Source organism: Calliphora vicina, chromosome 2 (assembly GCF_958450345.1).
Source record: "Calliphora vicina chromosome 2, idCalVici1.1, whole genome shotgun sequence".
In the NCBI taxonomy this organism is placed as follows: domain Eukaryota; kingdom Metazoa; phylum Arthropoda; class Insecta; order Diptera; family Calliphoridae; genus Calliphora; species Calliphora vicina.
This window is the reverse complement of record NC_088781.1, coordinates 122,002,435-122,146,613: the sequence shown is the minus strand read 5'-3', so window position 1 is coordinate 122,146,613 and position 144,179 is coordinate 122,002,435. Positions and strand designations below refer to the sequence as shown.

Sequence of the window (144,179 nt, the reverse complement as noted above, 5' to 3'; positions counted from 1 at the left end):
AAGCTACAAAGAAAACAACTTAGATCTCTATTTTTCATCAAAAAACGGCAATAATGGTAGTGGAAATTTTGTGTCCTCATGCTAAAAGCTATCGAAAAATCGACGGTACAATACCAAAAAATTTTGTTTATCTAATAATTTGGAAATTTATATTTGATAAATTATAAGACATTAATGAAGTCTTACGTGTATATACATTAGAGTTAATTTCAAAAACTTGATTTGCGGGTATCATCTGTCATTTTCTGAAGGTTTTTGCGTAAATAAAAATAATGGCGTCCTTTTTTTTTGAAAAAGTTCACCCCTTGAGGTGGTTTAGCGCACCTAAAATCGCGCATTTTAAGCACCTTTTTCTGTAGAGCAAAAACTGTTGAATATATTGCAAATATGATTTCACCAGTCGATTTTGCATAAAAAATTAATACAATTGAAGTTTTTTGAATCCGTAAAAATAGTTCCAAAGATATTCACCTTAATTTTCCAAGTAATAAGTTTCCAGTAATAACATGTAAAAACAATTAAGAAATAACAAGTAATAAAATAACAAGTAATAATACCCTACACTAAGTAAAAGAGCAAAAGCATTTTTCTTTTAAAATTTCAATAATTTATATTTTTTAATGATTTTCGGAAGTGGGCTTATATGGGAGCTATGATCAATTATGGACCGATCACCATGAAAATTGGTCGTGTGATTTATGTCTATATTAAAGTTAACTATGTTGAATTTTGTGTGTATACCATTGGAGCTATGAATAATTATGGGCCGATCGTAACAACATTTGGTGACATGAATTTTGTATATATAAAACTTATTTGGAGCGGAATTTGTGGAGATACCTATATAAATTAAACATTTATGACCGATAAAGTCCATTTTCGGAAGGACATTTGTATGGGGGCTAGGTGAAATAATGGACCGATTTTAGCCAGTTTCAATAGGCTTGGTCCTTGAGCCGAAAAATTACATGTACCAAATTTTATCAATATACCGTCAAAATAGCGACCTGTACTCTGCACACAAGGTTTACATGGACAGCCAGCCAGACGGCTCGTTTAATTGACTCAGAAAGTGATTCTAAGTCGATCGCAATATTTTAAGGTGGGTGTTAGACTAATATTTATGGGCGTTACAAACATCTGTACAAAGGCTTTATACCCTCCCCACTATGGTGGTGTAGGGTATAAATATTACTAGTAACACATGTTAAGTGTGACTATTTAAACTGATTTCAATAGTACGTGGTTTTAGTGACTTGCACTAATCTAAACATCACGTACTGATGTAATATTTCAACATTTCGAATAAAAAACTCAAAGAAAATATTTCATAACTTAAACAAATTTGTCTGCTACAAATTATTAATTTTTGGTTTGAATGACAAACCCATTCATTCGGCTACTTCTGCTTACAATGGATTTTAAAATCGTTTCAACAGAATGGTTCAAACTGTTTTTTCTCGATGAACCTGGTGGAAGTGGAAAGACATATCTATACAAAACCTACCTAAGCATGAGAAGGGGAAAGGGTAACTTAGTACTGCCTGTAGCATCGACAGAAATAGCGGTAAATCTTTTGAAAGTAGGACGTACCTATCAATCTCAATTTAAACTTCCAGTGCCGTTAACAGAGACTTCAACCTTAAGTATGAGAGCAAATACAAATGATTCCCAACAAATTAAAAAATCCAAACTTATAATAGGGGCCGAGGCAATAGTGGCACCCAGTCATGCACTTAATGCTGTTGGAGGCAAAGTCTTCCTGCTTGGAGTTGATTTTCGCCAATGTTTGCCTGTGGTGTCACATGCTCGCAGGGCTGCTGTTGTACAAACTTCATGGAAATACTTGAAATTTTAAAAGTTCACCACTAAAAACCAACCAATCCGAGCAGTGGGCAAAACATACAAAGATTGGCTTTGAAAACTGGGAAAAGAAGAACTAACATTGGAGTTTGGAGAAGATATAGACTCAATTGTAAAGAACATTTTTGGTGAAAAATTTAATTCTTCTACAGTAGAAAAGTATTCAAGATCTGTCATTCTTTGCCCCAGAAATGATGACGTTTGTCAAATCAAAGAGGAGGTGTTAAACATCTGGTATGCCGCCTCATAAATTAAACCTCAAGGTCGCACAGTGGATAGTATAAGGTGAATGCATATCATAATTATTTTCTGCAAATGTTTGAATAAAAGCAAGTTCTATCGTAAAGCTAAGATATCAAGCAATAATTATTTGCAGAAATAATAGTTATTATGTCAACAGAGGTATTCGAAAGTGGCGACAGAACACACTACTTTCGATTTTAAGGATTTGGGGAAAAAAGTTCAAAAAAATTTTCCTTGAAAATTAAAAACTGTAAAAATATTTTTTTTATAGTTTTTTTGTTTATTCATATGCGCTGGGGGAAAAATACTAAAGGAGGTGTTAATGAAAAGTTGAATAACTATTACAATTTTCATTCGATTTGAAAAATTAAAACCAAGTTTTGTTAAGAACTAAATTTTCTTTATACATTGATATAAATTTGTATAAGCTTTCATATCAAAATAAACAAAAACTGACTGAGTTGACGAACATCACTGAAAATGGTTTTTTAGAATAACTTCTAAATTTGAGGGTGTTTCCGAAATTTTTTGACACAATTTCTAATGTACTCAGCGATACCTCAATTTTATACAAAAATTAAAAAAATGGATTTTTAAGCGTTCATAACTTTTTTTATAATGATTCGCTTTTTATGTTTGAAAATACAAATTAAAGCTTAATGTCCCAGCTATTCAACAGAGAAAAAATATTACAGAAATACTTATCCATTCAAAAGTTACAGATTTTTGATCCAAAAATTACCAAAATTTTCCACTGTGTGTCTGGAATTTAAATACGAGGAGAGCACTCTGTAATGGTAAAAGATTGGCTCCTATTAATCCAGACCTCCCATTCGTTTTTCCATAACACTATTATCCATAAGACTGGCATTTTCCATAACAATAATTAAAGCACAAGGTCAGACGTTGGAAATGGTGGCGATTTATCTGCCTAAATCAGTTTTTAGCCATGGCCAAATGTATGTTAGTGTGAAAGTGGTAACAAAAGTTTTGTTGCTTCAACCGAAATTCTTCTGTATCAACTGACTTTCTGTTGATAGAACCGAAAAATTCTATGTGTGCAACCGAATCATTCGATTGTCAACAAATTCGGTTGCTATCACGAATCAGTTTTTTCTGTGTAAGGACATTTTAGTTAATATTTTTTTTATGTATGATTCAGTCAATAAGGCTTGCTTATTTGTTTGTAAACTAAATTGTGTATTTCTTTCTAGAAAGAAATGAATTTATTAATGAAATAAATTTGTTCTTCCTTAGAAACCATTAAACAATTCTTTACAAGCATTTATTTCGACTTTGATGACTTAAATTTTCATGAAAGAAAATATTAAATTCGAATTGGAGCTGATTAAGATATCATAAATGACTTTAGAACTTATATACATAGATCGAAGGTTGATACATTTTGCCATTGTCTTCAATAAAATAACGAAATTCCTAAAACGTGGAAAATATGCACCATATGCAAATAGAATATTTAAAGCAGAACCGTTTCATTATTCTGATCATTAGGAGTACTCAATCAGCAATCTCAAAACGTCTTCAAGCGGGTACCATAAGTATTGAAGCCAAGAGACCTTGAAAGACGATTTTGCATGTACGAAATGATGTTTGAATGTTATAAAAGAATCATTACTTGACAAATACTTGATAGTACGTGAAGCCCGCCCAACCAGCCGAATCGACACCAAAGTCAAATATCCATGACGCTAAGGTAATGTTCTGTATTTGGTGAGGTTAAAAGGGTCATAGTTATTATGAGCTGCTTAAATTTAACCAGACCATCACAGGGAAGCTGTAACGAACGCAACTGATTAGTTTGAAGCGAGCATTGTCCGAAAAACGCCCAGAATAAGCGGCCAACTCTGTAAGAGATAATTTCAAACTAAAAGAAATGAATAAATAACAATTCCGAATCGTTCCGTCAAAGACGTATTGGCTGATATGTTAACTGGTCCTAGTCTGTTTGGAAGACAAGTGATTGGAAAATGCATTAAAATCTATTTTAGCAGGGCGAGGAGATTACGGAATAATTTTTGTCACTTCCATTGGCAGTTAAGAATTGGACTTAGCTTAATTTCTTATGACACTGAGTTGGGATGCCAATGGACCATCGTTCCCTAACCCAGCTTTCTAAAGACAGTGATGTCGCAATCAAAAACTGGATTCTAATCGGAAACGGTGTTAGCTACAACAACTTATTGAAAAATGGGTTAAATAACAACAAAACCAATAGCAAAAAATAAAATTCAACAATAAAATGAAAAACAAGTAAGAGTACTATATTCGGCCGTGCCGAATCTTAAATACCCTCCACCTAAATATGATGGTATAAAAGCTGAAATAATATAACAATTGTTAGAAAGACTAGTTTACGCAGAAGATATTTTATATCAAATGTACAAAAAATTAACCTCAAGTGAAAAAACAGAGTATAAAAAAAGGGTATACAAATATATTTAGACAAATTTCAAAATATTTGGTTGTGGGACTTATTCGGGAGCTATGACCTATTATGATTCGATTGTCATAAAATATTTTTACATGATTTTTATGTATTTATATAATATTGGGCCAATTATGGACCAATATTCACAAAATTCAGTATTATGATTTTTGAATACAAATTACTGATCTGTGTACTATTTTGGTTTAATATATGGATGCTATGACCTATTATGGTCCTAAGTGTGTAAGGGCTATTTTTGTAGAATTTCATATAAACAACGCTATTAACAAGAATGGATCTTATGTGGGAGCTATGCCGAATTATGCACCAATATTTAAAAAATCTTGTAGTACGATTCTTGCATACAAATTACTCATCGGTGTAAAATGTTGGTTGAGTGTAGATTTTTATGGATATTTGTGCAGGGTAATGTGTTTTCCTGAAGTAGTTCTTATATGGAGGTTATGACCAATTATGGGTCTATCATCATAAAATTTGGTACATCGATTTTTGTATATATTGAATAAATTTGTTTTGAATTTCAACCTGATAACTATATTTGTAAGAAATTTATGAGGATATTAGTGATTTTCGGGAGTGGACCTTATATGGGAACTATGGTTAAATATGGACCGATATTCACAAAATCCAGAAGTATGATTACTGGATTCAAATTACTGGATCTGTGCGTAATTTAATTTTGATATCGATATGTTTTTAATACTTTTTAAGGTTAATATCTTTTTTCGGAAATGGGCCTTATAGGGGAGCTATAACCAATTATCGGCCAATCTGCATAAAATTTGGTACAGTGATATCTATATATATGAGTATAATTTTTGTCGAATTTTAGCATGATAAATGTATTTATAAGAGATTTATGAGTACTTAACTGATTTTTGGAAGTGGACCTTATATGGGAGCTATGGTCAAATATGGACCGATTTTCACAAAATCCTGTAGTATGATTTCTAAGTATAAATTATGGATCTATGTAAAATTTTGTTTTGATATTGATATTTTTTAGATATTTATGTAGGTTAATGTGTTTTTTGGAAGTGGTCCTTATATGGGAGCTATAACCAATTATGGGCCGATCTTCATAGAATTAGGTACAGCGATTTTGGTATATATGGGGACTATTTATGGCGAATTTCAACTTAATAGCGATATTTATAAGACGTTTATACTAATTTAAGTGATTTTTGGAAATGAACTTTATATGGGGGCTACTGTCAAATGTGGGCCGATCCACAAAAAATTTGGGGTTGTAATTTTTTTAAGCACGAAACTTATTTTTCCTGAATTTTGTGTGGATACTGCAATTTTGTAGGCATTTACAGACCATATAACCATATTTCGGGAAGAAATTTGTATGGGGGCTAGGAGAAATCATGGACCGATTCTTATAATTTTCGCCAGAGTTAGTCCCTTTAACATAAAAATAACGTGTGTACAATTTTATGGTATTATCTGCAACATATTTTCACAAATAACGAAAACTATGTTAAAATTATCAAGTTTTTTTTTAGGTTGTCTCACATTTTGGTTCACAACTCTGGTTCCACTGAACCGATTTTGCTGATTTTCAATACCAAACTGCTTAGGAGAACAATAAACATTTTTTTTGTAAGCTTACCAATTTTGTTTGCCTATTTTGGACGTGAGCGTGTTTTACACAGACAGACAGACAGACAGACGGACAGACAGACGGACATGGCTCAATCGACTTAGAATTTCATAAGGATCAATAATATATATACTTTGTTGGGTCTCAGATGAATATTTCTCAATGTTACACACGGAATGACAAACTTATATATACCCTCATTCACCACTTATGGTGGTGGAGGGTATAAAAAATCAATTTACTTCAATACTACAATAAGAGGGTGTAAAATTTATTACGCGCGTATTTCCAATGTAACGAAACAGTAGTAATCGTCAGTGTTGCCTGTTTGTATTTGCGTTGTTGTTGTTGATGTTGCTGTAACAAATGACAATGCATTGACAACTTTTACATTCTGTAGATGGATCAATTTTTCTTCAACATTCTCGTAACCGTTGAAATGTTTTTGTGTGGATATGTAGTATGTGATTGTAATGAATGAGTAACGCATGTTGCATGAAATTCTTTACGTTTTTTTTTATTTTTCCCATTTTTTTGCTTTCAGTATGCAACAACTCATGTAACTCTTAAAAGAATGATATAATTTCATATATGTACATATGGGTTTCACAATTGGGTGGCAAGCAATAAAGCAGGCAGAGTTTAATATGTTGGCATTACGTTTTACTATACAACTTTATTGTATTGAAATAACATTTTAACACATTTACATTTTTACACATAAATATTCGATAAATTCTTTTCACTTTTTTTCAGGCTTTCTTTTCTTTCTTTTTTTTGATTGTAAAGTGTCTAACTACAATGATGGATTGATGGTTGCTGCATCAAGTGGAATGAAAGTTTTTTTTTTTGCGTCTTAAATTTATGTCTAAAATATGGGGTCGAGAGGGTTTTTTCTCTCTGTTGCTTAATGATGCACAAAGTGGTGGGGAAGGGGGGCAATTTTGCCGGATTTTGTGGAGGGAAGGATGTAGTGAGACCAATTACTCACGTAACAAATTGTAAGTTGCATATTTTGTTTTGCGTATAAGAAAATTGAATTGATTCTTAAAGTTTTAGAGAGGAATTTTGCTATAAAAACTTGAATTAGAGAGGGATTTGGCAGGAAGAGTTATTTGGAATTAACAAAAATGGTTACTATTTTTAATAATGAAGAATTTTAATCCCTTCTTTATCATCATTCTCATGCCAGCTAGCAGTGAATCCACAAAAAGTTACTATTTGATGAGAATTTAGGGCCCCAGGTCTTTGAGAAAAACATTTATTTTGGCTCGAATTGAAAGAGCCACCATATTATGTCATTTCGATATAATTTTGCTAATAACGTTTTCCTGAACACTTTTTGCTACAATACCCTTTTAAACAAATGTATCAAAACCTAAATCCCTCTGGAATATATCATAAATTGCATACATTAATTTCATTTCCCAAAATATCCACCACTCTACTCCCAAAACAAACAAAAAAAAATTACAATTACTTGAACACCCATTAACGTTAATAACAATGTATCAGTCGATTTTAAACAGATCTTAAGGAATCCTAATTTAATGTACTCGTTTGTTCTTTCCACATGCCACAAAACCAACAATTTTCTACTTCACATAACAACAATTGCATTAAATCTAAAATAAAACCAAGAAAAAGCTAAACAATTGAGTAAGCTACATACATATGGCTAAAAGAGTTGTAAAAATAAAATAATACAAATATGCGTGAATTTAAACAGATGTCAATCCAGTGGGTCAATGATCCTTGAAAACTCTCTCTCTCTATATATCTATCATTTGCAAAAATAACAATAACAGCAGCGCCTTTAACAACAACAACAAACAACCACACTTCATTTGTTTAAACTACTCGACTCTTAGGAAATATTTGATCAATGAGTAAAATGTTCGATTGAATGCTGCAACTACTACAACAAATAACATATGAGTACAATAGCAGCAGAAACAACAACAGCAACATCAATAAATATGAAGTGCGTGTGAAGGTTAACAAGTGTTGTTATTTCAGTTTAATATTTATTTTGTGAATGAGAGTGGGTGGACGTTTAAGTGTTAGTTTGGATGTGAAAGCAAAGGTAAAATTATATGTGAGGCACAGTGGTAAAGATTCTAGATAAATTGTCAATATAATTGCTGATCTTATTGATCAGGCAAGCTTTAGACAACTTTACTATATAAAAACAAGTAAGGAAGTATGGTCGGTCAAGCCCGACCATATAATACCCTTCACTAAGTAAAAGAGCAAAAACATTTTTCTTTTAAAATTTCAATAATTTAAATTTTTGAGTGATTTTCGGAAGTGGGCCTTATATGGGGGCTATGACCAATTATGGACCGATCAGCATGAAATTAGGTCGTGTGATTTATGTCACGTTAAAGTGATTTTCGGAAGCGGGTCTATATGGGAGCTATGACTAATTATGGACCGATCGTAACAAAATTTGGTGACATGAATTTTGTGAATATTTGGAGCGGAATTTGTGGAGATACATATATAAATTAAACATTTATGACCTATAAAGACCAATTTCGGGAGGACATTTATATGGGGGCTAGGTGAAATCATGGACCAATTTCAACAAGTTTCAATAGGCTTGGTCCTTGAGCCGAAAAAATAATACGTACCAAATTTATAATAAATAATGCGCACAAAGTTTACATGGACAGCCAGCCAGCCAGCCGACCAGACGGACGGACGGGCATCGTTTAATCGACTCAGAAAGTGATTCTAAGTCGATCGGTATACTTTAAGGTGGGTGTTAGACTAATATTTTTGGGCGTTACAAACATCTGCACAAACGGCTGTGCCGAAGCTTAACCAAATTATACTTCAAAATAAAATTTTAAATATTTTTAGGTAAACAAAATTTATTTTTTTTCCAAAATAGTTTTTTAAGTTTTTGGAAAAAAAATTTTTCGAATTGTTTTATAGATTTTTTTTTAATTTTAAATTTTTTTTCTTGTTTTTTCCATTTTTTTTTTAATATTTAACGAAAGACAAACTTTTGGTAAAAAATAAATTCGGGTTAAAAAATAGTTTTTCCGATTTTGACCCATTGGTCCAACTTACTATGGGCAAAGGTCTTTGATCTATCATTAGATATCAATATTGTTACATTTGAATTCAAGTACAATTTCGTAACACTGCCCCCCGCTTAAGCCTGTTCATCCCCAATAGGCATAGATTCACTTCTCCCATAGGTTGCTAGCCGTTCGAGATGTTCAACCTTAATTCACGATATCGATCTTCCACATTTCCGTATTCTATAAACCATGTCGTCCAATTTCTTAATTACCCTATGTGGTCCTTTGCAGTGATTCCTTAATTTGGATGATAAACCCTTATTACGTTGTGAGCTATATTTGGTTTTCATTTGTCATTTTAATTCGTCTCCGAACGAGTTCATGCTTTTCTTTTTCTGCTGAAGCACCTTCACCCATCTTGGAACCCGGCCTGATGATCTTTTCTCTGCGGGACCGACCAAGGACATTGCACTGTTCAACAACTGTTCTGTCATTGCACTGTTCAACGGGGGCCTCCATTGTTACATGGCCACTTCTCACATCCGCTGGTTCCAACACCAACAAACCATTGTCTATACAATCCTCCACTTCCTCACGAGCCCATACCAAATCCTCTGCCTCAGTGCTAGCTCTTTTTAAAGGTGGCTCCTGTAATGCTTGATGATTCGCCAGCTGGTTATTTCTTGATGGCGAAACATATCTGGTTCGCTTTCTTGGTGCTCTTCAGTTTCGCTGAATATAACCAATTTTACCACAGTTATAACATTTAATTTTGGTTTTACATTGTTTCTCATTTAAAGCCTCTACAACTGCCTCTTCTTGACATTGAACATTATTCAAGTCCTACACCTTTTTATCAATGCCACTCTGTTGTTAATAACATCAGACACTTTCTGAATTTTCTTGTCTGTGGCTCTAGAAGATTCTTGAAGTTTAGCTAGAAGTTTATCCTTGTTTACTCTGAAAGTTTCTTTAACTTCAGCTAACAGCTTCTCGTTGTTTACTTTAAAAATTTCTAGAAGCTTCTCGTTGTTTACTTTATAAGTTTCTTGAACTTGAGCAAATATCTCATTTGTTTCTTTGAATTTTTCCATCATAGCAGCAAACATAGTGCTTAAATCCATTCTGCCTGCTGTTGCACGGGTAGAAACTTCCAATTCTTCTCCATACTCAAACTCGTAAGTTCCAATATCAATATCACGCCACTTGAATTCATCTATGAGCCTCTTCTGCAATTATGCTTTGTTAACTGCTGTTGGTAGCTCCAACCTACTCAATTCTTTCTTGAGTTGTTCAACTTTTAGTTCCTCAAACTTCATGCTTATTAATTTGCAATCCCACTTCTGACACCAATTGTTATGTTTGAATTCAAGTACAATTTCGTAACAATATTAATGACTTAGTAATCCAGATATAGGTCAAAAATAGGTCAACAATCGATGTTGTCCTGGTTATTTCCTTATATCTCAGCCATTTGTGGACCGATTTTCTCGATTTTAAATAGCACCGATTTAATACGGAATAATTCCGTAGATATTGATGTTTGTATGAGTCGTGTATGTTATTTGGGAGCTTCGGAAAGTTGATTTCAACAGACAGACAGACAGACGGACATGGCTTAATCGACTCCGCTGTCTATAAGGATCCAGAATATATATTCTTTATAGGGTCGGAAAATTATATTGTGGAAATTATAAACGGAATGACAAACTTAAATATACCCTTCTCACGAAGGTGAAGGGTATAACGAGTAAGCTCTATATTCGGCACACCAATATATTATGGGCACCAATTGTTGTGCGTTTTCTATAAAAACATTTATCTGGCTCACCCGGATAAATCTATGATAAACGTATTTTCCGAATATGGGCAAAAAAAGCCACAAAAACCTATATTTTTTATCGATATCGATTATAAATTTTTTGGATGTGAGCTATGACAAATTATGGACTGATCGTCACAAAAACCAATAGGATGATTTGCTAATACAACTGATCTGTGGAAAATTATGGCTCGATATCGATATTGTTGTGGTGAAAAGCTGGGTGAAGGGGAAAGGGCTGGATGAATTGGAAGGTTGTTCAAACTCTCTGAGCCGAAACAAAATCGTTTAGATTTTGTACTCAGAATAATTGGACAAATAAATATGAAAAAAGGAAAGAAAGAAATAAAACAAAATAATTAGGATTTTTCTAATTATTTATTCAATTATTTGAAATATGGATTCTTACCAATAAGGAACAATAGGATTAGCGAATAACGAAGTGCACAGTTCAGAATTAGATTTGTATCTCTCGCAAAAAGAAGTATTTACGACTCTACGATTAATTTAGTACTTAATGACAAGTGGAAGTATACTGCAACATATAACATTCTGCATTTATATATATTGTGGGAAAATTGGAATTGCAGGGAAATGAGGAAAATCGCTAAGTGTTGTTTTTGGCGTAAACAGATATATATATACGATTTTTATTTAGGCTAACATGTTTTTCGGAAGTAGTACTTATATGGGAGCTATCGATCTTCATAAAACCCATAAAAATATGGGGATTATTTATGTCGAATTTCAATCTGATATCGATATTAGTAAAATATTTATGTATATTTATGTGTGTTTTCGAAAATGGTGCCTAAATGGGAGCTATGACCAATTATGGACCGATCTTCATGGAATTTGGTACGGCGATTTCTATATATTGAAATTATTTATGTCAAATATCTGATAAAGATTTTGCAAGCGATTTATGCGTATTTAAGTGATTTTAGGAAGTGGATTATATATGGGGGCTTTAATCCAAAGATTCTGAATTCTTTTTACATATTTAGGACATATTTTTGCTGAATTTTGTCTGGTGAGCATTGATATAAGTTGTTTTATACCATAGAGTCATGGTACCGTGAAATAACTCCCAATGATATGAAATTACACTCAGTAAACGGCGGTTTCATAATTTTAAAATATTAGTCCCAAAAAAAGCGCAATAACTCCTAATGAAATAAATCCCAATAGAAATGAAATAATTCCCAATCCGAAGCAATTTGTTTATGTAAACTAACTCCCTAATACCAAAGATTTATTGCATTGCGGGACTCTGATGTATATCAAAAACTACCTTCGCTGAGAAAAGTTGTTTTGAATTGCAGGACTTCGGCCGCGAGCTAAGGTTTTCTTCTCTGGGATTTATAAAAATCTGGCTTAGCTCAGAAAAGATTTCTTTCATTTGTTGTTTTTCAAACTTTAACCCTGAGATATTGTAATACTTTTTTCATATTCAGCCCAATTATGAATAAAAATTCCCCGGGAGTTTTCTCCCTTTTCCCATTTTTTCTATGTAAATTCAATGGGAAATGTTAGATCGATAAAAAAAAATTATAGGTGTCCCGGCGTTTCGCTGAGTCAGGTCTAGGAATCGAGATATATCGATTTGAAAATTTTTAATTTTTTTGCCATTTTCATGCATTTTGACCATCAAAATGTCAGTAAAGTTCAGTAAAGTTGTTAAGCTCAACGCCAGCTACAACATAGTCAATAAACAAAAGTGGTATTTTTGGTTTTCATTGAGTGGAACCCTGGTAAATCAGTTTTTCATAATTTTCTTCGTTAGTTATCTTTCACAACTCAATTAAAATCATCTAATACTATACTCAGAGACTTGTACATGTTTACCATAACCATTTCATAATTTTTTCAAGTTTTTTAACAATATTATGTTTATTGTAATTATGTATATGATTGCGGTAATCATAATATGTTTAAGTTACCAATAATATAATTGCAGCAATCATATATATGATTGTAGTAATTAAGTATATGTTTGTGGCAACCATTTTTATGATGTATTACTTCACCATATTGTATTGTTCTTGAATAATGATTATCATACTCTGAGTACAACATATTATGATGTAATGATTCATCATAAACATGATTCCATAAACATATATATACTTGCTTCAATTATATGAATGGTAACTTAAACATATTATGATTACCGAAATCATATACATAATTACAGTAACCATAATATTGTTATAGAACTTGTACAACTATATTTTTGCTTTGGGTACAGTATTAGATGATTTTAATTGATTTGTGAAAGATAACTACCGAAAAAAATTATGAAAAACTGATTTTCCAGGGTTCCAGTGAATGAAAACCAAAAATACCACTTTTGTTTATTGACTATGTTGTAGCTGGCGTTGAGCTTAACAACTTTACTGAACATAACTTTCCGATTTTCTGACATTTTGATGGTCAAAATGCATGAAAATGTCAAAAAATTAAAATTTTTCCTATACGATTCATACTAATTTCAAATCGATATATCTCGATTCCTAGACCTAACCCCCGCCCATCACTGACCCTACTATTTGTCGCATAGTGTTATTAAATTAAAAATTTTAAAATGGAGTTTTGAAACAGCCGTTAAAATTTTGTCTCATACCCGCGAATAGGTTAACGATATACTACGAAGACAAAAACTCATATACAAGTAAATATGGATATATTTTAAGTAAAAATTAGCTAATATTTTAATATATCTCAAAATATGTTAATTTTGTTTCTACATTTCGTATTCTAGTGGCTTGAGAAAGTTAATGATCTGGGAATTTTTTAATAACTTTAAAATTTTTAAACCAATTTTTGTGTTTTATATCTCATTATAACGACAATTATGTATATACAAGCAAATCAGTGAATCAGTTTTCTTTCGCTTAGAATGCGAACGAAATCTTTCATTCGATATTGTGAAAAAAAACAATTAAAACCACTATAGAAAAAATGGCAGCACCTATTAATAAAGAGAGTAACCATTGAAAACGGTACTGTAACGACTTATTTTCTAATTTTCACATTCTTTACTACTTTTGTTATTTATACTTTCTGTTCGTTATATTGAGCGTACAATTTTCGAAATATTCGCTATAAAAGGTTGTCAATTTTAAAAATGTGGTCGTTTGTTTGATTCTGTTTGTTTTTTCTCATCATTCGTTATATCGAGCATACAATTTTTGAAACGTTCGTTATATAAGGTAGTCAATGTTACTAATTTGACCGTGCGTTAAATCGGATTTTCGTTAAAGTGAGATTCATTATACCGGGATTTGCCTGTATTTCGATTCCTGAAAAAATTGCATTTTTTTCCCCATGTCCGATTTCGCCTAATTTTTCAAAAACGATGCGTATTTTCATGAAAATAACTAGTTCAAAAATTCGTAGCTTTACCTTTAATAGTTTTCAAAATACAGTCCACCTAAAATGGCAAAATCTGACATTGTGCGGTGGTGTGAATTTTTCACACAAAATTTGCCAGAAGCCAACAGAAACGCTATAGACGACTAACCTCCGTCCGCCCGACGAAACCAAAGCTAAAAAACGGCAATTCTGCAGATCCTGACAATATTCCTTCGGAACTTTTCGAATATGGCTCGCCGATATTAGCATTTTCTGTTTTTTTCCAGCGTATGTTTTAAGAATTCCACCATTTTTCACCAAATTTGACTTCTTTAAATTATTTATTGAATATTTGTTTAGGCCTGACAATATGTATTCAAATCTTATAACTAAAATATAAGATTTTAATACAAATTTTAATTCTCCCGTTGTTTATAAAAATAAAACCGGCAACCCTATGTAGCGTATAAATTTAATCTCAAATAAACTAAACCCTAACTAGATAACTATTAATGCAACCATTCAACAACCATAAACAAGCCGTATGTTGGGATATAAAATTCTAAACCAATTGACCTGTTCTCATTAGAACGAAGAGACGAAATTAAGGCCTCCTTGTTGTTCCTATTCGTATCACCAAGTCGAATATGTAATTCTGCCTATTGGTCGAGTAGCGTAGAAACAATTATCATATTCCCATCAAACTAAAACCTAAATCCAACGTTTTTGTTTTTAAACCAGTACTACTTGTAAGCCCACTGTTTGTTTCATCATTGGAAAGTAAGAGTAGCGTTAGTAAGGGGTGTAAAACGGGAAATGATATGTCGCAAAAGTGATGTATCGATGATGCTGTCCACCACTCCTGGCTGCCAATTTTATGTTTTTTTTTTGTTAACTTTTCCTATTAATAGTTGTGTTTTTGTATTGTTTCTCCCTCTATATTTAAACAGACTGACAAAGTGCGTGGTTTTATTTGTATTATTTTATGGGTATGTATGAGTTTTTCTATGCTGTAGTTGTGTATATTTATGCATGTGTTACTTATTATTTATAAGTGAAGCTCAGGTGCATTTATTTATTGCTCTTAAACTACATACACATAATTGAGTGTTCGTTCGATTCGTTCATTTCTATCATCTGTTTATTTTAATAGTGACTGTTAGTGTACAACTTGCCACTGTTGCTTTTTTTCCTCCAACGCTTTTACGCAAAAAATACACACTTCACAGCAATAACAGCAACAACAATAGAAGCGGCAGCAAAAAAAACTTTCATCCTATTGTTGTTTTTCACTTTAGCTGGCAGTTGTGTAGCCATAACCCAGTGAAATGTGGAAGGGAAAGGAATAGATCAATTAAAAGAAATTAAAGGAAAATAAAATCAAACCTGAAGGAAAATCAACCCCTTGATTTTTTAAAATATTTATCTCATTGAATTCGTTACAGCAACGAAATAATTTTGTTGTAAATGTAGCTATTTTGTAACTAAAACATTTGCTGGGATATTAGTGTTATAGTTTGTTGCTTACGTTGTCGTTGTTTTATTTTCACATTTGTAAATTGCATTTAAGTGCTGTTGTTTTTATTCGAAAAGAACGAAATCAACACAACAACAACAACAAAATCCCTACAACCACTCCACCACTCACTCATCTTCATCCATCCATCCATTCATTCAGCCAAACTAACCCGTCATCTATCCCAATCTCAATCCCATCATACGGCCGAACGTTTATCCATTCATTGTGCCATGGTCCCATTTAGCCAACCATTCAATCATTTATTTTATACGTTTTTGACTGAGCGAGATCGCCCGCCCACATGCCTGCGTTTACACATGTGTTTAACAAACTCATTTGTTTAAATTTATTTTATTGTATTTATTTTAACACACAATTGTAAAAAGTGTTTATGTTGTGCTGTTTTTTTTTTCTTTCCTCATTCATTCATTTATTTATGTATTTTCTTTGTTGTTTTTGTTATTTATCTAAAGTACTGTGGAGAGTATTTTTAAATTGTTGATATTTATGGCTGATTCTGGCTTTTTTTGTAAAAAAAAATATTTTATTTTTTTTTCTGTTTAGTGTTTAACATGATTTTTTATGTATGAAAGAGTTATAAATTTTATTTAAACTTTAAGGTCGAAGGACAGTTAAATTATAACTAAATGCTAGAACAGCAAGATGGGAAATGTTTAAAGCTGGTTTAATTTTCTTAATATTTTCCACAAATATTAACAAAAATATACTCACAACTAAGCTTAAGGTATTTTATTATAAAATAAAATTACATACAATTTAGTTACATTAACACAAATTTAATAAAATATGAGTTTTTTTTATAAAAATCAAATAATTTCTTTCCTTAAAAGTAGGTCAACTTTGGCGCATTATACCGACCTCTATGATTAAACTTGTCATATCAGCATACAATATTTTAAAAGCCTAACTTCTCGTCTATTAATGTTTCAAGTTTTGTTGAAATCTATTTATTATTTTAAAAGTTCTTTAATTACTACCATATTATGCAATTGATCTAAGAGTTATACTAATGGACTAATATGCTCTTCTCAAGTGTTTGATGTATGGAAATGTTTGATGCTGTAAGTCACAAGTCTACTTTGTTGGAAATAAATCTGGTATTTCTAAACTATTTCTATTCTAATTTTTTATTTCCCATCCGATTTCAAAGATTTATATTTCCGGAAAGATCTCAGCTAGGTCTTGAAAAGACATGCTTGCATGTAATATTTATTTCTTTTAATTTTCGAGTTATAGAAATTTGACAAGTTAATTTTTGGTCTTACAAAAAAAAAAAAAAAATTCAAGTCAATATTTTTATAACATGTGGCCGAAAATTTAAATTTTAATAAAAGCTAGGTCAAATTCTGAAGGGCGGTGGGACGACATATTTGAAAAATAGGACATGTTTTTATACCAAAAACTTCTACATGAAGAAAACAGAAAATCATAAAACTGTTAAATGTTCTTAAAGAAAGTTTTTTTTAATAAAAAACAGTTAAGTCCCGGTGTACATCAGCTGATCTTTTTCTTCAAATTAAATAAGTAAAGCAAAACTTCCCGCATATGATGCTAGTTGTAATGTTTAACCCTAGTTCTGGCACTATTTACAGCTGTATATATCTGATTTTTAAAATAGCTATAATCTTTGTACTTTTGGTCCGATTTGGGAATGGTTTGGAGTCAATGACTAATTTTTTGCGTTCTTCGTTAGTATATAAAAAACAAGTAAGAAAGTATGGTCGGTCAAGCCCGACTTAAGTAAAAGAGCAAAAACATTTTTCTCTTTCAAAATTTCAATAATTTATATTTTTGAGTGATTTTCGGAAGTGGGCCTTATATGGGGGCTATGACCAATTATGGACCGATCGTAACAAAATTTGGTGACATGATTTTTGTATATATAAAACTTATTTGGAGCGCAATTTGTGGAGATACATTTATAAATTAAACATTTATGTCCGATAAAGTCCAATTTCGGAAGGTCATTTGTATGCGGGCTAGGTGAAATAATGGACCGATTTCAGCCAGTTTCAATAGCCTTGGTCCTTGGGCCGAAAAAAAATATGTACCAAATTTGATCGAAATGTCTTCAAATCGACTCAGAAAGTGATTCTAAGTCGATCGGTATACTTTAAGGTGGGTGTTAGACCAATATTTTTGGGCGTTACACACATCTGCACAAACGTACTATGGTGGTGTAGGGTATAAAAAGCTCCCTAAAGTATACAGTACAAATATAGATATTTTATTTGCAAATAAATAACAACAGTCTGGTGTGCGTGGGTTGGAGAAACTTGAAGAACTAACATTAGTAAATGCTACCGGGCGAAGCCGGTGCGATCAACTAGTTTTTCATACCCTTATGTTAGGGTAGTGCAGAATGAAGTATATCGTAGGAGCTTTGATGTCAGATCTCTCAATAAACAGAATAATTGACTTCATAAGCAGCATAGGCCTATTGTGGTGATGTCATGGACAGTTTTACCAGTATCCCTAACGGTTTTTGAGTATCCTTGACAATAATATGCATATGAATATATAAGAAATTACACATATTTGCAAATGTAAATAGTGCCAGAATTCGTAGAAAATTATTGGTGCCAGAGCAAGGGTTAAGGCAATTTTCGCTAAAATTGTTCCTTCTGAATTTTAAAATTAATAAATCACTTGCCACAACGCACCGCACAGTGGGACAAAAACAAAAGCTATACGAAATATCTCTTTTTAACAAAATTGAAATGATATTCTACATAAATGTAGCATTTGGTTGGCGAATTATATGCAATTAATAAATCAAAATATTACTTTTCCTCCATTGCTCCTTTCCTAAGATGCTAATACTGTTGGAATTTCAAAGTATTTAGAATACTAAGCGAACGAATGATTTACTCAAGATATATTTTGGAGCAGTCATATTCATTATTTATTATTATCCGTCTATCCTTAGCTATAATCTTTCTAAGACAGCTCTAGTTTTAGGAATTTTAAATTGATGTGTAATCGCACTATTTGAGCCAAGCTCCAGAAGCTGGTACAAAATCAAAATATTTTAGAATAAAACTGTCTTTTTCAAAATATCGAACATGTTTAAACAATAATATCGGTAGTACGTTTCTTGTTAGACAATATTTTGCATTTTAATTTAAAAAAAAAAAAATTTTAATTTTTTATTTTAAATTTTTATACCCTACACCACCATAGTGGAGAGGGTATAATGCGTTTGTGCAGATGTTTGTAACGCCCAAAAATATTAATCTAACATCCACCTTAAAGTATACCGATCGACTTGTAATCACTTTCTGAGTCGATTAAACGAGGTCCGTCCGTCTGGCTGGCTGGTTGTCGGTCAATGTTAACCTTGTGCGCAAAGTACAGGAAGATATTTCGATAAAATTTGGTACGTATACATTTTTCGGCCCAAGGACCAAGCCTATTGAAACGGGCTGAAATCGAGCCATACAAATGTCCTCCCGAAATTGGACTTTATCGGTCATAAATGTTTAATTTATATAGATTTCTACACAAATTTCGCTCCAAATAAGTTTTATATATACGAAATTTATATCACTAAATTTTCTTATGATCGGTCCATAATTAGTTATAGCTCTGATATAGACCCATTTCCGAAAATCAGTCACAAATATAAATTATTGATATTTTAAAAGAAAAATGTTTTTGCACATTTACTTGGTGTAGGGTATTATATGGTCGGGCTTGACCAACGATACTTTCTTACTTGTTTTTTAATTTATTATAAATTATAAATTTAAGACAAACATTTTTTTGGTGAACAAAAATTCGGATTAAAAAATATCTTTCCGATTTTGACCCATTATATGTACAACTTTCTATAGCCTTGTATACGTCGTTACAAAGGACTTTGAAATGTCTGTCATTAGATATGCATGTTGTCTATATTAAGGACTAGGAATACAGATATAGATAAAAATATGCCAAAAATCGACGTTGTCGCGGTTTTTTATATCTCAGGCATTTGTAGGCCGATTTTATCGATTTAAAATAGCAACCGAGCCGGGAGAATTCCCGATATATTGATGTATGAATTATGCTACGGAAAGTTGATTTCAACATACAGACGGACATGGCTTCGACTTCGCTATCTATAACCATAGTTGGGGTTAGTGCACTAAATGTTGATTGAAATCAGCATTGCACTATCACTCACTAAAATTGCATAATGCATATTTCTTAACTAGCACTAAAAAAAATTAGTGATAGTGATAATTTTTTAACTATCACCAAACGAAGATTTAGTGCAAAAATCTGCACTACAATTAATTAGTGCAAAATTTTAACCTGAAATCAAAAAAAGGCTGCATTAAACATACTATCACTAAATTTTCAAAAATGAGTAGTCATGAAATTGTTGAATCCAAATTCGAAAAATAAAAATTTTAAATATTTTTTGTTATTTTTAATGAAATATTAGTCTTAAGTTTTAAATTAGTGTACAGAAATAAACTTAAACCATTTTGAACTTAAACATTTAGTGCACAATTTGAAGTTGCACTCAAATTAGTGCATACAAAAAAGTTGCAATAAACTGATGATTGCATTTTTTTAAATCAACTAATTTAATTTTGAGTGCAAAATTTTTTAACTCACTATCACTAATGTTTAGTGAGGCTGCTAATTTTCAACTCAGCACTAAATATGAACAAAATGATTGCACTAATTTTGCACTATCACTAAGTATTAGTGCAAAATGCAAAATTAGTGCACTACCCCCATCTATGTCTATAATGATCCAGAATATATATACTTTGTGGGGTCGCAAATCAAAAATGACAAACTTATGTATACCCTTGCCACTCATTATCAAGGGTATAATAAAACAACCTGCTTTACTGTTTTCGCAAGAATATCAAAATAAAGCGATTTGTCAGTTTAGACTTGATGCATGGCAGATGAATTTTTTTGGGTGGGGAAATTGTGGGATCCAAAGGTCTACCAATGTTAAGCTTTGTGTCAAAAAGGTTCGCTTTTATTGAAAACAAATTGTTCAATCAAGGTTGGTTACCGATTCGAAACGTTAAACGGTTATTTGTATTATTTCGTTAACGGTAGCTTAGCGGTAACGGTAGCCAACCTTGTGTTTAATCCCTTTGCTATAATCAATATTATATTTTGTTTGAATAAGAAATGCTTGAAAGTTTTATATTTTTAATAATTTTTTTTATTTATTTTTTCACAATTTATTTAGTGTTTTTTTGTTGGTTTTATTTTTTTTTAAATCCAGTTGTTGTTTTTTTATCGTGTTTGTTATACATGCATTTATTTGCTGTTGTTGTTGTTTTATTACTTACAATGCAATAATTGTATTTTTATTTATTTAGTTTTTCTGTTGCTTAAATATAATTTTTTAATTATTATTAATTTTAATATACTGATTTTATGTTTTAGTTTTTTTTTGTTTTTTCTTTGTTATAAATAATTATATCGTCAATATAATATACTTGCGCTAAAACGATTGTTTGCAATTACATGTAAATTACTTTAAATATTATTTATCTCCTTCGGTAATTTTATTATTAATTTTTGTTTTTATTATTATTTTATTTAAAACTGTATTTTTGTGTTAATAATGGAAAAAATTAAAATATATTTTTTTTGTTTTTAAATACATATAGTTGTTGTTGTTTATATACCAATTATTTTATAATTTAATACTATTGTATTTTTGATGTTATTGTTTAAGTATGAATGTTTAAATTTATAAGGGGGAAAAATAATTTCATGTGTTTTGTTAAGGTATTCGAAATAATTTAGTTTAAAAATTAATTTAGTCTAAAACAAGTTATTAATATTATAATTATAAAATATTCATTTAATTACTTTTGTTTTTGCAATTTTTAAAATATAACATTTATACAAAAATTATTTAATTTAATAATAAAAATTGGGGTTTGAAAATTATAATACAACTTATGAATGTAAGACAAACCCAAAATACTTTATATTTTTGCTTGTTAAATTTGTTTTATATATAAAATTTTTTACAGTGTACACAGGGTGGTTGTTGTCTTGACTTAATTTAGCGTTTTTTTTTTCATTTTAATTTAACTTTTTACAAAATGTTCTCTTAAATATCTAATTATTTTTATAATTTAATTGTAAAGTTTTGTTTTTCTTTTCTAAATATATTTGTTCATTATCATCTAGCAATTAATATGTATATATACAAGTCTTGTGAGTAGGTTTGGAATTTAAAATAAAGCAAAGAAATTCTATAATTTTGTTTCAAAAAGTTTAGCATTTCTTTTCTTTATTATCTATCCCTTTATAAATTTTAAATACATACAGGATCACGCAGTTTTGTTTAAGGGTTTTTTTTGAAATTGAAATTTTTTTTTTAAGGTTTTTTTGTTTGCAAAATAAGCTGGTTTTAGAAAAATAGTGTTAAATTATTGTTAAGAAAATTAGGTTTTTAAGCAGAGGTAGCAAGTTTTTTTTTAACAGGATTTCTAAGTTTTTTTTTTTGGTTTTAATTTATAAATTTCTTTCTAAATGAGTATAACAATTTGAAAAAGTGTGTAAACTTAGTTTTTTAAAAAAGATTTTTTTTTGTTCATTTCGTGTTTTATTTAGTTTTAAGCTAATAAATGCTGTTTAGACGATATATAGTGTTTTAATTTTTGTTTGTATGCATTTAATTATTTAAAAAAAAGCTTACAATATTTCGTAGGAAAAGGAAAAAGTAGTTTGAATTCAAGTCGTAATAAAGACCGCAACATTAGGAATATTTTGGTGCTATAAAAGCTGAAAATTTAGGTACTTTCTTAAAAATGGCAAAAAGCACTTTTTTGCAATGGTATACTGAAGAGTACAGATTAAGGAAAATGAATTATTTTATTACATGAAAAGTAATATTTCACAAATAGTACTTCTTTTAAATGTACTATTTAAAAAGTACTTGTTTGCCAATTTAATTTAAAATATATATCCAATTTTGGTTCATTTTACTTTTTCAAATGTATTTGTATGCAAACGTACTTTTTGGAAGAACCAGCTAAAATAGTTCAAAAAGTACTTTTTTGAAAATATTTCTTAAAGATTATAAAAACTTCTTCAAAAATTACTTTAAGAAAAACAACAAATAGTAATTTTTGTAAAAAAGTACTTTTTTGCCAACTACATTTAAAAGAAATATCTGGTTTTGGTTTATTTTCCATTATCCAAGGTACTTATTATGAAAAAGTACTTTTTGAAAGCATCAAGAAAGAAAGTTGAAAATCAAAAAAAACAAGTAAGAAAGTATGGTCGGTCAAGCCCGACCATATAATTCCCTACACCAAGTAAATGAGTAAAAATATTTTTCTTTTAAAATATCAATAATTTATATTTTTGAGTGATTTTCGGAAGTGGGCCTTATATGGGAGCTATGACCAATTATGGACCGATCACCATAAAATTAGGTCGTGTTATTTATGTCTATATTAAAGTTAACTATGTTGAATTTTGTGTGTATACCAAAATTTTTAAGCGATTTATGCACGTTAAAATGATTTTCGGAAGCGGGTCTATGTGGGAGCTATGACTAATTATGGACCGATCGTAACAAAATTTGGTGACATGAATTTTGTATATATAAAACTTATTTGGAGCGAAATTTGTGTAGATACATAGATAAATTAAACTTTTATGACCGATAAAGTCCAATTTCGAGGGGACATTTGTATGGGGGCCAATTGAAATAATGAACCGATTTCAGCCAGTTTCAATAGGCTTCGTCCTTGGGCCGAAGAAGTAATATGTACCAAATTTTATCGAAATATCTTCAAAATTGCGACCTGTACTCTGCGCACAAGGTTTACATGGACAGCCAGCCAGCCAACCAGACGGACGGACGGACGGACATCGTTTAATCGACTCAGAAAGTGATTCTAAGTCGATCGGTATACTTTAAGGTGGGTGTTAGACTAATATTTTTGGGCGTTACAAACATCTGCACAAACGCATAATACCCTCCCCACTATGGTGGTGTAGGGTATAAATATATTCAAAAAGTACTATTTATTAGAAATAGTACAAATTAAAGTAATATTTTAAAAAAGTACTTTTTTGCCAACTAAATTTAAAAGATATATGTAGCTGATTTTGGTTTATTTTACTTTATCATAGGTATTTTTTATCAAAAAGTACCATTTTAAAATACTTTAAAAAAGTACTTTCTTGGAAATATTCATTAAGAGTAGAAAATCCATAAAAAGTAGATTTATTCAAAAAGTACTTTTTCTAAAAAGCACTATTTTTAAAAAAAGTACTTATTTTCCAAATAAACTCAAAAGATTTTGAATTAATTTACTTTATCAAACTTGCCAATTGAAAAGTACTTTTTAAAAGTACCATTTTTTTAAAGTGTAAAAAGTACTTTTTCGAAAAATTCCATCCCTTAAAAAGTAAACAATTAAATGTTTTGTTACATGAAAAATACTTATTTAAAGTACTATTTTTAACTTTTTTAAAAGTACCGTTTTGTAAAAATACCAAAAGTACTTTCTCTCATGTAACATTTTGAAAACAAATTTCAGTACAATTTAGAAAAAGGTGCCTAATATGTTGTGACAATTACTCAAAACGTACTTTAAAATTTTTTTTTTCAAAAAGTACTTTTTTCAAATACATTTTTTCGAAAAAGTAAAAAAGGTGCCTAATATGTTGTGACAATTACTCAAAACGTACTTTAAAATTTTTTTTTTCAAAAAGTACTTTTTTCAAATACATTTTTTCGAAAAAGTACTTTTGTGAAAAAAATTTTTAAAGTACTTTATCAAAAACATTTTTTTCTAAAAAGTACTTTTTTAAAAAATATTCTTAAAGTACTTTTTTTCAAAAACATTTTTTTTAAATACCTTTTCCAAATTTATTTTCAAAAGGTACTTTTTGACGAATTTTCAAACGTTTTTCAAAAATATTCTTAAAGTACTATTCAAAAACATTTTTTTTAAAAATTACTTTTTCCAAATTTATTTTCATAGGGTACTTTTTAACGAATTTCGTACTTTCAATAATTTTTTTCCAAAGAATTTTTAATACATTTTATTTGAAAAAGTACTTTTTTTCAAACACATTTTTTCAAAAAAGTACTTCTTTTAAATGTATTTTCAAAACGTGATTTTAATCCTTTTTTATAAATTTGTTTTCCAAAAAGTACTTTTTTAAAGTTATTCGTTCCAGAAAGTACGTTTTGCAAAAAATAACTTTTTTCGAAAAATTTTTTCCAACGTTTATTTGAAAAAGTATATTTTTCTAAAATTTAATAATTCTTCTAAAAACCATTTTAAAAAACATAAATAGTACTTTTTTAAAAATAATTTTTCCAAAAACTACTTTCTTCATAAAAATATTTCCTTAGAAGTACTTTTTTCAAAATATTCTTTCTACAATGAATTCTCAACACAGTTTTCATAAACTAAGGAGATATTTGAAAAGGACATATTTCCTAAAAAGTTATTGTCCTATAAAATATAATCAATAAAACTCCTTTTTTTCCTCCTACGAAATTTTCCAACCTTTCAAATCATAAAAAAATTCTTTAAAAACTACCTGCTACTTTTTTTTATTTATAAAATTATTATTGTTGAAAATTTATGTTTTATTATTGTTTGTGTTTTTTTACTTAATTTTTTTCTTATTATTTCAATATTTTTTTTTTGTATTTTTATTATTTTTTTTATCATTTAACTTAAAAAGGAACATATTTATTTTAAATTTTTTATAGAATTTTTTTCATTTACTCTCTCATATGTATCAATTTATTATTTCAGTTATTATTTAATTTTAAGCAAAAACTTAGAAAATATTTTATATTTTTATTTTGGGGAAAAATTAAAATTAAATAAACAAAAAAGTTATTAAAAAAAATTAATCACAAATCATTGATTGAAACATTTTTTTTGTTAGATTTTCTTATAAGGATTAATTTTTAATCATTATTATTTTTTCAATAGATTCAGGCGACTCTGTTTTAAATGGGGGTTGTGTTTTTGGTCCGTTAATGTTACGAGTTTGGAAAAGGAGTTTTTCTTAGCAAGGCAGAGGTTTTTGAAGTGAGATGTTGTTTTAGGATGAAGAGTTTTCCATAAAATTATTATTTTTAAAACAAAAAACTTTATGAATATTCTTATTTGTTAAGAAGAATTTCCAATAAAAGTAAAATTTTTACAGAAAAGTACTATTTTCAAAAAAGTACTATTTTATAAATTTTAGCTATTTTCAAAAATGTACTATTTAAAAAAAATATGTATTTTGAAATAGTATTCTTTTCGGAAAAGTGCTATGTACTTTCAAATGGTACTATTTTCAATAATGTATTATTTTCCAAATTTCATCTATTTTCAAAAAGATACTATTTGAAAAAAGTACTATTTGAAAAAAGTATTATTTGAAAAAAGTATTATTTGAAAAAAGTACTTTTTGAAAAAAGTACTATTTGAAAAAAGCTTTATTTTCTAAATTTCTCAAATTTTCGAAAGGTACTATTTAAAAAACTACTATTTTCGGAAAAGTACTGAGTACTATTAAATGGTACTATTTTCAAAAATGTATTATTTTCAAAAAGATACTATTTGAAAATATTACTATTATCAAAAATATATTATTTTCCAAATTTCTCAATTTTTCAAAATGTACTATTAAAAAAACTACTAAGTACTTTGAAATAGTACTATTTTCGGAAAAAAAATATTATTTTCCAAATTTCTCAAATTTTCAAAATATACTATTTAGAAAAACTACTATTTTGAAATAGTACTATTTTCGGAAAAGTACTATTTTCAAAAATGTATTATTTTTCAATTTTCAGAAAAGTATCATTTTCAAAAATTTATTATTTTCAAAACGTACAATTTAAGAAAACTACTATGTATTATTGTACTATTTTCGAAAACGTATTATTTTTAAATTTTTAGAAAGGAACAATTTATTGAAAAAGTCCTATTTTCGGAAAACCACTATGTATTTTCAAATAGTACTATTTTCGAAAAAGTACTATTTTCAAAAATATATTATTTTCCAAATTTCTCAAATTTTAAAAAGGTACTAATAAAATTTTCTCATATTTTCAAAAGGTACTATTTAAAAAAAGTACTTTGTATTTTGAAATAGTACTATTTTCGGAAAAGTACTATTTTCAAAATTGCATTATTTTCAAATTTTACAAGTTTTCAAAGGGTACTATTTAAAAAAAAGTACTTTGTATTTGGAAATAGTACTATTTTCGGAAAAGTACTATTTTCAAAAATGTATTATTATTAAAATTTTGAGAAATAGTGTTATTTTCGGAAAAGCACCATGTATTTTCAAATAGTACTATTTTCGGAAAAGTAGTATTTTCAAAAATGCATTATTTTCAAATTTTACAAGTTTTCAAAGGGTACCATTTAAAAAAAGTACTTTGTATTTTGAAATAGTACTATTTTCGGAAAAGTACTATTTTCAAATTTCACAAGTTTTCAAAGGGTACTATTTAAAAAAAACTACTTTGTATTTTGAAATAGTACTATTTTCGGAAAAGTGCTATTTTCAAAAATGTATTATTTTTAAAATTTTTAGAAAGGTACTATTTATTGAAATAGTCCTATTTTCGGAAAAGCACTATGTATTTTCAAATAGTACTATTTTCGGAAAAGTAGTATTTTTAAAAAAAAAACTAATTTCCCAAAAACTGTTAAGAAAATAGCTATATATTTTCAAATAGTATTATTTTTAGGAAAAGTACTATTTTTAAAAAAGTACTATTTTGCTTTAACTTTTAAGAAACTAATTCACAATTATCAATATCCCTAAGAATATTAAACTGGTTTGCTTTTGAATTTATTTTAAGTGCCGTTGAATATTTCTCTCTCTCTGTCTGTTTACCTCATCAATACCACTCACTGCCTTGTTTTGTTAAACTCTTTTTAAACTTTAGTTAAATTTTTAGTTTAATTAATTGTTTTTTTTTCTAGATTTTTTTTTTACAGAGAAAATATACACAAACAAAAAATTCTCATATTATATTACAGGATTTTACAGGGAAATTTACATAGAGCACAGTTTAAGTAGTTTTTACGATAGATCAAGTAGTTAGTTACAGTGTAGTACACAATTTTAAGAAAAAGGGGTAGTAGAGACTTTGTTAAAGAGGGAAAACCAAAAGAAAAAACTGATCAAACAAAATATTAATAATACAAATTGTTATATCACATAAACTTGTTAATATTTAAGAATACGTTAATTTTACATGTTGTAGTTTTCTATATTAAATTTACTTAAATTCGTTAATGATGTATTCTAAATGCTGTTGAGTTTTCTAATTATGATGCTGGAAAATTGCTTAAAGAAAAAAGCAGAACTTTTTTAATTTACCCTACTTTTGTAAGAAATTTGAATTAAAAACGGAACCTTTTAAAATCTGCTGCAAGTTTTAGTAGGGCCATAGATTTTCTAGAAATATTTCCGTAAATTTAAGAATTCTGTAAATATTTTTTATTAAATTAATTTTCCATTACTATTTGCTATTATGAATTATTTAAAATGTTTTGTATGTTTTTCTTTCTTTCCTTATTTAAATGAAGTTTTAGTTGCTTGAGTACTTTTTTCTATGTTTTATTTTATTTATATAATTTATAGTCTTACTACCAGTTTTCCTTAAATTTCTTGTTAATATTTACAAAATTAAAGAAGAATGATGTGCTTGGCTTTAATAAATATTATTTTTTTTTTCTTTGTTAATTTTTTAGTTTGTAACTTAAATTTTTTGTTTTTTTTTTAGTTTGTGTGTTTTTTTCGTTGGCAAATTTTCTGTTTTTTTTTGTATAGTACTTTTTTGTTTGTTCTACAAGTTTTCGTTTTATAAAATTATAGGTGCCTTTTTAGCTTATTTTCACTACTTTACTTTAAAATTTTCCTTTTTTTTTCATAAAAAAAAATTTGGTTTTGTTTTCTCTCTGTGTAGTAGCTAATGTTGTTTTTTAGGGGGTTCCAGGGGGTGTATGAACAAGTTTAAGAAGCCTATAATTTTATCGTGTGTTTTTTTTTAGATTTTGTTTTCATTGTTTTAAGGTAAAGCATACGGTGTTCTAGTTTTTTTTGTTTGTTTGTTTTGTTACTTTAAGTTTTCCTTATAATTTAATGTGGGTTCCCTTTTGTTTTATAATTTTATGATTTACCACCATTAATAATCCTTCTGCATTATTTTATTTAGTTTTTGTTCGTGTTGAATTTAATTTTTCGTCTTAAGTAAGAGCTTTTGTTTGCGAGTTACCTAATAAAAGCTCTATTTCGTTTCTTTGTAAAGTTGGGTTGAAAAGAAAAAACAAAGGTTTTGTCAAGTCCTTGTAGATAATATTTGTTTTTCTTGCCGGTTTTGCAGAGTTTAAAGCGCTGAAAGTAAAGATAAAAGAAGACAAATTAAATACAAATTATAAATAATAACTAAATCATTAAAATTTATTAATATAGTATCAAAGCATTAAAAGTCTAGAACTGAACTGGAACTGAACTAGAACTGAACTGGAACTGAACTAGAACTGAACTAGAACTGAACTAGAACTGAACTAGAACTGAACTAGAACTGAACTAGAACTGAACTAGAACTGAACTAGAACTGAACTAGAACTGAACTAGAACTGAACTAGAACTGAACTAGAACTGAACTAGAACTGAACTAGAACTGAACTAGAACTGAACTAGAACTGAACTAGAACTGAACTAGAACTGAACTAGAACTGAACTAGAACTGAACTAGAACTGAACTAGAACTGAACTAGAACTGAACTAGAACTGAACTAGAACTGAACTAGAACTGAACTAGAACTGAACTAGAACTGAACTAGAACTGAACTAGAACTGAACTAGAACTGAACTAGAACTGAACTAGAACTGAACTAGAACTGAACTAGAACTGAACTAGAACTGAACTAGAACTGAACTAGAACTGAACTAGAACTGAACTAGAACTGAACTAGAACTGAACTAGAACTGAACTAGAACTGAACTAGAACTGAACTAGAACTGAACTAGAACTGAACTAGAACTGAACTAGAACTGAACTAGAACTGAACTAGAACTGAACTAGAACTGAACTAGAACTGAACTAGAACTGAACTAGAACTGAACTAGAACTGAACTAGAACTGAACTAGAACTGAACTAGAACTGAACTAGAACTGAACTAGAACTGAACTAGAACTGAACTAGAACTGAACTAGAACTGAACTAGAACTGAACTAGAACTGAACTAGAACTGAACTAGAACTGAACTAGAACTGAACTAGAACTGAACTAGAACTGAACTAGAACTGAACTAGAACTGAACTAGAACTGAACTAGAACTGAACTAGAACTGAACTAGAACTGAACTAGAACTGAACTAGAACTGAACTAGAACTGAACTAGAACTGAACTAGAACTGAACTAGAACTGAACTAGAACTGAACTAGAACTGAACTAGAACTGAACTAGAACTGAACTAGAACTGAACTAGAACTGAACTAGAACTGAACTAGAACTGAACTAGAACTGAACTAGAACTGAACTAGAACTGAACTAGAACTGAACTAGAACTGAACTAGAACTGAACTAGAACTGAACTAGAACTGAACTAGAACTGAACTAGAACTGAACTAGAACTGAACTAGAACTGAACTAGAACTGAACTAGAACTGAACTAGAACTGAACTAGAACTGAACTAGAACTGAACTAGAACTGAACTAGAACTGAACTAGAACTGAACTAGAACTGAACTAGAACTGAACTAGAACTGAACTAGAACTGAACTAGAACTGAACTAGAACTGAACTAGAACTGAACTAGAACTGAACTAGAACTGAACTAGAACTGAACTAGAACTGAACTAGAACTGAACTAGAACTGAACTAGAACTGAACTAGAACTGAACTAGAACTGAACTAGAACTGAACTAGAACTGAACTAGAACTGAACTAGAACTGAACTAGAACTGAACTAGAACTGAACTAGAACTGAACTAGAACTGAACTAGAACTGAACTAGAACTGAACTAGAACTGAACTAGAACTGAACTAGAACTGAACTAGAACTGAACTAGAACTGAACTAGAACTGAACTAGAACTGAACTAGAACTGAACTAGAACTGAACTAGAACTGAACTAGAACTGAACTAGAACTGAACTAGAACTGAACTAGAACTGAACTAGAACTGAACTAGAACTGAACTAGAACTGAACTAGAACTGAACTAGAACTGAACTAGAACTGAACTAGAACTGAACTAGAACTGAACTAGAACTGAACTAGAACTGAACTAGAACTGAACTAGAACTGAACTAGAACTGAACTAGAACTGAACTAGAACTGAACTAGAACTGAACTAGAACTGAACTAGAACTGAACTAGAACTGAACTAGAACTGAACTAGAACTGAACTAGAACTGAACTAGAACTGAACTAGAACTGAACTAGAACTGAACTAGAACTGAACTAGAACTGAACTAGAACTGAACTAGAACTGAACTAGAACTGAACTAGAACTGAACTAGAACTGAACTAGAACTGAACTAGAACTGAACTAGAACTGAACTAGAACTGAACTAGAACTGAACTAGAACTGAACTAGAACTGAACTAGAACTGAACTAGAACTGAACTAGAACTGAACTAGAACTGAACTAGAACTGAACTAGAACTGAACTAGAACTGAACTAGAACTGAACTAGAACTGAACTAGAACTGAACTAGAACTGAACTAGAACTGAACTAGAACTGAACTAGAACTGAACTAGAACTGAACTAGAACTGAACTAGAACTGAACTAGAACTGAACTAGAACTGAACTAGAACTGAACTAGAACTGAACTAGAACTGAACTAGAACTGAACTAGAACTGAACTAGAACTGAACTAGAACTGAACTAGAACTGAACTAGAACTGAACTAGAACTGAACTAGAACTGAACTAGAACTGAACTAGAACTGAACTAGAACTGAACTAGAACTGAACTAGAACTGAACTAGAACTGAACTAGAACTGAACTAGAACTGAACTAGAACTGAACTAGAACTGAACTAGAACTGAACTAGAACTGAACTAGAACTGAACTAGAACTGAACTAGAACTGAACTAGAACTGAACTAGAACTGAACTAGAACTGAACTAGAACTGAACTAGAACTGAACTAGAACTGAACTAGAACTGAACTAGAACTGAACTAGAACTGAACTAGAACTGAACTAGAACTGAACTAGAACTGAACTAGAACTGAACTAGAACTGAACTAGAACTGAACTAGAACTGAACTAGAACTGAACTAGAACTGAACTAGAACTGAACTAGAACTGAACTAGAACTGAACTAGAACTGAACTAGAACTGAACTAGAACTGAACTAGAACTGAACTAGAACTGAACTAGAACTGAACTAGAACTGAACTAGAACTGAACTAGAACTGAACTAGAACTGAACTAGAACTGAACTAGAACTGAACTAGAACTGAACTAGAACTGAACTAGAACTGAACTAGAACTGAACTAGAACTGAACTAGAACTGAACTAGAACTGAACTAGAACTGAACTAGAACTGAACTAGAACTGAACTAGAACTGAACTAGAACTGAACTAGAACTGAACTAGAACTGAACTAGAACTGAACTAGAACTGAACTAGAACTGAACTAGAACTGAACTAGAACTGAACTAGAACTGAACTAGAACTGAACTAGAACTGAACTAGAACTGAACTAGAACTGAACTAGAACTGAACTAGAACTGAACTAGAACTGAACTAGAACTGAACTAGAACTGAACTAGAACTGAACTAGAACTGAACTAGAACTGAACTAGAACTGAACTAGAACTGAACTAGAACTGAACTAGAACTGAACTAGAACTGAACTAGAACTGAACTAGAACTGAACTAGAACTGAACTAGAACTGAACTAGAACTGAACTAGAACTGAACTAGAACTGAACTAGAACTGAACTAGAACTGAACTAGAACTGAACTAGAACTGAACTAGAACTGAACTAGAACTGAACTAGAACTGAACTAGAACTGAACTAGAACTGAACTAGAACTGAACTAGAACTGAACTAGAACTGAACTAGAACTGAACTAGAACTGAACTAGAACTGAACTAGAACTGAACTAGAACTGAACTAGAACTGAACTAGAACTGAACTAGAACTGAACTAGAACTGAACTAGAACTGAACTAGAACTGAACTAGAACTGAACTAGAACTGAACTAGAACTGAACTAGAACTGAACTAGAACTGAACTAGAACTGAACTAGAACTGAACTAGAACTGAACTAGAACTGAACTAGAACTGAACTAGAACTGAACTAGAACTGAACTAGAACTGAACTAGAACTGAACTAGAACTGAACTAGAACTGAACTAGAACTGAACTAGAACTGAACTAGAACTGAACTAGAACTGAACTAGAACTGAACTAGAACTGAACTAGAACTGAACTAGAACTGAACTAGAACTGAACTAGAACTGAACTAGAACTGAACTAGAACTGAACTAGAACTGAACTAGAACTGAACTAGAACTGAACTAGAACTGAACTAGAACTGAACTAGAACTGAACTAGAACTGAACTAGAACTGAACTAGAACTGAACTAGAACTGAACTAGAACTGAACTAGAACTGAACTAGAACTGAACTAGAACTGAACTAGAACTGAACTAGAACTGAACTAGAACTGAACTAGAACTGAACTAGAACTGAACTAGAACTGAACTAGAACTGAACTAGAACTGAACTAGAACTGAACTAGAACTGAACTAGAACTGAACTAGAACTGAACTAGAACTGAACTAGAACTGAACTAGAACTGAACTAGAACTGAACTAGAACTGAACTAGAACTGAACTAGAACTGAACTAGAACTGAACTAGAACTGAACTAGAACTGAACTAGAACTGAACTAGAACTGAACTAGAACTGAACTAGAACTGAACTAGAACTGAACTAGAACTGAACTAGAACTGAACTAGAACTGAACTAGAACTGAACTAGAACTGAACTAGAACTGAACTAGAACTGAACTAGAACTGAACTGAACTAGAACTGAACTGAACTGAACTGAACTAGAACTGAACTAGAACTGAACTAGAACTGAACTAGAACTGAACTAGAACTGAACTGAACTAGAACTGAACTAGAACTGAACTAGAACCTGAACTAGAAACGGAACTTGAAGTGAACTTTAAACGTGGTTTCAAGTTGAATTTTTTGTCAGCTTATTTTTTTTAAACTCACCTCAAATCCATTGGTTCCATCAATGATACCACAGCCTATTTGTTTGTTGATGTTGTTGATGTTGTTGTTTTAATAAATTATTTGTAGCATTTTTTGTTACCTCTAAATCATTCAAATTAGCACTTAGCCGTTTAACTCGTTTATTATCTAAATCAACTACAAGCTCATTTTCATCACTATCTTCAGCCACATCCATAACATCGTCGTCCTCTTCATTATTATCATCATCAACATGGTCATTAACAACAACATTGTCTTTATTAATAGCATTAATATGTAAATTGGTTGCAACATCATTATCATCGCGTTGCAATGATTTTTGTATGCCCAAAATTTCCATAGATGATGGTAAATAATAATCATCATTATGATCAAGATCACAGTCTTTTAGATGAGAGAATTCGAAAATGTTTAAATCCCTGCTGGATAAACTATTTCGTGTTGTTGTTGTTGTCGATGTTGTTGTGTTTGCCGGGGGTGGTTGTGGTGGTGGGTTGGGTGCAGTTGCTGTTGTTGTTGCTGCTGCTGTGGCAAAAGCGTATTTGTTGTTTAAAGTTAAACTATAAAGAGGCTTAGGAGATCTTCTTAATATTACCGCTTGTTGACAATGTTGTTGTGTCAAATAATATGGCTGTTGTTGTTGCTGTAGTTGTTTGTTATTAGCTTGATAGTGTTGTTGCTGCTGTAGTGTATATTGTTTAGGCATGGTAGTGCTTAAAACACTAAGTCTTTTGGTTTTATTGATTTTATTATTATAAAATGGTTGTAGTTGTTGATTGTTAAAATCTCTTGTTAAACCAACATTATTGCTACTAATTATTTTATTTGTTGTTGCTGTTGCAGTTGTTGTTGCTAAATTATGGCTAAAATGATTGTTTATAAGGGGTTGTTCTTTACATTTTGCTGGCATATGTAATTTATTTATTGTTGTAGTTGTTGTTGTTGTTTGCTGCTGTTGCTGCTGCTGCTGTTGTAGTTGTGCTTCAAACTAAAGATTGTCTGGATAACTACGGAAATTATAGGTTCTAGCCCTTTGAAATTGCATATTATCACTATTATTTGATGTATTCATAACACCTACACAAACACCACCACCACCTACACTTCCACCACCCATTGTGGATGTATTGTAGGGATTATTTATCATGGGTGCCGTTGATTGTGAATTCATTGTACCCATATTATCATCGTAATTATGTTCATTACTTAGATTACTGCTGGCTTTACTGCTCATGGTATTGCTGCCACTGTGGCCCTTGATGGGCTTAAATATCGCTGTGGTGGCATAATACTTTTCCATTGGCGGCGGTGGCACTTGTGGTGGCCTTGGGAATATACTGCTCAAGGGTGGCGGTGGTGTGCGGCGCACATTAACATAACCGCCCGGCGTTGAATTGGACATTTTTGTGGGCATATAATCTTGCATATGTGGCACAGCATAACCGCCTTCAGGGACGTCTGCAAAAGAGACAGAAAGAAAACAAAAATTATAATGAAATATTAATAAACCCACAAAAAATAATGCGTTATTGCGAAAAAAATATTAGTGTACTAGTAATAGAAACCATTAAATTTGGTTTTGTGTGGTATAATTAACCCACTATGGGGTCGCCTGTATTCAAATGTTTAAGGGGTAATGATACTAAATTGTTGGGGTAAATTTATGGCATTATAGCAATTTTCATCAAGTATTTTATATTGAATTTAATATTATTTGTGATTTATGATTTAAAATAAATGTTAATAGTTGTCTGGTACTTTTTGTTTTGACAAAAAGTAGTTTTTTAACTTTCTTGACAAAAAGTACTTTTTAAACTTATTTCTTTAAAAAAGTACTTTTTTAATTCGTTTCTTTAAAAAAGTACTTTTTAACTTATTTCTTTAAAAAAGTAATTTTTAACTTATTTCTTTAAATAAGTACTTTTTCAACTTATTTCTTTAAAAAAGTACTTTTTATGTTATTTTTTGACAAAAAGTACTTTTTAAAAAAAATATGGAAAGTACCATGAAAGTACTTTTTATGCAATATTTATTAAAATGCTAAAAAATTCAAGAAATTTATTGCAAAATGTTCATAATACCTAATTTACTTTAAAAAGTACTATTTTTAATAATAAAGTGTTATATTTTAAAAAAGTACCAAAAAAGTACTTTTTGAAAATGTTATTAAATATTCAAAAATCATAAAATTTCTTGTTTTGCTTTCACAATGTACCAAAAACTTTTAAAAAAACTAAGAAATGTTGTCTTACAAAAAGTACCAAAAAAATACTTTTATCAAAAACTCAAAATTCCATTAAAATTAAAAACATAATTACAAAATTACGTTAAAAAATTAGAAATTTCATTATTATAAAAAGTACCAAATAAGAACTTTTAAAGAAAAATCGTAAAAAATTCAGAAAATTTTTTGTTCATATTACCAAATTTGTTAACATCAAAATGCCTAAAAAGTACCAAATAAAAACTTATTACAATTTAAAATTTTACTTCAAAATGTACCAAAAAAGTGCTTTTTTAAAAACAGTTTTAGAATTCAGAACAAATAGTTGGTTTCATAAAGTACTTTTTTTAAAAAAAAAATATGGGATCTCTATTGAAGTTTTGTTTGTTGGAAAAAGTTTAATATGCATTATTAAATTTATCTTCTTAAAAAAGTACTTTTTAACAATAAGTACTTTTATGTATTGAAAAAATACTTTCAAATAGTCAAACTACAAATAGTTCATCCAATTAGAGTTCCATATTTTGTACTTTTTCTAGCAAAAAGTACTTTTGTACTTTTTCTAGCAAAAAGTACTTTTGTAAATTTTTTAACAACAAATAATTTTGTACTTTTTTAACAAAACTTTTACTTTTGTACTTTTTTAACAAAAAGTATTTTTGTACTTTTTTAACCAAAAGTACTTTTTTAACAAAAAGTACTTTTGTACTTTTTTAACAAAAAGTACTTTTATACTTTTTTGACAAAAAGTACTTTTGTACTTTTTTAACAAAAAGTACTTTTGTACTTTTTTAACAAAAAGTACTTTTGTACTTTTTTAACAAAAAGTACTTTTGTACTTTTTTAACTTTTTTTAACTTTTTTAACAAAAAGTACTTTTGTACTTTTTTAACAAAAAGTACTTTTGTACTTTTTTAACAAAAAGTACTTTTGTACTTTTTTAACAAAAAGTACTTTTGTACTTTTTTAACAAAAAGTACTTTTGTACTTTTTTAACAAAAAGTACTTTTGTACTTTTTAACAAAAAGTACTTTTGTACTTTTTTAACAAAAAGTACTTTTGTACTTTTTTTAACAAAAAGTTTTTGTACTTTTTTTAACAAAAAGTACTTTTAAAATTTTTCTAACAATAAACAACTTTAGTACTTTTTTTAACAAAAACAACTTTTGTACTTTTTTTAACAAAAAATACTTTTGTACCTAATTTACTTTAACCCATTAAAAACCAAGACCATTTAAAATGAAAAATTTTTAAATTCATTTATTTATTTAAACTAAAATACGGTCAAAGAACATAGAAAATTAAAAAAAATTTTAAAAAAATTTTAGGAAACGTGTTTTTGGGGCTGTACCTGAATGGGTACAATGGCGTAAAGTGTATGCTATTTTTATAATGTGTGAAAATTTTTAAAACATTACTTTTTCAACACAACGCAATATCGCATTGTTCAGACAACCATCTTATTCTGTTATGACATTCACCCAATCGTAGGGGATTTTTTATCCTCTAAGGAAATTGGTTTCCAGGAGTAGTTGCGACACCAGAAGCCAGTGTAATTTGTATATGGGTCTCACCTTGTGAGTAGCATCCAAATTAGTGTTATCAGCCAAATTAACAAAATATTTTATTTCATTGAATCTGTTCCGTGATATAATTTCGTAAATTTTGGAGTGCGAGTATCTTCGCAGAGCATCCAATACATATCTTCTTTTGGTTTAGAGCGAAATTCACTGTAATGCAAAATACTCAAGAATACATTCCAATCTTCTGCGTTGAAGGATAAATTGTGCTTATTAGCTTGCGATGCATAAATGCAAGTCTGCTAAATGGTTAAACTAATAACCTTTTCCCATTCAAGTATGAAATAATATTGAACTCATTGTCCAAAAAAATAGTTTGAGACATTTGACCATGCGATGGTCTATTATCCAAATAGAATTTGTTTTGCTTGATCTTGAGGGCATTATTTTCTGTCAGAAGATCTCAAGTGGAACATCATCGTAGCTATCACTGTCACAAAATACTTATAATTCACCTCGTACATGCGATCTCAGCAACACCTTCATCTTCATCCATATTACAATCCGGATCTGATAAAATAATAGCTATCAAAATTGTGGTGCTCATATTTTTCCAAAAAATCTAGTTTTTTAAACATTTGCATTAAAAACTTCACGTTTTGATGGTCTGAAATTCTATTTTAGCGTAAGAAAAATCTTAAAAAAAATAATACATATCAAGCCATTGTACCCAATTGGGTACACCGATTTTCCTAATCACACAACTTTTTCCCAAAAAATAATTTTTCTTATGCATTTTTATAAAATGTACACATAATCACTCTACTTCACAAAATTATAAAAAACTCTTGCTTTCGTAAAACTGTATTTGCTCTCCGCAGCTCAATTGTTACTAACCTTGCTAATATTCCAAAAAATGATATAGCGTTATAAAAACAGGACACAATATACCTTAAGGGTATTATTTTTTTAAAATTTTTATGTGTGATGTTTAAAAGCACAGTGTGTTGAATGCAAAATCTCAAAAAAAGTTGTCAAATTTATCTTGTTAAAAAATGTATGAGTATTTGAATATTGCCTTTTTTCTGTACTCAAGCAGGTACAATGGCTGGGAATGGGTTAATTGAAACTATTGGTTCTCTCTGTAATGTTTTTTCCTTACAGTCCTCAAAGTGTTAGAATTTGTCTACCAAATAGATATTTTTGTTTAGTCATCACTTAAGTTTTAATGTTGTAAGCCTAAAATATTATTAATATTATTAAAATTTACTAAAATTTTGGCTTTAATAAAATTTCTAAGGTTTCTTCATAAAACACCTAAAAGTTGTATATATTTTTGTTCATTAAAATAATTTATGGTTTTTAAAATTCTTGGTTCTTTTAAAGGTAATTGCGTTGTAAAGGGGAGTTAGTTTTGTCTGTTTGTGTTTTTTTATTCTTTGTTATTATATTTATGAAAACTTACCTGTATAGTCTGGTGTCATATTACATTGTAAATCATTAACGGCCGCATAACCATTTACCCCACTCGTATACATATTTACATTAAAGGGTTCATGGTATAGACTGTTTTTACCAATTGAATCATTATCATCAACGCTGGCCTGCAAAAGAAGAAACGTAGTTTTAAGAAAAATTACTAGTTTTAATATAAAACAATTAATTATTAAAAGTAAACAATTTTGGAAAAGAATAACAAGCAAAGGGTAGGGTTTTTTTTAAGTAAATAATTATTTTTAATGGATTGTGTGAGACTTTGCTAGTAATGAGTTAGACGAAAAACAATTCTCGAAGTGGTCATTAGTGTTAAAAGGGTTAGGGAAAATAGTCAAAAAACAGAAACAATTAAGTTATTAATTATGAAAATTGGTAATAAGCTAAATGTGTTGTAAGTTAAACAAAATTGAAAAGAGAAATAGGTTTGGAAGCTAAAAGTTTTTTGTGCCTTTTCGCAGAGGAAAATTCATAACACAGAAATTTCGGAAGCAATTTAAAAAAACAGAATCCAATCTTTGAAAAATTGTATATTTTTTATTTGGTTTTAAACATATTCTCATTGAATTTTAAAGATTATTTGAGAAAAATTATTCTCAAATTTCTCAAAACCTTAAAAAATTTAATTTTGGAAATGTGAGACATGCCCAATATTTGAAAATTTTAATGTGGGCGTGGTTGTATTTGTTTTATTTATATACGTTTTCATTATAATGTTTTGCTTATAGCTTTTATAAAATAAAAAAGTTATACACCAAAATTTTAATTTCTGTGCTACAAAAAATTTACACAATTTTGACATTTGATTAGCAATACCAAATTTTTCAATCTAGTGGCGCCAAATTTGGAAATAAAAGAAATATTAAAGTGGGCGTTGTTAAAATAGTTAATGAACTTTTCTATTTGTCTTTCCACTTATATAGGAAACTATTTTATTTTACTAGGAATAAATCCAGCTTTCACAGAAATTATTAAAATTATTTCCATTTCAAATAAATTTTCAAATTCAGAGCCGCCAATGTTGAAAAATACTTCAGAAAAATTAAATTTTTAAAGTGGGCGTGGTTAACATTTAAAAATGTTTATTAGTTTTGTCATAGTTGGTTCTAAATAGCTTTTAAATTCGATTTTATTTTTATACCTTTCACCACGAGTGGCAATGGTATATATCTGTTTGTCATTCCGTTTGTAATGGGTCAAAATCGGGAAAAATATTTTTTATCCCGAATTTTTTTTTTAACAAAAAATTTGTTTGCCATACATTTTTTTTACTAATAAATTAAAAAAAATATGTTTTAATTTTTAAAAAATTAAAAAAAAAATTTCCTAATTAAAAAAAAACAGTTAGGAAAAAAAATTTTAAACTTTAAAAATTAATTTTTTTAATTTTGTATTTTAAATTATAATTTGTTGAAGGGTATTAAGATTCGGCACATACGAACATAGCTCTCTTACTTGTTGATTGTAGAAAAGTTTAAATCAAATATAAAATTTATAAAACAAAATTCAAATTTCTCTACTCAGATTTTGGAGGTATTTTTAAAACTTCCAAAACGGGTGATAAAGTACTGAGGCAAGCCCATACGAATTGAAGCCTAGAGACATTGAAAGTCAATTTTGCTTGTCCGAAAATTTATACCAGAGGTGGTTAAAATCCTACTTGTGTTGAAATGTTAATTTGTTTGCATGTAGGCTTTACATTTAAAGAAATTTACAGCCAAAATTTATACCACAAAATATAAAAAACACCTGGTTTAGCTTAAATACATTTATTTAGGCCTTACTATTTCCAAAAAAATTCAAATAAACTTTATTAAATTCTAACATAGAGTTTGAATTTGGTTTTCAACTAAAACTCTGTTGTCTTTTTCTCTACTGCTTCCTTTCCTGGCCTGAGGCTACTTTATTATTATCCTGAAGTTTATGACTTGTATATATTTTAAGTAGAGTTGGTTTTTTATGATTTTGTTTACATTTTAGTTATTATTTGTTTAGCTGCTTGTTTTCTATCTGTAACTTCTTCCTGTTTTTTTTTTTAGCACAACTGTGACTGGAATCTGTTTTTTATTACTTTTATCATTATAAGTATTCTATTTTTTGTGATTTCAAAATTGTATTTAGTTTTAAAGATAGAAGTACTTGTACTATTATTATTGTTGTTTTGTACTTACTTTAATTCCTGTGCCATTTGGTCGATGTTTATCAACGTTGCCACCCAAGGTATTGGGATTAAAACTATATTGGAATGCATCCAAAACATTGCTGCCACGAGCACGTTTTGTTCGCGATACTATGAATAATATGATGGCAACCAATAGGATAATGATGGTGGTTAAAACCACGATAATAACACCAATGAAATTTTCTTCGGAGGGCTCTTGATCGATGGGTTTGGGGGCGATTACTGAAATGGGACAAGAAAAGGAAAAAATAAAACATAAATATTGAGTTTTAACAATAAAATTTTATAGCAAATAATTCAATTTTAAAAATATTTAAACTGTCTTTATATTATTTTATAAAAAAACTCTTTAAAAAATCAAACAAAATAAAACTGAAAACAAATATTAAAAAAAAAAACAAAAGAAACTTACATTGTGGTCCATTATTATAGTTGCGTTCGCCATTAACATTTGTTGTTGGCATTTTACCACCATTTTTATTATTATGATGATATTCATTACTTTGTAAAGGATATTCACGGGTATCCTGTGGCAACAGGGCGCCACGTTGTTCTTGCTCGTCTGTGAAATTTCCCACGGCTGGCACTGAAACGGAGATAAGAGAAAAATACACACAAAATTAAATTTAAAAATAAAATAAAATCAAGAAAATTCACATTAAAGTAATTTAAATCTACAGCAATTTTCTTTTAAACATCAATACTTTATTCTTTGTGAAAACTTAGCAAATATCAAAGAATTTTCCAGAAACATCTACAAAAGCTATCAATTATTTACATTTTAAATTATTTATAACCATTAGCTCTAAAATGTACTTAATAAGCTTGATTATTTTTCATTTCTTTTTTTTAAATTAATTTCTATTCCTTAACAAACACAATCATACAAAATAAAAAATCCTTTAATTATCAAAAATTACCAACAGCTGTGTTTATATATTTATATACTTGAAAGCTTTTGTTTTATAAAATTCTTTGAAATTTATTTATTTTTTTTTTTGTTGAAATCCTTTTTTTTCATTCAACCAAACTGAGGCATCATAGTGCGTAACTGTATGAACAAAAACTGAGCTCAAAATTCTATAAAAATTAAAAACAAGAAAAAAACTTTAAAAAAAAAGTTTTTGTTTTCAAACAAAACACTCATATACACACACAGACAAAAAATGAGCTTTAATTGACAGGACAAAAAAAAAGTGTATAGAAAAAGGAAAACAATACAAAAAGGATTCCAGTATTTCAAATGATTTGTAAAGATTATGACACAAAAAGGTAAAGATTTACCACAGATTTCTATAGAAAATATAAACAACAACAAAAAAGTAATGCATGATAACAATGTGCTAAGAAAATCAATAAGTGTGTAGAATAAAAAAAAACTTTAGTCATTAAAAAAGAAGGTAGGCTTTTAAGCAGTAATCACAGGAAAAGCTCAAATTTCAGAGACTAAAATTTCTAAGTATAATAAGTAATTAAAGACTTTGAATAAATAGCTGTCAGTTTTCTACAATTAAATCAGTTTAAATACAATTTTTTATCAATAAAGCTTTTAAGTTTCTCGAAAACTTTAAAATTTAATGAGCTTTAATGATTGAACATCTGATAAAATGAAAATCACAGCTAATTAAATTACTTTTTCTAGATATATTTGACTTTTATCATTAAAGAACATAATTTTATCAATAAAACCTAAATTGGTACTTTTTTTAAAAAGTACCAAATTAAAAAGTACTTTTCGAAAAATAGTACTTTTTTAGATTTATATAGATTTTAAGTATAGAAGTTATTAATAAATATAAAAAGCTTGTTTTTTACAAAAATAAAATATTACCATTTTAATACTTTTTGGATTAATATTAAAAAAGTATTTTTAAGCTTTAAATTAAATAAATTTTTCTAGCTATATATGAATTTTTTATTAAAAATTATAAATTTATCAATAGCATGGTAATTTTTTGAAAAAATGTATAGTACTTTTATTGTTTTATATAGATTTTAAGTATAGAAGTTATAAATAAATATAAAAAGCTTATTTTTCACAAAAATAAAAAAGTACCATTTTAGTAATTTTTGGATTAATATAAATATTCCTTTAAAATTAAATAACATTTTCTAGCTATATATGATTTTTTATAAAAAAAAAATTATCAATAAAATATAAATTGGTACTTTTTTGAATCTAAAAGTACTTTTCGAAAAATAGTACTTTTGTTGTTTTTATATAAATTTGAAGTTTATAAGTTATAAACAAATATAAAAAACTTGTTTTTTTGCACAAATAAAATAGTACCATTTTAGTACTTTTTAAGTTAATCTAAATTTTCCTTTAAAAAATTTATTTTTATGTTTTAAAGTACTACTTGTCGAAATTTGAAATTATGCTTAAAAACTAAAATAATAACAAATCCCATGAAAATATGCCAAATTAAAAAAGTACTTTATTTAGTACATTTGACAAAAAGTACTTTTAGGGAATTTTGAAATTTTTTTATACCAGGAATTCAAAAAAGTTTTAAAGTTAACGATTCCGTTCATAAATTTAGCAATAGAATCTAAATTGGTACCTTTTTGAAAACGTACCTTTTCGCAATTAGTACTAAATTTGTTACTTCTTAAGAAAATAACATTTTAAATATAAGAAATTGAGTTTAATTTTAATTTTCAAATAAAATTAATGACTTTTTTATGCAAATAAGCAAAAATTTTAAAAAAGTACCAAAATTGGTACTTTTATGAAAAAAGTACTTTTCGTTAGTTTTAATGCTTTTAAGTTAAGGAAAAGCAAAAAATTGTATTGCGTGAATTTTGAACAAAAAGTACCAAAATTGGTACAATTTGGAAAAAAGGTACTTTTGCTGAATTTTAATGATTTTATGTTAAAAAGTACAAATAATATGGTATGGCTTTAACTTTATGGAAAAAAGTACCATATTATTCAGTACCTTTTAAGGAAATGTCAATTTACAAGAAAATACAAAATTTGGAAAAGTACCAAAATATGTACATTTTGGAATAAAGTACTTTTGCTGAATTTTAATGATTTTAAGTGCAGGAAAGACAAAACGTGGTATTGCCTTAATTTTGAGCAAAAAATAAACATATTATTTAGTACCATATTTGGTACCTTTTACGGAAAGGTCCTTAAAATGGATGAAATTTATGTTTTAAATCCAATTAATAACTCAAAATATTATTGGTATGAAAATAAGGAATTTTCGTAAGAAAGATACAACATTTATAAAAAGTACCAAAATTGGTACTTATTTTAAAAAAGTACTTTTACTGAATTTTAATGCTTTTAAGTTAAAAAATACAAAAAATAGGTTTGTTTGAATAGTTCAGGAAAGACAAAAAATGGTATTGCTTTTCAATACCAAATTTGGTGCCTTTTAAGGAAATGTCAATTTAAATGGACAAAATTTATGTTTTAAATCAAATTAATAAAATTAAATATTATTCCTATGAAAATAAAGAATTTTCGTATGAAATATACATAATTTGGAAAAAGTACCAGAATTGTTACATTTTGGAAAAAAGTACTTTTGCTGAATTTTAATGATTTTAAGTTCACGAAAATAAAAAAAAATCGTTTTAGTTAATTTTATGCAAAAAATAGCGATAATTAAGTACCAAATTTAGTACATTTTTTTAAAGAATGAATGAAATTTGTATTAAATTTCGCTTTAAAATTATATTTAAATTATAAAAAAAAAGTTTTAAATTTTTAATAAGTGCGTGTTGCTTCCCTTTTAAATTTCACACGCACTTTGTTTTCTGCCTCAAAAGCACTTAATGTAAAAGCACCACGATAACGAAATCTTTAACGCCTGTTTGAATTCAACAATCACACAAAAAACCAGTGTTTTTGAAAATGATTTATTTATAAAAAGGAAATACCTTAATTACAATAAATGCATATTAAATGAAAGAAGGAAAAAAATTGTAAAACAATAGCAGCCGCATACGTTGTCATGGTAGGTAGGTATTATTCATACAAAAGGGTTAATTTTTCTTAAAAATTTTTCAATTGTGACAAAATTAAAGCGTTAAAAGGGGAGGAATGGTAACAACAGAAAAAGGTTAAATGCCAAGATAAGCAGCTTTTAAGGCTGTCTTTAACGCTAATAGATAAATAAACAATAAAGCTTTAAAAGGAAAACGGGGGGCTAACAAAATAAAGGAAAACTTCAAAGGAATTTTGTTAAGCAACTGAATGTTTTGAGATATTTTTTTATTTTGGCACACAGCCCGGGGGCGTTAAGAGAAATCTTAAAGATAAGCTACTTTAAAGGTTTATTTTTTTAAATTTAAGGTTTCTTTTTACTTGAGATGTTATCACACCCTGTTTGATATTTTCAGAAGCTGTATTGTTGTTATTATTATGGCAGAGATATGAATCAATTGTTTAATGTGCAATTTCTTTTCTTTCATTTGTTTTCTATATTTAAACGTTTCTATTGTTTGCTACCCATCCCTGGCTAGAAGTTTATTTATAAAGGTATTCTTTTTCCTTTCTTTACTTTTTTGTTTTGTTTGAGTCATTCATTCATTCATTCCTTCTTTCAAATACAAATACTACTATGACATAACAATAAATAAAAATGACTTTTTTATGTGAATACTGAAGTAACAGTCACTAACAGGGGTTAGTTTCTTTTGCCATTGAATTGATATTGAATATATATAGTATAAAAGCAGCAGTATTATATTTTATAAATTGTATGGACATTTTTATTGACTTCTTCTATTTCTTGTGTTTTTCGCATAGTACGAGTATTTCATGCAATTTTTTCCCCTCCACCATTTGATATCTATCTCTCTCTGGCTATGAATGCATTTTAAATGTCATTGTCCATTGTTGATAATCAAAATGTTGGAAAATAAACCATTGCAGGCAACGGACGGGCGGGCATCATGAAATGCATTCAAGTACAATCAATGATTTCAGTTCACAAAAATGAAAGAAAAAAAAAATAATAAAAATTGTATGCAAACTGCATTTTCAAGTGTTTGACACTTGAAAGTGAAATGAAGCTGAAAATGATTTTAGTTTTATTTCATATATTCATTCATTCATAAACTCACTCTCTATCGTAAAATGAAATCAAAAACTATAGAAATTTGTATAACATTTAAATTTGTCAATTTCTACAATATTCATTTGCTACCCTATAAAGTGCATTTATGTATGAATTCGATAATAACTATGTCCGTGTGACCCTCTGACCCAACTGTTTTCATGAGAATTTTGATACTAAAAATCAGCAAAATCGGTTCAAAATAGCAAATAAATGATGTTTTGTTATAAAAAACAATGTAAAGTAATTTTTCAATATTAAAATCACCTATTTGGAAAAAGTACTAAATTTGGTACTTTTGAAAAAAAGTACTTTTTTGCTCTAATACAATTCTTTCATTATGAAAAAGCTAACAAAAACAAAAAACTTATAATTTTGGTACTTAAAAACAGCAAGATTGCTTCATAAATAGCAAACAAAAGATATTTTGTTATAAAAATTAATGTAAAGTCATTTTTCAATATTAAAATCACTTATTTGGAAAAAGTACTATATTTGGTACTTTAGAAAAAAAGTATTTTTTTGCTTAAATAATTCTTTCATTATGAAAATGCTAACGAAAACAAAAAAAATGCTTTTAGTTTAACTTTCTATATAAAAGTACTAATTTATTTAGTACCAGAAACACGAGAAAATAAGAACATTTCGAAAGAAAATTAACATATACATATTTAAAAATCCATACTAAAGTTGCTACTTTTGCCAAAAATTACGGATTTATATATTAAAATCACTTATTGGCAAAAAGTACTAAATTTGGTACTTTTTTTAAAAAAGTACTTTTTTGCTTAAATACAATTCTTTCATTATGAAAATGACAATGAAAACAAAATAAACTTTTAGTTTAAATTTCGGCATAAAAGTACTAATTTATTTGGTACCAGAAAACTTCAATTTAAACACAAGAAATTTAGTTTTTTAAATTTCCTAATGAAAAGAAGACCATTTCAATTGAAAATTAACATATGTATATTTAAAAATGAGTACTGAAAATGCAACTTCTGCCAAAAAGTACGGATTTATTTAGTACAAAATTTAGTACTTTTTTAGAAAACATAAATTTAAACACAAACAATTTAGTTTTAAAAATTTCCTAATGAAAATAACTATATTTTGAATGAAAATTAGCAAAACTAGTACAAAAATTACAACTACTTACAAAATGTACTGATTTAGTTGGTACCAAATTTAGTACTTTTTTTAGATAGCATCAAATTAAACACAATAAATTTATTTTTTCAAATTTCTAAATGATAATAAAGATATTTTGAATGAAAATTTTAATTTATTTAAAAATATTTAGTACTAAAATTGGTAGTTTTGTGAAAAAAGTACTTTTATGTAATTTTAATCTTTTTAAGTGAAAGATCGAGAAAAATCAATTTGGGTTAATTTTTTAAAACAAAACAATTTTAAATCTTATCAAATTTAGTACTTTTTTAGAAAGCAATAAAAATATAAAGTTTTTTAAACTTTCTAATAAAAATAAATGCATTTCAAATGAAAATAATCGAAACGTAAAAACAATTATTTTAGGTAATTTTTGCAAAAAAGTACTTAATTATTTAGTACCAAATTTGGTACTTTTAATGGAAATAAAAGTTCAAATAGAAGCAATTTAGTTTTAAAATTTGCATAATGCTAATAAACGAATTTTCTGTTGAAAAATAGTACCAATTTTCAAATAGTACTAAAATTGCTACTTTTGGGAAAAAAGTACTTTTGTTTAATTTTGATTTTTTTAAATATATAAACCTTAAAATTCATTTAATTCATGCTAAAAAGTACTTTTTTTTATTACCAAATTTAGTACTTTTCAAGAAAAAAAAATACTTTTGTTTAAATTTCATGTTTTTCAGTATGTACCTTAAAAATCATTTAAAGTAACTCTTGCTAAAAAGTACTATTTTTTTAGTACCAAATTTAGTACTTTTGTGAAACTAAAAGTTTAATTAGATGCAATTTCATTTTTAATTTGCATAATGCAAGTAAAAAAATTTTCTGATAAAACAAGTACCAATTTCCAAAAAGTATTAAAATTTGTACTTTTGGGAAAAAAAGTACTTTTGTTTAATTTTTTAAATATATAAACCTTAAAAATCATTTAAAATAATTCATGCTAAAAAGTACTTATTTTTTTTAGTACCAAATTTAGTACTTTTCAAGAAAAAAAATACTTATATTTAAATTTCGTATTTTTCAGTATGTACCTTAAAAATTATTTAAAGTAACTCTTGCTAAAAAGTACTATTTTTTAGTACAAAATTTAGTACTTTTTGTGAAACTAAACTAGATGCAATTTCATTTTTAATTTGCATAATGCAAGTAAAAGAATTTTCTGATAAAACAAGTACCAATTTCCAAAAAGTACTAAATTTGGTACTTTTGGGAAAAAAGTAGTTTTGTTAAATTTTGATGCTTTTGGGTATATAAATGTCAAAATATAGTTTAAGGTCATTTTTGCTAAAAAGTACTGCTTTTTTAGTTACCAAATTTAGTACTTTTCGTGAAACTAAAAAATTAATTAAATGCAATTTCATTTTTAAATTAGCTTAATGCAAATAAAAGAATTTTCTGCTAAAAAAAAGTACCAAAATAACAATTTAAATAGATACAATTTCATTTTAAAATTAGCAGAATGCCAACGAAGAATTTTTTGTTAAAAAGTACTAAAAAAGGTACTTTTGGAAAAAAAGTAAAAATTTAAATTTGCATAATGTAATTAATGAATTTTCTGACAGTACTTTTGAAAAATAACGACATTTGTTTTGGTAAGTTTTGCCATAAAGTACTATTTTTTAGTACCAAATTAAGTACTTTTCAAGTAAATAAGAATTTAAATAAAAGCAATTTAGTTTTGAAATTTTTATAACCCAAATAAAGAATTTTCTGATGAAAAAAAGTACCAATTTGCAAAAAGTACTAAAATTGGTACTTTTAGAAAAAAAGTACTTTTGCTTAATTTAGAGGTTTTTAGGTCTAGGACAGACAAAAGCAGTTGTTTAAGTTAATTTTTTAAAAAATAAGCAAATTTATTAAGTACCAAATTTGTTTCGGTTAATTTTGCGAAAAAGTACCAAATTTGATACTTTTTCAAACGACAATAAAATAATAATTTTATCTATAAAAAATAGTTTTTAAATGTTCCTAATCAAATTTATGACTTTTTATGAAAATAAAAAATAATTTTCAAAAAATATTAAAATTTGGTACTTTTTAGAAAAAAGTACTTTTGTACGTTTTGCTTTTTACTATTTCCATAAATGTTTCTTACCTGATACAAATGATATCTCCGACAGCATTATCCATTTGACAGCAAAATACAAATTTATTTTTAAATATTTGCCAACACGATGATGCAGTTTAATGGTAACATCTCTAGCATGATCCATAATAGTATCAGGCATATAAGAGAAATGGACGGGTTCACCGGAAAAATGTCGACCGCCAATGCTGAAAAACACTTTGGCATGGACAAAGACCTAAAAAAAGAAAGAAGTAAAATAAAATAAAGGAAATTAATATTTATATTTTAAAAAATTTAAATTAATATTTTAAACATTTTATAACAAAACCCACCTGTACATCCTTGGTAAACATATTATTCGTATGCAATATAATGGCACTGAAATTACGCACTGTATCAAATTCAAAGACTATTTCAACAGGTTTACCCATTAAGCCGGGAGTATCATTGCGCCAGCCAATCCATTCATAGCCTAAAAATAAAAAAAAGAAGTAATAAATATTAATACATAAATATTTTGTCATAAATTTTACAAATATTTTATATAAAATCCTTAAACTACACCTTCAAAACAAAAAAAAACTTTAATTTCTGTTATAAATTCTGGCAACAAAACTAAAACATTTAATAAATATAAATAATCTATACAAGTATTCACAAGGAATTCTACAAGGAAAAACCTTAAGTAAAGTTATTTATTTATACTAAATTTCAATATTCATGAAAAGTAATTTCAAACACGCACCCATATAAACACACAAACTCCATGGTAAACTCTCATACAATAAATTCCTTTATCCTTTAGAACAGACGAAATCCAGCAGTTCTGGTAGCTGGTTCCCAAACTAGTGATTTTACAACTAGTTACCGAATAAACTATTAGCGAACTCAATTGACTCTGCATAGATTATTCTCGGGATTAGAAATAGTCTCTCTTTATTTCAGGGAAACTAATTAACTACTAAAGTTAAATCTTTAAATAAAGCAATTAAACACACTACCCTCCAGATTACTTAGGGATACTAAAGTAATCTGGATACTGGATACTGATAATTGTCCCTACGCTGCATTACTTGGAATGTGTAAAGTAATCTATAAACTACAGATATCACATTAGTGAATAATACCATCTAAAAGAAAGACATTTCTTTCAAAACTGCTGGGTTTGTTACAAAGTGTCTCTATGTGTGTGGAAAAACAGCATATTTTTGTAAGAAAATTTATGTTTTTACGTAGTTTTGTTGTTAACCCTGCTGCAACCTCTTCACAATCACTCCCCCTAAAGAAATGGCTTAAGTATGTAAACGTTCCACAAAAAAAAAAACAAAAAACAAAAACAAACATTTAAATGCGCCAACTGAAAATTATTACCTTATGAACGCGACATTTAAACCTTTTTTCCCTCTACCAGCACTCATCCTATCCTGGTACTTAAACAGAACATACTTTTTGAATTTTCTATACTTTAAGCTTTTTAGAAAACAACAACCTTAATTTGTTGTTATTGTTGTAAACGGGAATAAAAACCAAACCATAGCCATAGAATTATTAGTAAAAAATATATTATTGTATGGCAGTAAAGAGTTACAGAAAGTTAGGCAGGAGGTTTTAGTTTTATGTGTACATATACATATTTTTTGCTACCCACCAAAACAAAGTATTAAGTTATAAATTAAACTGGGAATACTGTTTGTGTCCCACACTTTGTTTTTAAAAACACACACTCAATGAACCTAAAAGGGGTGGCAATCAATTTGCGTAAATTTTTTTTATGCAAAAAAGTCTTTAATAATAATTTAAATAAATCAATATAAGAAAGGAAGTTAGGTTAGTTAGAGAAAATTTATTAAATAAATACAAATGTATTTAAAAACAAACAAAATTTTAAATAAATACAAGAAATTTTTGTTTTATTTATTTAAAAAAACTGTGTTTCAAAGAAAAATATCATATTTTGAATGAATTAAGGCATAAATTAAAAAAGTACTTAATTTGGTACTTTTTTCAAAAAGTACTTTTAATGAATTTTGATACTTTTTATAGGTAGGAAGGACAAGAAATGTAAATGAGTTAAATTATTTAGTAAAAGTACTAAATTATTTAGTACCAAATTTAGTACTTAAAAAAAATAAACCAATTTATAGAGAAGATATATTTTTTATTGATTTTTTTTTAAATAAAGTAAACTTTTGAATGAAAATTGTCATAATTTGTGAAAAATGTCTAAAAATTGGTAGTTTTAAGAAAAAAGTACTTTTTTATTTTGTACTTTTTTAAACAAATTTTTGTTAAATATTGCAAAGAAAAGTATGATATATGAAAATTATGATAAATTTTAAGTACTTAATTTGATACAAATTAAAAAAAAGTACTTAATTTGGTACTTTTGTAAAATGGTACTTTTAATGATTTTTTATGTTTTAGAGTAAAAGTACTTTATTTAGTTTATTTAGTACTTAAAAACTCAATTTAAACAGAAGAAATCTTTGTTATTGAATTCTTTAAGAAAATTAAAGACATTTTAATGAAAAAACAAGTAAGAGTGCTATATACGGCTGTGCCGTATCTTATATACCCTTCACCAAATTATACTTCAAAATTTTAAATATTTTTAGGTAAACAAAATTTAATTTTTTTCCAGTTGTTTTTTTCATTTTTTGGAAAAAATTTTTTTTCGATTGTTTTTTAATTTTTTTAAATTTAAAATTTTTTTTTTTGTGAAAAAAAAACATCGATTTTGACCCATTGTAGGTCCAAATTAATATGGTATACGCCGTTGCAAATGTCTTTGAAATATCTATCATTAGATATCCATATTGTCTCTATTAATGTCTTAGTAATCCAGATATAGGTCAAAAATTGGTCAAAAATCGAGGTTGACTTGGTTTTTTCCTCATATCTCAGCCATTTGTGGACCGATTTTGCTGATTTTAAATAGCAAAATTCTCGAAAGCATGTCTGACAGAATTATTGAAGATTTGGATCCAGAAGATATCTGGGGTCTTCATAAAATTGATTTCAACAGACGGACAGACAGACAGACAGACAGACGGACATGGCTTAATCGACTCCACTATCTATAAGGATCCAGAATATATATATTTATAGGGTCGGAAATGAAAAATGTAGAAATTACAAACGGAATGACAAACTTATATATACCCTTCTCACGAAGGTGAAGGGTAAATAAAAATGGTACTCTTATGAAAACTTATTTTTTTATTTAGTACCAAATTAAGTACTTTTTACTAAAGCCTCAAACTCAAATATTTTGTTATTAAATGCTTCAAAGAAACAAATTATATTTCGAAGACAAATAGCTTAAATTTAAAAAAGTAGATAATTTGGTACTTTTATAAAAAGAGTCGAAAAAACTATTTTTTTATTTAGTACCAAATAAAGTACTTTTTAATAAAAAGTCAATGTCAATTCTTTGAAGAAAAGCAAAAATATTTTTTTGGAAAAAAGTACTAAAATTGGTTCTTTTATTAAAAGTACTTTTTATATTTTTTATTTCTTTTTTCTAAAAATAAAAATTTAAATACAAAAATATATTACAAATATTTTAAAGAAAATTAATTTTTTGTAAAATGGTACTAAAATTTGTACTTTAAAAAAAGTACTTTTTATAGTTTTTATTACTTTTTTCAAAAAAATATAAATTTAAATACAAAAAATTTATAGAAATTTTAAAAAGAAATTTTTTTTAAAGAAATAAGATGATTTTAAAAATTACTAAATTTTATAATTTTTTAAAAAACAGCTTTTGTTAAATTTTTGTGGTTTTTATTGTCCGGAGGACTAAAAATGCATTTGAGTTTATTTTTGGAAAAAAATACTTTTTTATTTAGTGCTTTTTAAGAAACCATAAATTTAAAAGTCAAACATTTGTTTATTAAATATTCCATATGAAAAAATTGTAATTCGATGAAAAATTTGCATAAATTTAAAAAAGTACTTAATTTGGTAGTTTTTATAAAAATTAATTTTATTGAATTTTCGATATTTTTGAGATTTTTAATGCTTTTTTAATAAAATATCGAACATTAAAAAAAGTACCTAATTTGGTACTTTCTACAAGAAGTATTATTTTGAATTTTGATGCTTTTTACGATATATGTATTTTAAAATATTTAATGCAATTTGAAAAAGTACTATTTTGTTGAGTACCAAAATTAGTACTTTTTAAGGAAACCTCTCCATTAATATGCAAACATTATTTTATATAATGTTCACAAAAGAAAATAATATTTGTATTGGAAATAAGCATTACTCTAAATAAGTACTTAATTTGGTAGTTTTTATAAAAAAGTACTTTTGTTAAATTTTGATGTTTTTAGAGAAAGGGAGGACAAAAATGGCTTTTAGTATTTTTTGGAAGAAAATTACTATTTTATTAGTACCAGATATAGTACTTTAAAAAAATAAAAAGGCAATGTAAACAAAATACAGTAGTTTTAATATAGTTTGAAGAAAAGCAAATACATTTTTGGAAAAAAGTACTAAATTTGGTACTTTAAAAAAAAGTACTTTTTCTATTTTTTAATTTTTTTTTTCGAAAAATATCAATTTAAATACAAAAAATTTTTTCCTAAAAGTATTTTACTAAAATTGGTACTTTTTCTATTTTAAATATTTATAAGTTCAGGAAAAAACAGTATTTTTTCTGCAATTAAATACTGTTTTATTAATTCAGGAAACCCTGCCAGAATTATAATTCTTATAAATCTTGTTCCATGTCCTCTAATGCCGATCACTGATATAAAGCATGACAATTAACTGCCTCTTTTCATACAAAAAATTTTAGAATTGATTTAGTATCTGTAAGCAACACGAATGACAACGAAATTATAAATTATTTAATACGAAAATAAATCGCAATCAATAACTGATTAGATTATAACGCTTAATCCATGTACTGTTATGCCGACCACTGAAGTAAATCGAATCAATTGCTTATCTCTAATGACAATGTCATATTAAAGTACCTTTTCATACAAAATGTTTTCGGACTAAACGCGATCTCATAACTAGACTTGATTTCGTTACCTTCCCTCTAAGGACAAAAATACCTTAATTCTCCATTTAAAAACTTCCGGAAGAGGTCAAAGGTCTATTAGTTAAAATTTTTAAAACTTTTTTTCCGGAATTAAATTAAACTACAGAAAAATATTTCACAATATCATCAAGGTTTTATTACATTTCTCTACACATAAGTTTTCATCTTCAAGACTTCAAGTCTTCTGCACAAAACTACCAAACATAACATCTAATCTAGCTTATGACTAAAACTAAACAGCACTTGGCAAATTTCTCTCTAATAACACCAACAAGCTAAAATTTATTTCTACTGCCACCATCTTCTCTATCTATCTATTGCCTAGTTCAAGGTTGTACATTACGGATTTATGTTAATGTCTTAAGTCCAGACACACAGCCAGTCAGAGATAGAGACAGAGACTAATTTAACTATGTAGTCTTGAGTCTGTTTTATAGAATGAATGAATGTATTTATCCAAACTAACCAGTGTTTATTTGCAAGCATTCAAAAACTTTGCCGTTTATAGTTTGATCGAATGTTCTCCGTATAATAATAAAGCGTACAGAAACTGAAAACCAGGATAAAACGAAAGAGACTGGAAAAAAAACTTTTCTACTTAAAATGTAAAGTTTACAATAATTTTTGATTATTGGCACAATGCCAAATGAAATCGATGAAGTTCTTAAAGTTTTTTTATTTTTGTTTTATTTTGAACTTATAGCTGTTGGCTTCCTTATGGAGACCCTTACAAATAAGGCTTCCCCTCTCCTAATGCAATGGCAAGCTACACAACACAGACAACATTCCTCCCTTCCTTTAGAATTTTAAGCAAAAAAAAAAAAAAACAAACTTAAACTGGCGGAAGTTTGTCTATACACGGTATAGGGAAAAATTCAAAATAAGCATGAATTGAATGCCAGTGTTGCTATAAATTATCATATTGGTTGCAAAAATAACAAAATAAAAAAAGTATGTAAAATATTTTGCCATAGAATTTTTATTATACTCAAAAGTTTGTGTGTAAATATTTTTTGTTATTTTGGCGGTTGAACTTCATTTATTATTTTGTTCATTTGATATTATTTTTGCATTCAGCCAACACACAAGTATTTATAATAATATTTTTTTTGTCAGTGTTTATTGATGAGGAAATTATTTATTTACCAAGTCCCAATACAAACATAGACAACACACTGTTGTCCCCCCCACCAAAACAAACTTTTTTAATTTCTCCCCTTTTTTTTAACCAGCAGACTAACTGCTAAAGGCAACATTTTAGCACGAAAACAAACCCTGACTGTTAAAGCAGTTGCAAAACTAAAAATTGTCAAATAAAATGATGTTAATGTAAATGTCTTGTTATTTATTATAGCATTGAATTGTTTGAAAAGCTATAAAATTCAGTATTTTAATAACTTGTTTTTTTTCCATTTTTATTTTTAAAAGGACAGACAGTTAGTCAGGAAAACATTAACAGCTAAAAAGTTGTTAATGTACTATTGATGTCAGTTTTAGTATTATTTTTTTCTTAGTTTTCTTTTTTTTTTTGGTATACAACATCCTTTATAAGTTCTCAGTCCTTTAAGGCAAAGAAACCACAAGAAAGAAAAGTTTTTTTCCATCTTGTTTCATGAACATTAACAAGAGGAAAAGTGCTCACTTAACAAAACAATATTTAAACTTTTCATAAATTTGTTTGGCTCGTAATCATTTGTTATTAATCAAATTTTATTTGTAAATAAGGACATTAAGTTGTGATGCGAAAATAAAGTAAAAGATTTGGCAAGATTTATTTTTACTTGGAAATTTAATCAAAAAACTTAACTAAACGCAAGATTTTTTTTAGACATCTTGATTTTCCCGAAGACTTTCCATAGACAAATTGATTATCTAAAATCTTGTTCATAGACAAACTGATTATGCGCAAGAATTTCAATAGGAATCTCAAAACTATAGAAAACTTGATTATTCGCAAGATTTTCTATAGAATACTTGATTATTCGCAAGATTTTCTATAGAAAACCTAATTATCCGCAAGATTTTCTATAGAAAACTTGATTATTCGCAAGATTTTCTATAGAAAACCTGATTATCCGTAAGATTTTCCATAGAAAACTTGTTTATCCGCAAGATATTCTATAGAAAACTTGATTATCCGCAAGATTTTCTATAGAAAACCTGATTATCCGTAAGATTTTCCATAGAAAACTTGTTTATCCGCAAGATATTCTATAGAAAACTTTATTATCCGCAAGATTTTCTATAGAAAACCTGATTATCCGTAAGATTTTCTATAGAAAACTTGTTTATCCGCAAGACATTCTATAGAAAACTTTATTATCCGCAAGATTTTCTATAGAAAACTTGATTGTTCGCAAGATTTTCTATAGAAAACTTGATTATCCGCAAGATATTCTATAGAAAACTTGATTATCCGCAAGATATTCTACAGAAAACTTGATTATCCGCAAGATTTTCTATAGAAAACCTGATTATCCGCAAGATTTTCTATAGAAAACGTGTTTATCCGCAAGATATTCTATAGAAAACTTGATTATCCGCAAGATTTTCTATAGAAAACTTGTTTATCCGAAGGATTTTCTATAGAAAACTTGATTATCCACAACATTTTCTATGGAAAAGTAAATTATCCGCAAGATTTTCTAAACAAAACTTGATTATCCGCAAGATATTCTATAGAAAACTTGATTATCCGCAAGATTTTCTATAGAAAACCTGATTATCCGCAAGATGTTCTATAGCAAACCTGATTATCCGCAAGATTTTTTATAGAAAACTTGTTTATCAGCAAGATTTTCTATAGCAAACTTGTTTATCCTTAAGATTTTATATAGAATGCTTGTTTATCCGAAGGATTTTCTATAGAAAACTTGATTATCCACAACATTTTCTATGGAAAAGTAAATTATCCGAAAGATTTTCTAAACAAAACTTGATTATCTGTAAGATTTTCTATAGCAAATTTGATTATCTGGACGATTTTCTATAGAAAACTTGATTATCCGACGAAGATTTTCTATAGAAAACTTGATTATCCGAATAAGATTTTCTATAGAAAACTTGATTATAAGAAGAAGATTTCCTTGATTATCCGAAGAAGATTTTCTATAGAAAAACCTTGTTTAGCCACAAGATTTTCTATAGAAAAACTTTGTTTAGCCACAAGATTTTGTATAGAATACTTCTTTATCCACAAGATCCACGTGTATCCACAAGATCCACAAGTATCCACAAGATTTTGTATAGAAAACTTCTTTATCCACAAGATCCACATGTATCCACAAGATTTTCTATAGTTCATTCTTTGCTTTAAGCAGTGGTCGGCACAGAGAGAACATGAACTTCGTTGACTTTCGTGTTGTTTACAAGTAAATAACCGATGATGTTACAACCAATCTAAATGTCGGCCACTGCTTTGTGAGTATTTGAGGGAGTAATTTATAACTTAATCACTAGATTTTTTACTTTAAATAATTTTTGTTTAAACTTACCTTTACCAAAACCATGTATATCCGTGCGGAAATTATCTTTTCCTTTCTGGCCATCCACCAATTGTCCCAGACCATCAATATAACGATCACCCTGTTCATAGCCGTCATAGGTTTTATCCGATAAATCAACTTCCATGCCACGTTGGACACCCTTTGGTATACTATACGAAACAATGCCCTCTGGAAAGACAATAAAATAGAAATGGAAATTAAAAACAGAGAACGTATAGGAAATATAAAATAATGTAAATGTAGAGCTCTGGGTTTCCTCAACACTCTTAACAAATTTCTACTTAAAAAACTATAAAATGAATTGTGATTTAAATTATTGCATAGCTAACTAAGAGAGGGGTGGGGGGAAACAATGTTATGGTAATTTGAAACTTCTTTTTATATTTGAACATATGTTTAAATGTCATACATATGAGCGTGTATTTAGTTTCTTTTATAGGACTTTTACCAATGACGAAGACAAACGACTAACAAACTGCATTGATAATGATGATGATGTAGTTTGGCGGTTTTTTATTTTTAAGGCGCAGTTAGTTCTCTTTGTTAATGTTTTATGTATTTTAGTTTAGTATTTCATTTTTCTAGTTTAGTTTATTTTCGTTTTTAATTTTGTTAAACATTTATTGTAAACACATCCTTGTTAGTGAGTGTATTCTAAATGTGAGCATATCATATTTCGAAACAAATTCTATGGAGTTGTTGATTCATAACAAGAACTTGGCTGGTTTTCTTGTACATTAAAAAAAGGGGAAATATTTAAATTTAGATTTTAAGTATATATAATTCAATGTCATTGGAAATTTATGTAAATTGATTTTGTAAGTAATTAATTTAATTGGAAATTTATAATGAGGAAAAGATGATTCATTTTTGAATAAAATAAAAAGGGTGATTTAATGATTTTGAAAATATTATTAAAAAAAGATTAAGGATGCATAATGAAGGCAAGATTTTTTATAATGAAAACCTCTACTAGAGCTAGATTTTCTAAAGAAAACCGTAACAAATGCAATATTTTCTATCAAGAGCATTAACAAGGACAAGATTTTGATCCACGAAATTTCTATAGAAAAACTTGTTTATCCACAAACTTTTCTATAGAAAAACTTGTTTATCCACAAACTTTTCTATAGAAAACCATGTTTATCCACAAACTTTTCTATAGAAAACCATGTTTATCCACAAACTTTTCTATAGAAAACCATGTTTATCCACAAACTTTTCTATAGAAAACCATGTTTATCCACAAACTTTTCTATAGAAAAACTTGTTTATCCACAAACTTTTCTATAGAAAAACTTGTTTATCCACAAACTTTTCTATAGAAAACCATGTTTATCCACAAACTTTTCTATAGAAAACCATGTTTATCCACAAACTTTTCTATAGAAAACCATGTTTATCCACAAACTTTTCTATAGAAAAACTTGTTTATCCACAAACTTTTCTATAGAAAAACTTGTTTATCCACAAACTTTTCTATAGAAAACCATGTTTATCCACAAACTTTTCTATAGAAAACCATGTTTATCCACAAACTTTTCTATAGAAAACCATGTTTATCCACAAACTTTTCTATAGAAAACCATGTTTATCCACAAACTTTTCTATAGAAAACCATGTTTATCCACAAACTTTTCTATAGAAAACCATGTTTATCCACAAACTTTTCTATAGAAAACCATGTTTATCCACAAACTTTTCTATAGAAAACCATGTTTATCCACAAACTTTTCTATAGAAAAACTTGTTTATCCACAAACTTTTCTATAGAAAAACTTGTTTATCCACAAACTTTTCTATAGAAAAACTTGTTTATCCACAAACTTTTCTATAGAAAACCATGTTTATCCACAATCTTTTCTATAGAAAACCATGTTTATCCACAAACTTTTCTATAGAAAACCATGTTTATCCACAAACTTTTCTATAGAAAACCATGTTTATCCACAAACTTTTCTATAGAAAAACTTGTTTATCCACAAACTTTTCTATAGAAAAACTTATCCACAAGATTTTCTACAGAAAAACTTGTTTATCAAAAAGATTTTCTATAGAAAACTTGTTTATCCACAAGATTTATCCACAACATGTCTATCCTTAAGATTTCCTTTAGAAAACATGTTTATCCTTAAAAATTACTATAGGAAATATGTTAATCCTTAAGATTTTATACAGAAAACTTGTTTATCCACATGATTTTCTATAGAAAACTGCAAAATGCATTTAGTTTTGAACGAACATCTTTCCTTCAAAAATACCCCTAAACGAATTTAATTAAGGCCTAATGTATGCCAAGTTCTTTGACCTTAAACAATTAAGTACAATTCTATACAATCTCCAGGTTTTTGTGGTTAAATATTTCTGGCCATTTGTTGTTTATCAACAATTTTCCTAGCATGAAAAACAAGCAAGTGCTGTGTTAAAACACACTCTACAATTAAGCATAATTAAGGTAGTAAATTAGCTTGGTAAATATAATCGATTTAAAAGGACATAAATACCACATACAATATATAAAAAAATATAACAGATGAATTAAAACATATGTCGATTTTAATAAATACTTAATAACAGTAATTATATATAAAAAAAAGGTTGATAATTAAGTAATTTTTTTTAACATAATATACAATCTAACATTTTCTCTGCAACTCTTAGTGAAAAATTTAAGTTTTTTTTTATAATAAAAGCTTAACAATTTAAAAACTACTTTTGAAGGTTTTTTTCTGTCTATTGTAAATTTTGTTTATAATATTGCGTGCAGACATTAAATCAGACAATAACCTGCCGCCAATGTCGTTTCAAAGATCTACCTATTTTTCTCCTGTTAACCTTTCGTTTCGTTTTATTTTATTTATTTTTTGTTTTGTATAAAACAACCTCTTTGTAATAAAACTAAATGGCGCCATATTATAACACTTTGCATGCAATTGTCCTGGGTATAAGCATATAAATAATCAACAAAAATATTTGCCCCATGCTAAAAGTCATGTTAAAGTTGTATAAAATATAACTGAAAGAACAGCAGATAATTTTCTATAGAAAAACTTTTAAATCCACAAGATTTTGTATAGAGAAACTTGTTTGTCCACAAGATTTTCTATATAGAAAAGCTTGTGTTTATCCACAAGATTTTCTATATAGAAAAGCTTGTGTTTATCCACAAGATTTTCTATATATAGAAAAACTTGTGTTTATCCACAAGATTTTCTATATATAGAAAAACTTGTGTTTATCCACAAGATTTTCTATATATAGAAAAACTTGTGTTTATCCACAAGATTTTCTATATATAGAAAAACTTGTGTTTATCCACAAGATTTTCTATATATAGAAAAACTTGTGTTTATCCACAAGATTTTCTATATATAGAAAAACTTGTGTTTATCCACAAGATTTTCTATATATAGAAAAACTTGTGTTTATCCACAAGATTTTCTATATATAGAAAAACTTGTGTTTATCCACAAGATTTTCTATATATAGAAAAACTTGTGTTTATCCACAAGATTTTCTATATATAGAAAAACTTGTGTTTATCCACAAGATTTTCTATATATAGAAAAACTTGTGTTTATCCACAAGATTTTCTATATATAGAAAAACTTGTGTTTATCCACAAGATTTTCTATATATAGAAAAACTTGTGTTTATCCACAAGATTTTCTATATATAGAAAAACTTGTGTTTATCCACAAGATTTTCTATATATAGAAAAACTTGTGTTTATCCACAAGATTTTCTATATATAGAAAAACTTGTGTTTATCCACAAGATTTTCTATATATAGAAAAACTTGTGTTTATCCACAAGATTTTCTATATATAGAAAAACTTGTGTTTATCCACAAGATTTTCTATATATAGAAAAACTTGTGTTTATCCACAAGATTTTCTATATATAGAAAAACTTGTGTTTATCCACAAGATTTTCTATATATAGAAAAACTTGTGTTTATCCACAAGATTTTCTATACAGAAAACTTGATTATCCAAAGAGGGTTGTTTGCCTCTTAGAAATGTAACTAGTGTTAAAATTTCAGATTGTTTATAATAAAACTGACATTTTCCATTTAAATTTATTCTAATTTTTTTAGGAATAGGCCTAAATTAAGTTTGCTCTATATAGGGTAAACATAAAACAACATGTAAGCAACCAGCCAGGGTAAATATCATAACATTTAATAACAACTTGAAATGTTTACTCTTGAAAAAGGAGGCAAAATAAAAATTATTGCCAAACAAAAACCTTTAATGACGACACTACATGAAAAAATGTTCCTAGCTAGACTGCAAGCTCTCTCAACTGCCTCTCCCTCTCTACAGGATGTAAAGAAAAACTCATAGCAGCAGCAGTAGGAAAAAAAGTTTTATTTTAATACAATAATTATAACAACAAGGTTTTTAGCTGTTTTATTTTACCTTGACAAAGTTTATTTAAACGAGGAAGAGGGAAGAGAGTAGAGCAGTTAGAGAGGAAAAAATTAAAATGAACATTCAAATGAGTTTTTCTTTTTATTTTATTATTTGTGTATATTGTGCAGGATAAAGTGTTTTTCTGTTTTTTGTTGTTATGGTTTCTAAGGACATGTCATTTGATTATCATTAACTGGCTTATGCTCCATCAAAATGAGCCTTTTTTTAGGTTTGAATTAAGCATGAGGTATGGAGTTAGTTCTTTGGTTCGTTTGCATTATTTCATATGCAAATTAATCAAGATAACACGTTATTCTCGTGTATCCTTGCTGTATATCCTTCGACAAGTGAAATATATTTTTTTTTTTATTTATATTTTATATTTATACTAAGTGTGTTTATATAGAATACAGCTTAAAACAGGTGGGGTGGTGCAAATAATCATAATAATTTTATGATGTTGTAAAACGTGCCTAATGTCACTAAATGGAAAAAAGCAAAAATGTGGCATGTATGTTTCACAAAAAGAAAATATGCATGTGAAGACTAGGTACTAAACTCTACACGTTCCTGGCCTTAAAAGCAAAACAATGTAAAGGCATTTTTGTGTTTCTTGTTGTAGTTTGTTTTCTCATATTTTACAGGATATAAAAACGAAGTGTTATAAAAGCAGGCAACGAATATTTGATGTCTTAGAAGTGGGTGGGTGGTTGGAAGGATGTATAGCTGGGAAAGAGTGTTTACAAAAGGTAACTCAGAGAAAGCCATTAAAATTGTGTTTGAACAAAAGATTGATGAACAAAGATAAAATGTTATACAAAGAAATTATTTAAGGATATAAAACTGTATGCAGGATATGCTGATATGTAAAGCAAAATAAAGATTTTATACTTTGTAGCTAAAGAAATAAAATATATAAAAGATACAGCTTAAATAATGGAAAATCTTAAGAAAACTCAATAAGCAGGGAATTAGTTTGAGTAAAAAGGGAAAAAATTCTCACAAAGTTTAGATAAAAAAGAGCAACATGTTCTTGCTTTGAGGTCAAATATTTTTCACTTGTCTATCCGCAAGATTTTCTACAGAAATCTTGTTTATCCCCAGGATTTTTTAAAGGAAACTTGATTATCCGCAAGATTTTCTATAGAAAACTTGATTATCCGCAAAATTTTCCATAGAAAACTTGATTATCCACAAGATTTTCTATATAGAAAAGCTTGTGTTTATCCACAAGATTTTCTATATAGAAAAGCTTGTGTTTATCCACAAGATTTTCTATATAGAAAAGCTTGTGTTTATCCACAAGATTTTCTATATAGAAAAGCTTGTGTTTATCCACAAGATTTTCTATATAGAAAAGCTTGTGTTTATCCACAAGATTTTCTATATAGAAAAGCTTGTGTTTATCCACAAGATTTTCTATATAGAAAAGCTTGTGTTTATCCACAAGAAAAACTTGTGTTTATCTAGAAAAACTTGTTTATAAGAGGAGTTAAATTTTTTCATTCATTGTCCAACAAACCCTCCTCCTGTTCAGGCTCTTCTAATCACAAAATTGTTCAGGTTATCAAAATATACCTCTACTAATTAGTATTAATGTCTCCTATAAAAGAAATACTAACTATTTAATAACATTTTATTTTGCTTGTATTGTATTACCAACAATTAGATTTTAATCGTTATTTGTTTTAATATTTTCATTTATATCAACAAAAAAAAAACATTATTTTTAAAGGACATTGTTTTTAACGTTAACTAAATTACATTATAATTACCACAAAATACAATATTAAATCTAATTAACCATAATTACAATAAATTGTTCCATGAAATTGTAGTAAAATTAGCTGGGCATTTTTTTGAAACCAAAATAATAGTAATAAAATACACGACATGTGTTCAATTAACTAAAAATTAGTAATAATTTTTAATAAAAAAAACCTTAAACTAAAAGTAGTTAAGGTAAATTAAATATTTGAGCTTCAAAAGAAGTAATTTTGGTATTCAAATTAAAAGGGAAGCACCTTAAAGTATGCTTTAAATTATTAAATAAGTAAATGCTCTCTTACACCCACTTAAAATGAGTGAGAACATAACATCTGCTTAAGTGTTTATTTTAAAGGAGTTTGGGTTGGTGTCTAAACTAGGTATATATTATTAAATATTTAAAGAATTTAAATGCCATAAATTGAATTATTTTAAATGTATATGTTCTTCTAATATTACTATATCTTAATCAGTTCACATATAATTTCACTTTCATATTAGCTAATTTCTAAATATATTTAAAATTAGTCTCCAAAACTAAAGTTCTGCGTAATTGTTAAATTATTTAAAATTTCAACTAATTGCTATTTTTAAAGCCTAATTATATGAATTACTACTTTAGTTAACTTTTCAAAATGTTGTTCTTAATTGCTTGAAAATAATTTCAAATAATAAAATAAATTATTATGTATTTTAAATACATTATAGTTAAACACTTATATTTATAACAATATAACCCAGTAAACCTAAAATCAACAAAATTAAATTCACAATACTGTATGAATTTCTGAGCAAATACAAATTTAAAAAATAATTAACTTTATATTCATATCTTTAGCCAAAAACAAACTAAATTAATTTATCTTCACACAATTTTATGTTCACTGGGTGTTCTGTACAGCCCACATTAGTTGTGGGAGTTGAAATGAAAATGTTGGTTTAACTAAAAACAACACCAAAAATATTCATATTGTTTTTCTATGGATTTTCAATTTAATTACACACGTGTATTCAGCATTTCATTGTTGTTGCATTGAATTTAAATATTGAATGTTACGCCTTTTGTTAAAACAATTACTTATTGTTTTCAAAACAATACCCGATAAACAAAACAACAAAAAAATAGGAGAAAAAACAACAAATGAAATGAAAAACACGCATGTAATTACAATAATTATAATATACACGCATGAGGATCTATATACACAAGCACACAAATTTGTGAGAGTCTTTTCAAACGAAATGTTAATGACTGCATAAATTATTTAAAACTAATAATAATCCTTATAAAAACAATGGCTGGCACACACTCGTACAAGGACTTGGTTGACAGTCATAAAATAAAGGACACCAATTTTAAATGATGGCTACAAAATTGGTGAATGAATTATTAAATGTTTAAAATAGAACAGAACTAGAACAGAACTAAAACTGAACTAGAACAGAACTAGAACAGAACTAGAACAGAACTAGAACAGAACTAGAACAGAACTAGAACAGAACTAGAACAGAACTAGAACAGAACTAGAACAGAACTAGAACAGAACTAGAACAGAACTAGAACAGAACTAGAACAGAACTAGAACAGAACAGAACTAGAACAGAACTTGAACAGAACTAGAACAGAACTAGAACAGAACTAGAACAGAACTAGAACAGAACTAGAACAGAACTAGAACAGAACTAGAACAGAACTAGAACAGAACTAGAACAGAACTAGAACAGAACTAGAACAGAACTAGAACAGAACTAGAACAGAACTAGAACAGAACTAGAACAGAACTAGAACAGAACTAGAACAGAACTAGAACAGAACTAGAACAGAACTAGAACAGAACTAGAACAGAACTAGAACAGAACTAGAACAGAACTAGAACAGAACTAGAACAGAACTAGAACAGAACTAGAACAGAACTAGAACAGAACTAGAACAGAACTAGAACAGAACTAGAACAGAACTAGAACAGAACTAGAACAGAACTAGAACAGAACTAGAACAGAACTAGAACAGAACTAGAACAGAACTAGAACAGAACTAGAACAGAACTAGAACAGAACTAGAACAGAACTAGAACAGAACTAGAACATAACTAGAACAGAACTAGAACAGAACTAGAACAGAACTAGAACAGAACTAGAACAGAACTAGAACAGAACTAGAACAGAACTAGAACAGAACTAGAACAGAACTAGAACAGAACTAGAACAGAACTAGAACAGAACTAGAACAGAACTAGAACAGAACTAGAACAGAACTAGAACAGAACTAGAACAGAACTAGAACAGAACTAGAACAGAACTAGAACAGAACTAGAACAGAACTAGAACAGAACTAGAACAGAACTAGAACAGAACTAGAACAGAACTAGAACAGAACTAGAACAGAACTAGAACAGAACAGAACTAGAACAGAACTAGAACAGAACTAGAACAGAACAGAACTAGAACAGAACTAGAACAGAACTAGAACAGAACTAGAACAGAACTAGAACAGAACTAGAACAGAACTAGAACAGAACTAGAACAGAACAGAACTAGAACAGAACTAGAACAGAACTAGAACAGAACTAGAACAGAACAGAACTAGAACAGAACTAGAACAGAACTAGAACAGAACTAGAACAGAACTAGAACAGAACTAGAACAGAACTAGAACAGAACAGAACTAGAACAGAACTAGAACAGAACTAGAACAGAACAGAACTAGAACAGAACTAGAACAGAACAGAACTAGAACAGAACTAGAACAGAACTAGAACAGAACTAGAACAGAACTAGAACAGAACTAGAACAGAACTAGAACAGAACTAGAACAGAACTAGAACAGAACTAGAACAGAACTAGAACAGAACTAGAACAGAACTAGAACAGAACTAGAACAGAACTAGAACAGAACTAGAACAGAACTAGAACAGAACTAGAACAGAACTAGAACAGAACTAGAACAGAACTAGAACAGAACTAGAACAGAACTAGAACAGAACTAGAACAGAACTAGAACAGAACTAGAACAGAACTAGAACAGAACTAGAACAGAACTAGAACAGAACTAGAACAGAACTAGAACAGAACTAGAACAGAACTAGAACAGAACTAGAACAGAACTAGAACTAGAACAGAACTAATATTATAAAATCATAAACTCTTAGCTATTTAAAGTTTCTACATTTTCATTTGCTTAAAAAGCTGGTAATTGTAATTTGGTTGTGTAAAAAGTTTAGTTTTTCTTTGAATTTAGCCTGTAAAGGTTCTCTATTATTTATTTCCAGCAATTAATTGAAAAGTTTTCCTTTTCTTGCTGCTAAACTTTAATTTGCAATTTAACTTTATTTCCACTAAGATTCAAAGATTATTATTTGTAATTTATTACATTTATTTTTCACCAACTTCAGAAAACTCCTCTAAATTTATTCCTAATTTAGTATTGAATTTCAATTGAATCTTGCTGGAAAAATAAAATCAACTTTAAACTGCACCTATATTCAGTTTAAGACATTTACAACTTATTTTAAAATTCGATTTTTTTTTCTTCTTATATATGCATAAAACCTCTCCCTACCTCATTAATCATTAATTTAATTTAAAACTAAACACACATACTGAAATAGGTATCTATAAACATACTTATGTATAGTAATAGGAAGTCAGACAGTACGACCGATCGACCTCCCGACAACTTTAATCAGCCACAACTTTAAATGTTTAACCAAGTAGAAAACAAGCTGTTTAATATTATGTGTGTAATATTGTTTGGCAGTTGTGGCTGTTACCTAAATAAAACTGCATTTATGTTTTTGTAAGAGACCGAGAAAAATCTTAACTTGTCTTAATGTTGCAGATAATCCCTGTATTTAAAATTTTATTTTAATGTTTGGTACCATGAAAAATCTACATGGCGTTGATTAGGTGGTTTAAAATGTAAAGAGTTTTTTTGGTTGTGGGATTTGGTTTTTAAGTTAGTTTTGTACACTACAATAAATAATAATATTGTTACGTTTTTAGCATTTAAAAATAAGCTAAATAAATTCAAGATTGTAACAACTCTTTATTTACATCATTTACCACCATTTGTTAACATTTATATACACAGCGTCATCTTCTAGTAAATTCTAGTATTAGCTATTTCTACAGTGATCAGCCAAAGCTGATTCACAGTTAATGTTGTCATTCTTATAAACAATGTTAATAACAGCATGTTATCAACACTGTTTGTAAGTATAATATACTGTTATTAATATTGTTTATAACTAACAGACTGTTAAATTCGAATTGATATGCAAGGTCGTGTTTGGTACAATTTTTTATTGCTTTTGAATTTCAGAAGATCAAACTGCGACATTTTGAACAAGTTCGTTCTCGAAATAACTAATAATAATTTTCATGACTATTTGACGCTTCAGATGTATGACACTATTCACTTTAATTATATTATTGACAAACATTTGATGGATAGAGCCATAGAGCGGAAACTCGAAAAAAACTCAAACAAAAAAATTACTCAAAAAGTGTTGTTTTTGTTTTCACATAGTTTTTTTTTAGTAATACATTCTCACCACTTAGGTTTTTGACAACTGAGTTAGGTCTTTGACAGGAGAGTTTCCTCTCTATGTGTTTTCTCTATGGATAGAGCTACAGAACTAATTAGAGTTTGTTAGTCATGGGTTAAAAGCGTTGTACTCAACTTGTCTAACAAACTTGCTCCTAATTCATATACAGTAGCTTGTCTGCAAGTCGTTTTTAATCTACCTTTGGTTTAGTGCCTTAATAAAACTCTTAATTTCAACTTAATTCAGATTTAATGTAATAAAATTATCATGAACCAAAAAAGTCAACTATACAAAATTGTATACAAAACACTCAACATTAAAACCATTTAATATGACCATTATGTATATATGAATGTACAAGTATATCAGCCATACCACAGTGGAGCAAAATCCAAATATTTTGGAAATAAATTGGACATTTCTAACTGCAGCTCCTGATATGGGGTCCGAAGAAGTATCACTTAAACATTTGAGATAGCGTATCTTTTGAACGCGGTTTTTGTTTTTAATAACTTATGTCAATTTGAAGAGTACATATCTGTCATTTATTTTCACTTAGTTATTTAACATTACACCGTAACTAACATATTTTTTTTGCTTCGAAAATGTTGAATTTTATACCAACAAAGCATCATGTGCGGGAAGTTTTGCTTTACTTCTTTAATTTAAAACAAGTAAGAAAGTATGGTCGGTCAATCCCGACCATATAATACCCTACACTAAGTAAAAGAGCAAACATATTTTTCTTTTAAAATTTCAATAATTTATATTTTTGAGTGATTTTCGGAAGTGGGCCTTATATGGGGGCTATGACCAATAATGGACCGATCACCATGAAATTAGGTCGTGTGATTTATGTCTATATGAAAGTTTACTATGTTGAATTTTGTGAGTCTACCAACATTTTTAAGCGATTTATGCACGTTAAAGTGATTTTCATAAGCGGGTCTATATGGGAGCTATGACTAATTATGGACCGATCGTAACAAAATTAGGTGACATGAATTTTGTATATATAAAACTAATGTGGAGCGAAATTTGTGTAGATACATAGATAAATTAAACATTTATGACCGATAAAGTCCAATTTCGGAAGGACATTTGTATGGGAGCTAGGTGAAATAATGGACCGATTTCAGCCAGTTTCAATAGGCTTGGTCCTTGGGCCGAAAAAATAATATGTACCGAATTTGATCGAAATATCTTCAAAATTGCGACCTGCACTCTGCGCACAATGTTTACATGGACAGCCAGCCAGCCAGCCAACCAGGCGGACGGACATCATTTAATCGACTCAGAAAGTGATTCTAAGTCGATCGGTATACTATAAGGTGGGTGTTAGACTAATATTTTTGGGCGTTACAAACATCTGCACAAACGCATAATACCCTCCACACTATGGTGGTGTAGGGTATAAAAAGTCTCGCTGAAGCACACCGTTTAGTCTCCAAAGCTTATGGTGAATGTAATCCATCCATTTCAACTTGCGACAGATGGTTTGAACGGTTCAGAAGTGGTGATTTTAATACGGAAGATCACCTATGCCAGCCAAAAAAGTTTATAGACCAAGAATTGGAGGCATTCTCCATGAAGATTGCTGCCAAACTCAACAAGAGCTGGTAAAATAATTGGGAGCTACTGAAACAGTAATTTCAAAATGTTTGCAAGCAGCAGAATTCACTAAAATGCAGGGAAATTGGGTACCATACGAATTGAAGCCGAGAGACCTTGAAAGACGATTTTGCATGTTCCAAATAATGTTTGAAAGCTATAAAAGAAAACAATTTTTATACCGAATCATTACTTGAGATGTAAAATGAATGCATTACGATAACCTGAAGAGTAAGAGATCGTCTGTGAAGCCCGGACAACTAGCCGAATCGACAGCAAAGCCAAATATCCATGGAGATAAGGTAATTATCTGCATTTGGTGGGAGCAAAAGTTTCCTATCAATCTGGCTAGATCAAGACAGGGATCCCGATTCGTTTGAACAACGCCCAGAACCGTAATATTACCTGTAAAAAACTATTTAGAAAAAAGTGTTTGGGAAGTCTTGCCTCACCAGCCTTACAGCCTAGACTTTGCAATGTCCGACTACTATTTGTTTCGATCGAAGCAGAACACTCTCTATCTGGGATAAGCTTCACTTTATAACAGAGTATCGGAAATTGGTTTGATTCGTTCTTGGCCTCAAAAGTTGGGAAAATGTCATAGCTAAACAAATCGTTTTCTCTTTTTCCCTATATTTTAACGACCAAGGTGATTTCCATGCTTGCCTAGTATCCAGTGCCTCATTAGTAGTGCCAGCAATCTTGATATATCCCTTCTATTACCGGTCATCAGTTGCATAGCTAGTTTTTCCTTAAAGTTCCGCCATCTATTCTCAGCCTTTGTAAGAAAGTGTCTGAAGATACTACTTTTAATAGTCGGCGGTGGAATTGCTACTGAAACCGCATTGGATATCCAAATCGGATCCCTTTCTGACTAACTCGTCTGCCTGTTCATTGTCATAGTAGTCTCTATGAGCACAAAGAGAAAACTGATTCGTAGAAGCAACCGAATTTGTTGTCAATCGAATGATTTGAATGATTTTTCGGCTCTATCAACAGAACGTCAGTCGACAAAGAAGAATTTCGGCTGGAGCAACTAAACAGAATCATTCGATTGGCAACAAATTCGGTTGTTACTACGAATCTGTTTTCTCTGTTCATGTACCTAAACTAAAGTAATATCCGATAGACGACCTAGCCTTGACAGAGCATTCTTACTTTACCTGGCTAATGAGGATGAAGGCAGTTGGAAATGTTACATTTATTTCCATGACATTTTAGATCCGGCCCCACTGTGCACACTTAAAACCCAACTATGCTTAAGTGCAGAGAGGAAAAACTCACATATGGGTGTGGTATAATGTGATAAGTCAAGGTAACTTTGTAGTACCACAAATAAAAGCCCTTTTTGCATGTTTTATAAATAAAAAATTCCAAACAAACGAAACTAAAAAAAGAAAAATTATAAAATTTGTACATGGCATGTCTGATTTTTTAAGCGTTTTCTTTTTTTTTGTAATTTTTTTATGATTATAAAAGGAATATTTTTCATATACAAATGTTAGCATTAAAAAGGTGGACGTTGTTCTTACACCAGACTAAACTAAACGAATGAGAGATAGAGGCCAAGCCAGACGTCGGGACATATTAAATTTGTTCTTGGTTTTTTTTGGCTAATAGGTGTGTTTGTTGAATTTTTATGGTTAACACATAAATAAGATTTAAATACAAAATGTGCAACACCTTTTTTTATTATTTAATTCATTGTCTTAAGCCTCTAAAAAATATTTTGTTTAATAAATTTCCTTTTATCTAATACTTATTTACATAGTTTATGTGCTTAAATTTCTAGCTAAAAATTATGATCATCAATATCTTTTTTTTGTTTATATTTTCAGCAAGATGATCATGCTGTCCATTAGCTTTAGTTTTCAACTAACATTTTTCATATTTTTTTTTGTATATTTTTTTCTATTTTGTGATAAATTTGTTGTTTGACATTAAATTGCTTGTAAAACTTTCTACACCATCATCATCATCATGATGTTTTCCTAAGACGCGTCTTAACCACATTTTTTTTTTTTTAGTTTTTTGCTTTTATCTATAAACATAAATTATAATTTCTATCACAAAAAAAGTCTGGTTTATGAGTATTTTTGTGTTTTTTGCTTAAATATTTGTAAAGAAAATTTGTTTTCAAACTCACCTTCCCATGGACAACCCACAATTTCAGCTCTTAGACAGACAGTGCGATCGTATTGACCATATGGATAGATGCGTACTTTTGAGGCAAAAATTATGGGCTGTAAAGTGTTTTCAACTTCGCTGTAGGTATTGATGTTGCCAGGTAAAATCTAAAAAAACAACATGACAATTTAGTATTAAGAAAGTTTAAAATGTCTATGAAATCTACTTTAAATATTGTATTATTTTAGAAACTCACCTCCTTTCCTTGGGTATTCTTCCATCTCTTCCAGCTGGTGAAACCTGGACGCCAATATTCCAATACATAGGCCTCTGTATACTCTTGACCCTGGCCCTTGCCAAAGCGACCCTGTGTTCGTATGGCCGTTACCACATGCACCGACAACAGGTCAACTTGTAAATATTCTTTTAAAGCATTAGACACCATATGTTTGGGACACCAGGCACCGCCATTATTATCGGTTTTCAGTCTAAAAAGTAGCCAAACAACAACAAAAAAAAATCACATAAATTACAATTATTGTCAAGTAGAACTGAAAAAAAAATCTTAAACAAAATAAAAACTTTTCTAAACGCACACACTCACAACCAGAAAATGCGGTAGAAAGAAGAGAGAGAAGAGAAAAAAAGCAGCACAAAAAAAATTCCTATAAATTAATTGACATTAAATGACAGGCCCCACATTGGCTTTTTGCTGTTTGGTTTTTGCAAATCCACAAAACCACCTTATATTCAATATCACCAAACGTCATCGTCTACAAAAATAAAATTAATGTATTTATTTTTTTTTTGTTTTCTTCCTACTCTTCGTGCTGTTTGTTTGTTTGCCAGCTAGTATTGCCTTAAATGGTACGTGCAGCTTAGTAAATTGAGCTTTTTGGTCATACGAAATCATCAACAAAGCCAAAACAACCAATAACCACTTGAAATGGTTAATTTTTTTTTACTTGCTTGCTTCTGAAGTGGATTACTATAGCCAGCAAGTTTGAATGGGTAATGGTCCTACGAACCAATGGATGTTGTAATATTTCTTTTAGATAATAGGTTTAGAAACCGTTGGAGTTATAAATCTTATAGTTTGATTAGAAACTTTATCTTAAAAATGGTCCTACGAACCCAAAAAATCTCCTACGAACCTTTGAATGGATAATGGTCCTACGAAGCAATTGATGTTCTAATATTTATTTTAGATAATAGGTTTACAAACCGCTCTTATATTTTTATTAGAAACTTTATCTTAAAAATGGTCCTACGAACTTAAAAAGGTTATCTGTTTAAAGCGCTTTGAATAAAAAATATGGACCAACGAACCTTTTCTAATATATATTACATACAACTAGTTTTTTCTATTTTCTTTATGGAAAATATTTAATATGGTCCTTCGAATTAGTTTAGTTGTATATACAATACAACCATTACTATAAGCTTGTGCTAAAACTAACTGGTTTGTATCTGAAAATAAACATGTTTCTAATTTTTTAATTTGTGGTCCTTTGAGCGCTCAAAATGGTCCTGCGAACCTAAACACTTCTTCCTGCCCATATTCAATTTACTTGGCATAACAAAAATGGTTCTACGAATATTATATTGACATTATCACTCTCATTTTCTTTCTGTTGTGGTAATTTAAGTCTTCAAAATAGTCCTACGAACGTTAACACTTCTCACTGCCCATATTAAATTTGCTTTAAATAAAACAAGTAAGAGAGCTATATTCGGCTGTGCAGAATCTTATATACCCTTCACCAAATTATACTTCAAAATAAAAAATTTAAAAATTTTTGGGTAAACAAAATTTATTTTTTTCTTGCAGTTTTTTAATTTTTTGAAAAAAAAAATTTTCGAATTTTTTTTTTAAAAAAAAAAAATTTTCGAATTTTTTTTTTAAATTTAAAATTTTTTTTTTTTAATATTTAGCGAAAAAAAAACTTTTGGTGAAAAAAAAATAGGGTTAAAAAATATTTTTTCCGATTTTGGCCCATTGCAAAGGTCTTTGAAATATCTATTATTAGATATCCATATTGTCTATATTAATGACTTAGTAATCCAGATATAGGTCAAAAATCGAGGTTGTCCTGGTTTTTTCCTCATATCTTAGCCATTTGTGGACCGATTTTGCTGATTTTAAATAGCAAACTTCTCGAAACCATGTCTGACAGAATTATTGAAGATTTGATTGAATCCCAAAGATATCTGGGGTCTTCAGAAAATTGATTTCAACAGACAGACGGATAGACAGACATACATACATGGCTTAATCGACTAATAGGGTCGGAAATGAAAAATGTATAAAATAACTTATTTTTATGTTCTTCAGTTTTTTTTTAATGCTGTTTATATCTGTGGTCCTTTAAACCTGATTTCGTTGAACCTTCTACGATTTCTCTCACAATCTTCTATTTGTGTGGAATGTATTTGTCACTCTTTTTATAACAAACATTTTTCTACGAAACTATATACTTCATACTATAAACTCTTTCATTCTCGTTCAAAAATGAAAAACCATTTTTATCCTCAATATATCTAATCATTCTAGATCAAAAATTAAATTAAATCATTTTTATCCACAAGACAACTAGTCTACTCTACATTCTTTCATTGGTCTTCAGCTATTTTAAAAAAGGTTTTGCCTAAAAACTTTATAACTTAACGACTGACTTCAATTTTCCTTTTATGCTTATCGGAAATGATCCTGCGAACCTAGGCGTTTAAACGATTACTGTTTCAAAATAAATATTGAATAATTCTTCCAGGCATATAGTTTAGAATCAAAAATAAATAGTTTTTATACAAAATTAAATTTTGTACAGCTATTGGCTTTGATTACTATAAATATGGTTCTACGAACCATACAAATGGTCCTACGAGCCATGGAAATGGTCCTGCGAACCATGGAAATGGTCCTGCGAACCAAGGAAATGAAACCTAGAATTGGTCCTACGAACCCTGAAACAAACCTTCAAATTGATTAAAATAAAAAATAAATATTGGTCCTTCGAATACCTGACTTTTGAAATAGCAATAAAAATTTTGTCTGATCTTTTTGAACAAAATAACAATGAACTGTGTTTCTATGAAAAAGCTTTTAAAAATATACGAACCATAAAAATGGTCCTGCAGACTTAGAATTGGTCCTACGAACCCTGAAACAAACTTTCAAATTGATTAAAGTAAAAAAAATAAAAAATAAATCTTGGTCCTTCGAATACCTGACTTTTGAAATAGCAATAAAAATGTTGTCTGATCTTTTAGAACAAAATAACAAAGAACTGTTTTTCTATGAAAAAGCATTTAAAAATATATGGTCCTTCCAACCATCTCAAGAAACACTTATAGTGTTCTTTAATTGTCTACATAACTTACTATACATTTCTTTGTTACATTAATTCCTAACCAAATGATATTTGATTTGGTATATATTACTCTTCATTCCGCTTTATATATATTTTTTTCTCATCTGTCCTTATTTAAGTGGCATTTTTAAGATTTGTTTTCTGTTTCTTTTCCAATAATTTTTTTTTCATTTGCTGTGACTGCCAAGATTCTTAAAGTTTTTTTTTTTTTGTGTCTCTACTTTATTTATTTTAATGTAAATGCGTTTAAAAGCCGTTTTAAACGTCAATTCTTTTAGCCATGTTATCATTTTGGAATTCGTTAAAATAACCACAACGGCTGAAGAAAAAAAAAAACAAACCCCCCTTGAGCGCAAATCGCTTCTGGTGACTTGTTAAGTTCGTTAAAATGATTTTTATTTTATATTTTTTTGTTCGTTTTAAAATAATCATCCTCTCTAGACTTCAACAGCTTCTACTGGATTTCTGTAAATGTAACTTTATGGTTTGTATGCTTTTTCTTCTTTAGAAAAAAAAATTTTGCTAAACTCAGCAGGATGTTGTCTTGGTAATTAAGGATTAATTTTTGGTTGCTTAGTTATGGTTATTTTTAGTGGATTTTTTTCCTTGCACTTTGTTGGATTTTCTTCAATGTTTTGCAGTTCCTTTTTGTATTAAATGCTTTAAGCATTTATTGATATGTTAATTTTTGGTCTCTTGGTTTCTTTTGGCTTGTTAAGCTGTCTTGATGATTTTTGAAGTTTCTTAATCAAAATTTATTGGTATTGTGGTCAGTTTTAAAGGAGGGAAGGAGTCTTTTTTTATTTTAATTAAAATATTATTAAGGGAAATAAAAATTAGAGAAATAGATTTGCAAGATGTTAAAATAAAGCAAGAGGTTCTTTAGTGCAATTATGGTCCTTCGAACCTTAAAATTAAGCGAACGGTTTAAATTTCACTACTTAAATGTAAATGTTGTTTAAACTATTCTATAAACATATTTCACATTGGAGTTATTAAAGTAATTTTATGTAAAAAGAACTTTTTAAACTCCCTTTGTAGAATATAAATAACATTGTGGTCCTTCCAACCTTAAAAAAGAAACTTTCCATTATCAATGATATGGTTTAAACAGGATTATGGTTCTGTAAGTTAAATGTATCCGGTTTTTATTTAAAATTTAATGAGCAATACTGTGGCCCTTAAACTTTAGTTCAGTTAAACAAATTTCGTTAATTTCTTTTATAATGACAGGAAGTAGAGCAACATTACTTTATCTAAATTTAAATATTTTATTATTTCTAAATAGGTTTGGATCAAAATGAACGGCTTTAATCTTTTTCCGCTATTTCTGATTAAGTTAACATTTAAATTTCCTAATATTTTTATTGCTTTAGATTATTATGAATTATTTTGAGTTGCTCTTAAAAAGCTAACAAAATTTCAAAGAAACTTTTAACCAAATTCCAAGAATTTAAAGCTTTATTATTAAAAAATCTACAACTTCCACAGTTTATTTAAATTTATAACACAACATAAAAATATTAACCAACTCATCATAAAGACCCCTCAAAATTTTCAACAATTGTTATCATTACACTCACATCATAAACACCACAATTATAAAGAGATTTTTTCTACACTCAGTAAATAATGAAGATGTGGTGATAAGACCTAAACAATTCTGCACTATAATTTCTTTTTTTAAAAGAAAATTTGTTAAATATTTCTTGTGATTTGAGAAAAAAAAACAAGATCTTAAAATAAAGATAAACAATTGTTAAAGTTTATGACTATAAACAAAAAAAATGTTTTAGAAACTGTAACAGGTTCTTGGAACTTGTAAAAAAATTCAACATGGTAGCCAAAATCTATTTGGAATTGTAAGCATCTGCATTTTTAAAGTGCAGGTAATTTCTTTCTACCCTTTCTACTCCCCTTTGAAAACAAAAACCTCTTGGTGTCAGCCATCTAAAGATTTTATGGTTGTTATTTTATTTTTGATAAGTTTTTTGCTTTTTTTGAGAATTGTTGTTATAATTGCTGGCGGTTTTAAAACGTTTGATGTTTTGAGGAGTTTTATTTTTGTAAATTTTCTTTTTATACATATTTATATGGTCTAGTTTTATGAGTATTTTTCTTGATAATTACACATAAAGTAAAATAGGAACTGGCTTTTGTTGAAATCTTGACATAAAGTTAAATAAAGTGTTGAGGAGATTTTAGAGTCTGAATAAAGAAGGAAATGGTTTATAAAACTGGTGGTTAATGCTTAATAAAATGACAAAATAAAGCAAATTACACATTATTTTGTTGGAATATTTCAATTTCAAACAAATTACAACTATTTCTATGTATTTTTGTTATTTTGGCCATACTTTTTTTAATTTGCAATTCTTTACACCATGTAAAGAATGGTGTTTTATTGTTTACATCATGTAAATTTTGTTTAAACATACTTCTTCAAAGATTTCTCTTTATTCTTTTTATTGTTTATTGTTTCTTTACCTATTGTTTACATAATGTAAAAAAAAAATCATTGTTTACATGATGTCAACAATTGGAAAATAAAGAAATTTTTGTAAAAATTTTTAAAATAAATTGAAACATCATAAAAATTCCTTAGAAATGGGTTTTATTTAATTCTTAACATAATGTAAACAACATGTAAACAATGTCGTAATAAGCAAATTTAACAGTGAAATCCTTAAAAAGTTATAGTAGTTCAATAAGAAAGAAATTTTTAATATTTTACATAATGTAAACAATTAAAAAATCGATGTTTACATGGTGTCAACTATTGAAAAATATCGAAATTTGTACAAGAATTATAAAATAATGAAAAGTTATAAAAATTCTCTAGAAATGGTTTAAATTTAATTCTTTACATCATGTAAATATCATGTAAATAATGTTGTAATTTAACATTGATATCCCTATTAAGTTATGGTAATTCATCAACAAAGAAATGTTAATATTTTACATGATGTAAACAATTAAAAATTCTTTGTTTACATGATGTCAACTATTGAAAATTAAAGAAATTTTAATAAAAATCATAAACTACTGGTAAAAATAAAGAAAATTCTTTAGAAATAGTTTTAATTTAATTCTTTACATCATGTAAACAATAAGTAAACAATGTTGTAATAATCAAATTTATCACTGAAATAATTAAAAAATTATAATAATTCAATAACAAAGAAATTTTAAATATTTGACATGATGTAAATAATTAAAAATTCATTGTTTACACCATGTAATTTTCAACTATTGAAAATTAAAGAAAATATTTAAAAAATTTTAAAGTTATGGAAAAGGTTATAAAAATGTATTATAAATGGTTTTAATTTAATTCTTTACATCATGTAAACAATAAGTAAACAATATTGTAATAAGCAAATTTATCACTGAAATCCTTAAGAAGTTATAACAATTCAATAACAAAGAAATGTTTGATATTTGACATGATGTAAACAATTAAAAATTCATTGTTTACATGGTGTCAACTATTGAAAATTAAAGAAATTTTAATACAAATCATAAAATAGTGGTAAAAATAAAGAAAATGTTTTCAAAATAGTTTTAATTTAATTATTTACATAATGTAAACAATAGGTAAACAATGGATATTTGACACAAAAATCTTAAAAGTTTATATTTTTGTAAAAATTAAGAAATTTTTAATATATTACATGATGTAAAGAATATAAAATGCATTATTTACATGATGTCAACTTTAAAAAATTAAAAAATTCATAAAAAATTTGGGTGAAACTTAGAAAATAATTGAAAATTTTATGAAAATTGTTTAGCAATAGTTTTACTTTAATTCTTTACATCATGTAAACAATATTAGATTAAGCAAATTTATTAATTTTTTTTTAATTCATATATTGAGCAGTTTTTGTTTTTGGCATAAAATGTTTATCACAAACTTTTATTTAATTTCTTTTACAATATTCCAGCTTTATTATTAGTTAGTTTGCTTAAAGCTAAATTATTGTAATTTCCTATTTATATCAATAAGAATCCATTTATTTTAATTATATACAATTACTTTTCAATTAAATGCTAAAGAATAATTAAATTAAATGCCCCATTTTGTTACAAAAACACCCAACGAACCCATACCCAGCCATGTAAAAAAGTCTTTTGTTCAGCATTAGTTTATTTTGAGTTTTTTCTTTCTTTCTTCTACTTCATTTAAATTATTTGTTGTTGTTGTATCCACTTCTAAACTTCAATTTAAATTAATTCCTTTACAAATAGTTTTGGATAGCAGGAATGAAAAACAAAAAATCAAGAAAAAACCTAGCAAGAATTTAAATATTGTAGCTGCTGAGCAGACATTATAGTATCGTCTTACCCATGATTAACTAAATGACAGTTTGTTTTCTGATGCTCTACACCAATAAAAGGCAAAACACAAAAAAAATCTCATACTCTTGCTGCCAGCCATCAAGAAGAAACTAAAGAAAATACATTAAAAATACTTTGGAAAATTAAAAAAAAAAATAAGAAACAAAGACTACAAGACTTTTAAATGCAACAGAAAAAGCAAGCGATGGCCACTTCTAAGAGTTTTTAGAAAAGTATCTTTTTAAAAAAAGGCGGCTTCAAAAGAAGTAAAATTAAAAACTGGGGAAAAAAATACTAGAAAACAAAGTTTGATTAGATAGTTGTTAGTCCGGTTGCTTGGTGTAGTAAAGTTGGTTAACATACACCAGCAACTTTACTATACTCTAGCAAACAATCTCATGCAGTCCAGCGCTCTTTACATAGTTCTACTTTTACCAGAATGTGTGTATTTTCAGCACATAAAAGCCGCATTCACAGAAGCAAAATGTGTATTAACGTTTTATTTTTCATTGGATTTTCCGTTTTTTTTTTCTAGTTTAATGTAGTTTCTGTTGCTTTGTGTGTGTTTCTTTTACTACTTATTTATACTGTCTTGTAGACAGACAGATTGTTAACTTTGGCAATAACAATAATTAAAGTCAAACTGAAATGGGTCTATAAACTAAGGATATTAGCATTTTAAATGATTTTTATAGCATTTTAGTTTGAGATTAAAAGAAATAAACAAAACATACACATCATCTAATACAAAACAACCAAATGTTTGTTAATGTAGCTACATGTAGAGTAGAGGAAATAAAAGTGTATAAATGTTTGGCGGTAGTTTAGTTTATGAAAATTAAATTGACCTTTTTAATGTGGGTTTTCAAAAGGGTCATTTCAAATAGGAGTTGTAAATAAATTAAGATTTATGGGTTTGAGAGCAAAGTTAACTGAACTACAATAGATTTTATTGGGAATTGTTTTAATTGTTTACAGAAGGTATTGTATTAAAGTAATTTTTAAATTTTAAATTAGCTAAAATCAAATAACTATTAAATCCCAAGAAAATATATACAGATTTTTTAAAGAATGTATGAAATTTTACACAATTTAACAATTGTTTACATGATGTAAATTATTGAAAATGTATATTCTTGTATTACGTGGACAAAATTTGGCATAATTTACCTATTGTTTACATGATGTAAATAATCAAAATAATGATATATTTATTTTGTAGGCAATATTTTAGGTTTTGTCTAATAATTGATGAAATTTATCATAATTTAACTATTGTTTACATGATGTAAACTATTAGTTTTTATTCCCAGTATTGAATTTGAAGATTTAGTAAAATTTTATACGATTTAGCTATTGTTTACATGGTGTAAACTATTAAAAAAAATACAATTTTTGATTCCCAGTATTGAATTTGAAGATTTGGTAAATAATTAGTAAAATTTTACACAATTTACTTGATGTAAAAATTTAGTAAAATATATTTTTTAATTATCTATACCTAAAGTAAAGATTGAGTAAGTAAATAATGAAATTACACATAATCTACAAATTGTTTACATGTATAATAATTTAAAATCAAATTTTTACAATATGTCAACATTAAAAAATTAAAACATTTTAATAACAATCATAAAATATTAAAAAAAAATATGAAAAAACATGAGAATTGCTTCAAAATTGATTCTTTACATGAGGTAAACAATGTTATAATAGGAAAATTTAAAACAGAACTCTTTCAAAAAATACAGTTTTTCAAAATTAAAGCAATTTTTAGTATTTTACATAATGTAAACAATTAATAATTTATTGTGTACATAATGTCAACTATTGAAAATTAAAAAAAATTTATAAAATAATGGAAAAAGTTATAAAATTTGTAGAAAAGATTTTAATTTAATTCTTTACATCATGTAAACAATAAGTAAACAAAGTTGTAATAAGCAAATTTACCTGTGAAATCCTTAAACAGTTATGGTAATTTAATAACAAATAAGTGATTAATAATTTACATGATGTAAACAATTTTAATATTCATTGTTTACATGACGTCAATAATAGAAAAATAAACAAATTTCGCTAAAAATCATAAAATAATAAAAATTCTTTTGCAAAGGTTTTAATTTAATACTTTACATAATGTAAACAATAGGTAAACACAGTAGATTTTACAGAATATCTTTGAAAAGTTATATTATTTCAAAAATTAGTTAATTTTAGTTATTTAAAGAAATGTTAACAATTAAAAATTCATTGTTTACATGTATGAATAGCAAATTAAAGAAATTTTGCTAAAATTCCAAAAATAATGGAGAAAATAATAAAATTTTTTAGCAAAGTAATTCTTTACATAATGTAAACAGTAGGTAAACAATCATGTTTGATAAAGAAATCTATTAAAAATTATAATGTTTCAGAAATAAAGAATTTCTGAAGAAGATGTAAAAAATTCAAAATTCATTGTTTACACGAGGTCGACAATTAAAAACTAAATAATTTTTTTTTTTAAATTTTACAAAATAATTAAAAATATCTTGAAAAAGCGTTTAAAAATTTATCTAATTTAATTAATGGCTGGTAATAACATACATGAGCTGTAGTTTACATTATGTAAACAATTATAAGAAAATCATTCTTACAGATTTTTCAAGCCTTTTTCAATTGTTTTGAGATTTTTATAAAGGTTGCATAGTGTTTTATTGTTGAAACTATTTAATAAACAATTTCTGATTGTTTATTTGAAATATGAAAAATTCGGAAAATTTTGAAATATTGAAATTTTTGAAAAATTTCTCTAGTAAATTTTCCTATTACAATTTTGTTTACATTATGTAAAGAATTAAACTAAACCAGTTCTAATTTATAATTTTTGCAATATTTTCTCTATTTTTATCTAATTTTCATTAGTTTTCAATTGTTGAAATTATGTAAACAATGATTTTTAAGTTGTTTACAATATGTAAAATACTAAAAGTTTAATTCTTTTTAAAGTACTGTTATTTTTCATATATTTGTTGAAGTAGAAGTAAAAGATTGATACACTATTACATTGTTTACATTATGTAAAGAATTAAATTTGAATAATTTTTAATGTTTCTTCATGCTATCTCATGATTTTTGGCTATTTTTACACAATTTTCAATTGTTGACCTTACATTTACATTTTTTACTTTTTTACATCATGTATTCTGGAGGCACAGATTTGTTAAAAATACTTTGTAGATGCAAAACATTCAATAAAGTAGTAAATTTATATATTATTTCATTGTTTACATTATGAAAAGAATTAAATTTGATTGATTTTTAATGTTTCTCCATGCTACTTGCAATTATCTCATGATTTTTGGCTAATTTTATACAATTTTTGACCTTTTTTACATCATGAATTCTGGAAGCACAGATCTGTAAAAATTACTTAGTGGAATTAAACAATCAGTCAAATAGTAAATTTTCAATGTTTACATTATGTAAACAATTAAATTTGATTGATTTTTAAAAATCGGTCCACAAATGGCTGAGATATAAGGAAAAAATCAGGACAACCTCGGTTTTTTACCTATTTTTGACCTATATCTGGATTACTAAGTCATTAATATAGACAATATGGATAGCTAATGATAGATATTTCAAAGTCCATTGCAACGATGTAGTAAGGTGGACCTACAATGGGTCAAAATCGGGAAAAATATTTTTTAACCCTAATTTTTTGTTCATGAAAAATTTTTTTTTGTCATACATTTTTTTTTTCAAAAAAAAAAAAAAATTTTAAAAAAAAATTTTGAAAAATTTTTTTTTTTAAAAAATTAAAAAACAATTTAAAAAAAAATTTTTTAAAAACAATTAAAAAAAAATTAAATTTTGTTTACCTAAAAATATTTATTTTAAAGTATAATTTGATGCTCTCTTACTTGTTTTTCCCTTAATTTATCTTGCTAATTTTCCAATTTAAGTCATTAAATACTCAAGTATTTTTCTAATACAGCCCTTTCATAACAACTTTCTTGCTCTTCACTTTAAAAAATTTCAATTTTCTTTTACGTACTTTCATTTATTTCAATTAACCATAAAGATGACCTATAAAAAACTGATTTATCTTTACTCTACCTAAAAATCATTATTTAAGGGCACCACCAGCAACAAGAAAAAAAAATCACTACAGTTTATGTTTATCTATTTTTCAAAAAATTTTGCTGACTCTAGTAAATTTTTTTATGAGCTAAATTTTTAAAATGTTTATACTGGTGTTGGGGTTTAAAATTATTTACATTTTTACATCTACACAGGAAATGACCACAGCTATTTATTTCCAAACTTAACTCCCCTACTCTAAATTACAGTGACTATAAAATTTCATCATTATAAATATTCCAAATAAATATTCAAAACATTGTAAGTTTACAGTGTTTGAGTTTAGAGTATTTATATGAAGACAACAATAATGCGGGTTTATTTTCATTAAATGCCCTTATTATTTCTCATTTTTTTTTAAAGGAATCTCAACAGATATTTTGTTTACTTTTGATTTTATTGTGTAAATATAATATTATTTAATTCGTTCATAAATTATGATAAATTATAAAATCAACATAGATTTTTAGTTAAGGAAATTTAATATGGTTTATTTATAAGGAAATGATATTGCAAATTTAGCTGGGAATTTTCTTTTTCTCTCTCTCTCTCTTTTTCATTCTTTTTTTAGTTAATTATTTTATTTCTTTTGTTTGTTAATTAAGTGTAATTTATTGTCTGTTATGGCTTTACCTTGCATGTTGTGGCCCCACAAAACCTGTATCGTGCGCTGAACTGGCGGTGATTTGAGCATCTGTGATTGCACCAGATTCCATGCCCAATGGCATATTACATGTGCCTAGAAATAGAACAGCAGAAAATATAGAAAAATTACACTTCAAATTATGTTTAAAAGCTATAAATTATTAGAAGGAAAAAAAGAAACAATTTTTTAGTTTTTTAATTAATTCAAAAATACTTTAAAGAATGTATGGAAAAAACAATTTAACACCACAATTAATTAAGAAAATACGTTCGTTTTGTGGGAGACGAAATGTTTATAATTTGTAATCATTGGAGACGTAGGCCCTTCACTTTAGTCATAAATTTTCTCAAAGATATAAACAAAAATCAAGTGTTTTTGTTTAGAGAAAAAGTCCATCAGTTTTTTTTCTAAAGCTAATTTATCAAATTAACTCAAGCATTTATGATAATGATAAATTTTGTAAAAAAAAAAAATGTTTACAGAGATTTTGTTTAAAATAGAAAACCCAGCAAAAGTTTTAAACATTTGATATAGATATATTTATTCCTCTCTGAGAAAGTCAAGTTGTAATTCAAACGCGATTGACTAACTGTAGCTTAATTTAAGTTTCAACTTGAAATATAATTAAACATAAATTCGAAAGCTAAACATTTCTTTTATTAGATTGACAAGTTTTTTGTTTTTGTTTTGGTTTAGAACTTGTTATTTAAAATATTTGAAGTATGTTTGACTCACTGTAGCTTAACCTAAGTTTAAACTTGGAAAATACTTAAACATAAATTCAAAACCTTAACATTTCTTCTATTGGACTGACAAGTTTTTCTAATGTTCCCAAAGCGATAAACTTTGGCACACGGTAGCTTAAACTAAGTTTAAACAAGCAATTTATTGGCTGTATGACTTAAAAATACTGGATGGAGGTCTTTGTTGTTAATAATTTGTATGTAATTTTGAAGGGTTAATATCTGTCATTTATTCTCACTTTGTTATTGAACATTATAGTGTAAACAACAAAGTTTTGTTTGCTTCAAAAATGTGAATTTTGTACCAACATAGCGTTATAAGCGGGAAGTTTTGCTTTACTTCTTTAATTAAAAAAATGCAGCTGAAATACACAGATTACCCACCAAAGCTTATGACGAATGTTTGAAGACCAAGAATTGGAGGCATTACTCCATGAAGAGTGTTGTAAAACTCAACGTTTGCAAACATTAGGGTTCATCCAAAAATGATGAAAATTGGGTACCATACGAATTGAAGCCGGAAGACCTCGAAAGACGATTTTGCATGTCTGAAATGATACTTGAACTCTATAAAAGAAATACATTTTTGCACCGAATCATTACTTGCAATGAAAAATGGATCCGCTACACTAACCAGAAGCGTAAGAGATTTTATATGAAGCTCGGCCAATCAGCTGAATCGACAGCATAGCCAAATATACATGGCGCTAAGGTAATTCTCCATATTTGGTGGGAGCAAAAGGGTGCTACATATTATCAGCTCCTGAAATCTGAGCAGACTATTTAAGGGAACCTGTACCGAACTCAACTTATTCGCTTGAAGCGACCATAGGCCCGCTTTATAGTCTACAACGAGACCCGGCCGAAGCTTTACTTCTCGTGTATTAAGGTAGTATGTTTTATTTAGATCGCAAAAACAATTAAGAAGTAATTACACTTTAATAATTATAAAATTTGTTTCCTAGAGACCCAATGTTGCTCAAACATCTATGGAATTGAGCAAAAAATAAATTATTGTACATCAAATGACTCAATTTCAAATTCATTTCAATCGAAATGAATGAAATCCTTTAATTTAAATATAGCCTGAACCATAGATAGATCGGAAAATCTCCTGCCAAAGACCTAACTCAGTTGTTAACAAAATTTTAAGCTCAAAAAAAAATGTTTGTTGAAAAACAATGTAATGAAAAGCATTTATTTGAAAGCTTTACTTCTCGTGTGTTAAGTTAGTTAGTTTTATTTAGATTGCAATAATTGTTCAGAAGTTATTACACTTTAAAAATTAAAAACAAAATTCCTAGAGACCCAAACAGCACAGTTTTTTTTTGCTTAAACATCTATGGAATTGAGCGAAAAATAAATTGTTGTACATCAAATGACTCAATTTCAAATTGATTTTAATCGAAATGAAAGAAATGCTTTAATTTAAAGATAGCCTAAACCATTGATAGATAGGAAACACGTCTGTCAAAGACCTAACTCAGAGTTTACCAACCTGCAATTTAGCCGGTAATTCAAATTAATATAATTAAAATCATTCGTTTGAAAGTCTTAATTCTCGTTTGTTTAGGTAGTAAGTTTTATTTAGATCGCAATAATAAAATTGTAAATTTTTTTTCATAGATACCCAATCAGGGGAGCTTTTGTTGCTCAAACATCCAGGAAATTAAACGAAAATTAAATTATTATACTTCAAATGACTTAATTTTAAATTAATTTTAATCGAAATGAGAGAAATCCTTTAATTTAAAGATAGCCTGAACCATAGATAGATCGGAAAATCTCCTGTCAAAAACCTAACTCAGTTGTTAACAAAATTGTTGGAGAAAACAAATATTTTTGAAAAACAATGTAATGAAAAGCATTCGTTTGAAAGCTTTATTTCTCGTGTGTTAAGTTAACAAGTTATATTTAGATTGGAATAATAGTTCAGAAGTTATGACACTTTAAAAATTTAAAAAAAAAAATCCTAGAGACCCAATCAGCGGAGTTTTTGTTGCTTAAACATCTTTGAAATTAAGCGAAAAATAAATTATTGTACTTCAAATGACTTAATTTCAAATTGATTTCAACCGAAATGAAAAAAATCCTTTAATTTAAAGAGAGTCTGAATCAAAAAATAATCGGAAGTTGCCCTGTCAAAGACCTAACTCAGTTGTTAAGAAAACTTTTTGTTGGAAAACAATCATAACACAAACTGTATGAAAGCTAGTGCGAGACAGACAGCTTTTTTATTGTTTTATAAATTCATTGTATATAAATACAACAACAAATCGAGGTAGTTGTGGTTTTTTGCTTATATCTCAGCCATTTATTGGTCGATTTTCTTGATTTTAAATAGCAACCTAAGTTGAACTATATCGGATATATTGATGTAACCATCATGTATGTAAGTTGTTTTGAGGCTGCAGAAAGTTGATTTCAACAGACAGACGGAATGACGGACATGGCTGAATCGACTTCGCTATCTACATCGATCCTGAATATATATACAAACGAAATGAGAATCTAAGTTTTAACTGATTACTTTTAAAATTAAAAATTTGTGTTATTTTGACACAGTCTGAACGGGCTATAAAGTGAGCAACTGAAAGACTTTTTTACCCAGATTGATAGACCGCGACATAGACCGGAAACTGAAAAAAAACTTGAACAAAAAAATTACTTAAAATAATCACACATTCGAGTGTTGGTTTTGTTTTCTCACCACTTAGGTTTTTAACAATAGAGTTAGGTTAGGTTTATTTATGGATAAAATTTTAACTTAATTTTGAAAGCCTAATTTCCAGTCTCTAGAACTAGTTCATTATGATTAATGTTAATTAAAAAGTTTCAAAGTTGTTTTCTTTCAAAAATGTCACTGGGTTATTTCCACTTTTTGGATTTCAAACAAAATCATTCTAAAGTGTTTTTTTCGTTTAAAAAATAATAAAAAATTGTGTTTAAATTTTGTTGTTATTTAATTTAAAGCATATTTTTTTTTTGATGTGTATGGGCTTTTTATTTTTATCATTCCAGAGTTCCATCCAATGTTCGTTTTGGTTGCCTCCTACTTCATCTGTTTTCGGGTTTGCCATTTGTGTGACACATGTGGTGTCATGTGTGCGTGCGTGAGTAAGTGTTGTTGCAGCCATCAATTTAGGAAATATTTTTAGTTCTTGTTTTTTTTATTTTAAACTTCACAAACATGCTCTTTTTTTGTTTTTTGGATACCAAATTGTATGCAGTTTTGTTCTATTTTTTTGTTTATGTCGTTTAAAGTTTAAATGATTTCATGATCTTTTTCGTTTTATTTCTTTCTGTGTTTTTGTGTGTTTGAGTATTTTTTGCATGTCACATTTTTTTTTTGTATAACCAAGTGTTAAATATGGCATGACATTTTTGTTTCTGTTACAGATTACAGAAATAAGAAAAATCAACAAGGATTTTGTACAAAAAAAAAAAATAAAAAATATTTGCACGCAACGTTTAAGAAATGTTGTAAAAACTGGGAGTTAGGTTAGTTAGTTGTTTTATTATGCTGCCGGGTAATATGAGTCAAATTAAAAGCAATGAAATCAGCAAAAATTTAAGTTGTTTTCTTATTTTGTCAACATCATTTCATATAAGGGGGAAATGTACAAAAATAATTAAATTTTTGGTAAAAGAAAGCTAGAAATTAACAAAGTAAATCCTGATAATGTTTGTCTGGCTGTCTAACTGTATGTCTGGATGTCAAATTTCTTATCAATGACATTTGTGCAATAGCACAAATCATGAAAAATAAGCAAATATTATGGAAAAAGTATAAAGTTATAAAACAGTTATAACAAAGTTATAATATATTATAAAAAAGTTATAAAGATATACAAATTGCAATAATAGATAAAAGGCAAATTATAATGCTGCCAATGGAATTCCTTTCTCTTCAAAATCACATCTTATTAAGAAACCTTACCTTTACCAACAATTCATATTAGTTTTATCCTCTTAAACTATTCAACTAAACCCTTTTATCCTTCTAATTTGCAATCCTATCTTTCAATCACCCAACCATTTATCATCATTATAACTTAAAACTGTCAATTATTAAGTAGATAAATTGCCAATCTTTTCATAGCAAAACTCATATAAATGTCAAAGCCATTTAAATGATCAATTAAATAACATGATTATAACTTGTTCTAAACTTCCAGAACTATTAGCAATGCAACAAATAGAATCAACGACTACACCTAGTTAGCAAAAAGAATTATACCTTAACATTAACATATATCTTTACTTAATAATACAGCAAAACTAAAAAAGAAACAAGATAAACCTTTATATAGTAGTTATTTCTGTCTTGTCATTCGTTTTATTTAACTACATTTGACTTCTTGCTAAATTTATTACTCTTTCAATTCAATGTGATTTAAAGAAGTCACCTTTTTGTATTTTTTTTTTCAAACAAGACTTCACAACGCATCACATCACATCATCATATCATTGACTCTTAATATGAGTACGAGTTTGGTTTCATCAAACCTGGCTACACATGTGAGCTCTTCTGGCAGTAGAGACTGACTGGAAACTATTCAATGGGAGCGTTCATTTAGAAATAAATTTATACATACTTGTATATACATTTTTAAAGGTAATCGTATGTGATTTTTAAGAGGGAAGTCTGTTTAAGCAGAGGAAATTTATATAAAAAAAAGTATCTGCTATAAATCCCTTTTTTTTTGCCACATTGTATAAAAGGGTTATTCTCAGTGTATCAGTTTATAAATAAAATCACTGACATTTTTTCCTTTTTTTTGCATTTAGGTTTTTTTCATCTTCCTACTTTGTTTAGTGCTGGTATATTAGGGTTTCATTTCTTGGTATAAATGTTGATTAAAGTTGATATGCCGCATGAGTTGATTTTCTGACACAACTTGTAAAGAAAACAAGAGCTGAAAATACTGAAAGGCTTTAGGAAAATTGTTAACTAAAGTGAAAATACACGAAGAAAAATCAAACTTACGAATATCACAACTAATTTTGTTCCTGTACAGTTTCAAACTAGTTCTGTTCTAGTTCTGTTCTAGTTCTGTTCTAGTTCTGTTCTAGTTCTGTTCTAGTTCTGTTCTAGTTCTGTTCTAGTTCTGTTCTAGTTCTGTTCTAGTTCTGTTCTAGTTCTGTTCTAGTTCTGTTCTAGTTCTGTTCTAGTTCTGTTCTAGTTCTGTTCTAGTTCTGTTCTAGTTCTGTTCTAGTTCTGTTCTAGTTCTGTTCTAGTTCTGTTCTAGTTCTGTTCTAGTTCTGTTCTAGTTCTGTTCTAGTTCTGTTCTAGTTCTGTTCTAGTTCTGTTCTAGTTCTGTTCTAGTTCTGTTCTAGTTCTGTTCTAGTTCTGTTCTAGTTCTGTTCTAGTTCTGTTCTAGTTCTGTTCTAGTTCTGTTCTAGTTCTGTTCTAGTTCTGTTCTAGTTCTGTTCTAGTTCTGTTCTAGTTCTGTTCTAGTTCTGTTCTAGTTCTGTTCTAGTTCTGTTCTAGTTCTGTTCTAGTTCTGTTCTAGTTCTGTTCTAGTTCTGTTCTAGTTCTGTTCTAGTTCTGTTCTAGTTCTGTTCTAGTTCTGTTCTAGTTCTGTTCTAGTTCTGTTCTAGTTCTGTTCTAGTTCTGTTCTAGTTCTGTTCTAGTTCTGTTCTAGTTCTGTTCTAGTTCTGTTCTAGTTCTGTTCTAGTTCTGTTCTAGTTCTGTTCTAGTTCTGTTCTAGTTCTGTTCTAGTTCTGTTCTAGTTCTGTTCTAGTTCTGTTCTAGTTCTGTTCTAGTTCTGTTCTAGTTCTGTTCTAGTTCTGTTCTAGTTCTGTTCTAGTTCTGTTCTAGTTCTGTTCTAGTTCTGTTCTAGTTCTGTTCTAGTTCTGTTCTAGTTCTGTTCTAGTTCTGTTCTAGTTCTGTTCTAGTTCTGTTCTAGTTCTGTTCTAGTTCTGTTCTAGTTCTGTTCTAGTTCTGTTCTAGTTCTGTTCTAGTTCTGTTCTAGTTCTGTTCTAGTTCTGTTCTAGTTCTGTTCTAGTTCTGTTCTAGTTCTGTTCTAGTTCTGTTCTAGTTCTGTTCTAGTTCTGTTCTAGTTCTGTTCTAGTTCTGTTCTAGTTCTGTTCTAGTTCTGTTCTAGTTCTGTTCTAGTTCTGTTCTAGTTCTGTTCTAGTTCTGTTCTAGTTCTGTTCTAGTTCTGTTCTAGTTCTGTTCTAGTTCTGTTCTAGTTCTGTTCTAGTTCTGTTCTAGTTCTGTTCTAGTTCTGTTCTAGTTCTGTTCTAGTTCTGTTCTAGTTCTGTTCTAGTTCTGTTCTAGTTCTGTTCTAGTTCTGTTCTAGTTCTGTTCTAGTTCTGTTCTAGTTCTGTTCTAGTTCTGTTCTAGTTCTGTTCTAGTTCTGTTCTAGTTCTGTTCTAGTTCTGTTCTAGTTCTGTTCTAGTTCTGTTCTAGTTCTGTTCTAGTTCTGTTCTAGTTCTGTTCTAGTTCTGTTCTAGTTCTGTTCTAGTTCTGTTCTAGTTCTGTTCTAGTTCTGTTCTAGTTCTGTTCTAGTTCTGTTCTAGTTCTGTTCTAGTTCTGTTCTAGTTCTGTTCTAGTTCTGTTCTAGTTCTGTTCTAGTTCTGTTCTAGTTCTGTTCTAGTTCTGTTCTAGTTCTGTTCTAGTTCTGTTCTAGTTCTGTTCTAGTTCTGTTCTAGTTCTGTTCTAGTTCTGTTCTAGTTCTGTTCTAGTTCTGTTCTAGTTCTGTTCTAGTTCTGTTCTAGTTCTGTTCTAGTTCTGTTCTAGTTCTGTTCTAGTTCTGTTCTAGTTCTGTTCTAGTTCTGTTCTAGTTCTGTTCTAGTTCTGTTCTAGTTCTGTTCTAGTTCTGTTCTAGTTCTGTTCTAGTTCTGTTCTAGTTCTGTTCTAGTTCTGTTCTAGTTCTGTTCTAGTTCTGTTCTAGTTCTGTTCTAGTTCTGTTCTAGTTCTGTTCTAGTTCTGTTCTAGTTCTGTTCTAGTTCTGTTCTAGTTCTGTTCTAGTTCTGTTCTAGTTCTGTTCTAGTTCTGTTCTAGTTCTGTTCTAGTTCTGTTCTAGTTCTGTTCTAGTTCTGTTCTAGTTCTGTTCTAGTTCTGTTCTAGTTCTGTTCTAGTTCTGTTCTAGTTCTGTTCTAGTTCTGTTCTAGTTCTGTTCTAGTTCTGTTCTAGTTCTGTTCTAGTTCTGTTCTAGTTCTGTTCTAGTTCTGTTCTAGTTCTGTTCTAGTTCTGTTCTAGTTCTGTTCTAGTTCTGTTCTAGTTCTGTTCTAGTTCTGTTCTAGTTCTGTTCTAGTTCTGTTCTAGTTCTGTTCTAGTTCTGTTCTAGTTCTGTTCTAGTTCTGTTCTAGTTCTGTTCTAGTTCTGTTCTAGTTCTGTTCTAGTTCTGTTCTAGTTCTGTTCTAGTTCTGTTCTAGTTCTGTTCTAGTTCTGTTCTAGTTCTGTTCTAGTTCTGTTCTAGTTCTGTTCTAGTTCTGTTCTAGTTCTGTTCTAGTTCTGTTCTAGTTCTGTTCTAGTTCTGTTCTAGTTCTGTTCTAGTTCTGTTCTAGTTCTGTTCTAGTTCTGTTCTAGTTCTGTTCTAGTTCTGTTCTAGTTCTGTTCTAGTTCTGTTCTAGTTCTGTTCTAGTTCTGTTCTAGTTCTGTTCTAGTTCTGTTCTAGTTCTGTTCTAGTTCTGTTCCAGTTCTGTTCTAGTTCTGTTCTAGTTCAGTTCTAGTTCAGTTCTAGTTCTGTTCTAGTTCTGTTCTAGTTCTGTTCTAGTTCTGTTCTAGTTCTGTTCTAGTTCTGTTCTAGTTCTGTTCTAGTTCTGTTCTAGTTCTGTTCTAGTTCTGTTCTAGATCTCTTCTGTTATAGTATATTATAGTTTGCATGATGTATGGATTCTTAAACCTACTCCAAATGTTTCTATCTATTTTACAGAATAGTCAAGTTAAGCATCTCACAGCCATTATAGGCAAGTTTATTTTCAATTTATTTCAACAAATTGTTTAAGTGTATTATTACAAATCTCTCCTCCTTCACATATTCGATATCCCTGAAATAAGTATAGATTTTTGTTTATTTTCTTTTCCTCTACCCTCTATAACTTACAACACAGTGAGGCAGACAGACGGATGGACGGACAAAAGATTTGTATTGTTAAGTATTGTTATGCATTCACATGGAAAATTTTTGTTGCATTTACAATTTGCTATTGTATGTAGGTATGTCTCTCTAGAAATATGTATGTAAGATAAGCTCTTAACAAAATCTCTTTATATTCAGACATACGTAAACGAAAACTTACAACCAGCCAACAGCCAGACGGACAGACCAACATACTCCAATATGTATAGACATGTTTGAACATATTTGTAACTCTGCTTGATGTTTGTTATACTTTGTAACTACTGTTGATGATGTTTCATTCTTTTCATCTACATTAGCAACAAAAAAAATTTTATATTTATTGGTAACAATGATATCTCTGCATAATTTGTTAAACTCAATGAAGTCAACCTTCTTTTTTATACGATTCCTCGATTTGGGTACTTTTAGTACTACTGGTACGACGATGAGTTGATTTCTATACAAAATCGTTTTAAATGTGATGAAAATTTACATACAGAAAAACTTGAAGAATACATGTATAACAACTTGCAACATACATATTTGGATTTGTAAGTAAGTTTGTTTATGTTGCATTGTAGATCAAATGATTTAACAAGAGTCTCTTAATAAATGATTATATCGTAACATATTGGTTTAGACTTCATATACTAAGTAACTATGTGGAATATACGTACGATTGACTGACGAAATCATATCCTTTGGCTGACTTAATGGTTGACTAGCTATTTGGTTGGTTTCTTGTTATATTTCGATAAGTGTCTTGTCTTGTATCTGTAGCATTTTCATAATATATTTAGTTCGAATAAAAACAATTTCCCTTAGAAATCTATTTAGTATTGTTGCAAACCATTGAAACTTTATTCATAATCATTAGATATTTATTGAATTTTGAAAATGTTGCAAAATTAATGATATTCATACTTGTAGATTTGCATGCAGTATATAAATTTCAAGTAAACTTTTGTTGTTCAAGTGTATAATTTCAATAGATAATACGATTATATGGAAATAAAATAATTTGTATATATTCGATTTAATGTTAGATTTTATTAAGTATGTACTATATATTTATGCTTTTAAATATATAAATACTGTTAATAAGATTTTGAATATATTGCTAGTAACCATTAAGTGAAAACTGTTATAGAAAATCAATTATTTTATTGAAGTCAGGTAGAAGTACTTAATTATAGTTTAACTTGTATTAATTTATTCTTACTAATAGGTATATTTAACGAAGAAAACATTTGCTAACTAAATATTAAATTAAAATAAATATTCTACAATTTTAAGATAGATTGGTAAATACTTATTAAATAAAACTGAATTAAAACGATTAAATTGTAAACTACAACAATACTAGAACAGAACTAGAACAGAACTAGAACAGAACTAGAACAGAACTAGAACAGAACTAGAACAGAACTAGAACAGAACTAGAACAGAACTAGAACAGAACTAGAACAGAACTAGAACAGAACTAGAACAGAACTAGAACAGAACTAGAACAGAACTAGAACAGAACTAGAACAGAACTAGAACAGAACTAGAACAGAACTAGAACAGAACTAGAACAGAACTAGAACAGAACTAGAACAGAACTAGAACAGAACTAGAACAGAACTAGAACAGAACTAGAACAGAACTAGAACAGAACTAGAACAGAACTAGAACAGAACTAGAACTAGAACAGAACTAGAACAGAACTAGAACAGAACTAGAACAGAACTAGAACAGAACTAGAACAGAACTAGAACAGAACTAGAACAGAACTAGAACAGAACTAGAACAGAACTAGAACAGAACTAGAACAGAACTAGAACAGAACTAGAACAGAACTAGAACAGAACTAGAACAGAACTAGAACAGAACTAGAACAGAACTAGAACAGAACTAGAACAGAACTAGAACAGAACTAGAACAGAACTAGAACAGAAATGAACTAAAACTGAATAGAAATAAGCTGATAAGGAATAAACTATAGCTGTCCCGATTTCGTGTTCGTAAATTACATTTATTTAGCTTGCCATAATTAAAATTTATTACATTTTTTGTTCAAATAACGTTGTGGTCTATTAAGCTTGTATTTATTTTCTTGCATCAAGAAAGTTCACAGCTTAAGAAATTTTTTCTTTAATATTTATCTTAAATACAACATAAATAACTTATAGCGGCAGTATATAATGTTATAACTCTTCGTTAGTTTCATGTTTCGGTTTTCGAATGGGGATTACGAAATGCTGAAAATAATAAAAGAAGTAAAACGAAACATCACCCCATAAAAATGTCAATAGTTAAATGGATGCCACAGAAAAGTATTACATTAAAATGCAACTTGCTGTTTCATTTTTTTTTAGCTGAGTTTTTTCATAAGAAGTATAGTTTTTAAAATAAAACCGCCAACCGTGTAAAAGCCATTAAAAAACCATAAGAGCAATGTTGAAATCTTTGTGAAGTTGCACAGCAAATAGCGAGGGAGGCGTAAAAAGTTCAGAATTAAATTGAACATTTTGTAATTGTAGGATTCTGATGATTAGCTTTCCATTCATTTTGAAAATTGGTGTTTAGCTAAATTTACTTAGGTTGTAAACTTTTTAGGCAAACCTCGTTAGTGCAACACTTTTTATATTGTAAGTTGGCAGATAAAGTTTGGTTTCCCTGTTAAAACACCCCCTGCTGTTATGAAAATTATACAAAGAATATGGTCTGTCTTCCTTGTTTTTTCTTGCATTTACATTTGGAGCTCAAATTTAAACAGGCTGTAAACGAAATAGAAGCTTCTGCTACGGCTGCTTACCGAGACACATATTTATAACTTCACAAAATAGTTAATGACAATTAAGCATAAGATCATATTTTACCACAAAAATTATGTTAAAACCTAAAAAAAATGGTACATCTTTAAAAAAGTCGATGGGGTTTCAAAAGCAAAACCGTAGAAAAAGTAGTGACGAAGTATGAAGAGGTAAAGGGGTACATGGTTAATGAAGATAGTATGAAGATAGACTTACCTATATCGAATCCATGTATATGTGAAGATTGATACAGCACTATGCTTATAAGGGTTAAAAGCTGATAGGAAAGGCACTGGCGGGAGAACATATTGCAGGTGGTAGTTAAGGTGAGTCGTTGTATTGATGTTGATGATAAAGATTTTGTTTTAGCCATAATTATAAATTTTGTTTGTAGTTTTTTATTTTTTTAATTTTGAGTTAGCAGGCAGTGGTTTTGTTTTCTAGTAGATTCTATTAAACAAATAGCAGGAGATCTGTAAAGTAACGAAGAAAAAAAGATAACAATTATTTTAAATGTATTTTTAAGCACCATAATTAATGTTTAATAATTAGTAAAAAATTTTTTGGTTCTTTTATTATAAATAACAAGTAACATTTAGAGGTTTTGTTTTATCAAGAATGTTAACAACCAAGATATTTGTGGAGTAACAGAAGCTCTTTGTTAATGTCTACCTCCTGTGGTGGAACTACTCAATTTCATTGAAATTCCCCTTAATAAAAAAACAGTATAAACAGATAATTGCAATTTATGAGAGATTTATCTAAAGAATAATAATAACTTACAAGCACAAAAATTTTAAAATTATGACAACTGTATTTAAATTTTTCAACAAAAACCTAAACTGAAGATAAACTTGCTTTAAAAATGTAAAAACAAAAAAAAACCTGCAATGTCATGTACTGACAGCTGTCAAAATAGTTAACTTTTTTTCTATCTTTTTAACCAACAGACATTTTAGACATTATTTTCATAACAGCCCCTCAAAAAAACCAAAAAAAAAACGCACAAAAATTCTTGGCAAAAATCAAACAAACGAAAAAAACCTCATCATTCACTCACTCAAATAGTCATTCTCTACAAATATGTATGTAAAATATATACATTATATTTTTCTATTCCAGCCCCTCTAGCTCTCTTCATATATACTCAGCATTTCTGATCATCATATAAGTAAAACCTTAAAATGTATTATACATACATAAGAAATTTTTTCATAACGTACAATTTCATTAATTCATTAAAATGTCAAAGTGATATGAAATGTCATGTTTATTCAATTTAGAAGACAAACAATTGACACGTTTATATGCAATAATTCTTAAGTTTTCATATATTTTTTTTAGAAGCAATAAAGATGAAGAGAAAAAATAGCAAAAACATTTTGAGAAAAGATTTTAAGCACCCTATGGAATAGCTAAAGAACTAATGTATTGTAGTTAAGATGAATAAATGAGTTACATGATGACACACACATGTCATTTAAGGTAAAAATGAGGAAATTTTTAATAGAAAAAGAAAAGGAAATAAGTTGACCTTAGAATGTTGGAAAAAGAGAATAAAAGTTTGTTGGTGAGAAAGCTTTTGTTACCAAAACAGCTTTTTTGGCGGAAACGTTTTATGATGAAGTAAATTATTATGTCAAAATAAAGTAAATCATTATGTCATATTTTTTGGTGAAAAAGAGCTTTAAACAACTTTTTTGGAAAAAAGCTTTTTAACCATAAACGACTTTTATCAAAATAGCTTTTATTTGCTGAGAAAGATAAAGAAATGTTTTTTGAAAAAAACTTTATTGATAAAAAAAACTTTTGTTTGTGACGCTTTTTTGGAGAAAAAGTCTTTATTGATACAAAGTTTTGTTATGAAAAGCTTTATTGGTGATATTGCTTTTTGAGTTGATAAATCTTTTATATCTGGCACCGATTTTTATTGAGAAAGCTTTAAAAACCATAGCTTTGATGAATATAATTTTTTTCATGCAAATTTATTTATGAGAGTAAAAGCTTAAATGGTGGATAAACATTTTGGGTGAACAAGTTTTTATTCTTATAAAATTCGTTTCATGAAAAAGCTTTTTTATTTACAGAAGAGTTTTTTGTGATGATGCAGTGTAAAAGCTTTTATTATTATAAAGGTTTTTGGAAAAAGCTTTTATGGTGAAACATTTTTTAAAAACTTTCTAAACAGAAAAGCTTTTTTTGGTGAACATTTTTGTGTTATGAGTAAGGTTTTTATTGAAAAAACAATTTTTTGTGATGAATATTTTTGCAATACAAAAACTTTTGTTGTTATAAAATTTTTGGAAAAAGCTTTTAGGTGAAAATTTATCAAAATCTATGTTTTTGTTATAAAAAAAACTTTCTTAACAGAAAATCTTTTTTAGGTGAAATTGTATGTATGGTTATAGTTTCTTTTATGAAAAGCTTTTTCCTTGAAAATAGTTTTTTGGTGATGGCGCTGGTGAAATAGTTTTGCAGTTATAAAAAAATATTTCTTAACAAGAAGCTTTCTTAATAAAAATGTTTTTTGGGGATAACTCTTTATTGGGTTAAAAAGATTTAATTGTTATGAAGTGAATTTTGATAAAAAGTTTTTTTTTATAAAAAAGCTTTTTTTGTTAAAATGGAATTTTTTGTGGAAAGTGCTTGAAAAATCTTTATGGATGTAAAGAGTTTGTTTTGGCGACTGGAATTGAACTAAACTTAACTTAAAAGCTTTTTTAAAAACCAATTATTTTTTGTGAAATCTTGTTTCTGAAAAAGCTTTTTTATAAAAATATTTTGTTGGTTAAAAACGTTTTTCCAAAATCTCCGTTTTTTATGTAAAGCAATTGTTTTTTGTTAAGAACAGCTTTTTTCATTAAGCCATAATCTATAGTATTTCTGTCCAATATCTTAAACATAAAGCTTTATAAGTTTTGCGGCATCTATAAAACATTAATGTTTGTATAAAAACAGGCAATCTTGCCCTTAACACACGTTATTATAAAGGGATTAATAGAATCATGAAAGTTTCTTAAACCAAGTACATACAATTTATGATTTAAAGATTTTGTTTTTTTCTTTCATAAATTTTTATTTAAATTATTATTTTATACTTTGTCGTTCATACATAAACATAAATCTTCAATTTACTTATCGGTCTCTTTCTTTTTTTTTACTTAAATATGCGACAATTGTTGAATTTAAATCGTTTACAATCTTCTTTTGTGTTCCACTTACAAACAATTGTCATTTATTAATTCACTTGTCATCATTTTAATACACAGCTTTTGCCACAACATGATTGTCATGTGAAATTTTTGTATTTCATATCGAATGAAGCTTTCATTTAACGAAACAGTACATCATACATACACGACAACAACATAATTGATCAATTAAATTTGTTGTTATTTATTTTATTCACAGTGAATATTATTAAACGTTAAATGAAAAAGAGGTGGGTTTTGAGCATACACTCACTCGGTACGGGGAGTTGTTGCTCATACTTTTTCCCAACAATTATTAAGTTAATTGTATTTTTCTTTTTATTTTTTTTTTTTTTGTTTGAGAAATTAGTTTTTCCATTTCGAACCGTTAGCAAACGATTCCTATAACAAAGTTAAAATAATATACCGCTAACAGAAAATTTATGAATGAAGATTTTTCTTTATTGCTTGCAATTTTTTTCATTTTCTTCATCTGTAGAGTGTTTTTTTGTTTTGTATCAAATATCTGTTAACCATGGCAAACATTGTACAGCTGGTTAAAACAGAGAAACAGGTAAACACATCTATCAAATAGTGGCAAATATAAATTGAAAAACTATAGCCTGAAAACTGTAGACACATTACACCTTTACTTTGGCAGAGCTGCAGAGTATAGCACAGAATAGACATACAACAACACTATTCTGTTTAACAAACAACTTTTAAAGAAACCCCATAGTGTGATTAAAAACTACAAATATCAGATGAAAATAAAAAAAAGGAAAAATCTTTGAGTTGTTTTTTTTTGTATGCCAAGTGAATTCTGTAGTTTAAATCGAAAGCAAAGACGACGAGATGGAACCCTATAACTTACTCGTATATTACTGTTTTTCTAAAACAAGGCTTTTATTAAAAATATCTAAATATTTTTGGAAAGTTGTTTTATAAGCTTTTTCCTTAAAAAGCTTTTTTCGTAGAGGATTATTAAGAAAAATCTTGCAATATAAACTCTTTTCCGAAAAATGCGAAATAAGATAAGCTTTTTCTACTAAATTATTTTTACAAAAAAGCTTTTCAATAAAAATTTAAAACATTACTTTTGGTGCAAAACTAGCTTTTGTTATGTAAAACTTTCCAATGAAATTTGTATATAAAACTTTTCAATAAAAGCTTTATGTAAAACTTTTCAATAAAAGCTTTATGTACAACTTTTCAATAAAAGCTTTATGTACAACTTTTCAATAAAAGCTTTATGTAAAAACATTCTAAAATTTTTATGAAAAACTTTTCAATAAAAGCTTTATGTAAAAAATTTCAAATTTTCAATAAAAGCTTTATGTAAGACTTTTTAATGAACGCTTTATGTACAACTTTTCAGTAAAATCTTTATGTAAAACTTTTTAATAAAAGCTTTATGTAAAACTTTTAAATTAAAGCTTTATGCTAAACTTTTCAATAAAAACTTTGTGTAAAACTGTTCAATGAAAGCTTTATGTAAAACTTATCAATAAAAGCTTACGAATAACTTTTCAATAAAAGTTTTACTAAAAAGCTTTTCTTATAAACGCTTAACTTAAAACGATTTCCATAAAAGCTTTACTAAAACACTTTTCCCATAATAGCTTTTTTAAAAACTTTTTTCATATAACCATTTGATCATTAATCAGCTTTTTTCCTGATTAATGCACAAACGTTTTGTTTCTATAAAGAAAGCTTTTTTCATAGAAAAACTTTTTTCGTGAAAAACTTTTCAATTAAAAAACTATTTCCATAACTTGACCCTATACTGAAAGGGATTTTCTATAAATCCTTTATAAAGCTCTTTATTAAGCTCTTCACATAAAAAGTTTTTTACTTATAAGCTTTACAAATACTTAAAAACTGTTTCCGTACATACTTTACTAAAAAGCTTTTTATATAAACGCTTTTGGAAAAACCATTTCCATAAAAAAGCTTAAAAATAAAAGCTTTAACAAAAACATAATAAAAAGCTGTTTCCGGTTTGTTTTTTTTAGCCTTTTTGAAACCAAATTTTGGGACAAAAATTTTATAAATTTTTGTTTTGTTTCAACTTAGTGTAGGGCATTCCTTTAACTAAAACAAAAAAATACCTAAAATGATGTTCATTTTTCTTTTTCAGCCTTTTGCAAGTAGATGAAATATTGTATTAAAACAAATATAAGCCAAGAGGCTTATGTTTTAAAGGCTGATGGAAGGATGTACGGACGGACGTACAAACAAACTGGACAAAGATATCAAGAAAGCCTTAAAACTAACAAGTTTTTCTTTACTTCACTATCTCTGCACTAGCAGGCAGCAAAGCCATATAGATTCTAGCTAAAAAGGCCTTTAGAAGCAGTAATACAAAACTATAATAGAGTTTAGAGTATTCTACAGAGTTCTATAAACTAAAGCATAATGGGTATATGGGTTTGCAACTTGCAGGCCTTTGCAATATGAGTTTTGTGGTATTTAGCAGCAGCAGCAGAAAAAAAAAGCAGAAGTATCCATGTTTGTACGAGTAGTTACCACAAAGTCATGTATGCATTTTATACATCTTGTTATAATATGGAATTTTTTTTGTTTTGTTCTTACTTTTTTACCAAGGCAGGCTTTCATTCATTTTTTTATTTAATTTTTTTTTTAAAGCCAGTACAAAAAGGTGGCGGCATTATTGCTTTGGTTCATTTTTTTTTTGGTCCTTTAAAACATATATACAATATATAGCATTCATTTCTGCTTTAACTAACTCGTGGGTAAAAAAATTAAAAGAAGCAAAATGGGGGGAATAAAAAGAAGAAATTGAAATGAAATAATATATAAAGTGTACAAGTGCCGTTGGCGTGTTATATAGAGGAGCATACATACCCTATCATATACTTACATACATAATGTTTAGAGGGTATATGTTTGGTATTTAATAAAATAAGGCGTTAGGTTTCAATATAACCAACACACTAAAGACAATTTCTTGTGTCTATGTTGCCAAAGTAATTGTTGTACTATAGCCAGCAGTAGGAGTAGGTAGCTTTTTAACAGCTCTCCTCCACACTTTTTACTTGTTATTTATATTTATTTTTCTTTTTTCTACATTAAAACAGCCCGGGTGTCATTATTAATTTAACCTATTTTTTCACTTCCAACATCATACAATAAAAGCAAAAAATTTATTAAAACAAAAACAAAATCCAAGGAAATTTAATATAGAGTGTAATATGTGTAGCTACGTCTACTATGACTACGTATGTAGCATAAGAATATGGTAGCTATATATAAAATAAAACAACAGCAGCATAAAATAAGTGTTTAAAACGTTTTAAATAACAATTGTGCTATAAGGAAAGTCAAGGAAAATTTAATTTCGTATAAAGGAGTTTTTATATGAATTTAATGAAATGTTTAAGAAAATTTTTATAGATAATTTGAGTTTAACTGATTAGAATGAATAAAGAAATAATTTTAGGAAGATATTGTCAAATATATTGCTTTTGTTAAAACCTTCAAAGTATTATATTATTCATTCTTTAAAAAATTTAAAGTCGATTTAGTTTTTGATTTCGTAAGTGTGTTTAAAACACCGTCATTTCCAAATTACGAGATTAATAGGATTTACTCAGAGTGTTTAGTATTATACTAGTTAGTTTGGTATTGAAAATCATTAAAATCGTTTGAGTATAAACAAAGTTATGCACCAAAATGTAAGATATTATTATTCATTCTTGTAAAATTCAAAGTCGATTTAGTTTTTGCTTTCGTTTGTTAGTTTAAAACACTCTCATTTCCAAAATACAAAAGCGAATTTAAGGAGATTTATTCAGAATGTTAATCATTATCCTAGCCAGTTTGGTATTGAAAGTCATTAAAAACGTTTCAGTAGAAAAAAAGTTATCGATCAAAATGCAATAGAACCTCTAAAAATGTTAATATTTTAAAAACTCAAGCTGTTTTCAACATTATTACAAGCAATACAACAACAACTCATTTATTGTTGTTGTAATGAGTATTTATGTTTAATATTGTTGTTGTATTTTTTGCATTGTATGTTTGTATGCATCAAAATGTAGGAGATATTATTCATTCTTTATAAAATTCAAAGTCGATTTAGTTTCGGCGTTCATTTGTGTGTTTAAAACACTCTCATTTCCAAAATCCAAGCACGAGATTAATAATATTCATTCAGAATGTTTAGTAGTATCCTAGATAGTTTGGTATTGAAAATCATTAAAATCGTTTTAGTAGAAAAAAAGTTATTAACCAAAATACAAGAGAACCTCTAAATATTTTGATATTTTAAAATAATAAGATATTTTCAACATTTCTACAAGTATCAATGAGCTGTTGGTGTAATGAGTTTTTTTGTTTAGTATTGTTTAAATTGTTGTTGTTTTTTATACATAGAATGTTTGTATGCCTCGAAAAAAAAGTATCTTATAATGACAGGACTATGGCAGTCTCTGTAAATAGTTCTCATTATTAAAATAAAAAACCTAATTCAATGAGATTCTTTTTAAATGCTTTTAATTGTCCAGGGCAGTTTGGTATTAAAAAATCTTAGAATCGGTTTAGTAGCAAAAAAGTTATGAACCAATATGTAAGATAACATCGAAATATTGTGATATTTTTAATTAAATGAAATTTCAATGAAAGGCAGTGTGTAGAAAACACTATCGTGGTCAAAATTCAAAACGGATCTCAATGAGATTCAGCTAAAATATGTATTATTGTCCTAGGAAATTTGTTATTGAAAATCAATTTAAACTGTTTCGTAGCTAAAAAGTTATGAAGCTAAATGTAAGACAACATCGAAACAATATTTCAACATTATTTCAAATATTAAGTTGTTTCTTTTTATGATGTAAGCATTAGTTATATGTATGAATGTTGTTGTAGTGTTAATTGTTGTTGTATTTTCTACACAAAATATTTGTAGAATCGTATGTGATTGATCTGCAGAAATGAGAAAATTTTATATTTGTAATATGAAAGGCAGTGTGTAGAAAACACTCTCGTGGTCAAAATACAAAACGAATCTTAATGAGATTCAGTTGAAATATGTATCATTGTCCTAGAAAATTTGGTATTGAAAATCAGTTGAAACGATTTCGTAGCTAAAATGTTATGAAGCTAAATGTGAGGCAACCTCGAAATAATATGGTTTTTTCTTTACATTCAACATTATTGCAAATGATTAGTTTTTTGTTATTGTAATGTATGTATTAGTTAAATGTGTAAATGTTATTGATAGCTACAATCATGTGAATAATAACTTTACCATATTATGGTTACCGCAATCATATAAATAATTACTGTAACCATAATATTGTAGAAAAAGCTTGTAAAAATTTTGAAATGCTTACTATATATTTTTCTCTGCTTGCAGAAATCTTTCATGTATTCACCCCTCAATTACACGGAAGACCTCTGCGATGTAGTGGACGATTTAAATTAATTTTTTTTCTGAATGGATACGAAAATACGTAATTTTTCTGGGAAACTGAGAGTCCTCGTAACATTCACGAAAAGCTATTACATCCTGTCAAAGCTACCGCACGGTTACAAAAATGTTTATCTTCTCTTATATAATTGCAACCTTTTGCCATTTCTTCAAATTTTGGCTACAAAGTTTCCATTACTTCTTCCAAGAGAAATAAAACATAGTGGTATTTGCAAGCTCACATTCATTAACATCTACCAAAAAAAAACAACGTCTGAACTATTAAATTTTCTTTAACAAAAAGTTCAGCTCAGCATCCTAAACCTTAAATAACAGACCTCATGAAAAAAAAACTCATATGAAACTTTGTTAAGAAATGTACAAAACACAAAAACTGAAATGTGTGAAAAAATTTCGCAAGTTTTTCTGTTTTTCTACCTCTAGACAAGGAGTTTTACCAAAATTAAGATGAAAGTTTTTGTGTATGAAAACAACACAAAAAAATAGAAAAATGTCTATGAAAACCGGCGTCAAAAGTCTGCTATTTTTTTCTGTTAAGCGGAAATAAGATATGGTTACTGGAAGGCCAAAGGAAGGAATTTTTTGTAACTTTAAATCATTTATAAATTTTTTTTGGAGAATAGGATGAATTGGAGAGAATGTTTAAAGAATTTATGAAGTAAGAAGAATTTAGTAAAAGAAATTTAGATTTTTTGGGAATTCAACATAATGTGAGGTGGATTTTTAGTAATTTGGATAAGAAACTTTAAGTTTTTTTTAGATTAGAATCTTAGCAAATGGTTTACCAACTAAGACGCCTCCACAACAGCATAACCTTTACTAATCTATTACTTTAACTATCTAAGGTGCCTTTTATATCCATTTTAAAATGCATATAATTATTTTTAATATTTGTCATAATCTTTTGTAAATGCCGCTTAATTATTTTTCACAATGGTTTAGGCGACACCTTTTGACCATAAAAAGTTTCAACTTATTAATAAAAATCTCATTAAAAAAGTGTGTTTCTAAAAAAAACTCCAAGCCTTTCTTTACCCGACTTGTAAATATTTATTACATTATTAATAAGGTCTATCATAATTTCTTTTTCAAGACAATGTGTAGAATTAATTAAAAATAATGCATTTTCAATAACCTAAAACAAAAGAAACCTCATAGCTATTACTTCTGTATTTTTTTTGGGTTAAAATAACTATTAATTACCAGCAATTACAGACATTTTGTTAACAACTACTCTTAAATAGTAAACAAAAAACAAAAACTAAATGAAGTGTGACACCTGTGAAAAGGTGGGGGGCGCTTATAATGAAAAGACCAACACACATTGAAAAGAAATTATTTTGAAAAACAATGTAAGCGGCAACTAATAACAACCTTTTAATAAATTTAAAATTCCCTTAAAAAAAAGGTTTCGATTTTTTGTTTTTGTAAAACGTGCGTGCCTTTACTTTTGCTGTTGGGTGTTCGATTTTAAAGACATGTAGAGCTGTCGCCACTAATAACTATCATACAGAAAAATACAGAGTGAGTGTGACACTTTTTTTCCTTTTGGTAAAGCAAACGTGCTAGGGATATTAAAGTTTAATCAACCGGAACTAATTGTGGACAAAATATTCCTCCAAACAATCCGGTTGGTTGTTATGAGTGCATTGAAATGTGACCAGACTCTCATGTATGTGAATGTTCTGTAATAGATCCAAGGGTATGTGAAATAAGCTAAGAGTTGTCATGAGGTTTCAAAGGAAATATGGATTAGGGAGTTTTCCAAGGGCTCTAATATTTATTTTTTTTTTACATTTATAATAGTAAAAAAGCCAGACAATATTATTGAAATATTATACAGTAGATTAATTCACCAAGTGAGGTCAAGTTGAAGGTATTTTGTATAGATATTAACTGTCATTTCAATTTGAAGTCAATGACATGTGAAATTTTGAGATATTTTTAACATATTATGATAAAAAATTTATTGTTAATATAAGTATTTATGGGAAAGACTTAATTTGAGTCATTCGAGAAGCCATAAATTCTTGATTAAGGATTAAGAACTGAACTAGAACAGAACTAGAACAGAACTAGAACAGAACTAGAACAGAACTAGAACAGAACTAGAACAGAACTAGAACAGAACTAGAACAGAACTAGAACAGAACTAGAACAGAACTAGAACAGAACTAGAACAGAACTAGAACAGAATTAGAACAGAACTAGAACAGAACTAGAACTAGAACTAGAACAGAACTAGAACAGAACTAGAACAGAACTAGAACTGAACTAGAACTGAACTAGAACTGAACTAGAACTGAACTAGAACTGAACTAGAACTGAACTAGAACTGAACTAGAACTGAACTAGAACTGAACTAGAACTGAACTAGAACTAGAACTGAACTAGAACTGAACTAGAACTGAACTAGAACTGAACTAGAACTGAACTAGAACTGAACTAGAACTGAACTAGAACTGAACTAGAACTGAACTAGAACTGAACTAGAACTGAACTAGAACTGAACTAGAACTGAACTAGAACTGAACTAGAACTGAACTAGAACTGAACTAGAACTGAACTAGAACTGAACTAGAACTGAACTAGAACTGAACTAGAACTGAACTAGAACTGAACTAGAACTGAACTAGAACTGAACTAGAACTGAACTAGAACTGAACTAGAACTGAACTAGAACTGAACTAGAACTGAACTAGAACTGAACTAGAACTGAACTAGAACTGAACTAGAACTGAACTAGAACTGAACTAGAACTGAACTAGAACTGAACTAGAACTGAACTAGAACTGAACTAGAACTGAACTAGAACTGAACTAGAACTGAACTAGAACTGAACTAGAACTGAACTAGAACTGAACTAGAACTGAACTAGAACTGAACTAGAACTGAACTAGAACTGAACTAGAACTGAACTAGAACTGAACTAGAACTGAACTAGAACTGAACTAGAACTGAACTAGAACTGAACTAGAACTGAACTAGAACTGAACTAGAACTGAACTAGAACTGAACTAGAACTGAACTAGAACTGAACTAGAACTAGAACTGAACTAGAACTGAACTAGAACTGAACTAGAACTGAACTAGAACTGAACTAGAACTGAACTAGAACTGAACTAGAACTGAACTAGAACTGAACTAGAACTGAACTAGAACTGAACTAGAACTGAACTAGAACTGAACTAGAACTGAACTAGAACTGAACTAGAACTGAACTAGAACTGAACTAGAACTGAACTAGAACTGAACTAGAACTGAACTAGAACTGAACTAGAACTGAACTAGAACTGAACTAGAACTGAACTAGAACTGAACTAGAACTGAACTAGAACTGAACTAGAACTGAACTAGAACTGAACTAGAACTGAACTAGAACTGAACTAGAACTGAACTAGAACTGAACTAGAACTGAACTAGAACTGAACTAGAACTGAACTAGAACTGAACTAGAACTGAACTAGAACTGAACTAGAACTGAACTAGAACTGAACTAGAACTGAACTAGAACTGAACTAGAACTGAACTAGAACTGAACTAGAACTGAACTAGAACTGAACTAGAACTGAACTAGAACTGAACTAGAACTGAACTAGAACTGAACTAGAACTGAACTAGAACTGAACTAGAACTGAACTAGAACTGAACTAGAACTGAACTAGAACTGAACTAGAACTGAACTAGAACTAGAACTGAACTAGAACTGAACTAGAACTGAACTAGAACTGAACTAGAACTGAACTAGAACTGAACTAGAACTGAACTAGAACTGAACTAGAACTGAACTAGAACTGAACTAGAACTGAACTAGAACTGAACTAGAACTGAACTAGAACTGAACTAGAACTGAACTAGAACTGAACTAGAACTGAACTAGAACTGAACTAGAACTGAACTAGAACTGAACTAGAACTGAACTAGAACTGAACTAGAACTGAACTAGAACTGAACTAGAACTGAACTAGAACTGACGAAAGTCAACATAAGTAAGTAAAAAAATTTCATTAGAATATATCATTCCAATCTTTTCCATTTTCTGCTATATGTTCTAAACAAACTTTGATTTCTGTTTTATTATCCATAATTACCATCATTTTCTCTTTAAAGTAATTATTAACTATTTATTTTTTAAGATTTCTAAATAATTATAAAACTGTTTCTGTCTTTTGTCATAATCAATGATTACGCTTTGGGTGTGGGCTGTCTGAGTTACTCATATTGCTGCAGTCCCTTTGGTTTATAGCAAATTAATAAGGAAATTAGCACTTAAATGTTTACTTAAGCATAACATTTAAAAACAACAACAGAACAGAGAAAAAAAAAACTAAATAAACAATATGTAGGTATTTCCAGAAAGACCATTCAGTCATTCATTCCATCATACTTCCATACAGTGGGTACATAGTGTCAGTCATTTGAGAAAGAAATATGAATGCAGTCAAGCAATAAACTTCACATCATAAAAGACCCGGACGTTTATAAAATAAGAAAAACAAAAACTTTTGATGCATATAGTATATGGGAAACAAAACAACAATTTGGTTTAATTAAAAGACGAAAAAAAACATAACAAAAATATATATATTTATGAGGAATATGAAAGAAACCATCCCGCATATGATTGATTCCCAAACAAAAGGTTGACTTAAGAGACTCTTCACATGAAAGCAACAAAATTATAATAAGAAATTATGTTTTTGTTAAAAAAAAATATAACAAATTTGTAACAAAAATTAAAAAAGCTAATGATGCTTAACCGTTATTAGGAAAGTCAGGGTCTTATGTTTTTTTTTTTTTTTTTCAAAATTTATGAAGCTTGAAATGTTGTTTTAAATTAGGGGAAACAGGGAAGTTAATTTGAAATTACTTTATTTTTTGCATGTGACAACAATTTAAAGTTATGCAAAGTTGATTAGTTAGGAAGTGAACAAAGTTTTCAGAGGGTCTTGTATCATTGGTTATAAAGTAAGTCTACGTCCTATGCTATCGACTACGTTCTACAATAATGACTACGTCCTATACTAACGACTGTGTCCTATAATGAAGACTACCTCCTATACAAACCACTTCGTTTTATACAAACGACTATGATTAGCGACAAAGTCTTGTACTAAAGACTAGACTAGAGACTACGTCCTATACTTAAGTCTACGTCCGATACTAACGACTACATTCTAAACTTACGACTACGTCCTATACTAAAGACTACTCTATTCAATCTTTATTATATTTATTAAATATGTAATATGTTTAAAGAATTATTTTTGTAAACAATAATTAATATGAAAGTAAAGAAGCTATCTATCATCTACTAACGACTGACTACTACCTCCAAGAATAATGACTACGCATTACAAAAAACAACAACTATGACCTATATTAACGACTAAGTTCTTTACAAACGAATACGACCTTAAGCAACGACTAGTTCGTCAACCAACAACTACGTCCTGCTCTAATGATTTTTATGTCTAGAGTATATAGAGATAGTTACATAAAACTTCCCCGCCAGTTTTGTTTTCCGAAACTTTAAAAATCCATATCTTCAGTTCCAAGCTATTTTTTTTAAATTTTCTTTTTGATTATGAATCGTATAATTTATTACTATTTTTTGGAAAATATAAATTTTAAATTTTTTTAAAATTATAATTTTTTTTTTTTAAAGTTGATAATTTCTATTTCCCTAAATTTCAAAAGTAAGCAAAACTAAAAATTAAATTGATCGATTTTGATAATTTTTTTAAGGAATTGCATACAATATGAACTAATATAAACATCTAAATAGATTTTCTATTCAAATAGCTGAATATTTCAAAATAAAAAAATTTAATTTTTTTTTAAATATTTCCGTAGCTCTTTGGAAAATTACAAAAATTTTAAAATTATTTCCATTCAAGTTTCTGCATGAGGGTGTTAATTTCTTTATTTACCTTAATTTAACATACCAAATTCACACTTATTTAAAACTCTTTCAAATGCAAACAATTTCCTTTAAATTTTCAACAACTAATTAACCCCTTTTCACACGCCCTTATCTATAGCTAACAACCACAAAAAAAAAAACACAACACCAAAGTGACAAACCCTTCAATACGTTTTAAAAACTCTACATTATTTCTATAAACATTTTGTTTGAAAATGTATGCAGTTTTTTCTTGTTCCAGCTTTTAATTGCCTTAACATAATTACATGAAAAAAAGAAGCAAAGAAAACCGAAAGAAAAAATGAAAATAATATAATGAAAAGAAGGGAATTTATTATACAGAGTGCGAATGAGCCAAACATAAGCTGTAATAAATCATTACTTACTGCTACAGTGAACACTCAGTATGTTCTATTAAAATAAAGAAGAAAAAAAAATTCACACAAATAACAATGAAACAAAAAAGAACCAACAGTAAAACACTTGGTGTAATACCCATCAAATCAAAGTCTTTATTAGATTGAAGACCAGGGGTCGTGTTTCTTTTTTTCTTTATAGACATTTTACATACTATATTTTATATAAATTTTATTTGTAAGTGCCTTAAAGCAAAACGCTAATTAACTGCATAATGCATTCATGGCCCTTCGGCACAATTCATTTTTTAAGCGCTGCTTGTTTTCTTTTACTCAATTCTCTTCAACTACTGCATGAATTTAACAATGAAGACTGTAAAAGTTGAAAAAAACTCATGCAACATTTGCATAATTTTATATAAAAAAATTTTCTTTTTTTTTATTATTATTATTTTTCTATGAATTTTGTTCGCATAGAGGAAGAACGTTTTGGAGTGTTTATTTAAAATTCAATTATTTTTATTTTTTTTTTTTATATTTTTTTGTTTAAATAGAAATTAATGATTTGTAAGAATTGTATGCAGCAGAGTTTGTTCAGTTTGATTACTCAGTTATGGTAGCAAACGGAAATGAAACTATGAATAGAATAAAGTGACATAGAAAGACAAAAAAAATTCCAAAGAATTATTGGAAGTAAAAGTGTCAAAGTGGGGTTTTGACAAATAACTTCGATAGTGCTGGGTTTTAATTAAAAATCTATTATAAATGGCATACGTTTTGCTATTATTTATTAGTTCAATGAACAAGGTTGCAAGCAAATAACATATTTGATTCTAATTTAAAAAAGAAAAATAATTAAAACAGATATGGGTGCTAAAACAGTTCTGTGGCTTTGATAAGTTTTCTAGTTCTTTTTTGAATCATTAGGTTTGTGTCTTATTTTTCTGTTGTTTTAAGCCTAACAATATGTTAACCCTTTGATGACCATATATGTTCATTCAGGTCAGTCCTAAATTGCCCCCATAACACTATGAACATAAATGTTAAAACAATTTTGGAACAAATTACACTCCTCGTAAGGCCCTCCCTAAAAAACATCTGGACACTCCCTCCCAGCTTGCACCCAATATGTCGAAACCCCATTCAGATCAGTCCCCTATAACAATCAGAACATAAATGTTAAATATATGTTTGAACACATTCCACCGCTCGTAGTGCCCTCCCAGAGAAACAACTGAATATACCCTACATGTTCTTGACATCTACTCCCTCCCGGCTTTCACCCGGTGTGTCGAAACCCCTTTCAAGGCTGTCATAAATGCTCCCTATAAACATAAATGTTAAAAAATTATTTTAAAAATTCCACCCTTGAGAAACAACTAGATTTATCCTATGTGATTTTGACATCTACTCCTTTCCAGCTTTCAACCGGTATGTCGGAACCCCATTCAGGACTGTCCAAAATGACCCCCAATCTCTTTACTCTTAATATAACTGATTTTTCGTAATTTTCAGACCCTCGTATCATCTTCCATGAGAAAACCCTGAGTGAACTGTTTATAGTGATGACATCTACTCCATCGTAGCTATTATTTGGTGTACCACAATTCCACTCAGGTCAGTCCCAATGCTCTGAATGTGTTAAATATCTATAATTTTCTCAAAATTCAGACCCTCGTAACATTTTACTTGAGAAACAATTGAACATACCGAATACAGTTTTGGAATCTACTCCCATAGAGCTTTCACCTGATATGTCGAAATCGTAATCAGGCCTGCTCTAAGTGGCCCGGTAATGAACTTGAAAATTACATATTCATAGTGTAATTTCAATCTTAATATGAAGAATTTTTTTATTTTTTTTACAAAAAGTTTAAATTTAAAGTATTTTCTTTAATTGATAAATAAAACTAACTAATTTTATTGCGTTCTTGTTAAAAAATATGGGTTTTTCAAATTTAGAAACTTGGATTTTTAAAAAAAAAAAATCTAAATTTTAATTTTATTTGACTCATTTCTTTAACAAAAATTCTTTTGTTAAATCTATTTATAAAACCATAAACACGTGTAGAAAGAATCTAGATGCCTTATAACAATTATGATTACAATGATTTCCAAACTATTAAAATCTTAGTTTTATTGAAATACAAATTTTTCTTACAAAATCTTTTTTTTTGTATTCTAAATTAATTAAAATTCCATAAAATATAAAAGATTTTCAATATTATTGTATCTGAGAAGAAAAAAGAAGAAACCAAACAACTGAAACTCATAAATAATGTAGCTCGTTAAATTAAAAAAAAATGTTTATGTTCAAACCGAAAAAAACAGAATTTGACAAAAAAATAAAAACAATTTTATATTTCTTTGTTTGTCACTAATGAACTCCAAATATAAATTTATTAGTTTTCCATAAAAAAAATCCACTGAAAACCACAGACACAAAAACTCTACAGGTGTCTTTCTTTCATAAACTGATATATATTTTGGTTGAAATCTTAAAATAATGAATTGTTAAACAAAAAACAGATTTTTTAGGTGGCTTTTTTATGCTCTTTAAAATGGGGAAGACGATTTTTTAAAGGTTTTTTTTTTTGGTTTGACTTGAGTTGTGTGTCATTGTCATTATTGTAGTGGAAACAGCATGTCAAAATATTTTGTAAGAACTTGCTTGACTTTGAGTTGAAATTTTGTTGTTTGGTTTTATTTTATGATTTAGGGAGTAAATTAGAGTGGGATTTTATTTTTATAATATTGTGAAAATTTACCACTTCAAAGTCTTAGATCATCATAAAAATGCAACTAATGACCTGGCGCCGGTTTAAAGAAGGCCCATAAAATTATAATTTTTCTATGGCATAGACAAGATCATTTTTCAGCAGTAATTAAAAACTGAATTTTTGTGGGTTTTTTGTACAAATAAAAATTGCTACAGATTTCACTTTAATTAAAACAAAAAAATTGGAAATTGAGCAAAAATAAAAAATGGAAATTAATTCAAGATCTATCTAAAGATCTTTTTTTAAAAAAAAATTAACTTTTTGTAACACCAATTCGAAATATTTCTAATATGTTTGCTCTACCTTTTTCCTTATTTACCCCTGAATTTATTTTGTGCTTTTTTGATAAATGATGTTTTCAATGTCTTGCAACACACTCATTTATTTTTTTTGGTATGATAAGCAAAATAATTGTTTAATTTTTTTCCAGAATGCTACAAAACATTTCAACAAATTTATTTAAATTTCTCTTTTCCAGAAAAAGTACTTAAAACACATTTTTGACACCTGGCGTATGCTGTCTTTAAATGAGGAAAAAAAATCCATTTAAATGGTTTTTAAGGGAGAAATTAAAGTCCATCATCACAGCAAAAAACCAACAAGAAACACCATCATTAAGCTTATTTCAAACCAAAAATTATTTTAAGGAAATGAAAAGTTTTTTTTTAGTATTTTTTACCCCTCTGTTAAGGTATGAAATAGTTACAAGTCAGTAAAAGTTTAATGGCATTGAAAAATTACTTTGCATGTTTACGTTAATATAGATTTTCTACATTTAAATGCGCCTTTGGAAATGAAGAAAAAGAAAGGAAATTCAGTTTTTTTGGAAAGAAAAAAAAATACAAGGATACAATTATAGTTAAAACGAAAACAGGGAAAGGTGTTGGAAATAAATGAAGAAATATTGATTTTTTTCCTTAAAACTATGTACATTGAGTGAAAGCAAATGGAATGTTAAGAAATTGAGTCAAATAAGAACACAAAAAGAAATTTACTGAGGAAACATTTGGTAGGGTAACATTTATGGTTAAATGAAACAAAATTTTAAAGAATTTTTAAGAAATTTTATTATTTTTTTTCAACTTAAACAAAATTTTTAAACATTTCATTTTAGTTATTGAACATTAAAGTCGATACAATAAAGTTTTTTTTTTGCTTCGAAGGGGAAGTTTTGCATTACTTCTTTAAAAGTGCAGTCGAAGCACACCGATTGCTCACCAAAGCTAATGGTGAATGTGTTTCATCAAAGTGCGAGAGGTGTTTTGTTCGGTTCAGAAGAGGTGATTTTGACACGAAAGACATAGATCGCCCAGGCCAGCCAAAGAAGTTTGAAGACCAAAAATTGGGGGCATTAATCTATGAATATTTCAAAATAATTGGTAGCTACTCAAACCGCAATTTCAAAACGTTTGCGAGCAGCACGATTCATCCAAAAGCAGGTAAATTTGATACCATACGAATTGAAGGCCAATTGTCATACGAATTGTCCGATATTGCTGCAAGCAACATTTCGGACACGAAAAATCGTCAATCAATGTCTCTCGACTTCAATTCTTATGATACCAAATTTCCATACTTTTGGTTGAATCCTGCTGTCGCAAACGTTTTGAAATCGCTATAAAAAAAAATAGTTTTTGCACCGAATAATTCTTGTTGGAAAATAATAAATTTTTCAAGAATTTAAATAAAATTACTCTTAAAGTTACCTAAGACCCTAGCGATAAAACACTGGATCCATTAGAATAACCGTAAGAGCTTAAGAGATCTTATGTGAAGGATGGCCAACCAGCCGATGATGAGGAGATCTTTTGGCTCTAAATACATAAGTTGTCAGAAAAGGTCATAGCTAACAATGGCCAATACTATGAATAATTCTCGTATTTCCGATTTAAATAAAATTTATTTTGTAAAATTGTAGAACTTAGCTGGAATACTTATTTTAAGCAATATTTTAGTTGCAATCAATTATTAAATACTTATGTTGGAACAATATTTGTAAAATTACTTTAAACTAATTCAGGAAATGAAAAATATTTAGTAAAATTTTGATTTCTCTTTAACCTAAATTAATTTATTTCAATTTTATTTTATGAAATCCTTCAAAGAAACTTTTGTTGAACAAAGTTTGTGAAATTACTTTGATAGAATAAATAAAATATTCATGTCAAACTTCGGTTTCTTTTTAACCTCAAAATTTATCAATTAGTTTGTTTCGGTTTTCAATAAAATTGTATTCATAAAATCGATAGGTTCTTAGGTAACTTTCTAAATAATGTCATGAAAATTCTTGTAAAATAACTAATTTTACAACAATAATTGTAAAATCAATAAAACAAATATTTCCATAAAATTTTCTTTTCTTTTTAGCCTCAAATATATCAATCAGTTTCTCTATCTTTTAAACAAAATTTGACACTTAAAATCGATAGGGTCTTAGGTAAATTTAAGATTAATTTCATTTAAATCCTTGTATAATTTCATATTTAACTACAAGAATTTCCAAATCACTTTAAACAAATAAAAGACATATTTGACAAAATATTAATTTTCTCTTTAACATCAAATTTCTCAATAAGTTCAATTTAGTTTTAAATGAATTTTATTATGTGAAATCTTTTGAATGTTTTGTAAATACTTAGCATGTTTCAAGTAACTGGCTCAAAGATTTCTTATTTTCTAATAAAACTTATAAAATCACTTTGAATAAATGAAAGCAATGATTACACGAAATTAAGTTTTCGCTTTAAGCTCAAATTTCTCAATAAGTTTATTATGGATTTAAATGAATTTTTATTTTATGAATTTTTTGGAGTGTTTGCTTTAATTCTGAGGAACTTAATTTAAATTACTGAAATAATACCAATTTTATAATAAAAATTATGCAAAAACTTTCAGAAATTTTAACAAAATTTAAAAATTTCTGTTCTAACTAAAATTTCTTTATAATTTTAAAACAGTTTTGAACCAAATTTATTATAGTAAATGTTAACAGTATTTTTTTTCTTTATAATGAATTTTATTTAAGTTTATTTAAAAATATTTTTTTTTAGTAAAATTGTAAATTTAGCTTTCGAACCCTTTCAAATAAACCCTTAATTTACTGTAATTAGTAATTATCCCTTTTTATTTTATTTATAAAATTAAAACCTTATTAAAAACAATATTTAAATTTAGCTCCTTAAACTTTTCATTTAATTTTTATCCCTTCAAACTGTTGAGAAAAATTATCATAATTTGTAATATAATCTTTTTTTCTGTTTTACATTATTTGTTGATTGTGTGTCTATATTTTTGTGCTCATAAATATTTTATTTATTTATTGCTTTAATGTAAAAATATTTTGTTATTTTTTGAATTGTAAACAAATGTCCAAAAAATATTTATAGTCATGATGGAATAAAATCTAAACATAAACACAGAAACAATAAAAATTAATAAATAAGAAAATTTGAAAATGATATTGAATTAAATTTGAAGGATAACTAAAAATAAAAGCCAAAAAATATAGAAAAAATATAAATCAATTATGTTTAGGAAAATGTAATTATGGTAAATTTTGTTAGAGAAAAGAAAATGTATTTATTTGTTTAACATCTGTACTTAATTTTTATAAGTTGGATAGGAAAAATATGGAATTTATTGGTTGTTATATTCCATAAATTTTTTGTTGAAATTATAAACACATTTTGGTTAAGTGTAATGTAAACAATTGTTGCCATAAATTACATTTTTTAAAGAGGTAATTAAATAAAGTATAAGAAATAAATTTAAGTTTGGCAAGATTCTTTATATATTTAAATTAATTTGAAATGAAGAAATAACAAATTTTCAAGGAGTTTAAAGAAAACAAAATTTAAAAATTTCGTATTAATGGCCACGGTAGTTTACAGTAACTAAACAGTACTAAACACTACTGCGAAATTTCGAAAGAAAGAGATAGAACATCATAGAAACATCACCCATGATTTTTCCAATCATTATTGTAGCTGTAAATTACAACAATAAACACTTACACCTATTGTAATACACGAATTATTCGTTTTGTTTTTCCAATCGGGAGTCGTTCTCTCGTACAACGAGAGCTGGCTATAGCCCTCTCTACAAAAACAATTAAAACACACGAATTATTCGTATTGTGTTTTTACTCACACAAACACTATTACAATCGCTTGTTTTTGCATAAACTTGATTGACTTGTTTTCATTTATTAATTGCTCTCTTCATTAGCTGCTATTTCTCGTAGTTCCCATTTTTTAGCCAGGGAAATAAGCAAACGAATGAAATGCATTTCAAAAACTATTGCTTTTACAATTTCTGCCTTTGTATTAGCGGAATTAATAACATTTAATTGTGTGTACAAATTTCTGTAGCTGCAACTAAATGTAATAAAACTTACACTATAAAATTCAGTTTTCATTGTTTTACGAAGTTTTAAAAGCTTCTTTTTAACATTTAACCTTTTTAAAATTTATTTCTTTAATAGTTTCATTTAAATTTAACATATTTTTTTATAAAACAAAACATTTATTTCACTCATTTTAACTTTTAATAATTTAATCAACCTGTTTTCCTTTTGTTTCCTCTAATAAGCGTTAATTTGTTAATAATTTTTTTTGTCTTATCTGATAAATTTCTACATAAATTCAACACTTTTCTTATCAGGTTATGGACATCAAATTTAAAATAGCCACCAACCAGATGCTTTTGTTTAAACAAAACAAAATACATTTTTTATGCTTTAAAGTTTGGAAAAACGCTACATATTTTTTGTTATACATAAATGTTTAAAACAAATTAATTTCATAAAACTAAAAACGAAAAATTTATGTAAATTGAGAATCAAAACGGAATTTAAATTTTATATTGATTAAAACTGAATAAAAACAACTTAATTTAAATGTTCATTAAGGCCAAAAATATTTAATTAACAACTTTGTATTAGATTTCAATAATTAACAAATCATTACATATTTTGAATTTTTAAAACAAAAAGAAAAAATACAATTTTATTTTATTAAATTTAGCTTTAATTAATTTAATTTAAGCTAAAAACAAGTAAGAGAGCTATATTCGGCTGTGCCGAATTTTATATACCCTTCACCAAATTATACTTCAAAATAAAAATTTTAAATATTTTTAGGTAAACAAAATTTAATTTTTTCCAGTTGTTTTTTCGAAATTGTTTTTTAAAATTTTTTTTTTTTAAATTTAAAATTTTTTTAGTTTTTAAATTTTGGTGAAAAAAAAATTCGGGTTAAAAAATATTTTTTCCGATTTTGACCCATTGTAGGTCCAACTTACTATGATCTTATATACGTCGTTGCACAGGTCTTTGAAATATCTATCATTAGATATCCATATTGTCTATATTAATGATTTAGTAATCCATATATGGGCCAAAAATAGGTCAAAAATCGAGGTTGTCCTGGTTTTTTCATTATATCTCAGCCATTTGTGGACCGATTTTCTCGATTTTAAATAGCAACCGAGCCGGAAGAATTTCGGAGATATTGATGTATCATTCATGTATTTTAAGTTATTTGGGGGCTTCAGAAAGTTGATTTTAACACACAGACGGACAGACGGACATGGCTATATCGACTCCGCTATCTATAACGATTCAGAATATATATACTTTGTGGGGTCGCAAATGAAAAATGTAGAAATTACAAACGGAATGACAAACTTATATATACCCTTGCCACTCATGGTGAAGGGTATAATAATATTTTATTATTAACGTACGATAAGTGCTGGTTCACACACGTCCAGTTTACTAAAGAAAGTCTTGGGTTTATAGAAGAAAATCTTTCCAAACTCCTCTCCTCTGTCTTCTATAAACTCTAGACTTGCTCAAGTAAACTTGATGTGTGTGAACCACCTTTAATAATTTGCCTTATTTTATTGTCCGTCCCGGTTTCCGTTCAATTTCAATTTCCATCACAACAACCTATCATTATTAACCAAAATTTTGAATTCGTTTTTAAATAAATTATAGATTTTTAATTAAGTTATCTTGCTTAATAAAAATATTTTAGAGAAACAAAAATTATTAAACATGATAAATTGATATGTATGTGTCAGTTTGATGAGCTAAGCAATCAAATATTTATATTTAAATCATTAATATTGTTAAATAGAGATATTGTTAATGAAAATTAAATTAATGTTAATCTAAAAACAATGTCAGAAATAACTTTGAAAGCTAAAGTTAAATCGAAAATAGTTGGAGAACATATTTTTGAACTTTATAGGACTGACTTTAATCCGAAATTCTAGACAAAATGTTATCTACAGAAATCCTTAAAATTTTTTCTAAAGTTCAAGGTACTTTTATTGAAATATTTGAAAATATGTTGATCTGAAAGCAAAATAATCACTTTCAGTAATTGAAGAAGCGTTAAATTTGTCTGTTAAAAAAAAATTTTAATTCAGTTTTAAAAAAATCTTTATTTTACAAAATCTTTAATGTGTTTCCTAACGAATATATTTTTTAGTCGTTGAAAAAAAAAAATTAAAATTAAATTTTTAAATTTACTTAAAGTCTTTTGTAATATTCTGAGTAATTATATTGACCCCTACTGAAATTTTCCGCCAAACATTGTCGTAGATTATTTCAGTTCTTAAATGTCGTTTTTTTGAATAATTTTTTTTTTTGATTTTCGCGAAAAAAAAAGGTTCAAATTGACCCCTAAAGAGAGGTGCTAGAGGGTTAAAATCTTCCACAAAAATGAAGCCCGGCATTTGGGCCGGGCAATGTTATATCAGTAAGTCACTCAGTAACGTTCTTTTTTTATACATACATATATAGATAGTACATTCTTTTATGTACTTGAATAAAATTTACAATTTCATTTTAATCTCAATATTCTCTATAAGTTAATTATTATTATTATTTTATTAAATCCTTAGAGACTTTTTAAAACCTTAGAGCAATTTTATTTTAAAACATAAACAAATAAAGTTTTAATTTATTTTAAAAATTTCACAAATTTTCATTTAAATCTTAAATTTTTCAAATAAATTCAACAATTTTCTTTCCAATTTTACCATTTTAAAAACCTAAATCCTTTTTAAGTATTTTTCTATTTTCATTTTATTATTGTAATAACTTTTTATGTTTAAAACAAAATTACAACAGGCTTTTTTGTTATGCCTCATAATTTAAGCTAATAAAAATTAAGCAGAAAACGTACGTACGTATATGTTTTACAAAACTTCATAGATACATTTCTATATGTGTATCTAAAACATAAATAAATAAATACATTTTACAGTTTGACATGACACAAATTCTTTAGGTACTTCTCGTATATTTTATAGTGTGTTTTAAAAAATATTACAACGGGTGTGTACTATTTTATTTTATTCATATGAACGAGCATGTATAGATTTTTGGCATTCCTGGCAAATAAATTTTATGCACTTGTGCAAGGTTCTACTCCCATTAAATTGTTAACAACAACAACAAAAATATAGCAAACATTTTGTCTGCTAGGTGGTTTTTCCTTGAAAAAAAAAATAAAATAAAATTATGTGGCTGCATTTTTAAGATAATAAATTTTCATAGAAATAGAAAATTCTTGAAGCAATTTCAAAATTAAATTATTATATTAAAACAAGGTTTTTATAGGGATAAAATGGTTTTAATAGGGTTTTTTCTTAACGCATCTTATTGAGAATATTTTAAAATCTCAAACTAAATTGTTAATAATATGAATAAAATCACGAGTTATTCCTTCACAAAAGTTGGAAAATATAAATCCCGAGTAGATAGAGTTTTTCCAAACTGCACAAAAAATTTAATTGTGTACAATTAAATGGATTAATTTATTTAAAAAGAATTTGAAATGTTTAATAAAAGTGCTAAATTTTTAAAATTAATTGTGTTGTATTTATTGTTGTACATCAAAAATATATTTCAAACTAAATTTGTGAAAACAAAAACAAAGCAATTAAAAAATTATATACCGGTTGTGAATTTTGCAAATATTTGTTAATAAAATCAAAAGTTTATGAATTTCTGTATTTGCATAAATTAAGTTAATAAAATTACGATTTATAATATTAATAAAACCACTAGATTGGGACAGAAATTAATAAAATCGTGAATTCTTCCCTCAAATATGAAGAAAAAAAACTCAAGACTATAATCGAGCAAACAGAGCATTAAAATTAAATTGCTAATAATATCGAGAGTTTTTTAAATTATTAAAGTAAAGCATTCTTGATGGATTATTTTATTTCAAAACAAATTTTAAATTTTTAATAGAAAAGCGAGATTTTTAAAATTTATTATGGGACACACTTTTAAAAACACTTGATAGAATAACTAGAAATTTTTAATAAATTTTCGAGAATTTTTTAATTGAAAATCGTATTTTAAATTCTTAATATAATTATGAATCAAAAATCATATATAATTGTACAAATGTTCATAAAATCGCGATTTAAGCTCTCACTAAATCGTTAATAAAATCGAGAGTTTTTCGAAACTGAGCAAAAAAATTTAAATCAATAATAATATAGAGAGAGCTTTTTAAATAACTAAAGTTAAGCACCTTTGACGGATTTATTTATTTGGAAAAAATTTAAAATTTTTAAAATTATATTCTTTAAATACTTAATAAAATCAAAAACTAAATCGTCAATAAAATCGCTATATTTGGATAGAAATCACAAAAGATGAAAAAAGATTGCAAATAAAATCTAGAGTTTTTCCAATCCACATATTTGAATCGAGAGTTTTTTAAATGACAAAAGTTAACCACTTTTGATGGGAAAACTTGAAAATTTTAATAAATTAACCAAATTTTTTTAATAGAAAATCGAATCTTAAGTCATTTATAATTGACAGGAGTTCTTAAAATCTCGAGTTATGCCCTCACAAAAGCTGTAACGAAATCCGGAATAAAATCGAGAGTTTTTTGAAACTGATTTGAATCGAGAGTAATCACTTGTGATAGAATAAAATCGAATTTAAAATCCTCAATAAAATCGCGAATTATTCTCTGTCAAAAGCTAAAAGAAAATCGGGAAAAAATAGAGAGTTTTCAAAATTGAGCAACAAAAATTAAATCGTTAATAATACTGACAATTTTTTAAATAACTAAAGTTATGAACCTTTGATGGATTTATTTATTTGGAAAAAATTTAAAATTTTTACAATTATAAAAAAACTAAATTTGCAAAATTTCCAAAAATTTAATTCTTTAATAAAATTGTTAAGCTTTTCACTGATTAAAATTTCAGACACTTGTATTCTTTAAATCCTTAATAAAATAACTAATTAAATCTTATGTTTTAGATAGAAATTAATTAAATGACAAAAGATGAAAAACAAAAATCGCAAATAAAATCTAGAGTTTTTCAGAGCAACATATTTCAATCGAGAGTTTTTTAATAAAATTGTTAATCTTTTAACTGATTAAAATGTCAGACACTTGTATTCTTAAACCCTTAATAAAACCATAAATTAAATATTCCAATATATTTGTACAGAAATTAATTAAATGACAAATAAAATCAAAAGTTTTTCGAATCAACAAATTTGAATCGGCAGTGTTTTTTTGAATAAAATTATTAAACATTTCACTGACTAAGGTTTGAAACTTTTATATTCTTTTAATCCTTAATAAAATTACCAATTAATTCTGATATTTGGATAGAAATTATTGTAATTAAATTACAAAAGATTAAAAAATCGCAAATAAAATCGAGAATTTTTCGAATCAACAAAATTTTAAACAGGAGTTTTTTAATAAAATTGTTAAGCTTGTCACTGATGAAATCTTATATTTGGAAAGAAATTTTTGAAATTACTTAAATAACAAAAGATTTTTTTTCGAATCAACAAATTTCAATCTGGAGTTTTTTCATAAAATTGTTAAAGTTTAATCATTAATAAAATCAGAAATTAAATCTTATATTTGGATAGATATTAATTAAATAACAAAATATGAACAAAATCGCAAATAAAATCGTAAAATTCGAATCAACAAAATTTTAATCGGCAGTTCTGAAAAACCTATTTCCTAAACAGTTTCAATTGAATAATTTATCACATATTAAACTGGTTTCAATTCTATCATAATTGAATCAAGTATTCGTGTGCTCAAAAAAAAATTCTAATATTTTCTACTGAATTTTGAGTTTTGAATTTGATAATTGAATATATGTATAATTTTCGTTATTATTTGAACTTTAATAAAAAAGTTATTGAAAATACATTTCTCGTAACTGAAAACAAATAACTAAAAACCATGATGTTATAAATATTTGAATTGAAACTGTTTAGGAAATAGTTTTTTTTTGGTGCAAATATTTGACAATGTTTTGAAAAAGATTGCTAGCTTTCAAAATTTTGGCAAATACAAAATGTAAATAAAACAATAAACTTTTATAAAGAGCCAAATAAATATGACATAAATATCTGTCTATATCTTTTATGAAACATTCTTAAAATAATAGTTATATTTTTAATTTTTAAAATTTTTTGAAAATTTGATTAATCTTGGTATAGAGATTATAAAAGATTATTTGTAAACATTTTAAAACATGTATTTATTAAATATGTAATTTTCTAAAGACAAACGTTTACAAATGTTTTAGATTGTTGTGAAAAATTTGTAAATAAGTTCGCGAGTTTTTCGAAATTTAAGGAAATAGAAATGTAAACAAAAGCAATATTCATAAAATATGAAAATTGTAGGAGCCATAGAAATGTAAAAGAAAACCGAAGAGTTTGTTAAAAAAAATGTATTTTACAATTAAACCATCTTTGTGATTAAAAGATCTTCAAATATTTGACATTGTTGTGAAAATTTCGTGAATAAATTTTGCGAGTTTTTGAAATTTAAGGAAATAGAAATAAAAATAATTTCATAAAATATGAAAATTGTAGGAGCCATAGAAATGTGGGAAAAAATTAAGACTTTATTAAACAAAAAATATATCTTATGATTGAAATAGTTTTGAAAAATTCGTGAAAATATCGCGAGTTTTTGAAACTAATGCAAATTGAAATTTTTAAAGCTTGGTTTTCAAACTTTCGTTATTTTTATGGAACTTTCATAAAAAAATTTTCTTTATTTTATAACTTTCTTTTATAATTTTTTGCATTCATTTTAAAAATTAAAAAAAAATAGCTATTTTGTTATGAATTCTGTTAATTTTCTTTATAATTCATTTATTATTGATAAATTCTGATTTTTTTTTTTAAGATTTTAAGATTTCGTTTGGAATATTTGCTTTTCGTAATTGAGAATGTTCATTTACAATATTTTTTGTTACTTTTTATTGATATAATATTTCACTTCTAAACCTTAATTCTATTATATTTCTAAATTAAGTTTCTTTTTTAATTTCCTTAATTTTGTTATGCTTAAGTATATATTCAGTTTTAATTTTAATAATTTCTTATATTTTGGAAATTTTTAAGTTTCAAATTCACTTAAAATTTATTTAATTTTTCTTTATTATTCAATTTAATTGCATTTCATTTCCTTGTCATCAACATTCTGCTAAATCATTTCATCAAAACACCAAAATTTAATCTTCTTTTGCTAACTTATAATTCATTTTAAATTGTACACCCAGTCCCTCAAACTAAAAACTCCACAAGACCCTTCAACAACTAAAAAACACGTAAAAAACACCTACTCATCTTGGTTTCAACACCAGAAACACCTTCCTACTACAAACACAAAAATCTTTCTTTAACTTACCGTTTTAGTCGTGTAAAATTATTTTAATATAATGTTACATTTATTCCAGGTGAGTATTTTATTTTTCTTGTATAAAAAAAAGCAACAAGGAAACAAAAATAATAACGAGGTAAAAAATCCAAAATCAAAATATGAAGACAGGCGGGCAGACAGGAAACAGAAATGGAAATCCACGAATTCAAACACACACAGTAGCACAAGTAAATCCAATTAGCGGTTAAAAAACAAAGATTTCTTTAGAAAATATTGTTAGAAATGAAATTCAAAGAAATTCGTTTTAAATTATAAATTATTTTTTGTTTTATATTTTTTCAAAATCACAATAAATTTTTCGATTTTAGTAATAAATTCACTTTAGATTTTTTATTATCATAAATTCTTGTTTTGTTTTCTTTTTTTTATTTAGAATTGATATGCTAAAGTTATAGTAGTTATTAGTTAATTTGTTATTTAGGTTTGTTTGTTATTTTTGAAATTCACATTTTTTATTAAACAATTTGTTTTAATTATTTTATTTGAAATCATTTTTTCATATTTGTTACAAATTTCCTCATTGTTACACTTTTATTTTCTTTAAAGAATTTCTTTAATTTGCAAAATTCTTTTCAAGAATTTTCTTAAATTTTGTTTTATTTCAAACATTTTTGTTTTATTAAAATTTCCATATTTTATTTTACAATTATTTTTTTTATTAAACACTTGGTTTTTTATAAAACTTTCAATTTTCGTTTAATTAATAATTTTTTTTGTATTTATTATTCGTTACAGTTACAAATTTGCTGTATATTTTTCATACTTCGTATCGATATTTTTACCGTTTTAGTTATATATTTCTAAGCATGTTTGTGTTGTTTTTTTTTTTGCTGCTTGTTGTTGTTGCTATTATTTTTCAAATAAACCAAAAACCAACAAAACAAAAACCGTACCGTTAGACGCGCTTACGTTACGCGACATCGACTAAACTATGTTGTTTATACGACAAACGTTACATGGAGACTAACTTGCCTAGAGTTCTTGTAATTGCTAGCGAGTCTTGTAAAAATCACCAACAACAACAACAGTATTTTCCTCAGCCTGTTGTTGTTATTGTAGTTGCTTTACGATAAACACAAAAACAAAATATCACACATCTCCACATACACACGACAGACAGACAGCCACCACCGACGACAACACATTCGTTTTCTTTTCAGTTCAGAGTTTCGTTATGGGGTTGCAAACAGCCAAAGAGAAGTGGAGAGCCAGCCAGCCATACAATGGGAGCGCACAGTTATATTTACTCATCACACCAATATATTCATTCAAACAAATGTAAACAACAATACACATGTGATAACGTAGAAAACCGTTATAAAGTAATGTTTATCTCTCTGTATCTCATTGTTTTGTAGTTTTTAACGGTATTTTTCCAAAGAGCTTAAAACGAATTGTAATTTTAACGTTATACGAGTGTCCTTACTTTGTAAATACCTTGTATCCTGATGAGCTGTGTGCAGTTAGTTTCACATGTGAGTAATTTGTAGCAACAATTTGTATACATTTTATTTGAAAGTAAAGAAAAATTGGTTTTTCTGATTGGATTTTCTCTCATTTTTGGTCATGTAAGTTTGTTTTATAAAGAGTTTTTCATAACTTGTAAATCTTCGCATATATTTCTAAGAGAGCTTATATTTTTTTAAAGAGACTGTGTTGTAGTAAATTGTTTAAAAGGTTTTTGCACCTGAAAAATATGAATTTTTGATTTATTTAATAACTTAGTGGCAAATTTCACCTGCGCTCATATCGAAAATTCGAATAAAACTAAATTTTGTAACAGCTTCATAGCAATTTTACAAACTTTAGAAGGACAAAATCCGAAGATTATCCAGAAGATAATTCTTAAAACTCTGACCGCGGGGAATTTGAAAATCGCTTAAGTACCGCTATATGTGTAAAGAGGCCATACACCACTTTCCTTGTAAATGGTGTTCCAATAGGGACTACCGAATTTTAACAGTTGATAACGGCCACATTGTTGAAACTACATCTGTCGAATTGGCAGTCATTTATTCAATGTGTTTTACCAAATCACCACAGACGGATATAGTGGTCAAAAACACGTGCAAATTATAAAATTGTTTTATCAAGACGGGTGGTATGTTCTGACAAAGTTCCCCATTTTATGGCGAGGAGCATTTCTCTATGAATGGGTTTGTCAACAAATAAAATGATCAAATTTGGGACGATACTAATTCATATGTGATCCAAGAGCATCCAAAGTTTGAAGTAGATTTTGGTTTGGCGGCGTCAATGCTCCATTTCACTTTGAGAATGACGTTGGTCAGGCCATCATCGTCAACGGCGAGCGCTATAGTTTGATAATAAACAACATATTTCGGCCTGAGTTGGTGGATATGGACACCAACGACATGTGGTTTCAATAGGACGGCGCTACGTGCAACACAGCACATGCCACATTGGACATTCTGTGCGAGTGATTTGAGGTCATGGTCATCCCACATGGAGGCACCGAGATCGTGCGATTTGACCCTGTTAGCCTTATACTTGTGGGGTTTTCTATAGTCGCATGTCTATGCGAATAAGCCGCGAACAACAGCGTGGTATCTCACACACACTTTTTTAATTTAATTTTAGTGATATGAAGCGCTTAATTACAACAGTGCAAACAAATTGAAAATTTATTAAAGATATTAAAAAAAAAAATTTCGTTGAAAAATCGAGGTAAAAAAAAGTTTATTGAAAAATTGGGTGAAAGAGTCGTGGTAAAAAAATCAAGGAAAATTGATTTCAACATACAACGTTTTAAGTTGCGTCTTTTTTAAAATTCTGTGATTTGGAAGTTGGGTCGTTGGATCGTTGGATCTACACCACCATAGTGGGGAGGGTATTATGCGTTTGTGCAGATGTTTGTAACGCCCAAAAATATAAGTCTAACACCCACCTTAAATTATACCGATCGACTTAGAATCACTTTCTGAGTCGATGTCCGTTCGTCCGCCTGGTTGGCTGGCTGGCTGTCCTTGTAAACTTTGTGCGCAGAGTACAGGTCGCAATTTTGAAGATATTTCGATCAAATTTAGTACATGTTATTTTTTCGGCCCAAGGACCAAGCCTATTGAAACCGGCTAAAATCGGTCCATTATTTCACCTAGCCCCCATACAAATGGCCTTCCGAAATTGGACTTTATCCGTCACAAAGGTTTAATTTATAAATGTATCTACACAAATTTCGCTCCAAATAAGTTTTATATATACAAAATTCATGTCACCAAATTTTGTTACGATCGGTCCATAATTAGTCATAGCTCCCATATAGACCCGCTTCCGAAAATCACTTTAACGTGCATATATCGCTTAAAAATTTTGGTATACTCACAAAATTCAACATAGTAAACTTTCATATAGAAATCACATGACCTAATTTCATGGTGATCGGTCCATAATTGGTCATAGCCCCCATATAAGGCCCACTTCCGAAAATCACTCAAAAATATAAATTATTGAAATTTTAAAAGAAAAATGTTTTTGCTCTTTTACTTAGTGTAGGGTATTATATGTTCGGGTTTGACCAACCATACTTTTTTACTTGTTTTTTATTGAAAAATTTTTCAGGGGGTCTATATATTTAATGGGGTCGCAAAAGGAAAATATTGAAATTGTTTAAAGTTATGACAAAATTATTAACATTTTCCTGATTTAAATTTTGTTCTGGATTCTGAATTTTATTTCAATGACAAAATTATAAGAAATATGCTTTAATAAAAATGTTGATATAACAAATTTCATATTTTTAGTTTTATTATGTAGCTTTATCATTGTCATAAAGCTCGCAATATGAAAATTAGCCCATAACTATATTTATACTAAAACACTATAACTAAAATTTACATTTAAAGTTTATTTATACTTACCTAAAAATCATTGTTGTCGTTTAAATCATACCTGCACACAATTTTCTGTAAATTTTCAACTGTTTATATCAAAATATTGATTTCTAAAGTAATTTGAAAGTAACAGTTATCATCTGCATATTTACTGTTGAGTGTCTGCACAATTAACCGAAATTCTCTTAATATTTTAATAATTACACATTTTATGTTCTCTTTAAATTTAATCACATAAAAATGTAGGTATAAGAGTTTTTAATGCCATTGTGTTCCTCTTGATAACGCTCTCTCTTAGTTTGCAGCCAAATTAACAGTAGCTGCACAAATATTAACAGCATTATTGCTGTGTATAAACAAACTGTTAACTGATATATTTATTAGCAGGGAAATTGAGAAATATGTTTGAATGAATTTGTGCAATACAGGTAAATAATTTAAAAATGTGTTTAGAATTAATTAAAATCTCCATAATATAAAGGATTTTAAACAAGGAAAATTATTCCAATATGAACATATAGTGAACAACTGTTTACAATTAACTATTATTTCATCATCCCAATTGGAAATTGTAAGTTCATGCTGATCTTTTTACCCTCATTTGGTGATTTTTTCTGAAGCATTTGACAACATATCTGGAAGCTAGAATTATGTTCATAAAGTTTTTTCTTTTATCAAAATTCAACACTATTATGTGGCTCATAATGTCCTGTTGATATTAGACCAAAAGTATGGAAATGCCAGAGTGAAAAAAATACATTGTTATAAGTTGATAAAAAGTGAGTCAAAAAAACTTATAAACAATATTCCAGCCAAAACTTGTCCTTGGTCAAACAAATTATTCTTTTTTAATCACGTTAGTTTTTAAAAATATATCAGATATTATCTTTTCTAAAGCATTAATTTTCAATTGTTATTTCGGTCAAATGGAAATCGAAAAAATAATTAAAATTTTTAAAAAGAATCCAATATGGACTTTCAAAAAAATAGCAAAAGATCTGATGGTTCATCGTTCAACAACAGCAGAGGACAAAAAAAAACAAACAAAATTCCCCAAGAAGTTTCATGTGCGTCAAGCCATTTTCAGTTATGACAAAATAAGTCAATCATTTGTGATATCAGGCACGATAAACACAGAAATATATATACGGTGTATCTACAAACCTTTCTTAACAGCACGGAGTGCCTTCATATTTCTTCATATTTCAATTTTATACCACAGAAGGTAAATCCACCCAACCTTCCAGAACTTCGGCCTGTGGTAAGGTATTTGGCTCTTGTACAAAAATAATTAAAGAACACAAAATAGGTATCATAGGACATGTCCGATTTTAAGCGTAAGAGGACCAACTCCTCCAAAAAGGTAGCGGAAGCAACTATACATTTTTTAATGGGAGAATTTTCGAAAAAAGAGGATAAATTTATAAATACCGAGTAATTTGAAAATATTTTAACGTTTTAAGAATTTTTATATCGAACGGTTTAAGTTTTATTTAACTTAATACAATTCTAAGTTTTTCTTTGGATCACTCTTTACTACGTATTATTACACCGTCCGACAAATAGAGAAAAAATTCGTTAGACACGAAACGGATGATACACGTATGAAACTATAAATTTAATGGAGAAAAACTGTGTTTTCAGTTTTTCATTTCGTGATCCTGTGTCCATTTTTAAGGAATTCAAAGTTTCAAAGAAGTAAATTTTTCAAAAAATATTTAAAAATACTTCTGCTATTCCAACAATGATAGACTGTATGTCAAAAGAACAAGAAGAGTAGTAAAATATTTTGTATTATCTTTATTTTATCCTGTAAGGATCAGAAGATGTCAAAAATGTCCTTTAAAATGTTTGTTCTTTAATATCCTTTAAGATTGCCAATAAATTCCTTTTAAAAATATAGTGCGTTAAAGACCGTAATATTCTATACTAAATGTCAAAATTTCATCCTTTATATATATAAAGGTCAAATTAAAATATAAAAAAAAAATGTATTAGTATACAAAAAAGTTTTATTAAGAAAAGTCCATGTTTATAAACTACACCACCATAGTGGGGGTGTAATATATTTAAAATATTGTCCCAACATCCACCTTAAAGTATACCAATCGGCTCAGGATCACATTCTGAGTCGACTAAGCGATGTCCGTCCGTCTGTCCGTCCATCCATGTAAACCTTGTAATCAAACTACAGGTCGCAGGTTTAAAGCTAATTCGACAAAATTTGGCACAAACCTTTACATTGCCCCAAGGACAAAGGCTACTGAATTTCAGCCCATTATTTATCCTAGCCCCCAAACAATTGGCCTATTTGAAAAGAGTTAAGCTCTCATAAATATCTTAATTATAAACATATTCAAACCAAATTCAGCTCAATTAAGTTTTATGTAAGCCGAACACTCACGACCAAATTTCGTGACAACAATATTCCATAGCTGTCATATAAGCAACATTCTCGAAAATTTCATTAACCCGGAAATGCCGACTGTACTTCATGTAGTTCTTGTTTACAGGATACGTCACGTTTATCAAAATAACATTTTTTGTTGTTCACATACTTAGTACTCACCACTACCTCATGGGAGATTGTATGATCGCATTATTTTTTGCTACTATTTTTGAATTATTGAATTTTTAGTTTGTGATAATTTCAAAATGCCCATATTTAGTCATTATGGACATATCTCGTTTGTACTGAAAGTAAAATTTAGTACATTTACAAGTGAATAAATACTATATTTTTTTGTAATTTATATTTATGAAGTGTAGATTGATTGTTATATGCATGAATGTTTCATTATTGCGATTTAGTTTTTTTGTTGTGACCCCAAAGTCCTAAATATAGGACGACTTAAAAAAACACTTTTTTCAATAAATTTTTAAAAAACTATAATTGCACTGTTTTTTCATTTGCTTCCAAAATAATATAAAAGTACTTTGAAAATGATCAAGCTCAAGCCGTCGGAATATCTGGGTTAATATGCATAAATCTCTGAAATATGTCAGTATCCAAACAAAATTCAACACAAATATGTTTCATATATTCGCAATTCATCCCACCAAATTTTATGATGAGTGGTTCGTAATTAGTCATAGCTCCCATATAAGGCCCACTGCCGTAAATGTGTGTATTTAAATAAGATTCAACACAAATAAGTTTCATATCAAAAGAAAACTCTTTATAATCATATACCCGGTGTAGGGTGTCATAAGGTCGGTCTTGCCCGGCTATACCATTTTACTTGTTTATTAAAAAGTCTTCTTCGCTGCTTTTCACAACGGACTTTGTTATATTTTTTTCGAATGAAATATTAAAATAAAATATAAAAAATCAAATAATTCAAATTTAAAATATTTATAATACTTAAGTAGTTAAGATAGAAGGATGAAATTTTGGCATGTGGTATTCAATATTTGGATCTTTAACTAACTATTTTTTTAAAAAAAATTATTGGAAATCTAAAAGGATAAAAATTTGAAAGGACATTTTTGACATCTTTTGATCCTTACAGGATAAAATAAAAATAATACGAATTATTCTACAACTATTCTTGATCATTTGACACCAAATTTGACATAGTAGGATGATCAGAAGTATTTTAAAACATTTTTTTAAAAATGTACTCCTCTGAAAATTTGAAGTCCTTTTAAAAGGAAACAAGATCACGAAATGAAAAACTGAAAACGCAGTTTTTCTCCATTTAATTTATTGTTTCAGAATATATCATCCGGTTCGTGTCTAATATTGAGTGTCGTACGGTGTTATCGGAAATGTCGAGAAATACAACGAAGTATCCACATGCTCCCAACAATGTATCCCTTGAAGAATTGTCACTAAAGTCTCATAATTTGGCTGATTCCAATTTATATTTTTTGTAGTGCGTGGAATGTAAAGTAACCAATTGAGAGAAGTCAATTGGTTACTTTAAATTCGACGGAATCTAGCATGAAGATAATTGTCACTTAGGTGTCTCTAAGTAACCTAGAGAGAAGCCACTTTAAACGTTTATTTTGTACTGCAGCCAAACAGGTTTGAATGCATTACTCCATGAAGATTGTTGTCAAACTCAACAAGAGCTTGCAAAATCACAGGGAGCTATTCAATCGGCAATGTCAAAACGTTTGCAAGCAGCAGGAATCATCCAAAATCAGAGAAATTGCGTTTCATACGAATATAAGCCTAGAGACTTTGAAAGACGATTTTGCATATCCGAAATGCTGCTTGAACGCTATATAAGAAAACCATTTTTGAACCGAGACATTACTTGCGCTGACATATGGATCCATTACAACACGAATCATAAGAGATCGTATGAGAAGCCTGTTCTACCAGCCGAATCGACACCAAAACCAAATATCCATGGCACTAAGGTAATTCACTCTATTTGGTGGAAGCAAAAGGGTCCTATCTATTATGAGCTGCTGAAATGTGACCAGACTATCACAAAGAATCTGAACCGAACACAACTGATTGGTTTGAAGCGAGCGAAATGAAAAACGCCCAGAATCATGACAACGCTCGGCCACATTATGCACATTACTTTATTCTAAATACATTATGTTACAAAGTATTTAGAATAAAGTAGTTGGGAAGTTTCGCCTATCCCCATCGATGCAGAATGTTCTTTCTGGGATACGCTTCACATTGGAACAGAGTATCCGGTATTGGTTTGATTACAGGCCTCAAAATATAAGCAGTTGTTCTTTCTGGCTTGGTACCGATATGATGCAATATAATATGAACACAATATTATTCAACAGTAACAAGTATGACTGTTATATTCGCCTATGCCGAATCTTGTAAACCCGCCATTAATATGTTGTTTTGGCCTTCTATTGGGACCTGAATCAGTTATGGTTTAGGTTCATATAAAACTTGTTTATGTCCAATTTTATCATTTTGATTTTAATTATGATAAGACAATTACACTATACAACAAAATCAAATTTTTTCCAAAATTACATTATCCGACCAATAAATTTTGATAGAGGAGACATAAAAAAAGATACGTGTATGGCCGTTTTGAAAGTTTACATCTGAGTTTCATTTGAGGGCGGGTTAAAATTACTCTTCATAAGAAACCATATGATTCTTACATTTTAGGTATAAAATGTGTTCCGAAAAGTTATGTAAAATGTTACGGAGAATATTTTTGCAGAATCTGTTAACCCTCTAAATCCTCAAGGCATGGGACTTTTTTGTCCTTCTTTTAAAAAAGTGCAAAAACCACCATTAAAACAGGGATTTAAGGGGTAAAAATGTTCCGCAAAAATATTATCGGTGAAATTTTACTATAAGTCATTAAATACACCAGAACGGAAAATTCAACCAGAAAGTCAGAAATAAGACGCAACAAAAGAGAGCTTACGATTAATTTCGTATTTATTAAGAATTTGGATAGGAAGTCTTCATTAAATAAATTTGTTTGGCTCTAGGCAATTCCACTTTATTGCCATACGAATATTTCAGCGTTCTTCAATGGATGCACATAAGCGTTCTTCAATGGATGCGCATGTTAAATTTTTGGGGTACTTTAAAATAAAATTCGAAATTAACCCTAAGTTCTCTTTTGTTGTGTCTTATTTCTGACTTTCTGGTTGAATTTTCCGTTTTGGTGTATTTAGGGACTTATAGTAAAATTTCACGGGCAATATTTTTGCGGAACATTTTAACCCCTTAAATCCCTGTTTTAATGGAGTTTGTTGCTATTTTTTAAAAGAAGGTCAAAAAAGACCCATGCCTTGAGGAGTTAGAGGGTTAACATATTCTACAAAAATGTTCTCCGTAACATTTTGCATAAATTTGCTGAATACATTTTATACCTCAAATGTTCTTTAAAATAAAATTCTTAATAAATGCGAAATTAACCCTAAGTTCTCTTTTGTTGTGTCTTATTTCTGACTTTCTGGTTGAATTTTTCGTTTTGATGTATTCAGGGACTTATAGTAAAATTTCACGGACAATATTTTTACGGAACATTTTAACCCCTTAAACACCTGTTGTAATGGTGTTTTTTGCTAATTTTTAAAAGAAGGACAAAAAAGATCCATGCCTTGAGGATTTAGAGGGTTAAGATATTCTACGAAAATGTTCTCCGTAACATTTTACATAACTTTGCTGAACACATTTTATACCTAAAATGCAAGGATCACATGGTTTCTTATGACGATTAACAATAACAATGTGCCAGATTTGGGAAACTTTAACACCCCCTCAAATGAAATTCAGATGTAAACTTTCAAAACGCCGATACACGTGTCTTTTTTTTTTGTCTCCTTTATCAAAATTTATTGGTCAGACCTCGTAATTTTTTTTGGTGTTGGTATCGATATGATGCAATATAATATGAACACAATATTATTCAACAATAACAAGTAAGAGTGTTATATTCGCCTATGCCGAATCTTTTAAACCCGTCATTAATATGTTGTTTTGGCATTCTATTGGAACCTGAATCAGTTATGGTTTAGGTTCAAATAAAACTTGTTTATGTCCAATTTTAACATTTTGGTTTTAATTATGATAAGATAATTATGTATGTTCAAGTCATTTTCCGAGGGGGACCTTGTATGGGGACTTCGGAATAATGTTGAGCGATTTTAGTCACACTTTACATTTTATTTACAGAGTACTTAAAACTAATTTGTGCAAAATTTTATCAGGATTGTCGCATAGTCAACATATAGGAGTCTGCTCAAACAGTATTCCGGGGGGACATTTGTATGTGGGCTAGGTGAAAGCATGGACCAATATTGCCTATTTTCGATACCAAAAACCTTATCAAAAGAGAGATAATTTGTGGAAAATTTCAGCCAGTTAGCTGCTTTCGTCATTTCGTGTTTTCAACAGAGAGACAGACGGACATGGTTAGACCATCTTAGACTGCGACTAATATTTCAATATGTTACAAACGTAATGACAAAATCAATATACCCCCGATCGTTTTTGATGGTGGGTATAAGAAGGCATTGTTCCCTCATTTAATGCTTTATTTTTACTAACCCAACTATATGTCAGCTGTCAAACGGGTTGTTATTTGTTTGGAAAATTTACGTGAATTTTGGCACACACTTTAAAAGTATGTAGACTAAATTTTCCTTAACTACAAATATTTTCACACGAGTCATAGATTTTCTTTTAGACCACAAATTGAAATTCTATTAATTTAAACTATTTAAATTAAAGCACCTTCCTTTTGAATCTCCTCATTACAACACCTGTACTCCAGGAAAATTCAAAAAAATGTTAAAAATGTTTCATTAATTCTACTTATTATAAGTAATTAATTTATATTTAATTGTATCTTTGTAATCTTCAAACAACAACAACTAAATGTTCACGCGCTTAAGCGCACAAACACAGAGCCAAAAACAATTTGTCTCTGCATTTTAAGAGGAGACAGACAGACAGCCAGCCAGCCAACCAACCGCTTTTGTAGAGTTTTGTATGCGTAAATGTGTGTTCAGTTTTCAATTTCAATAAGCTCTTTATAATCCCTTTTAAATGTCTTAATACCTTGTTATGACAATCTTAAACATTCTAAAATGACCTGCCTCAAATGATAAACGAGTTGTTGTGTGGGGTGCCAGAGAGGAGAGGAGGCGCACGAAATCTGGCCCCTACAAAATGCAGCATCTTTAACACAAACATGCACACATTTATAATCACTAATACGTTTAAATATGAGAATGCATTTATTGGATGGTGTATCTTATGTATGTATTTGTTATAATAAATGTCTTTTTCCCACCATTTGTACTGAATGTGTCGTGTGTTTGTACGCCTGAATTGTTTTTGGAAATCTTGATTAATGCCTGTGTTGTGCACTAGAAGTTGTAGCGCGCTGCATTACGCCCATATAAATCTATGTATGATTATTGAAAATTCATAAGCTACAATCTGTATTCAAGTACGGGAGCAAGTGTTTGAAAGATTTTGAAAAAGACATGCGACCATCTAGTAGATAAGAGTGAGAGCTATAGCTCGAATATATGTAAGAACTAAATATTCAACATTTAGCTGTATCTGAGATTTGAATTCTTTTGATTTCAGGAGAAACTTAAGTCTTTGCAATGACAAAATTTCAGTGAAGAACAAAACAAATTTTCAATCTTTCCGATTTTACTAACATTTTCTGATCCAACCTCTTTTCAATTCGATAAATTAAAAATCCTCCATAATATGCATAGATATACAGTACAGTGTCCCTTAGAATTAAATTTTTTTAAATTTTGACACGGAACATGAAATGTAGGAACAAAATTTACATATTTTGAGAAATATTAAAACAAAAGTTTATTCTCACATATTTACTTGTATATGAGTATTTGTCTTCATAGGATACATTTAACCTATTCGCAGGTATAACCAACAAAATTATTTTTTTCAAAACTCAAATTTCAAATTTTTAAAAATTTTGTTAAACAAATTTAAGAATTTTTTGATCATCACATGGGGATTTATTTAAAACATAATAGGGAATAAAAATGTGAAAAAAGTATGTCAATACCTCCTATAGTTTTTCCGTACCTGCGATATATATTTTGCGATTTTCGAGAAAAACAAATTTTTTGGCCACATTTTGGCGAATTAGCCCAATTTCCTTACTGTTATTAATTTTAAGTAAAATCTGTTCAGAATATTATAGTCCAGGTAATTTCAAATATAGTCTGAAAGTTTTCCAAAAATCGGAAAACGTTAACCCTTAAATCGTGAAGGTCAAAGGTCAAATTTTTCAATATTTGGAATTTCTAATGGAAAGATAGCGAAATGTTATATATTTTTGAGCCGATTTTGATGAAACTTAAGAAAAATATAACATGAAGTCTAGTATTTACAATAGCAGTATAAAAATGGAAATTAACCCTTAATAGCACAGAAAGAAAAAAATTTTAAATCGAAAGTCGGTGATATTTTAGGGTCATTACGAAAGTTTTCAGCGGGTACCGTTTCAACATTTCAAAAAAATTAATTCTAAGGGACACTCTAATATACATACATACATATAAACATAGACCTACTATAACACCGTACGACACTCAATATTAGACACGAACCGGATGATATACGTCTGAAACAATAAATTAAATGGAGAAAAACTGCGTTTTCAGTTTTTCATTTCTTGAACCTGTTTCCTTTTAAAAGGACTTCAAATTTTCAGAGGAGTACATTTTTTAAAAAAATGTTTTAAAATACTTCTGATCATCCAACTATGTCAAATTTGGTGTCAAATGATCAAGAAGAGTTTTAAAATATTTCGTATTATTTTTATTTTATCGTGCAAGGATCAAATGATGTCATAAATTTCCTTTCAAATTTGTATCCTTGAATATCCTTTTAGATTTCCAATAATTTTTTTTTAAAAAATTTCATCAATCTTAACTACTTAAGTGTTAAAAAATATTTTAAATTTGAATTATTTGATTTTTTATATTTTATTTTAATATTTCATTCGAAAAAAATATAACAAAATTCGTTGTAAAATGGTATAATCGGGCAAGCCCGACCTTATGATGCCCTACACCGGGTATATGATTATAAAGAGTTTTCTTTTGATATGAAATTAATTTGTGTTGAATCTTATTTTGTAGTGGTCCTTATATGAGAGCTATGACTAATTATGGACCAATCGTCACAAAAATTGCGAATATATGAAACATAATTGTGTTGAATTTTGTTTGGATACTGACATATTTCAGAGATTTATGTATATTAATGACATTTTCGAGAATGTTGCTTATATGGGAGCTATCGCCACGAATCGGCTTACATAAAACTTAATTGTGCTGAATTTGGTTTGAATATGTTTATAATTAAGATATTTATGAGAGCTTAACTATTTTCAAATAGGCCAATTGTATGGTGGCTAGGATAAATAATGGGCTGATTCTAACCAAATTCAATAGCCTTTGTCCTTGGGGCAATATAAAGGTTTGTGACACATTTTGTCGAATTATCCTTAAACCTGCGACCTATAGTTTGATTACAAGGTTTACATGGATGGACGGACAGACGGACGGACATCGCTTAGTCGACTCAGAAAGTGATCCTGAGCAGATTGGTATACTTTATGGTGGGTGTTGGAACAATATTTTTGAGTGTTGCAAACAACAGCCCTAACCCATTATACCTTCCCCACTATGGTGGTGTAGTTTATAAACATGCACTTTTCTTAATAAAACTTTTTTGTATACTAATACATGCGTTTGTGCAGATGTTTGTAACGCCCAAAAATATTAGTCTAACACCCACCTTAAAGTATACCGATCGACTTAGAATCACTTTCTGAGTCGATTAAACGATGTCCGTCCGTCCGTCTGGTCGGCTGGTCGGCTGGTCGGCTGGCCGGCTGGCTGGCTGTCCATGTAAACCTTGTGCGCAGAGTACAGGTCGCAATTTTGAAGATATTTCGATGAAATTTGGTACATATTATTTTTTCGGCCCAAGGACCAAGCCTATTGAAACTGGCTGAAATCGGTCCACTATTTCACCTAGCCCCCATACAAATGTCCTCCAGAAATTGGACTTTATCGGTCATAAATGTTTAATTTATATATGTATCTCCCCAAATTCCGCTCCAAATAAGTTTTATATATACAAAATTTATGTCACCAAATTTTGTTACGATCGGTCCATAATTAGTCATAGCTCCCATATAGACCCGCTTCCGAAAATCACTTTAACGTGCATAAATCGCTTAAAAATGTTGGTAAACACACAAAATTCAACATAGTTAACTTTAATATAGACATAAATCACACGACCTAATTTCATGGTGATCGGTCCATAATTGGTCATAGCCCCCATATAAGGCCCACTTCCGAAAATCACTCAAAAATATAAATTATTGAAATTTTAAAAGAAAAATGTTCTTACTCTTTTACTTAGTGTAGGGTATTATATGGTCGGGCTTGACCGACCATACTTCCTTACTTGTTTTATATTTTAATTTGATTTATATAAAGGATGAAATTTTGACATTTAGTATAGAATATAACGCACTATTTTTTAAAAAGGAATTTATTGGAAATCTTAAAGGATATTAAAGGAAAACATTTTAAAGGACTCTTTTGACATCTTTTCATCCTTAAAGGATAAAATAAAGATAATACAAAATATTTTACAACTCTTCTTGTTCATTTGACATACAATTTGTCATTGTTGGAATACCAGGAGTATTTTTCAATATTTTTTGAAAACTTTTCTTCTTTGAAACTTTGAAGTCCTTAAAAAAGGACACAGGATCCCGAAATGAAAAACTGAAAACACATTTTTTCTCCATTAAATTTATAGTTTCAGACGTATATCATCCGGTTCGTGTCTAACGAATTTTTTCTCTATTTGTCGGACGGTGTAGTTATAGCATCCCATGGGGAAAAGGATACAGTAAAGGCTTTTTTTTGCAAAGTCCTTCTGGAACATCTTCTCCGTGAAAGCAGATTGGAATGGGTATCGAATATTTTAGAATATGTAAATGTTTATGTGAAGTGAATGAATGAAGAGTTGAAGCATTAATGAGAAATTTAGGGATTGATACTCGATAGTTCCGAACTTTCCATATTAAGAGGACATAGGAATGAAACCAGATATAAACGAATATCCTAACAAAATGCTAGCACTATTGTATGGTAAATTTGAGATATCTCTTAGCCACTACTTTATAATTTTCCAACACTATGATCACATTTTATATATTTTGTAGTTGGTCTCATTAATGCTTCACTCATCTAACATGACAAACATAATCAACTACAGAACACACACTCGTTAGCTTAAATATGCATTTGAATGACCAAAGATATGAGCAATCATTTCAATTGTTAAGCAGCATTTTATAGGTGCAATACTCGTATCCATAAGTTGTTGACAGTTTAAATGAGACAATCAAACAGCAACACACTTTCCAGCTTGCATATAAAATAATACAGACATTTATTTCCACATACATATTTATTGTATGTAGAATCAACAACATACTAGAGCAGCCAGTAGTTTTTATTGTTAAATAAAAAATAAATAAAACAAAAACTCATTTTGACACAAATAGATCAACTAGTGAAGATATTTGAAGTATTTAGTAGTTTTAAAACAATAATAATAAAAAAACAAATAGTAATAATAATAATGGTTACAACATACGAATAACAAGTTTATTAATTCTTTGTTTTATACCAATAAATATAAAAAGAAATCAGTTTAATCACATTGCCTGCTATTGGTTTTTAATTGCGGTTATATTGCTTAACTAATTTTAGATATAATTTTTATGATTGTGGCATGAGATTGGAAAGTTAATGGTATTAATTAAAAAATATTTGGAATGTAGTAAAGTTTATAATTCTAACAGAATTATAGAGGCGGATAACTTTACTTAAAATTAAAATTGTGGTATTTTTTGAACGCGGTTTTTATTTTTAATAACTTATATGTCATTTTATAGGATATATATCTGTCATTTATTCTCACTTAGTTATTGGATATTACAGTGAAAACAACAACGTTTTTTTTGCATCGAAAATGTCGAATGTGTGCCAACAAAGCATCATATGACGAAAGTTTTGCTATAATTCTTTAATTTTAAGAAAAGTGTCGTTTAAGTACCCCGATATCTCACCAAAGCTTATGGTGAATGTGTTTCATTGGTCCCAAAGTGCGCGATATTGTTTGTGCGGTTCAGAAGGGGTAATATTGACACAAAAGACAAAGATCACCCAGGTAAGCCAAGAAGTTTTAAAGACCAAAAATTGGAGGCATTACTCCACAAAGATTGTTATAAAACTCTAGAAGAGCTTGCTAAATCATTTTTGTATCGAATCATTACTTGCGATGAAAAATGAATATATTACGAGATGCCGAATCGACACCAAAACCAAATATTCATGACGCTAATGTTCTGTATTTGGTGGAACCATTTAATGAAGTGGTTGGGAAGTTTTACCTCACCCGCTTTAATGCTCAGATCTTGCTCAATCAAAGCAGAGTGCCCGCTCTCGGATACGATTCAGTTTGGAACAGAGTATCCGATATTGGCTTGATTCGTTATTGGCCTCAACATATGAGCAGATCTTTTTTCATAGAATCCATCTAATGTCGTCAAATCACATGAACAGGTCCATTTCTTGAAATTATTAGTTCGCCAAAGACATTCTCTCAGTAAATTGATTGTATCGCGAGCTAATGGCTTCCAATTGAGGTACGATACTACCGGTTATAGTACGGTTATACCGCTCACCGTTCACTCTAAAGTCCTGGTTTTCGGTATTAACGCGTCGAATATTCCCTACCAAGTACTCGAATCATCATTATTTGTGGAGACATATGGTCAAATGATTCCACAGGCCCACAGCGAACAAAATAGTGTGTTTCTGGATGTTATATTGTTTCGACAATGCACAGTGGGGCAGAATCGAAATTTTTTGGAAATAAATCTGGCGACATACTATGTCGCTTCATCTGTCTTTAAATAAATATTGTGGAGTCGGACGCTCTTTATGTTCTGGGCATGAGATGTCAGCTGGTCCAAACACATTTTTCATGTGTCGAAAGAAGTATTCCAGCGTCTCGGATTTTTGAAACAATGTAGGAATTACTTCACTCCAGCTGGTCCGATTGGGATACAATTCACGTGGGCGTAGCCAAGGAGTATTCGAGTTTAAGTTATTAAAATGGGCCCTACATGTTGCAATAAAAATTTAAAAGTGGCATATTTTTTAACTTATCTAAACCAAAAAAATTTGTTCGGAATAAATGTGGATCAAATTGTTCCTAATATTTGCAATCCTATTAAAATTTTAGTTTTAGATATAAT

The 144,179-nt window shown here is 28.3% G+C and overlaps 1 protein-coding gene across 1 annotated transcript; it reads right to left on the bottom strand.

Annotated features, from left to right (window-relative positions):
- Window positions 1-27,774: 27,774 nt before the first annotated feature.
- Window positions 27,775-126,783, bottom strand: smal (smoke alarm). The gene is given in 13 exon segments (XM_065501042.1): window positions 27,775-29,307; window positions 34,172-35,629; window positions 39,381-39,519; window positions 41,581-41,813; window positions 42,004-42,177; window positions 49,944-50,151; window positions 50,249-50,388; window positions 58,470-58,649; window positions 72,971-73,118; window positions 73,208-73,439; window positions 85,425-85,530; window positions 97,270-97,526; window positions 126,488-126,783. Coding segments are annotated over 11 exon segments (3,156 nt in total). The 5' UTR covers window positions 97,427-97,526; window positions 126,488-126,783; the 3' UTR covers window positions 27,775-29,307; window positions 34,172-34,190.
- Window positions 126,784-144,179: the final 17,396 nt, after the last annotated feature.